We start from the raw sequence: 121,896 nt of genomic DNA, 5'->3' as shown, positions 1-121,896 counted from the left end.
ATCGGTGAACTTGACCTGGTGGTCGATATCACAACCCCAGCTTACTCCAAAACTGCTGATAACATCAAACATGACCCATAATGCACTACTCCATCACGTATCTTGAGGAATGGGACACGAGTGTAACAGAGAGTCGGACAGCTTTAAGCTGCAGCTTGAGTGAGTACATTATTTCGAAATGGAAGGATGGCTTCACAAAAGAAGAATGTACTATTTAAAGCATTTATAGGTAAATAACTGTTACACATAATTGTTGGAGTTCTCCACATAGAACAATAAAAATGAACACAACTTCCTCACTTTGAAAGGATTTAATAGTGTGTTGTTTTACATTACAGAGAAACAGAGCAATTCAGAGGAATCAATGGATCACTTCTGCAATCGGTCCGTGACAACCCAGGAATCAAAACTGCAATTAGCGAACCTCAGCTTAGTGTTACCATCAGAGGTGTCTCTTTCCACCTCCCTCTCTCCTCTGTCAGGTCAGTACTGGCAGGCTTGTAGCAAGCACAGCCTCAGGCAAGGACTAGAATGTACTTTAGTTAGCAAGAGGGTTTATTCTCAAACTTTAAAAAAAAAAGCTCTAAAACTGTCAAACACATTCATGTCATCGCTTATCTTTGTTTGAATAAGGCTTTGCTTACAAAAAAACCTCCAGGGCAGGATATGTGAGTGTTCTAGAAGCGCAAGGATTGTCTGGTCCTTGTCTGGAGGAACAGAGTCTTTGTGATTGACAGATAGAGGCCTCAGTGACACTTTAAAGGGCGAGAAGAAAACAGACTCTCAGAAACAGAATACAGGAAGTTTCAGCCATACTGTACCTGTGTGTGGCTTTAAAACTGTGGTCTGAGAGGCCATAACAGGCTGGCTGACAAGCTGGGCCTCTGGCACGGTCATCATGGTTCTACTGTACATCTATAATGGAGGGAGAGAAGGTGAGGGAAAATTGAGAGAGAACTAATTTGTGGGCAAACAATATCTCCTGACAGATAAGTGTATACAATACAGAATTTATAACAGAATAGGTAGGTATCAGTCATCCCAAGTCTGTGTAACTGCTGTTTTAGTCGGCTGATAGAGTGAAATGCACACAAAATTGTTTAGATCATAGCTTGAATCATTGATATTCAACAAACTAAAGTATGAAATCACACCTTACATCCATTGTAAAGGAAAATATACTGTAGTTGACCAATTGTATCTAATATTACGATCCCATTCTAATTTTGTAACCCCAATGTCATGGTCTAGGTTTGATGCAAAGTATTCTTATGATCAGCAAACCTCTGCTTCAGTCTTTCCCTCTTGCTCATAAACCACAGTCTGTTATTTCCGAGCCCCGCCAATCTCTCTCACCAGTTCCATCAGCTATTGACAGTATATTGGTCTCCAAAAAGCCACATCCTCACTCAAGCATTGTAAACACGTGTAAACGTATACTGGAGCCAAGTAACTTCAGTTAGTCAGGGGGAAGCGTTAACTTGGTTTCATTCAGCTTGACTACCCAAAGTAAATATTTTTTCCTCTTCATCTTCTTCCCTTTGTTTTAAAAACTTCTCTTTAGCCATTAGGTGTATGTTTTGATTTGAGTGTGTCTTACTTGGGGGAAATGGGAGAATATAGGCTGTAGCTAAACTTAACAAAGGAAATTCAAGCTATGATTTTAAAACTAAAAATACACAGGCAACCTCCAAGTCCAGAGAGAATTCCCCATTCTTATACTAAATGTACTGTTTGTGATCGGAGGGTCAGCAGTGGTTGGCTAGCCTGGAGGAACAGCACAATGCGTACAGGAAAGGTAGCAGGAGTTGTGACTAAAGACCTAAATAGTTAAAAGAAACCCAGAACTCAAGTCACAACATTAAAATGTAGTTTCATTTAATATTTATTTTATTATTTATATAAATAATGATACATTTGTTATTTTTATTTGTATCAAGTCAGTAAAAAAGTAGGACATGCATTGTTAGACTGGTTAGTGTCTTGTCATTTCAACAACAGCTTGTAGCAAAGTGCAATGCACAGTGGTTATTTTACTGCCTTTGGCAATAATTAATGCGTTAAACATAGCAACCAAAAGGACAAATTATCTCCATTAATCATCCAGTCAACCTCTCACAGCAAGAAACATAAAAAAATGTCATACAGATGGGATTGGAAATTGCTTGTAGTTCTGTCTTGTGTGCAGAGAGGATGCTGTGAAACACATACACACACACAGCTGGTATCATCACTTACAACACAGACACCATTAAAATGCCCTGAAGTCAAAAATAGCAACTTTTGTCTCAGTGTCTCAGACAGAAAGAAAGGGTGGTCTCTCCCTGTCACGCCACCCACAGAGAAATGACCTGTCATCTAAACACACACACACACACACCTCAGGTTTGACACCATGATTAAAGGGCGCCAAAACGTGCCTGACAAATTAAAAACCTCAATCATCAACATTCTGTTCATCCACAAACTGTAACCATTAGAAACCAAAGATCTGGAGTTCTAAAGTGTGTGTTCATCATTTCGATAGGGAGACAGAATGACAAGGACGAAATGTGAGGATTTGTCATGTCCGTTTTAAAATGGACATGACAAATACCCAAATCGTATTTCACCACAAAGACAGCCATTCAACACACATTTCATCACTGTGAGGATAAGTGTCATGAATTATTTATTGAGGGGGCACTTCATCCCAATCTCTGATGAATGGCCGGCAGCTTTGTCTTGCTAGAACAATCCATCCCATCTCATTTGTCAGAAGATTAGGCAGTTTCAACACAGGCCAATTTATTGGTTGGGGATCAAGGGTGTGTATAGCGGATATCAGAGGGGAATATATCATCAGATTTCACTTTAGTTACTAAAATACTAGTGTAATGCTGAGATGCTCGGTTTAGATAGCGTAGCAAGCGGGGGCTTTATAGTTAACCCTTGTGTTATCTTCGGGTCATTCTGACCCATCAGTCATTGTGACCCACCGTTGTATTGCGACAACTTTACCGCATTCAAAAACAAAGTGAAGCATTTTCTTTTGTTATGAAATCAGCCAACAGAAGGTGGCCAGTCACATTGTGAGGGGAACCATTCCTCCACTGTGATCTCTGATCACATGAAGACAAGCAGCCACAACAATAACTGTGAAACAACCCCTGAATCCATAGACACACAGACAATGCACAGGATGGGTTTGAAGCACCACAGGAGTGTGACTGTCTGGGATGTAGTCTCCAGCCTTATTGCAATCCTGAAGCCTGTTGTATAACCACACACATCCACACACATCAGGTCATGTTAAGTTACAGACTATAAAAGCACAGGATACGTTATTATACATCTGATCTGCATGCACTCACAAAGCCGTGCTTTACGACAAAGAAACGTACATTTGACATTTAGTATCTTTGATGTTTCTTTCCAAGGGAGCTCTGCCAAATGTCATGGATGCAAATAGTCACAGTCACAGGAAACAGACTGGGAGCTGCTGCAACAAACAAACATACACACATACACATATATACTCATCGTCTAAGTCGTGGTGGTTGTCTACAGGCTGCCTATGTTGCTATGTAGACTTTACAAGAGAAGTTGTGCTTGCCTGTGTGTGTGTATGAGAACACGCATGTGTGCTAATGTAAATGACAGCTGAGACCAGTTCACAGAGATCATGGCAGCAGACATTTTGTCAACTCCACTAGGACAACACCTATTGATCATATCTGCTTAATGGACGGTCCCCACTTTAGTTAATGAATCGAGGAAAGCCAAAGGGAAGGGAGGAGAGGAGGGAGAAGAGGAGGGAGGAGAGCCATTATGTTGTTGGATTGGTATGTATAGTCATAAGTAAATGTCTCCTGTACATGGCCCTACGTACAGGAGGGGTTGAGAGAGAGATTGTGCGGTAGAAGGGCGTTGGCTAACCCCTGAGTGTGTCATGGTGGACAGGGTGTGAGTGTGTCATGGTGGAGAGGGTCTGAGAGTGACCACAGGCTGATTTACGTCGGAGTTCATCGTCAGCAGCGGCACAGTGCTTCGTCTGATCCTCATTTCTCCTGTGTTTTTATTACCTTACTTCTCTTTCTCAGTTTAAAATACAGATATATTATACGAAACAGCATTCAGTGACCAAGATTTGGTCACTGAATTTGCCGAATGGTGTACATAATGCGACAGACCTTTGTTGTGAAATCTGCCATTTCACCAAGAAATGAATATATAAACTATATTGTAATATACCATTCTATTACTGTAGTTCAATCAAGATACTCACATATTGATTTGACCTTTTGTGAGTGTACGTGTATCCGTGCGGCATTTATATTGCTGCCTTATTAGACATGAACCTATGGGCTTAAAGTCACACAGGTGTAGTTACATTTACATTTATGCATTTAGCAGACGCTTTTATCCAAAGCGACTTCCAAGAGAGAGCTTTACAAAAGAGCATAGGTTACTGATCATAACAACGAGATAGCCCCAAACATTGCGAGCAGCCAAAACATAAAGCATACATTGTGGAAAACCAAATAATTGCCAAAGGGAAGAACCATAAGACAGCAACAGTAAAATATTTCACAGCGAGTACAAGAATTTGAAACCGTTACAAGTTACTACCGTTACTAGTTGATGAGTGAGATGATGTGCACTGCCCGAGAGCCATTCCTGAACTAGGCTTCACTCATTAAACACAGTACTTTAGTCTTCCTTTAGTAATTAGTCAATCATAATGGACATTAGCCAAGATCCAAATACAAGATAATAACGTGTTCACAAAGCCATGCTTGATAACCATCCAAGTGTTAAGCACATAATAAGTCAATGGTGGTTCCACTAACATAATTTATCCTAACCCTTGGGAATCAACCAGCAAAAGACAAGGAAAAAAGTTCAAACGAGTTGAAAGCTGAGGCCTACTTTAAAAATAGCACCAGTGATGGTAAACAAAACAACTTTGAACAGGAAGTGAGAAGCTAATATCTGCACACTGGTGATGAACAGCTACAGAGGAAAAATCTATCTATTTATCTATTTAACATTGTATGTACCTTAGCATGAAACAATACATATCCTAATAGTGAGCTACAATGTAGAGCACACATACTATACTGTTATAATAACAACTCCAATCTAGGCCAGGCCTTTGTATGTTTGTGTTATATTGTACAGGAATGAAATTCAACCTACGTCTTTTAAAACCTTTACATGTAAAGCATTAAAAAGCAAATAGCAAACCTTGTCAAGGACAAGATCCTTTACCATACATCAGTAAAGAAGTATATACTCAACCTATGCAAATTACAAATACATTAGTCATTTGAATTGCAAAATGTCAGTTGGGGTAAGATATGACAAAAGAAATTGAGAATTTTCTCTCTCTCTCTTTCCTCTCCCTCTTTCTCTCTCTCACACACACAAACACTGACCAACCGAGTTATGAAAATATATTCATATTCAATATTGCCTGAATATGTGGAACTGATGACAGGACTAAATTATCAGTCATATACTTGCAGCAGGTGGAAACAACAGTCCTTCTGCCACCCACTAACAAAGATGTGTACAGTAATCTGACACCTATCAAAATGACTCAAACCATTAACAATAATGACGGTTTAGAACGACAAATATTCTACGTGTCATTCACTCTTTTTCAAATGAAAATAGGAGGTCAACAATTCTTCTTATCTTAAAGCCCTCACAGTTTGCACTTTAAATAATTTACAACGCATCCACAAACCATTAAAGTATGCTTAACTGAATCTATACAATGTACAAATAGATCACAGCACGAGTTAAAATAACAATACATGCTTATCTGAACGAAACAGGAAAGATGCTTTATGAACACAATTGAATTACAATTGATGAACCTAAATCAAATCAAGAAATACACTGCTAATTGCGTGATTAATTTCTTAACAGTGATGTGTGTATTATCTTGTCAGATTTCTGCTATAAATTAACATCATTTGAAATTAGGGCATGTGGGGATTAAGAAATAATCTCCATATACACTCTGGGCTGCAGTCTACTGCTCTTGTCGTTGTTTTTCTACTAAGCATTTATTGTTGCTGTAAAGGTTAAAGATTTTTCCAATCGAAACTGTGTGGGTTGTGAAAGAACTGTTCATGAGACAAATTCCCCCTTTGCTGTCTGTAATATTATCAACCAAAGCATCACAGTTTCAATATGACTTACAGTATACATTTATTTATATGAAAACAAGCTTGACATAAATATGCAATAGTATGAATGAGAATACAACACAGGCAAACTGATGGCACACGTTTGCATCTGTGGATAATTGTTTTTGAACTAACAAATGCATATCCGGGCACCTTGAGGCCTTTAAAAAGTGTGTTAAGTTTTTCATAGAAAACAATTTTCTTATGTCCATTTAGAATTATTTATTTGAATACAAATTATGTTTGAGTTCAACAATTTTTACTGGATTTGTTATGTGTTAACTAGGTCCTGAATCATGTAAACAAATAAAGTTGTGACCAGAAAAGCTGACCCATTTTTGAATTCAACAAAAAACATGACAGTGCTTGTGAACATAAAAAAACATTAGGTTTACTTAGCATTTTCTAAAGTAGGTAAATTAGTCAGATGATACAAAAGAGGAGTTGGGCGTTCTTTGATGCGTTCTGTGGTAAAAAAACGGAGAGGATTCCAAAGCAGTGGGATGTGCTATCAACACTTTTCCACTCTTACTTATCACAGATAATTTGATAGAGACAAAAAATACAAAGAGAGAACCAAGTTGCTGATCTAAAAAAATATAGACCATTGCTCTAAAACTAAATTACAGTTTAGACTAGACAAAGGGAGAGAATTGTATAGAAAAGAACAACAAAGGAAATGAAGACAGCACTGTTCTAAAAACACCAGACATCCATTTTGAAGTGGGTTGTGAAGTATAGCTTTGTGGCACTCAATTTATAAAATGAGGAGAGTGGTTTAAAACTCATACTCGACTTTTCCCTTTCATCTAAAGGCCTATTTTGCCAGTGAGTAATTTCATGACAGTAAATAATGAATCATGCATTCTAATTTTAAATTAGCTACAGTTAATATTGGTATCTGCAAATACACACTTTAGTCATCTCTACACCTTACCATGACCCCTTTGATCTATATTGAAACTCAAGCTCGAGAATCTGAGGGAATTTTACCACGGGTCATTTTTCACAAGGTCAGCTACACTCACCGTGGCAACCATCTTACGTAAACTCAAGTTCGCAATTCTCTCACACTGTCACTACCTACACAAACTTAAACTTAGAGAAGGAAAACAGATTTTGCTTTGAAGTATAAAAAAGATTCAGAGCTAGATTATTTTATAACAATAAAACTGTTAACAGGATATGACAACAACCCAACCATATGATTAATGGTTGAGCTAATTAGTCAACAGGTTAAGTTAACCACAGAACTTATTAGACTCTTAATCACATGCCCAGAGGTGTGTGTTGGTTGTATGCAGACAGTTAGTCCTAGTGTGAAAGCCGTTAAATATCTGCAAGCCTCCCACAGTCTCCTACAAAGCAAAGCTGAGAGTCGCACACACAAACGCACACAACCACAAGTGGGAGTAGGGACACACACACTAGCACAAACACACACAAAAGCAAAAACATAGATATGTAGAAGTCAATATGGTAGACACATTCAAACACACATGCCGACGCATTCACACACAAGCATACATATGCATGTATGCAAACACATAACAGTTACTGTCATTAGTCTAAACTACAAAATCATGTATTTTGACAAAATTCAATTATCAACCGATAATTTAAATCAATAACATGTTGTTTGTAGTACACAATGCAAGACACTACTAATCTGCCCCTTGTTAACATGCTTAACTAATCTACAGAACTAGTGAATTCAGTGAGATTAACCAGAAGGTGTTTTCAAAGAAACAGAACAGAAGCGCCTGCAGTGACTAAGAAAACTCAGAAAACAGGTGATAAAGCACCTTTTTCACATTGAATGAGCAGGATATCAGGCACTAGTTCCAAGAATATAAACCTCTTGACATTAACAAGATAACCTAACTTCAAGATGCAGTACAAACAATTTACGCCTGAAAAACAAAACCGAAAAGCTTGTGGCTTTCACGGCAAGTTGGGTTCATTATTCAGAGTGATATTCACCCTGGAGGATCTGGTATTTCTGGGTGACATTTCAACATCCTATGTGTTTGGTTAGTGCCATCTGTGGATTCAAAACAAGCCCACGCGCTCCTCCTCCACCCAGTACATCTTCTCACATCCCTTCTCTGCTGATGAACCTCATAGACTCTCTCACACAAACTCACACAAGCTAAACCTGTGAGAAGTCTGCACGGTGTGTGTGTTTATCAACCACTACACACATACGTCTGTACAGGGAGTCTGCTTTGTAGTAGGTTTTCACAGTAACTGTGAACCAAACCAGCCTGCCATGTGAGTTACTTTAGGCCAAGGTTAAAATGGTGCAATTTCAGTTAGGATTTTCATCACATCCCTTGTCCTCTGCCATTCATGTGTAATTTATTTACTTAGTTGAAATGAATGAATGAAACACATATTAAGGTAGAGTATTCATGTTTTTTTGGCAAATTGATATCACTGAGCAAATTACAGGGGGATACAGCCTTGTACTGCACACTTGTCTTTCCACACAGCTTTAAAGGGCATAGGTCATGTCCTCAGAGTTTGTTTCTGGTTACCATAGCAGTAAGTCATGGATCTCCAGACGTTACTCGTACTGTACACCACATTAAACACAGAGAGAAGAGAAGAACAGTGAAATATAGGGAGTAAGGTGGCAGAGCGGTGAGGGAATCGGGCTAGTAATCTGCTAGTTCGATTCCCGGTCATGCCAACTGACGTTGTGTCCTTGGGCAAGGCACTTCACCCTACTTGCCTAGGGGGAATGTCCCTGTACTTACTGTAAGTCGCTCTGGATAAGAGCGTCTGCTAAATGACTAAATGTAAATATGACCTTATACCTTCCAGAGCTGCATGGCCTCATTTTTAGTTAGCAGCCACTTTCTCTGGGCTCAATGCACAATCCCGATAATAATAATTTAATTTATTTTTTTTCTCTACCCAAATTAACATCATAAGTGGCTTCTGACCGACACACTTCCTGCCTGCTTAGAAAATATCAAAAACACATGAGGATGCGTCATAGGTATGACCATGTGTATTCCAAACCCTACTAAATATTGGGAGTTTCAGAAAGAGTTTCTGGTTTGGTGGCAGCGAGGGTAAGGCAGGTTAGGGTAGGGTAGTGTTGTTTTTTGATAACAATCTTTCATTTCCATGACACAGCCATCCACACAGAGGTCTTCCTGCTCCATATCCTTCTCCATGTTGAACAATACTGTACTGTCAGATGGCTTTCAAATAATCACCTTGGGGAGCTGCAGTCTGTGTCAGCTTTGTGTGTTGATGGTACGCTACTTTTCTTTCTAAGGAGATAAGGTTTCACATACACAAAATCCGCTTCTTGCTCTTCTTACGCCATCCTATTTGCCATTGCTCTCACAAGTTAACTGATCAAAATATAAATAGACTCAGTCGTCGACAACATCACTGTGCCTATATATACCACAGAAGACCCGCAGGATTTCTAAGTTTAGTTTCATGTTCCAAACATTGATCTCCTTTAGATTCACTGAAATGAATCAGGGTTGTTTTGATCTGCTCAAAACAACTACCGCTGTGACTCCACGTCATGTGAATCCTTACAAACACTGAACACACAGAGAAATAAGTGATGTCACCATGACCATGTCCCATATTAATGTTGATGTCAACCTACATCTCCCTGACATGTAAAGGGTCCTGGGGGGTCATGCCCTCGTCTTGTCTCCTTTAACATAAATACATATGGGTGGCCCAACCCTAGATACATTTCAATGATCAATAATCTGAACTGGTTTGTTATCTCCTAATCTCTATCTGCCTTGACAATGCCAAATTGGTGAGGCAGCACCCCATTTCCTGTCATGATTGCTGAAATGAGAAATACTCTGTATTCAACCAAACCAATGATTTAAAAAAGCAAACTAACCTGCTAAACCATGAGCAACATGTTCTGTACAAAATAGTTAGGCCTACCTTTGAAAGACAGAGGAGTCATTGTGCTCTACTGTATATTTCGTGCAAGAAAAACATTCAAACGGCATGAACTAAAGTGATGTTGTTTATTCCATAAAGCAGAACCCCAAGGACACACTCTCGGGCTTGCTTCAGACTTCAAAGAAATACTCATATTATTTTCCAGTGAATGAAAGTGAGAGAAATGATAAGTACTGTGAGTAGCCATAACCACAGATATAGAGGTAGGTGTCTGAGTCACAGATAGACATTGTCACCACTTTCCTATGAAATACAAAAGCACAAACTATGCAGAGCAAGCCTAAAGATCGCAATCTTTTTAATCCACAGGTCTCTTTGAGGAGTTATTTGTCATCTGTACAGTTGCTGGGTGATGTAAGAGTTATGTGTCTCTAAAATCAATTAGATCAACACTTGTATTATTGTTTTTGTTGATTTTATGTAAAGCACTTTGAGCTGCAATTCTTCTATGAAAAGTGCTATATAAATAAAGTCTTACTTACTTACTTACTAAAAGGAATTTCCATTTTTTTTAATGAATTTCCAAATATGCTACTATTTTGGATGGGAATTTATGCTGGGCAACAATTTACAGTAGGCGTAGGCCTAGACTATTATTTGATTAGATTAGGCCAATCTAATGTGAATAAATGTCACAATACTATGTGACAAATACTTAAAATAAAACGTATTTTATACCAATTGTCTACATATTTAACATATTAACCTCGGCCAAATTAAGGCCTATTTGCCTCGACATTTAAAATAGATCATTTTGTGTAGATGTCTATATTAATTCATTGTTTTGTTTAATCAAGAACTGCTATAAAGAGGAAAATACATGAGAAGTAATACGCTTCCATATATGTACAAATATTAAAAGGTATTTGAAAGTTCTCGCAGTTCAATACTGAGAGAGACGGCTGCCGCCCACATTCAGACTGAAATGCACGGTATATTGACCACGTCTTGACTTGTACAAGCAAATGAGTGAAAAACAGGTAGTTTCCAAAGCGAGGCAAAAGTAAAAATGATTTCTTATTATAGTTTTCTTAGTAAACATAGGGACAAGTGCCACGACATTTGATTAATAGTTTATTCATATTCCTAATAAGCAACCTTTGTTTCGGGGTTTCTGTGTGTAGACAACTGCACATAAGTTATCTACAGCTCAATCAAATAAGGAAGGAGTAGTATTCATGAGTAGATTTAGATGTTATTTGTATTCATAATGTATTTATTTTGGATAGTTTTGTGTTTGTTGACGTTTATTAACTTTTCAAGGGTATATAGTAGTCCTATGGAAGCCAGATGGCCCTAGACTCTAAAATAAAATACGGATGCTCTAGAATTATTCTGTAGCAAGAACATTTTTAAATTTTAAGAACAATTTTCTTTAAAGAAAAAGTTTTGCAGTTCTAAAGAGCACCTTACGGAGTTGAGTAAGGCTTATTTCTAAAACCAATGGGCTCTGTTGTTTCTGGAACCTTTTTGTCAAATGGTTCTACACTTTAAAGTGTACAGTGAGGTAGATTAGAATTTTTAACACGACAACAACCTTCATATATGAACGCCTAATTTCTGTCTTTCCAGTTAAATTCGGTTAACATTTTCCTTGACACCCAACAAAATGCATAGTGTTAAAACCCAAAGACCCAACATTTCATTATGAATTTAGATAGAATGTAATTAAATGAAAAAAATGATATGTAACCTGACTAATTACTGAATCAATGTTTTGTTCAATAAAATAAATAGATCTATCCCTGACTTTTGAATTCCACAAATATCTGGAAACTAAACGCTTCAGCAATAAATACATACACGCAAACAACTAATCCTAACTATAGCCTTCCTGCAAAGAAGGCCACTAAGTAATGTGGGCTACTGTATGAGCAAGAGAATGACCCTCATGTCAGTGCAGCCTAAGTGAAAGCAATTTGCCGATGTATCCAGCTATTGGGGATTAATATTGGGATCCTAAAATGAGTTCATGGAGCAGTCGTAAAACAGTGCAAGGGAAGTTAGAATGCATTCTGAGTAAGCAATTTCACGAAACCATGCAATTTTTCGTTTTGACACAATCGAAGCCGAGGTTTTTTTTCGAAATTACTATTCTACACGCATCGCCACATTAAATACTGCCGACCTTTTAATATCCTTAACTGCCACTGATCTGAAGCATATAAGAGCATCCTCATTCTGCTCGATGACAACAAATATGATAGTATCTGTTTCCAAATGTAGGATTTAAAGCTGAAGGCCAATTATAATTCAATATGTGTGAAAGTGGCTACAACTAAATGTATTTACGGTCAGATATGTTATAGCACACGCACGGTTATTCTTATGAATCCTAATAACCAGGGCAAATGTGAGCCCTTTTTAAAGCACAATTGGTTCATATGGTATTTATGTTGTCAGAGAAGATTTGTCTCGGTAAAACCAACAAGCAGAGAGAACAACTGCGCAATTGAGGTATTAAAAGAACAAGTTCTGTACTTCTTAGGACAAAGGGTGAGCACTGAAGTATGCGTCCACATGGTTATATTGCCATCTACTGGTTATAAGCACACAAATACACACACACACGCACGCACACACACAGACACACACACGCACGCACGCACACACACACACACACACACACACACACACACACACACATCAGACAAATCAACACAAAGTTTCAGTTTCTTCAACACCCACTGTGTTTTCTATATCAAACCCCCATCGGAATGGGGAAGGCTCAGCCAGTATTTGACTGCAAATTAAGAGATTGCAGATTCAAATCTATCGCTGTCGATACACTTTATGAACATGAACACATGCTATCTCCAAATCGTGCTACAGATTTCATTTGGGCTACGACTAGACCTCTCCAAAACATTTATCAAATTGATTTTGTGTGTTTTGGGTCAAAGGGAAGAAAGTTAATCTTCAAATTCAATCATCAAAATGACAAAGGCACTTGTTTTTCTCTAAACCGTTTCTGCATTTTGCTACACCTACAGGCTTCTTATCAACACTTTTGTTTCGTAAGTTTCAAAATTAAAGTTTATAATATAGGTCTATCCAGGTGTGTAACAGTTGGTAGAGACTTGATCCATTGTCTTGTAAGCCATTATTACTGTTAAAGATGCTTCTTTAATCAAAGGCAGTACACACATGATTTTTTCAAAGGGTGTACATTTTCTATGGGTACTGTATACTAAATCTATGCTACATAACAATGACATACATATAGTGTTTCACTGGGAAACATTACACATAAACCTGAAAAATGGCTGATCTATACATTTAGGGATAAACATCAGCTCATCAAAGTGTTTCCAAGTCTATACTGTCTGCAGCATTTTGGTATGAACCACCAACTCAGATTCTTCTGAATGTCATCATTACTCATGGTTCGTCTAGTTGTTAGTCTGCAGATGGGCTGCAGATGCTACTACTACTAGTTATTTCCACCTCTGACATTAACTTGACATTTCGGATTACAATCTGACAGCAAGGAGAAGACGTAGGTTGTTCCAAACCTCTTGGGAGATGATTATGCAACGTTAGCATGACCCACAGAGGGCATCGGACAGCTTTGAAGACACCACTCAGGTCCTTACTTAAGAGAATACTGCCAAAGGTTAAGAATATAAAAACAGACTAAACTTATGTAGGCTAAATCCTAAATAGCCGTGAAATGTATGACACTTTATGGTGTACATTGAATTTAAAAAAATCAACACCAACCCCCTGGATATAGAAATACATGACCTGTCAACAGAGGCATTGAGCAATATGCAACAAATCATCAGTACTTGGATTTGAACAACCAAGAGCAGTAGTGCTTAGTCATCCAAACCTCTGATATCAGTATAATAGTGAGCTTTTCTGCAGCTGCATGGTGGGACCCTGTTTTCTGCCCAGCAACAGAATGCTGAGTAATCTCAGTCATAGTCCTCCCACACCTACCCACGCTGCACTGCTCTCAGAGAGCACCCTTGTCATGATACCAAAACTATCATATCCTCAAACACCAGTCGCCCACTGATACACATTTACTGTAAATGGGGTACGGTGTGTCTGTGTGAGGGTGTGTGTGTGTGGGTGTGTGTGGGGGGGGTCCATAAAACACACAATTCTACTGTATCCAATACTGTGTCCTAATGCACTTTGCTTCTTTCGCAAAAAAACAGACTGTGGGAGTCTTATTTTCTGAAGCGGGTAAAACAAGAATGTGATGAAAAAGAAAATAACTTTCACTTAATAGTAAATTGTTTGTTTGAGTTGCATGTCTCCTTAATGCTTTCTGTTGACAAGTTCGAAAGGGTCTCATTGAAGCACAGCATTAATGTACACCTTGCTTTCTAATCGCTTGAAACTCCAAAAAATCTATTCAAAATATCCACCAAACGCCTGTTCTGAGAAGGACCTAACTTAGAGGTATTGTGAAAGCTATAGTCAATGGTTATGCGCCGATACGTTTTCATCTGTTTGGAAACAAAACTGTGAAACCTGTATAATTCCAGTATAATTTTGGCAGGCACTTACAAACATTACAAGACAGTAAGGATCGGACATAATTAGATGCCCAGTGTCACAACTATTCTCAAATGTCCATCCAAGCAAACTGTTTTCCATACATCAATTATGTTTTATGGTACTGCCCGTCCATAGGTTTTAACTCAATGTTGAGAACTGTGATCTTAATAACACAAACACACAAACGCAGGTTCCACTTACCATCCCTCTCCTTTCATCCTCTTCCTTTACTTATGACTGATCACAAAGAACAAAAGGTTTAACTCAGAATGGATTTGTTTCATCATCATCCTGAGTAAAAACAGCTCCCAGCCCACACAAAAAGCCTGATGCCCTACTCACAATGAACCCAGGCACCCTCACACCCGCTTCCCCCTTCCCTTCCACCCTGCCAAAAAAGACCTGAAAGGCCCGGATGAGTCAGAAATGGAGAGAAAACAGAGAGAGCTCAGAGAGAGAAAAAAGCAGAGGACTATCTCTCACGTCTTAGCTTGAGCTGAGTCACCAAAACCACTACTTCCTGTCTCCGGCATGCCTGTCATAGCTCTCTTAATGACTGGTCAAGTTCTCAGGCTCCCGCTCTCACACACAGCCACTGGAGGGCCACAATGGCTGTGTGTGTGTTCGGACGGCTGCAGGTTTTTTTTTCCTGAATCCTCCAAATGAGACAACTGGGATGTATATGGTTCATGGATGTTCCATTCCTATCACTGCATGTGTTTTCTTTGCAAAGTACAGTTATAATAACCTAATCTATGGTGATTTAAATGTATGCTAACTCATACTTCACTGGCATGTCCCAGGCTTCTGCTACAGCCTAGTCCCCCAAGGGACCATGGCAGAGTAACTCGCCAAACTGTCCGCCAGCACTGGGTCACCCGGAGGAGCCATGGGAACACAGCCACTCCTCTGTAAATAGACACTTCCTCTGCTGCAGTTCCCACGCCAGTGGACGTCAGATTACACACACTGTCCTGTACAGTGCACACACAGCAACCCACACACACACACACACACACACACACACAGATATCATAGGACAGGATGCCGCTAGTCCTGCTAATTAGAAACATACCTACAATGTCCATAGCAGCCTGTAGTTCTGTCTAATAGGGGCCGTACACTGGGGAGACAGTGAGAAGTGCTTGCTCAGCCCAGCTCTGTGTGGGAGGATAGGTGGGAGCTGAATCTCCATAGATGAATCAATCCGAAACATGACTGGTGTTCACACCCACTCCCAACTCCTTACCCAAACCACTGGTAAACCAGAACCATGCCGATTACAGTCTATTCTTTTACTTTCTGTTCTATTCCATTCCGTTCTAGTCTCGTCTGTGTTACTGTGCAGTAGGTCTTCCTGACAGGCATACGCAAATATCAGATAGCTGAACAGACACATAACAGGTTGCATCTTTGCTCTTCTGTTTAGTCAGAGAACAGATCATTTGAATATCATCACAGCAAACACTCATCAAACCACCTGCTCGATCTATCCAGTGAGTCATACAGTAGTTTTGTTGTGTTTGTACCTGCTGTAACGATTTGTGTGGTCCTCTCATATTGCCAAGTCATAGTATTAGATCTATCCAAGTGTGTAATAGAAATGAGATTTACAGAACACAAGCTGTTTGTTTGTGAGTCCTAGATTATGGAAAGTAATACAGTACTGTTTAGAGTAGCACACACAGATGCTTGATGTTTAGATAAAAATTTTGTCAGACGGGCCAATATTGTCATATTGAGAAGACCGCACAATCCAATGCAACAGCTACTTCTGAGGGAAGTTCCTGTTTAATGAGGTTAGTTCCTGGTCCTGAGCTTCTACAATTAATACATGAAATCTGTCACATGATCCTGTACCCAGGAAGGGCTGTCACCAACACAGAGTTGACTCAGACATGTTTTATAACCAAAGCAGAATCATTCCCACGTTCCCTCACACACCTCCACATGAACAGAGATCCGCCAGGAAACAACATGCTCTGGAGTCACATTAATGCGCTGTAAGCTCCACAGAGACTTCAGCCCCAGAACCCCCCCTCTTTCCTCCTCTCAGGATCTCTAAGTTGGGACTGGAACAGTTAGACCTGGGAATGGAATGGAACATTTTTGCCTTTCAGTTACATCTGGTACATTCACAGAGCCGTGAATTGTGAATATAAGTTTCACATTGAGACATCCACAAAGTGGATGTCTCTTTTGTGTGACCTGGACAGGCTAACAATGGGCTAGCTATCTTTAGGTAATGCCACTGGGGCTCTGACTGGACCATTCTAGAAAAGCCCCCATTAGTGAACTAGTTTTGATTTAATTTCATTGAGGTTTTCCTCTAAGATTTTTTCAGCTCTTTTCTAGATTAATGTAACCTTCTATCCTGACAGATGTCCCAGTTCCTGCTGATGATAAAATTCCTCATCACATGAGCCTACCACCAAGTTTTGCTGTAGGGAATAAGGATGGTGTTTTATGTGGGATGTGCAGAGTTGCTTTGGCCGCACATGAAGCATTTTGTATATGCCACTATGTTTACCTTAAATCACATAATAATTTTCAAAAAATTTCAGCAACATTTTGTTGTCTTTTGTATGTAAAAACTGAACTTGTCTAGTCAACAAGGTTAGGGCAGACGGTGAGTATTTTAAAGTAGGGTGTTGACCAATATTCCTGTCTTCTGTCAAATAAATCTACAAAGTGAATATAGTCTGTTGACTTGCACTGGGGGTGGCTGGTGAAGGCAATGAGTCATGAGCAGGAGACTGGAATGGATCTCTCTGTCTGACTCTAAACACCATTAGTTCCCAGGTTTATTTTATTTATTTAGCAGACGTCTTTATCCAAGGCGACTTACAGAGAGAGACTAGGGTGTGTGAACTATGCATCAGCTGCAGTCACTTACAACTACGACTCACCCGAAAGACAGAGCACAAGGAGGTTAAGTGACTTGCTCAGGGTCACACAATGAGTCAGTGGGGAGATGGGATTTGAACCGGGGACCTCCTGGTTATAAATTCGTTTTATTTACTCACTGGACCACACAGCCTCCATATACCATATACAGCTCCCTCTCAGTGTGTCTAATGATCCTTCCATGTCACAGGAGAGGTGAGGCACATTCCTCCTCCCCAGACCGAATGAAGAACTAGGTCAGAAAATCAAGATAAAATATGTTTGTTTAGGGAATAACGTTTAAATGACTTGAATGGAATTTAAATTACCACCGATAGACAGTGGAATTGGAATCTTAGGTAGGATTTCTTCATGTGGCCATGGCCTCACACTAAACACCAATATGTGTGACCAACAAGGTGATAGGTGGGTCTTGTAAGTGCCAGAGGGGTTGCTTCTAGTGTAGATTTGTAGTGTAGATTTTGGCTGTCGTTCATTAGTCAGACCCCGTTGAAAGTGTGTGCGATGTTGACTTGGAGGAGAGATTTGCTCTCTGGTGAGGCATTTCTGGTGTGATGAGATGGTTGTGACAGGATCAGGAGTCAGGAGTCAGGTGGCTGAGCGGTTAAGGAATCGGGCTAGTAATCTGAAGGTTGCCAGTTCGATTCCCGGCCATGTCAAATGACGTTGTGTCCTTGGGCAAGGCACTTCACCCTACTTGCCTCAGGGGGAATGTCCCTGTACTTACTGTAAGTCCCTCTGGATAAGAGTGTCTGCTAAATGACTAAAATGTAAATGTAAATGTAGGATCATTAAGTCAATCTCCAAAATAAATGCACATTTGAATCTCTCAAATGCATGAATGCCTTCAAATACTTCACACACACACATAACAATAGTAATTAGGCAGTCGTGGGTAACAGCTGTGTCCTTGTCTAACAATCCTCTGTGTGAAACCGATCCTAACACTTTCTCACTGGCCACCACCTTAATCTGGAGCAGGTCTCTCAGAGACCTGATACAAAGCAGCCCATCAATACCACTAGTCTCAGAGGGACTGGGCTTTTTACAAAATGCAAATTCACTGTGTGAATTCACTTGTGAATACAAGAAGTCTTTGAAGAGTCCATTCCGTTGCTGGCTACTCACTCATGGCCGTTACATACTCGCAGTCTAGAATTAAAACCGTGTATTAGGCAATACGTTTCAAATCGCAGATTAAGTAACAAATAACCTATGGGAGCGCAAAATGCTACGGCTGGTCAGGACCAAAAAAGACTGAATGCAATGTGTACATTTGTCCACTAGATGGTGATCAAATCTAATGCATTACCGGTACATGCAGCTTTCACCATGACTTAAATACATTATTGTAAGTCTATAGGAAGAGAAGAATAAATGATTTGGTTCAACTTGAATTTGAATAATGTAAGCTTAACTGCCTAAATAGCCTGATGTTCACACAATTTTAGAAAGCCACATTCCTACAGCATAAAGCACATAACAAGCACGGAAGGCCTCTCAAAGGCAAAAAAACAATCTTCACTTTTATATAGTGATCTAATTCGATAGTAAATATTACACATTCTCTCTGGGAGTATAGCACCATCGAATTGGAACAGAGTAAAAACAAAAAAACTAAAATGGTTACAAAGAACTGCATAAGAAAAGGCTGTCATATTTTCTTTTTATGGATGCTAGTTTCAGGGTCACCACTTCCTCTCCTCTACACTCAACATCAGCAGACTCTTACTGGAAACCAGTCTCTCTGACTAAAAAAGTACTGGTGTGTATCGCTGTCGTTAACCAAGGTGCTTGGGTGCTGTTACTAACAGGTTTAAGGCCTAACTGTTAACCCCTTAGAGACACCCAGCCCCATGCCAACCACAGCTTAACAATACTGACTAACTAACTACACCTGTTAATCATCCACCTAAACTAATGTTTCAATACTCAATACAATCCTTTACCCTTCTTAACTAAATGCCTTCCCTGGCATGTGTCCCAATGACTGAAAGGTTGGTTTAACTAATTTTAGTCATTTGAATCAACATAACATCAAGTAGAGGGGAAATAGAGAAAGGAAACTAAGCAAGCAAACAATTAAACAAGCAAAGAATGAAGGGAGGAGGCATTGTAAAACTATTAATGCATGGCCTGACTGTTGTTGGTTATTACTATGACCACTACCCTGTAACAAGCTGATTCCATTGGCCCAAACAACCCGTGGGCAGACATTTGCTTACTGTAAAACAGGAATTACACGTATGTGAGTTCCACCCACATTCCCTGATGTGTCCATTTGGTGTGATATCAATGCAGACTCTTTTTTTCTTTCAGTTTTCTCTAACTGGTGGAGCACTGTATGTTACTGCTGCAGGGAAGCTCATTTCTTCATGCTTTCTCTTTCTCTTCTCTGAACACCAAAGCTAGAACACAGACTACAGTCAGGCACTTCCCCCTCTAACTCTCCATTACCATTAGAGATCCTAGGAGCAATATTACATTTACATTACATTTAGTCATTTAGCAGACGCTCTTATCCAGAGCGACTTACAGTAAGTACAGGGACATTCCCCCAAGGCAAGTAGGGTGAAGTGCCTTGCCCAAGGACACAACGTCATTTGGCACGGCAGGGAATCGAACCAGTGACCTTCTGATTACTAGCCCGATTCTCTAACCGCTCAGCCACCTGACTCCCCTGCAATATGGAAATTAAGGGTTTATTCATGTCTTATCTGTTCACTAAGTCCAACTACATGAATGGAGGCAGGCGAGAGGGAGAGTGGAAGGGAGGGAGGGAGATACAGAAATAGAGAGAGAGACAGAGAGAGGGAGGGTGATAGAAGGGAAGTCCCACGCCAATCGTTTTGAAACGGAACATGGGTTCAACCAGTGAGAAAAGAGATGATGTGGAGTCATACTCTGTGTCAAACTGTGTGACAATGACGAGCTTTAGCATTTCTTATAATACCTCGATGTGCCAGGTCACTGTCCCTTGGGTTAAGGTTAACCCTATATCTAGGACATCAGCAGTAATGAGGGATACATCTAGAGCATCTCAACAGCTGGAACGGAGACAGAAAAGTCAACGCTAAAGAAAGTAGACATGGTAGAAACGACATAAGGCAGCACATGCCCCGTCTCTGAGAGGCGCAAGTAAACTGCACTGTAGGTGACAGGGCATCCTATAACCTTCTTGTTGGACATACTTGCCACAAACCAGGACAAACCAACCATACTCTGTTGGAGATGAAGCATGTTAAGTTAATACTTAACCTGGTATGTAAAAATGTGGACAGAGTGGGCTGTTGAATGTAATACCAAAGTATGAGCACGTTTGATGGGAGAGAAGTATTTAGGTAGTAGATGAGGTTCAGACTACACGATTAGGCCGAGTAACCCTTAACTTTTGAACTGAGTTTGAAAAAGGGAACAGGAAACTAGCCTACTATCTCATGCTGCTCACTAACACCACACACTTCCTTTTATCTATCCAAACCGCCCATTACGCACAAGTGCGCTGCAGATACTCTCCAAACTTCAAATTTCCCCATGTCCCGCCCCAACATTTTTTTTGTAATAGCGGTAAATTAACAGGCACAGAAATATTCATTATATTTATGCTGCGTTGTGAGCAACGTGTTAAATGAAAAAAAAGTGGACCTCTGAATTACTGTCCCTTCTGTATCCATGTCACAAGAACTTCCTCAAATGTAACCTTTTGACGATAATTATATTGTAGGTTACTTGCGACATTAGTTCAGTCTTTACATTCCATATGTTATCCTCTCATGTAACAAAAAAAAGTTTTCTGAGATTCAGCAACACTTACCCTTAACTATGCGCCGACTTCAAATGCACTTCAAAAGCGCTGGCTAGTGGCAAACCAGAAAGAGTTTACATTTACTAAACAGTATGTAAATACAATGTCCCTGTCCGAAGAACAAACTGGTGCCCTTGACTTTTCAAAGTCCTGCTTCTATGTTTGCCGGACTTGAAACGGGCTTCCGCGGCAGCAGTCATTCATAGCAATGCGGGAGTTGGATTGTGACACATTTTTTGCTGGTCACACCCACCTACTTAGCGAACTAACAACTCAACTTCAGCAATTCAATCCTTATGAATGAAAACAACTCAAATACATTGTGCGAGCTCACATGCAACACAAATTAAGAAAGCCGAAATAGAGAAAAAAGTGGACACAAATGTAGTTTGTCGTTTAAAAAAAAAGTTGGCCCACAAATGCAAACATAACTTTTAATCCCAGAAATCGGGAATCATTTGCCATGATCGAGGATGATGTCCTATATATTTCAATGACATGTTTAGGTGTAGGTTTTTAGTAAAGTGTTTATTTAGGACGTGTGAAACTCCAAGGTTAGAAACAGGGCGTGTTCTGTATGACATACTTAGAATGTTTTATAGTGGAAACAAACTGCCCTCTCTCTTGGGTGCTTGTTCCCACAAGCTTATTAAAGCAATCTGCTTTGAGGAGCGCAAACAGGAAAACACCCACTCTCGACAGTTCCGGTTGGTCTTCAACTGGAGCAGAGTACAGTAGGTCTCATGACATCTGGCATGTGACAGAAAATGAAAAGCACATTTCCAGGAACTGGAATGCAGAGTTGAAGGCCAATTTCTACAGGCACCGATACTGGATTTGACGGACAGTATTCCCTAATAACAAACCACATAGCCTACTTTGGGTTCAGTTTAAGTGAAATGAGTGAACATTGTTCTTTTTCATCCTTGTTAGTAATAGTCTCACTTAGAACTTTCACTATTACTCACTTGACAAGTATCAATATCACCTCCTATGAAACAAAAGTTGTACTAACAAGAAACTAACCCACACAGATCTAAAGACTGAATTCTCACTCGCCTTGCAACAAAACAGTGGAACCATTTAGACATAAGATGTGTGCTGGGTGTGGTGGGAGTGAGATGTTTGGCATTTAAGACTGGAATGTTCCCTGAGCAATCAGATTTTTTGAACATTGCATTCCATGTTGTTACAACAACTCCCCCCAAAACACACACACACACACACACACACACACAGCCTGAACTCTTATTGAATCGTCCAGAAAAGCATCTCTGATATTTAATTTGAGATACACCGGTCTAGACTGTATCCATCTGTGCTGAAATTGCTTGTGCTAAGACAAACTCCATTATGATTCTACACAACACATAAACCAATAATAAGGTTAAGAATTATCTCCAACACTGAATTTCACACCACAATCACCTTCCCAGATTTTGTCACCAAGTTTCCAATTCCACTTTATTTGGTACATTAGTACAACTTGGGTAGAAACATACAGACAAAGATTACATACAAGTTGTATAAAGTGAGAAGGCCTATGTCAGGTCATACTGTACATTAAGGTCTGACTGTTAGACGAGAGCAGTGCAGAGTGTCAGCTCAGAGGAGGCGGGTCAGAGGCCCAGTCCGTCTGCAGTCATTGGTGTCACAGAGCACCGTCGCATGCTGTGAGAGCCACAGACGGATGCTATTGGACGAGAGAGGCGTCGAGGCAGAAGGCGTGCGCTTGTGTGTCGTCCGGGAGTGGCAACCCCCCGGACGTGATGCCATGGCGATGTGGCAGATGTGACATCAGAAGGCAGGCGGCTGCGTGACGCTTCCTGCCTGCTGTCAGAGGGCGTGCGGCGAGGGGGCGGGGCCCAGTATGAGAGGAGAGAGGCGCAGCAGGGCCCGCACTGGAACGCCCAGCTGGCTGAACCGCAGCAGCAGCTCAGGGAAGGAGGGGATTCCTAGCAGAGCGGGGAGAGAGAGAGGTGGACGAGAGACCAGCAGGGGTGAGACTCAACTGGGGTCCTTGTCAAAGTTCTAATACTCCAAACAGACCAGACCGCGTTAGGAAAATGGAGGGGGGAGCGACAATGACGCCCACCATTTTAAATCACACAATCAAAAATGTTGATGGGTGCTTTTGGACAGAATTGGACGGGTTAAAGAGCGGGGTGGCGGGCTGATCTGTGTGTCATTTGAGCCCTAAGCCGGTCTTACCTTCCAGGGGACTGTGGTGGAAGCTTCTGAGGCAGGGAATGGAGTGGTAGACCAGGAAACAGGCCAGCATGGTCGACTGTCTGCCCTCTGCCAGGGGCTGGTTCCTCAGATACGCACGCAGCACCTCACTGTGATCTGAGGGGGATGGAGAAAGACGGGACACAACATTTACAAACTCGCGGTCAAATATATATTTGTACTTTTTTCGAACTATTCTTGGAGGAGAAATGTATGTGTATCACAAGCGCACATTCAGCAATCACAACCCTGAGTCAACAACAGGACCTGAGTCAGTGCCTGGAGAAGCTATGTGTGTACAATACAAGCAGGGGCTGGCTGACGTGACACTTTGCCACTGTATCAGTTTGACATGTGGGTTTGGTGTTCCGCGGCAATGTGCAGATATTCCCACGCTTGTGTGGCTGTCCCACCCTGACATGCTGTGACATGAACCGAAGAGAACAGGCGCTAAGTGTCTCACGCACAGACACATTTTGAATGCGTGCGCGTGGTACCACGAAGCCACACCCACCTGCAAGCCAGTGGTCGAGGGTTCCATCAGCGGTGTTCTTCATGACGGGCAGGAACTCGGAGCTGAGCAGCGCCCCGCCGCCCTGCCCGCCCTCCCGGACGCGCCCCTGCAGCGTGCGGCTCTCGCACATCTCCAGCACCAGCCTCATCTGCCACAGGGCGAAGGTCTCGCTGGCCTCGCCCCTGCGCAGGCTCCGCACCGCCTGAACGGGAGGGAGGGCGGCGCGTACCACGGAAAGGGAGCACGCACACGGTCAAATCAAGCCGATTCAAATTGTGTTTATATGTATGTGTGTGTATATATATATATATATATATGTATATATATATAGCCCTTTTTACAAGCAATGTCACAGCGGCCTTAGAACTACACCAAAACCAACCTCAGCCCTCATGGTCCTACATGTGTTCTGGCCTCACCTGGTCGATGGCGATGTAGGTGGGCAGCATCTCGGGGTTCTCCTGGGTCACAGACTCGTACAGGATGGCCGAGAACAAGGCCAGGGTCTCCCCTCTCTGGAGAATCGCAGAGACGAAAGAGGGATGTGCAGTGGGTGACTTCAATCAGACCCAAGGTGACTAGGTTTAAATGTAGCGCATTGAAATACTTAAGGTGCACTTTGGTTTGCTCAACTCATCTCAAGATGAGAGAACATATGAATTTGTAAAGATAAAGATCCTGATGACTTATGTGTTATTAACTTAAATTGAATAATCAAACAAAATCATTTAATAATTGTCTATATCCAGCAACAGCCATTATGTACACTTTGCTGGCCCGACCTTAATAAAATGGACTTCAAGTGATTATTAAAGTGGATTCTTCACAAAATTATCTGGAGAGGCAATTTTCGTACATTTTTCATGCCGTCCGAGGCCTTGCAGAAGTACTCGGCGAAGGAGACCAAGGCAGGGTCGGAGGTGAAGGTGGAGATGGCTTCAGGCTGGGGAAGAGAAACACACACAAGCAGTGTGTGTACAGACAGTTCAGCACTGCAGATACTGGGGGTCCTGAGGGGCTGGAAGGTTCTGCACAGCTCATTATGGCCTGCTTTGGATAAAATCATCCCTTTCGTCACCATCACCATCATCATCATCATCATCATAGATAGGGGGAAGAGGGGGGGGGGGGCTGCTGTAGGCTGACAGGCAGATTGACACTAGGGCAGTAGCATACAGGGACGTAATACACAGGCTGTCAATCACACTACCCAGTCTGACCTAATGTAGGGTTCAAAGCCCCACGGTGACAACACTGCTGGCTCCACAGGGATTGGACCTCAGTACGGCATTTTTGTTATTGGCTGTTCCAAGATTCATTCATGATTCCCCCCTCTCCCTGCGTGGGTCAATACAGACATGGAGGCTCATTAGCTTTGTATTGATCGGCCATGTGTTGGACAAATGATGCCAAATTAGTGTGTTGGCAGTTGTGTGTGTGTGTGTGTGTGTGTGTGTTCACCCAAAAGCTGTTGACGTTTCTCTGAGTGTCTTGATCTTAGCTTTAAGTAGAGGGTTATTGAGTTTAAGGTATGGATTTAGAACACCACACTGTTTAACCACTACCAAACATGTTGGACTGATCTTGACCAGCACTGCTACTGATTTAAGGGTATGTAGTCACGTATTAAACTTATTTTTCCGACTATCAAAAAGCAATTAATAAAACCTTGTGTTTTATGGTTTTAATGGTTTAGCACCTGGTCTTTGCAAGCTACTTCCTGTGTAAAGCACAGTAAAGCCTGCTGTTGCTTCTTGTGCTTATCACAACATTCTTATCACATGCAGTATCTTCACGTTATCGGGCCAGTTCAGCTGGGCCGTAAAGTAAAGTGAAGCTAGACTGCAGGGTGAAGTGAGACCACAAAATAACTTCTGGGTCTGAACTGACAGACGGTACAGAGGTTTGTTGGCACGATGATGGGTAAAAATCCCTAAGTGTGGGGAGTCAGGTGGCTGAGCGGTTAGAGAATTGGGCTAGTAATCAGAAGGTAGCTGGTTCGATTCCCGGCTGTGCAAAATGACGTTGTGTCCTTGGGCAAGGCACTTCACCCTACTTGCCTCGGGGGAATGTCCCTGTACTTACTGTAAGTCGCTCTGGATAAGAGCATCTGCTAAATGACTAAATGTAAGTGTCTGGGCCAATCATAAAGCCGGTGTTAGGATGTGGCTGTTCTATGGGAGCCAGGAACCATGTATTCCTGTGCTGCGTAGTACCTTGAAGGTGCGGACTTCGGAGTTCCTGTTGTTGACGCTGGGGGCTAGCAGGCTCTTCCAGCCGCGCGGGTCGTCCTTGTAGGGCAGCTGGCCCGCACGCAGCTTCACGTACAGCACGCCATCTCTGGAGAGGATGGACCTGGGGAGAGACGAGGTTCCAGTCTTGTTTTAAGAAATACATCTCAACATTGCACTTTTATACCTCCACACAAATACAGTAGACAATAAAAAAAAATATATATATATATATATATATATATATATATATATATATATATATGTGTAAGTACAAAATCTTGAGTGCCCAGTATAGTCCTGTTTCATAGTACTGTATACTATACAGTACATATACTATGTATCTAACAAGTAAATACTCTCTATATATACACACTTTATCTACATAACTAATGGAACTCAAACTGATTTTTACCAATATCCCAGTGGACGCTGGTACTTACTGTAGATGCTGAGTTCCTTTACTGAGGTCTATGGACAGCTCCCAGTAACGAGGTCCTTTCACCTTAATCTGAGCAGACAAAAAAAACAAAAAACAAACTATGACAAAACTCCACCGCAAACTCTGCAGGCTGACTGTGTGCCCCCGCCCCCCCCCCCCCCATCCCCCCATCCCCCCCCCCCCCTCCCCCCGAGGACAGAGCACCTGGGCTGCTTCAAGGACTACATGTTAATGGCCCTGATGCAACTTTACCCGTGAGAGAAGCTGCAGTTCGGGCAGCATGGAGGGAGCCATCAGCTCCACGGTGGTCTCCTCGTACCACTGGCTCTCCTGGTGGAGACACACGCAGCACACAATACTGTTACACCTCACAACTTTACATATTACACAGTGTGTATATACACGGTATGCACACTTCATACACCCCCCAATGCAAACATCCAACCCCTTTTCATGATTAAAAATTTTACTAACACACACACACTGTTATATACAGTCACATTATTAGTCATATAAGTAGGGGTTGGATGTTAACGACATGTATGAAGTATAAATACTAACACACACACATATATAACAAGAGAGAGCTACATTGTGTGTGTGCACATGTGGGGTATGGAGTGTGTGTGATTGGTGCTAACAGCAGCTGGTCTCCTCTCTGCTGTTCCAGGTAATTGAAAGAGGGAATGCTGGGAGGAGAGACGTCCTCCACAACCAACCTTCAACGGCCCACACACACATACACACACACACACACACACGCACACGCACAGACAAACACACACACCCCGACGCAAACATCCGCCCCCTATTTATGACTAATGATGGGACTATTATACAGAAAACAACAGCAGAAAGAGAAACTAAAATGACGCAAACAATGAATAGGTTTTAGTTTTGACTGGAAACCACACCCAGCGTACAATCAATTCAAAAGAACTGAAATGTTTCTGCTGAAGATTTGAAAGACACGTTTTCTTTTTTTTTGTTGCTTCGTGTTCGGTTCCTGATGGGGTGGCGCTTTGCTCTGCATGCCGAGATTAAATCAAGTGCGCCTTGAGCATTTCAAATATTTGAAATACTCACTCAGACCAGCCAGCCCTGCTGAGTATTAAAACAGACTTTGTGGTGGAGTTGGTGATAGTCACGGGTGACCCTCGGATCCTCTAGGGTTCATCATTACAGTGCTTTCACAGACAGACTTGTTGGGTTAGCTGAGTCCCAAAAACATCTGCTCAAAAATAAGCTTTGTGAATCTGTTAAGTATTCACGCCTGAGGCAATGGCTTTGTATTAACCAGGAATCTGGGCCATCCAACCACAGAGTTAGCGGTGACCTTATGTTCAGCATGGTCATGGTATTTCTAGATCGGGGAGTCAGGTGGCTGAGCGGTGAGGGAATCGGGCTAGTAATCCGAAGGTTGCCAGTTCGATTCCCGGTCATGCCGACTGACGTTGTGTCCTTGGGCAAGGCACTTCACCCTACTTGCCTCGGGGGAATGTCCCTGTACTTACTGTAAGTCGCTCTGGATAAGAGCGTCTGCTAAATGACTAAATGTAAATGTAAATGTAGATCATTCTAACTCTGGAAGGGTGGAGGAAGCAGGTGTGTTGAACTATTCAGTGTGGCTACAATTAGCATGGAAGCACTGGGCTAATTCTTCCAGGCTGTGTCATGACCAACCTAGGCCAGATGTGGCCGGTGATTGGCTGGTTTACCTTGTATGTGACGTCCAGCAGGGCGTAGCAGGGTTTCAGGGTGTCCACATCCACCGGGACCAGCAGACGAGGCTCAGCCGCCAGCACCCCGAGGTGTCGCAGGGCCTGGAGGTGGTACCTGGGGTCAAAGGTCAAGTGTCCTGGAGTGATCACACAACGATGGAAGGAGGTCCCAAGCTGACAGATGCAGGGTCGGAGTGAGGGGGTTTCATTGTTACCTGTTGTCGGTGCTGTGGGCAGGAAAGTGTGGGTAGAGGGCGCAGAGCAGGGCAGCGATGGCAGAGTTGGATGTGCTTAGAGTGTATCTGGTTGAACGACAAGATAACAGTTCCTTTTACTAAGCAGACACTTTCATCCAAACGCTGCGTACAGCACGGGGGGGGGGGGGGGGGGATCTTAACCTTCAACCTCCTGTTCTGCAGTCATATGCTCTAACCAAACAAGTCCCACGAACCACACAAGTTACTAACACAGTAACTCTAAAACTACGGAACAGAAAAGCAGCCCCAAAAATATACTGTACACAAACTTTGTTATAATTGCAAACAATGGAGTTCCCTTTTTTTAAAACAGTGGTATATTGTTGTGGTAGCTGACGTCAACTTGTCTCACAAAAAGCCCCACTTAAATCTAATAGCAGGGGGGGGGGTTAAGTGCGTGCTTGGACTGGTTCACACAATAATGGTGGTTTGGAGAGGGAAGGCACTTGTATTTGCTGGTCCAGGTGAGGGGGTTGCTTTGCCCTCCCCCAATAAAAGGGATGCTCAAGGAGATTACTCTTCAACCCATCAACTGCCAATCACCCGGTCTCCGTGGCAACGGCCAAAGACAATCGAGTTGGTTTGTAGCTGGATCTAGCGAGGTGCTCTGCTGAGAGACACGTGTTACCAGTCACAGACGTGAGCTTGGTGGCAAGAGGAGGCCAATGGCCGGGACTTGTTTGTTCAAAACTGGTCTGATCTGTGGGCTAAGAAGGAACTTCCTCTGACGTGTCGAACAGCAGACCAAACGTGCAGCATTTTAATACATGAAAACGTTGAGGTGTGCTCAACATAGCTTTAGTCATTTGCAATTCAAAATGAGTCACAGCCTCAGCTCTGGCAGTATCAAAGTGACATTCAGTACTCATGTCAGTCGGGGGTCACACTCTGAAATAGGACTAACTGCTTCAGTCTGACTTCTAGAGGCACCCAGCTGGGATAGGAGCTCGCTAACTCCAGACAGGCAGGGCTGGTGGAAACCAGACTGGAAATATGAAGGAAGAGAAAGGGGGGGGGGGGGAAAGGGAGGGATGAAAGATAAGCCCGTAACACGAAAGGAATGTGCTAATGAATGAAAGACAGGCGCCATGTATCTGCTCTGCTCTGCAATCTCTCTTTCTGAAGGCCAGTGTGTGTTTACAGCACATTCTCCGAATGATAGAGTGCGAATACACTGCAACAACCCCCTCTACATGGGAACCTTGCATTTGCAGCGTGGGCCTCAAATTGTCCGCTCTAAAATAAGAAAACCGGTCACAATGCAATGTCTGAAAACAGACACAAAGTGGCAGATTTCGTCTCAGTAATTAGAAGGTGTGTTGGAGAGCCCACAATCACTGGGCTTAGACGGTGCGTATTCCATCTTCTAGTGTGTGTGTGTGTGAGTCTGTATGTGTGTGTGTGTGTGTGTGTGTGTGTGTGTGTGTGTGTGTGTGTGTGTGTGTGTGTGTGTGTGTGTGTGTGTGCGTGTCTGTGTGTGTGTGTGTGTGAGAGTGTCTGTGTGTGTGTGTTGTGTGTGAGAGTCTGTATGTGTGTGTGTGTGTGTGTGTGTGTGAGAGTGTCTGTGTGTGTGTGTGTGTGTGTGTGCGCTCACCTGCCCCCTCCCAGGAACAGCAGGCCCAGGGCCATGTGGTGGGCCATGTGGAAGCCGTAGTTCATCTCCCCGCTGGTGCGCTTGTGGAGGAAGCGGCAGAGCTGCAGCACACGCAGGTTCCCCGAGCCCGCCATCACCATGGAGACGGCCAGCAGGACCATACTCAGACACGTCTGCAGGTTGTAGGGGCCAGTCTGGGGAGGGGGGGGAGGGCATTAGTCCGAGGCCACACCCACAAACACTCGTTTACTCTATATGCAGGCTAGTATAATCATAGAGCACCACAAGAACCCCCCCCACACACACTCACACACAAACTGGTCAACGACTGAGACAGTCGGCTGTGGTGGTTCAGAAGCCGAGGGTCAAACAAAATGGATACAGTTGCACAACCCCGCCGACAAAACTCAGACTTACAACTGTGGCTGTAGCTGATGTCAAACCTTGCATGAAGGTCCTGGCAAACTTGTACTACGGGGGAAACAGATTGGTCAAAACAGGAATCAGTCTGTTCAAAACAGCCAAGTTCGGAGACTGAAACGGTGATGCGAGGTGAACTCTCATACCAGGCAGTCGAAGGCGTCCGAGTTGGCTGAGCCGGCGAATCGGAAGCCCACAGCCATACAGGCTCCTGCGATGATGTAATCATGAGCCTGGCTAAAGTCAGGAACACGCACACAGCAAACACAATTAAAGACCAAACCCAGGCATCAAAAAATGTACGGCCAAATGTGCTCAATTTTGGCAGTCCATTCGCCAGGCCTCTAGGTGAGTGATTATACTCACGCCAAAGTCTCCATGTTCAGGTCCTCTGACACCACTGTGTTCCCTATGTTCTCCTTGATAATCTACAAGCACAAACAAGATCATTTTGCCAGTCATTATTTCTAGAGAATCTCCATCAGGGTTGTTATGCGCACACCAATATTCATACCCTCGTGACACTGAGAGCTCGTTTGGGGATGGGAAGAGGTTTCCTGGTTAGAGGTTTCTCATTAAGAAATCAGCACGCAACATGATAAACAACATCGTCAAAAGATTTGCCGTTTCCAGCTGCTCATGTTAATTGACTGACATAATGGCCCTTGTGGTCCTAAAATGCCAATGTGTACACGCGTGTGTGTGATTACCTGTGGAACATTGCTGCTGACCCAGTCAGAGTTTGGCAAGATTTCATCCCACATGATGATACACCTGGCCAGGGTCTGAAAAGAGAGAGAGGGAAAGAAATGGGGAGAGGGAAAAAGATGGAGAGAGAAAAACACCGAGCGTAGACAAACCAATTATGAGTCTAGGACAGCCACAGGCCTTACTACACCCTAGGTACTGCATACACAGTCAGATACTATTTCTCTCTCTCTCTCACTCACACACACTCACCCTCAGAAGCAGAAACTCTGGCTTGATGAAGTCCAGGAGGAACATGGTGTCCGGGGCTTTCAGCCAATCAGCTATGGACCTGAGAGAAGGAGGTGACAATGACTTGTTAACGCCATCCTGGGGCTTTCATCCAATAGGAGAGCAGAACCACTAGAAGGTGAGAGGGAATGAGATGTGCTGATGCTCTTAGTGATATAAAAGACGGTTGAAGATTCTGATCCCATCAGAACTAAGAGGAACAGAAAGTTCTCAGTGTGGGTGAAAAGGAGCCCAAACAGCCAGCGAAGACATGGGCAGCGAACAGGCAGGAAGGTGGTGAGGCAGGAAGGTGGTGAGGCAGGAAGGTGGTGAGGCAGGAAGGTGGTGAAGCAGGAAGGGGATGAGGCAGGAAGGGGGTGAGGCAGGAAGATGGTGAGGCAGGAAGGTGGTGAGGCAGGACGCCAGGGCTGCTGGGAGGACTGCCTGGTCACCTGTTGTTGGTCTTCAGGTAAATCATGGCCAGGGCCAGAGTGGCCCCAGGACAGGTCACATCCACGTTGATGGTGTCACCCTCCTGTGAGAGGGAAAACACCCATATCAAGTCACACGCTCACGACACAAACGACTACTTTGACGTGCTCGATGACAGTACGCATTCTAAGAGAAACAGCTGAATGCTGGCCCATCCACACAAGGGCAACATCAACTTCTCTCTCCATCTTTAATATGGCCCTTGCCGTGTCAGTGCGGGTACCTTGATTTGGTAGCTGGGGGACTTGTGTTTCTCCCTGTTGATGCCAGCATGGGTGCGTCGGTGCCCACCAACCATGTACTGGTACAGCTGCTCTGGCACGTTGAGATCGGTCATGCCGATCAGGTTACTGCCGTGCTGAGGGGCGTTAAAGGTGGGGTGGGGGAGAGGTGAAAAAGAAGAAGAGGACAAAGGAAAGGAATAGTCATGTAATGACTGTGTGAAATGCCTTCTCATTCAAGACCCGGTATTGTTGTCATCGTCTTGTTTGATAAAAGACTTCAGAGAGACGCACTGAAAGTCTTAAAGGGAGCACCAAGTCCCTTCATCTTATCGTGTGTCACTCTTTTGAAGTGGGTTAGGGTGCCTTTCATTCAGCGTTTTTTTTTTTTCCGTTGCATTCCTCGCTGTGGGTAGACAGGGCCCTAACTGTGCAGCTGCAGTGCCGTGGCAGTGGAAACACCTTGTGCTGTACTCACCCCCAGACACACCATGCCCAGCGCCAGGCCTGCAGCCAGGGAGTAGGACTCTCTGTCTGTGCAGTACTCCATCTCCGGGCCAGGGGGCCGACCTGCAGGGGCGGCACATAGCGCGGTTGTCACCGGTTACACTTCCTCCATAGAGCTTGCTCCCAACACTGGGGTAAATTCTACCCCCTTCTCAGTCCATTTCATCAGACCCCTACACTATGTCCCCATCTCTCTCTCAACCCCCCCCCCCCCCCCTCCTCTGCCTAAGGACCCCAATTCCCTCCATCTCTCTACCCACTGTCCCCCTTCCTCCCTCACCTATCTCTGCAAGGAGGATCTCGGCGTTGTGGCGGTGCCCGGTGCCCTGGTACACCAGGCCGACGCCCACCACGGCGGCCACCTGCACGTTGTGAGGGACGTCCAGCTCCGTGGAGGTGGGCGGCAGCAGGGCGGGGATGTGGATGCTCAGCAGCCGGGTGATGGACATGTCCATGGTGCCCAGCTTGGCGGCCGAGACTCCCAGCAGCAGCCCTATGCTGGTCATCTCGTGGCCCTGGGGGGAGGGGAGCGGGGACGGGAGGGGGGAGGGGAGCGGGGACGGGAGGGGACGGGGACGGGAGGGGGGAGGGGAGCGGGGACGGGAGGGGGGAGGGGAGCGGGGACGGGAGGGGGGAGGGGAGCGGGGACGGGAGGGGGGAGGGGACGGGGACGGGAGGGGAGCGGGGACGGGAGGGGGGAGGGGACGGAGGGGGGAGGGGACGGGAGGGGACGGGAGGGGGGAGGGGAGCGGGGACGGGAGGGGGGAGGGGAGCGGGGACGGGAGGGGGAGGGGGGAGGGGAGCGGGGACGGGAGGGGGGAGGGGGAGCGGGGACGGGAGGGGGGAGGGGAGCGGGGACAGGAGGGGGGAGGGGAGCGGGGACAGGAGGGGGGAGGGGAGCGGGGACAGGAGGGGGGAGGGGAGCGGGGACAGGAGGGGAAACGGTGGTCGGGGGGGAAATAGAGGTTAGTCCTGTCAGACGAGGTGGGACAGGTTTCATTAGACCCCTGTGGGTTCCAACAGGATGTACAACTCAGGCTGTGTTTGATAATACTGTGTTGTTGTGGGAGAGGCAGCCCCTTACAGACCACAACACGACTACACCCCCCCCCCCCCAGCTACAGTACATCTAATCACATCCCGTCGCCGTATGCATTGCTCCTATGACGGGCTTTATAATAGTGTGACACTCTTAGAGACCCCTAGCTGGCATCTATTAATATTTTCAATTGGACCTCAATTGGTGTTCTACTACCACTAAAAGACTTCAGATAGCCAAGAGGCCCGAGTGTACAGTGTGTGATAAGGAGGAGCAGCACATTTCTAAGCTACACGTTGTGTATTATATGTGTAGAAGTGTAGAAGTTTCAATAAACACCACTGAAACTGAATGGAGTTATCCATGAAATAATTATGTCTTGGCACTCAAGCCAAGGATGAGACTGGATAACCTAACCATGCACTCAAATACAGGCTTCTCCATTTTCTGGGAGCTAAGATAGAGCGCACCCAGAAATCAGCTCGTAGTAAAGCATGAGCCGAGCAACAACAACAACCACAGTTGTTTTCTCAGTGCAGACTGAATCCGAGTTTAGCGATACGGTACAACTACCAGACCACAGATCAGATCTCCAGCAGAGTGACTAACTGGAAATGAGAGGGCAGCCCGCGTAAGCAGCCGAGGCCCAGTCAGACTGAAACTGTGCTTGATGTCACACGAGGCCTTTCCCACTTTCATGTGAGAAAAATAACAGGATGCAGTCCGTTTGGCAACAGACAGAATGCGGCAGAACCCGAGGCAGCCATCAGGTTACCTGGAAGATCAGAAGGTAGCGAGGCCCGAGCCCAGAGCGGGAGGAACTACACAAGTTCTGTCAGCAACAAAAGGCTTCTGGTGGTTTGCATAGTTTCTCTGAATGACAAATGCAGAACTGGCTATTTGCGATCAGTCTGTCAGAAGTGTCTCGGTTTGTGGTGAGAAGAAAACTTTGCTAGGTTTTCGGCAAGCCTGTTTTGAGGCTCTTTGCGAGTGTGTGTGTGGGGGCTGTTTGCGAGTGTGTGTGGGGGCTGTTTGCGAGTGTGTGTGGGGGCTGTTTGCGAGTGTGGGGGGGCTGTTAGCTAGTGTATATGCTCCGATGCTAGCGTACCCGTCTGTGTGTGTATAAGGTGTATAACGCATCTTCACCTTCATCAGATAGTCTTGTATATCAGCCCGTGGCGCAGAGCCTACCCTACTGTGTGTATGAAACACGCGTGTTGGCGTCCTCACCTTGGTCAGATAGTCGTGTATGTTGAGCGTGGCCAGCTTGGTCAGGTGTCCGTTGAGGCCGAGGGCCATGAGGAAGCCGGCGTACTCGTTGGCCAGCTCGGGGATCTTGGGCTTGTTGTAGGCGATCCAGGCCGAGTCCACCTGGGAGGCAGGGGCGATGGTCAGGCCGGCTGCCACCCCGTTGTGGAAGCTGGACCAGCCCGTCATGTTGGGGGGGACGTCGATGTTGCCGCTGTTCAGGTCCACCATGGTGTTCCTGGGAGGGGCACGGCCTAGGAAACAGGACAACGTTCTCAAATGTCATACAATATTAGACATATCGAAACGTATGATGATGGTTATAGGTTTTCCTCAGTCGCGAACAAGGCGGACATTTTGAGAACAGAGATTTTGTTTGTCACCTGTGAGGTTGAGCTTGGGCACTGGCAGGGGCTCTGTTGGCACCGGGTGGTAGGAGAAGAGGGTGAATAACCCCCTGCCCACGGGCAGCGCCATGGTCCTCTGGCACAGCTGCAACAGCCTGGTGTCGACAGACAAGAGGGTCAGGAGTTCCATTCTGCCCCTCTAATAATGTCACCATCTCTCAATAAAGCAGTCGAAGAAATATAATTTATATATATATATATTTTTTTATAGTCCTTCCCTCCACACTCACTTGTTCTCCTTCTCCTCGATGTACTCGTGGTCGCTGACCTCGGGCAGGTGGACCACGCTGACCCGGACGGGCCGGGAGCTCTGCAGCAGGCGCCGGGCCTCCTGGACCCTCAGGTCCTGGCTCCAGATCAGGCCGATCACGTCCTGGTTCAGCTCCGTCATCCCGTCCTCCTCCTCCTCCGCCTCCGTGGTGGTGGGCGGCTCCAGCGACAGCCCCGGGCCGACCGGCTGGAGGTGGAAGCACACACCCACACGTCAGATTAGGCACACACTTTACACTTATATTCACAAACATCGAAAAAACACACGTAAACACACACGAGGACCCACAACGCCACCCCCTCTAACACAGAGTTGTTGTTTTTCTAGAACAGTAAAAGAAGCATTCTCCAGTTTGTCCAAAGCTTCACTTACAGCTTTGCCCTTGGCCAGGGTGAGTTTGTGGGCTTGCTTGGTGAGATCCTGCCGTCCAATCAACAAACAGACGTCTTCCGACCAATCGGAGCAGGGCTGCTCTCGGCACTGGTAGATGGCGTCTCGGATGGGCAAGGCCACACCGAAGGGGACAGACTCCAGGTCTTTCAGAGTGAAACCTGAACCAAACACAAAGCAGCCATGGATCATGGCTGGAGGTCACACCAGCCAACTGCTTTTAACGAGCCAATCCAAAGCACTTACCTGCTGAGGTTAACCACACCACCAGCTTCTCAGCTAGACTCTCATTCGAGGATTCAGTCTTCCCACTGCTCTGTCTAGCGAGGGAGAAGACATGAGAATGAGCAGGAGTACTGGTAAACTACAAGACTATTTGGACCTCCATTTCCCCAATCACTAAAGTGCTGGACTATCCCATTCTGCCTTTCAGTATGCACTCATCTGGATTCAATGAGATATGGCCGGGCATGCAGGCTTACCTCCTGAAGTTAGCTTCAGAACCACTCTTCCTCTGGCCTGGGAGGGAGGGAGGGGGGGGGGGGAGAGAGGGAGGGAGGGAGGGGGGGGGGGGGAGAGAGAGGGAGGGAGGGAGGGAGGGAGGGTGAGAAAAAAGGAAGGGGGAGAGAGATAATTGGCTTCAGGTGAGGTGTTGTCACAGGTCGGGGGATGTAGGTCAACCACAATGTGAGAAGAGAGCAAAGGCTGAAGATCTAAAGAGACTTCCTGCCCTTTCAACAGACTCAATGTGATGTCTCCGGGTCTCTCACGGCCCCTATGTATGTTCTCATGCTAACAACAAAGCTATATTGAATGGGAATGTTTTTGAACATGGAGAAGGGTTAAGCTGGGTGTGTTCTTGCACACACTCTTTCAACCCCCCACCCTCTCCCCGCCGGAAGACAGTCACTCACCAGCAGAAAACTTGGCCAAGTATTTGTACATGTCGACCGAAATGGCATTCTCATCTCCAACGATGTACAAGGCATAGCTCTGTCAGGGGCCAGCAGGAGGGGGAGGTGGGCGAGGAGGGAGGGAGAGACAAATGCAGGAAAACAACCGTCAGCATCTGGTATCTGCAGTGCAACTATTAGTGGTGATGGGGATGTCACTGAGGTTTTGCTTCCAATGACGAGTGTGTGTGTGTGGGGGGGGGGGGGGGGGGGTGTTGACAAAGGAGAGAGGGAGCAAAATAGAGATGGAACAACAGAGTAAAGCAGAGCGACGGCGTGACGGCAAATGAGAGTGGTGGAACGAGAGAGACAGAGAATGAGAGAGAGAATGAGAGAGAGAGAGAGTGAATGAGAGAGATATGGAGAGAGAGAGATATGGAGAGAGAGAGAATGAGAGAGAGAGAGAGGTATATGGGAGTAAATAGATGAGCTGCACGATGGCTATCCGTCTCTCAGTGGTGATGTGCGTCACCTCACTTATCCTGAATGTGGGGAGACGCCCACCTCGCACGCTTCGCTTAACCCACCCCCACCCCCAGGACCTGCCATACAGCCAGTCTCTCCCTACCTTAATGACTATCGAGACGCCGTCTCTGCTCTCTGCTCTCACACACACACACACACACTAAACTAAATACACACAAACACAACAGGACAAATACAAGGTCTCTTGGTTAAACACTAGCTCACGTGCACATATTTTGCTCTAGAATTCAAATCAGTCATAAACAGACCAATATGTATATCTGTCTTCCACTTCTCCCTCTCTGACAACTGAGTGGACCTCAGTAATAGGAGCTCCTGACATTTAAACAGGAGCATGTGAGCAAGTGCTTGCATGTCAGCAAAAGATGACTCTGAACAGACTGGAAGGGCCAGCCATCGGCGACAGGAAGCAACCAGCCCAACGTCTAATCCAGCACTAATAACGGCGTTTCCTGATACCAAACAGCATCATGTCTACCAGTGCGTTTCAACTCTGACTTCCAGAGGACACACTGCCGTCTTTAACACCGACGAGCTACTGATGATGACGTCATCGTACCAGAACCAAGAGTCGGGTCCTCTCGCAGATGCCAGGCAGGAAGGGAAAAGGCGGGACTTCCTGTCCTCTCAGGCAGCGGCTGAGCCAGCTGAACACACAGGGAGGCTCCGCCCTCAGGAACGCCGGCCGCTGCATCTGCTCCAGCTGGGCTGTGGAGGGGGAGGGGCACGCCATGCCGTCCGTTACTACAGACACGTCCCTCACACACACACACATCCTCGCCAGTCGATAAGAAACGGTCTAGGTAGGGAGCTCTTGGTAGGACAGTAAAAGGACGCGAGGGACTGAGTGACGTGTGGCAGGAGAGCAGCAGGACAAGGAGTGAAGCTGTGCTGCGTGGCGGCTCTCACCCTGCTCGATGAGACAGACTTCAGTAAAGGAGGTGATGAGGGAGGGGTAATCTCTCCAGTACAGGTCGATGTACTGCTCCAGATGTAAGTCTCTGGAACACAGGCCCGCACACACACACACACACACACAATTAGTAGGTCATGAGAACGGCTGTTCTAGTTCGCTAGTTGGACATTTAGTCAATATAATTAATCCACAGCCAGCCATTACCACCTCCACTTCAGCAGAATGGCTCAAATGGATAAATCAGAATTTGCAAAAACACTTTAACTAGGGTGGTGCGTGTGTTAGCTAACATCTCCTGTATTAACAAAAAGCTCCAGTGAGATGAGTGTCACCCGGTGCTTGACTCTCCCTACTTCAACTCTTCCTTTAATGTGGACAGCTGAGCGGCTTGTGATGCTGTCAGGTTCCACAGCGCAGGGCGCCCTGCTCACCAGCTCTCATTAACGACACCTGGCTGTGTGCGCTCAGCACCAGGCCCAGGTGTGTGGGATCACTGAGTGCGACACTGGCTGAGAACATGCTGGCTTCTGTCCAGACATGCTATTCTGTCTGGCGACGATCTATCATCAGATTGCCGATTTCTCTGTGAGAATCCGTCTTCTACGCCCCCCAATCCCAAACCTCCAGCTCTGGGCACACACTCAACAAACTGTGGTTTGACTCCTACGCAAGCATCTCCTCCTCATCCACACCAAACGCACTGTCTCGTTCTACCTGGCTAGCTGTTGCAGCAGGCTGACCAGGGCCCTGGCCCCGCCCCTCTGCAGGTCGTTCAGCTGCATCTCCTGGTAGAGCAGGTGCAGCACGTAGAAGAGGGCAGGGATGTGGGGGAACAGAGGGGCGGAGCTGTCCAGACGCAGGGTGGGGCTAGTGGGAGGGGACTGGGATTGGGAGGAGGAGTCTCCGGCAGAGGGTTCGCTTGTTACGGACTCCAGACCAGCAAGCCTGCACACCATCTGCCGATGGTAGTGACAGCCCCGCATGTATTCCCAGTCCTATAAACGCACACATGAAATACAACACAATGGTCAAACACACCCACCAGTGATAAAAAATAAATACACGGAGTAGATAATTGCAGAAGCACCTCACCCTCCCCAGGCAACACAAATAACATAAACATGTTCCGGAGTTCGACAGAGAGGTCCATTAAAAACCCACCTAACAGGTTTGGAGACTGCCATGACAGCTAATGCAGGCCTGACCCAGGCCTGAGTCATCCTTTACCGCATGTCAGCCTAAATACATGCAGTCCTACATACGGTAAACAAGCTGTTCTAGAAGGTCACGCTACCCAGAAGCATTTTGATCATTCGCTAACGACCAAACAGGCTTTTATAAAGTGAAAGCAACACAGAAACTTAAGCAACCTACTAAAACTATAATGTTGAATATATAGACTCCAGACAACAAATCAAAATATTTTTTTACTAAAAGGTTTGGGTAGTCGAAGGATCCTTGTCTAATGGAAACATTACCAGTGACCGCGTGACCATGACAGCCAAGTGCAATTGGTAGTGGAATTAATAGAATAACAGCCAATGTAATCATAAATAAGCTGACTGACTCATCGTGGCCAAATGGATGCATGTTCTTAACCCTTCTTCAACCTGAGCTTGCTAAGGAGGAGCCCCGAGGACGCCCTCTCACTTCAGACTGAAGCAGACCCACTCAGATACAGACACATCGTCCAGGCTTGTTCCGGCCTACCTCATCAGAGCCCGTCTCGGCCGGGCGAGCCTTCTTGGCAGCAATCACGGGAGAGAGGGGCACTTCAAAATGGAGCTGAGGGCACAAGAACGCAAGGTCACGCCGGAGTTAGACTCGTCCTTTTTCCATCAGGCCTGTTTGTCTCCAGCAGCACGCTGGGCGTGCGAGCTGAAACAGGAAGTGGAGCGGCCGAAACAGGAAGTGGGGCGGCGCTCACGTTGCGAGTCCAGCGCAGGCGCTCTGTGTTGTAGCCCATGAGGCTGATGAAGCAGGTGACGAACAGGTTCCACTCCAGGTGAGCGCTGGGCCCACCAGGGGCGTTGTACATGCTGTACCACTTCACCAGAACCTTCATGGCCACGTCCTTAGGAAGGATGAACCGCAACGCCTGCAGACACTTCCTCACTACAGCCACCGGGGGGGACGACGACGACGACACAGGACGACAGAGACAGACAGCGAGAGAAGACAAAGGTTATTAATCGAGGTGGGTCAGTAGACAGCAGACAAGTCAACAGGATTTCCAAGCAAGACAATGAAATTTCATCCTGAGAAACCACCAACTCACGACTCCTCTCTCTCCCCCCTCTCTCCCCCCCCTCCCCCCCACCCCACAGCCAGCAGGTAGACAACCACGCATTAATTAGCTCCTGTGCCATCGCCCAATCAGACACCTAATCATCTCCGTCCTGCTATCTTAATTGGACGACAGAACTACAAAAGGTCAGAGTAGAACAGCAGAACAGGATAAATGCCATTCCATTAGAGAGTGAGTCCTGATCTCAGGGATCAATTAGTGACTAATGCAGAGGAACGCCAGGTACTAATTGGCTACCAGTTTCCGAAACAAAAGATGAAGGGGGGGGGGGGGGGGGTCAGCAAAGCCTTTAATAACTAGACAAAAGAGATGATCCATTTTGTTAATACAAACAAGCTCCCCTATGGTGATGTACTTCAAGAAAACAAAAAAAAGGTTATTTTTTACAACAAAATAAGCTGCCTTGGCTGTTTAGATATAGCCAGTCCCCCTTGAGGTATTCACCCGCTATTAGCTCTGACACTATCATCGGTTTTCAGCCTTATTTTCCACTGGCCACTTTTTCATTTGTACCATTTACACACCAGTAGATAACATCAGCCTGTCACTAAGTCACTGTTGTATACACCCAGGCCGCACCACATGTAACAATCCACACGTCATGAACCAAAAGTCATATCAGACCTGGAACATCGCAACAGGAAATGCACTTTAAGAAAGAGGTTCATTCATGTTTATGTTGTGTATGCCTCAGTGCATGGCAGTCCTGTCTGACAGAACACAGGACACAGGACAGGGAGCGGCAGGCAGGTTTCTGGACGGCACAGACAAACATCCCCAGCCAACAGGCCGCAGTCACTGGACTATGGTAGCAACACCCCTCCAATCTGCTGAAGCAATTATCATCAGTTAGCAAGAGAAGGTGAGTAGTGCTTGTTTTCTTCAGCGTGTGTGTGTGCGTGAGTGAGTGTGTGTGGGCTGGAGCGAGGGCTAGGAGTGCACCCCTCCCCCTGTCCACAGGCTGCAGTACGTCAGTGTGTGACGGCGTGTGGCTCGCAGCACTTAAACCCAACTTTCGCGAGCGATCGGCAGCATGACTCAGCTCAGTGCCGGAACTTTCCCCACCACTGTCTCTGGTCATGCGTATCATTCTGGTTCACCCTGCTCTAGGTGGCTCTTACCCAGCTCAGATGTGGCGATTTCAGGGATGGATATCCTCAGCATTGTGCCATTACTTAGCTCCTAAAGAGAACATACATTTAGAATACATTCCTGGAGATTATAGGGGGGAGGAGCACAATTTGAATCCCACAAAAACACGAAATATTAATCTGACAAGTAACCGACTTCATTTATGATGGAAGCGTTCCACGTGCATACATAGGTCAACGTTTGCAAGCAGCTTTAGTTCATATACCCAAAACGGCCTTAAACTGACACATTTGGTGCTGTCCAAACATGTCAGATGTCACAATATGATTTGCCTGAGATTGACACATTGCAGGGGTCAAAAGCAATCAAATTCAATATGGCATGAAGACGTCCGTAAAGTGGTCGACCAGTTACTAGCGGTCTCATATTGCACTGGGGCTAGAGAATGACAGCTGTGAAGAGAGGTGGAGCGGGCGGGGGGCGATAAGGGGAAGGGACTAAGAGAGTCGTGTTAAGGAGAGGTGAGCAGAACATTTTTGTTACAAAAATGCATGAACACAGATGACAGACAGACAGGCAGACAGACAGACAGACAGACAGACAGACAGGCAGGCAGGCAGGCAGGCAGGCAGGCAGGCAGGCAGGCAGGCAGGCAGACCCACCAGAGTCACCCTGTTGCTGACAGGGTCTCGGAGAGCTTGGATGTATGGAACCATTGTTTGGAAGGGGTAGTCGTCCTGCCAGGACCAATCAGGGAGCTTGGTGGTCGACCCCTTAATCTCTGACACGGGAGACGGCATAGCCATCTGGGAGTTAGGGAAGGTCAGAGTTCAAGTCAGGAAACGTCCTTATTCCTCAGATAGACAATCCTCCTTGATAAACTTTGGTCTTCTTCTGTAACAATTCAATCTACAACAGCAGTTCAGCTTTGATACATGTTGACAAGACTATTTTTTGTGTACCCCCCCCCCCCCCCCTTCATCTGTAAAGGTAAAAAACAGCCACACTGATCTGAGGTTGCAATCTAATTACGGTATTGATCAGAGCGTGTACACAGTCCTCATCCATCACAGGCCTTAGTTCTACAGAAGGCCTAATGGCTCCTTTTATAAATATAGAATAATGACAGCCACAGCGGAAAACTGTCGGGTTCAGACGGAAGTTGGGCCATTAGTATTATTAAAACTTACTGCTCCTCTCAGACGGCCAGCTGTGTCTGACTGGCGCAATAATCTCCAGTCTCATCAATCTGATTTAACAGCATTCATTCATATCCATGGATGTGGAGTATTGTACCTCATCCATGGTCCTGATGTGTCTGCCAGTGGCTTTGGCAGGGGTGCTCACACCCTCGATGGGCGTGCTCTGCTGACCGCTGTGGTTGGACAAGCTGAAGCTGGGTGATAGGAGGCCCGGGACAAACACCTTGCTCACCTGGGAGAGGATCAGAAGGAGGGCGGGACAATTCAAATCAACCAATAGACATGGAGGAATGAAAAGCTAGTCAGGAAGTGGGCTGTTTGTGTGGAAGGATTATGTTGTTGGTTACCCTGGTGATTCCTGTGTACAGTGCCAGGCTGCCATTGGTCTCCAGAACCAACATGGCGTCTATGTGCTAGAGGGAAGAAGAAAAAAACATGAGGCAGATTGTTCCATCTAAACCTTCAGGATTTATTCATTATAAGGTTTTTATAGTTGCGCGTTGTACAATGGTGATTTATTGCTTAAAAATATATGAACACATCACTCCATGAAGGAACAATAATGAGCTGTCTGTTTGGTAGACTTTACCTCTAAAGGTGCTGCATCTTTGGCAGGAAGGGTGACCACAGATGGGAAAATGAGCTGAGAGGGATTGTTGCTCTCTATGAATTTAACACACCTGTGAAAACAATACACTTGTTACATATATGAAACAGAGCGAGAGAGCGAGAGAGCGAGAGACACTGCTTTTGCCTGACCTGACCTGAGCTGTTGGTGGGACTCCACCAGGAAGCAGAGGTAGTGGTTCTCACAGAGGTCAGAGGTCAAAAAAACTTTTGATGCCTGGCAGCTCATCTCCCTGGATGACAAACACACAGTTCACCTTCCAAGGCCCAACAGCAAAAGCCTACACCATACACCATACATAACCAAATTATAAACTATAAAGTAAACAAGTCTTTACCCATTCAGCAAGCACAGACAATTCAAAAACAGCAAAAACTGTATTTCAAGGATCCCACAAAATACACCATACACGGCCAACAGTATGTGGATACCGCTCAGTTTACAGACACCTGCTTGTTGAACACATCATTACAAAATCAAGCTAAAGTCAATATAGTAGTGTAGTAGCGGCCCATTACCTGTGGGGGGCAGCACTGGCCGGCTCACTCCACAGCTGCTCCATGCAGAGGTCTGGTACAATGGGCTCCATCTCTGGCCCCAGCAGCGACTCGTTGATGGTGCTGTTGGGCGAGGGCAGCAAGCTGGGGTGTCCCCTTGGGGACAGGGAGCAGTATGACACATTGAAGCGAGCTGCACCCGTAAAGGAGGGCGCCGCCATGCCGGGGGAGTGGGACCGACTGGAGGAGAGGACGAGAGGAGACGGGAGAAGAAGAAATGGAGTATTACTGAGGTTCCAGAGTCTCGAGCTAGTTACCTAAAGCAAGCTCCAACAGAGCCAGATTTCTCTGGATCCTAGATTTCACTCTGAGGAGTGAGTGAGTGTTTTAGGGATGAGGGTGTGCAGGACACCCTACAGCTGTCTGCACTCTCGTGAACAACCACAGTCCAATCTGACCTGAGGGCGGCCATGTTGGAAATGCTCGGGGAGTGAGTCCGCGAGTGGTGGCCCGGAGATGACGTCATCCGGCTGTGCAGGGCGTGGCAGTGGAGAGGGGAGACCATCCCCACCCCAACCGGGGAGTCGAGCCGGGGGACGCTCCGGAGGTGAGAGGTCAGGAAGCTGGGCCCCACGAGGCCCTGCTGCGCCCTGCTGCCCATCTGCTCGGGCCACTTCAGCATGGCGGCCTGCTCCTGAGTTAGGGTCAGACAGCACGGTCGAGGGTTGGTATCAGAAAGGAGGGTTATCGTCAGTCCTATGTCTGACAAACGTGTTGCAGGAAATGTAAGTGAAATTGTTTATTTCGTTAGCAATGTTAAAATAATGAATATTTGATGTCATTGTCTAACTATATTATCATATTACCTTTGTTTTTGCACTGCATGCTGTAAATCGAATTACTTCATGGATATTATGTAACTAGACTAATATAAAATTGTCACAATGAAAACCTTAAAAAACGTGAATACTAAACTACTACTGTATCTTACTTCAGACGTGACTTTGTGCAGCGCCCACACAGAGTGGTTTCCCTGGACGGTGTCGTAGGTTACCACTATGGAAGGGTCACTGCAGGTGAAGACTATCTTCATGGTGCTATCCGACACATACTGCACACTAGCTGCTTCAAACAGACCTGCCGGACACAGAAAAGACACACACACACACACACAGGAGATGAGCCCCTAATGAGCCTCCTTCTTAACCAGCACTAACAAGGCAGTGATTAAGATCGACTGAACAGAACATCCAGGCATCCCACTGCATGATGATGACCGAGGACCAATCCAGCCTCTAACGCACAGCTCTCCACGTAGGACGTATTTGTGTACAACATGTTGAAACTTATAGAAAACTCAACTCTATGGAAATGAGTCATAAGTCGTTGGTGCGAGTGCCTGTAACTCACCTGAAGGTCGGCATATGACCGGAGAGATCTCATCCAGAGGGTGCAGCATGCTGAACACCGTAGGTAGTGGCTCCCTGAGACACACAAACAGTCATTGTGCCCTAAGTACATTACAGATGCCAACGAGACGTCTGTGTCTGTGTGTGTGTGTGTGTGCGTACCTTAGAGGGCTCAGAGGTGCGTCAGATGCAGGGTTCTTGCGTTCCAGCAGCAGACCAAACTTAGTGGGCCACAGTGTGGAGACCTGGGAAACAACACAAACCTGATTGGCTCTCAATGACAACCCACTCAAGGGGTTCCCGCAACTGGCCGGGTAAACAAACCTTACTTAATTATGACTAGTCGGTATAGATAAAAATAACAGCACACACTCGCATAAATACGCACGGTAGACATGTACACACGCTCTCGCCAAGGGTAGTTAATTCACATCCGGACTAATGGTGTTTGTCCATGCAACAGCCTCTTGTCAGCTGTCAGTGAGCCAAATCATCCATTATAACTGCTTATGAAGACAATAGGCAGAACCTGGGGAATATCACAATATAACTAGCTGTGTAAAACTACTGTAATTGCCTTCTACATAAGCAGCACTCCCTCCCCCAATTTCAATCATCCACACAAACGAGTAAGCAGGCGAACAGGAAAGCCAGATTCTCACTTGAAAGGGCAAGGGGGAGATGAAGTCCTTTCCGGACACACTGTGGACGTTGACACATGTGCTCTGGACAATGCACACGGTCTGCTCCTCAACTTCATGCGCTGTACGTGAGGGGGAGAGGGACACATGTTGTTTGTTTACATCACCCATCATCAGAATTATTGCCCAATAAGAAAACCTTAAGAAAGCAAGTCAGTAAGTAAGCCTTGCTGCTTTAGAATGACCCGCGGGTCAGAACCTCTTGTTGCATGATAAAGTGCACAGTAATTACAGAATGCTACCAAACAGCATCAAGTCTAAACTCTAATACCAGGCAAGCAAGTATTTTCAAGCAAGTGCTCCTTACTTACCATCCTTATTCTTTTGTGGAACACCAAAGTTGCACCATAAGGCCTGGTTAAAATACATTTAAAATAAATTAATTGATAATCCCTGAATACAACAACCATCTGTATCACTGACTGTAATGTGTTGACAACATGCCAAGCTCACTCTGGGTTTAGCAGGCCTACCTGTTGCACCAGGCTGTCAACAGTGAAGGCTTTGTATACGCTGGAGGCCTGATTCCTGCTGCCCTGGCTCCAGATCACCATGTTACCTGCTGTATACAGCTCCTCTTCATAATCAACATCACCACTGTCTCCAACACAACCCTTCCTCAGCTGCCAACATTCCTGCAGAACAGAGACCACCAGTATAACAATTGGGATGCTATTCACTTTTATAATTTATGGAAAGGAGAAAGTAAGCAAGGTACGAAATAATGTTGTGATATTGAGTTTTAACTTGTAAGTTTACCCTCTCATTCTCCTGTAGGGTGACCTCCTGGAGAGAGCCCACCAGGCCAGCGGCCCCATCTGAAGACCAGAGCTCAGAAGCTGGCTGCAGCTGACGGAGCTGTAGGTTCACAGCGTTCGGGTGGTTCTTGCAGTGCTCACGGCCAAACGGGACAAACGACTGCAATTCCCCTGCGGCTATCATTGTGGCTCTCTCTTCATACACGTTCGACATGAGTTCCAGATATCAGCATTATTTCTGATGAAGAGGACAAGACGGGGAGAAGTGGAATTGTTAATAAAGAGCCAGTCCTCACTAGGTTTAATATAGCTATAATCTGTTGTTTCAAGTATTTATTTATGCTCAGGATAGTGGCTAGCTTTGATGTTTTCACTGTGTCACTCACGTCTAGCTGGAAGTGTGTGTTCTGATTAATCATGCTAGCAGTAGTTTAACAGTTGTAATACGATAGCTAGCCCATAACCATGTGACGCGATAGTTGATCAGTAGTGATTTAAAGACCGGTCATTTCAGTCCAGTAATGCATGCATGTCATCATTAAATGTTTTTAGTCTAACTGTTACCCTTCTGTTTTCGGTAACAGTTGATTAAATGAGTGCCTTGAGTGGCAAAGACAACTTACAGCAAGCTTGCTACAGCTAGTTAGCTCTAGCTCGTGTCCTAGTATTGACACCAAAACGTCCGATTAACATACATAACGAGCTAAAACATAACACTAGGCCTCGCTATATCGCCAATGGTTAAACCAAGTGCTAGCTTCTCAAATCTGTCAAGCACTGCATGGTCAGCTCACCTTGCTAAAACGTTAGCTATATTAGCTAGATAGCTAGGTAACGTTAGCATAAGCAGAAGGAGACCGGCGCAAACCTGATAATAAGGAATAGTCTGTATCGTCTCGCAGTCCTTGTCTTTTATTTATTTAACCCTTACTTGTGTATCGGGTGATTTCCAATATCAGCATAAACACTACTTAAGTTAACCCATTAAGGTAAAGATCGAAAAATAAGCTTTTCAAATGTGCGCGGACATGTTCCTGTCTTGACTCAGAGGTTCACGCCCTCTTTGTTTCAACCAATCACAGACCGAATAGGGCAGCATGACGTAGGGTGGTGAACATTTTTAACACATTAACACTGACAGGTGGTTGTTTTAATGTGGTTGGTAATGAATGATAGAGTAGAAAATTATAAAAATCTACACACTTTCCTCTTATCAGCCAAGAGGGAATGTCTGAGGCTTCATACCGTGGTACACGGACAGAATATCGTTGGTGATGCTCACCACTCCAGGTGACACAGGGAACAGATGTGTCAGGTCAATATGAACCCAATAGTGACTAAATGGTCGCCTATTCCCCGGGCATCTCTTCCAAACTAGGTTTTGCTCTCTACCAATATATATGTATGTCCCCTGGTACAATAACAAATTGTTTTTTTTTGTTGGGTTTATTGAATTTGATTGTTTTTTGTATATTGTCTGGAAACCATTATGTGGCCCTCTCAAGCACCTGCCTTTTCTCTTATTTGCTGTGGTGTTTTAAATTTAAAATAAGGTTTTGATTTCCGTACACATGAATATCAATCACAAGGAAAAAATAGCAATATGCCTAACATGTGAAAGGTTTTTGCTCGTGCCTCTCCCGCAAATGTGTATCTGAAAGTAACTACTCTTTCCCCTCGTCCAGCAGCATAATCAGAGATATTGTACGGCTATTCAACAAGGTTTTGAAATTCATCAGCAATCTGTATTACAAAAAAAGTAAACAAAGAATAACCCAGAAAAAAACACACAAAAGAATGTGTAGACAGAATGTAAATGTAGGGTTGAATTCCAGATCTTAGATTTATAATTTATATTCTTAGCATTTGAGGATACAAGGAAAGGGCAACTTGACGAGAGACCAGAGAGACAAAGCTGTAATGTGATTGGTCCGGATGACCCAAGGTCCCCAGAGCACTGTGGGTAAGGCTTTGTTGCTTTAAGAAGACTAATGAAGATCTGAAAGGATATTATTGTATGTAATGTCTTCCATGTGGCTTGAAAAACAAATAACTTTACAGCATTAGTTATGATACAATGAAGAGCCGGTTGTTTAATTGATCCGTTGCAGGATTTCTTTACCAGAACAAAACCACATTAGGGAATTCTCTAGGGCCCAAAATTAGGGCCACTGCCATCGGATTAGTTGTGTGTGTAAGTGTACAATACAGTGTGTGCATATTCATATGTGTGTGTGTGTGGTCTTGTTCCACAAGGATGGTAAACTAAGAAAGTAATTTCCTTGTGGGGAAGGGGGTTAGGGTTACAAATAGTGTTAGGTTTAGAGTTACATAAAGGGTTGAGGTTAGGATTAGGGGTCAGGCATTACACAATTATGAATGAGGTGAATTGTCAGTCCTCTCTAGGATAGTAAAACAAACCTGTGTTTGTGTGTTATGAGTGCAAGTGCTTGATGGATAGTATTTAATTCAGTTTTTAATACACACAACAATAAAGTTCAACTTGATTGGCTGGGCAGAGAGTCCAGTTGATACTATTATTATTATGCTGGGGTCATCCCCTGGGTGGTTAATGCGTGTTTCACTGGCAAACTGCCTAGAGGTGACTCATCAAGGGGGCTGGGTGTGGTATTGTCAGTTGCCACATTAGTCTCCAGCTCTAACGTATAGCTCTGGGCCCAAGCTCACATCCACCTGCCAGGGGCAATTTGGAAACCAACACATCTCCCCTGTTTAGGGAAGAGTTTGTGCTAACTACAATAACCTCTAAGAAGCTATGGATTCCCTAGCAGACAACTCACAAAGTAGACAGGTGTTTTCTGTTGGTGGTTCTCTCAAGTCCACATGGGAATGTGTTGATGAATTTTTCTTACTATGATAATGACATAGTAGTCTAAAGTAATGCATTCATTAAGTAAGCAACATGGACTTTCTTATTAGAGGTTACTAATCGGAAGACTGCTCATAATCTGACAAGTATCAATAGGATGTACTTATCTGTAGGAAGTGTACATTCTTTCAAATGATCACAAACGTTTTCTGGACAAAGGATTCAGCATCTGTTTTATATCAACACTGTCAATTATATAGGTATGTTTTCCCAGTGGTTCATACTTAATTTACTTTATCTTGGGCCTTATTTCATCAGGATTGTGACTCAGTCCCCCAAGGATGCTGGTCATGGCTGTTCAACTGCAGAATGGCCGAGTGGTGAGGATTGTAGAAGTGCATTGGAGGTGGTTCGGTGAACAATTATGGTCCTTTGAATAACCTTACTTATTAACAGAGCACTAGTTACATGCTATGCAATCCATCGGAACTGGTAAATACATAGTGCATAGTACATGGGAGGTAGGGATAATAGTCAGCCCGGCCACACATCTGACATTTATGTTAACCATGCATTTAACCTTAGATCATGTGTGTTGTCACGTTGAATTATCCTTCTGGTATGTGATGAGTGAGTTAAGCAGTTAGGAGAGAGTAGCGGTGGGCTAGAGGGAGGGAGGAGAGAAACAAGATGGAGTAGAGCGGGAGCAGTGGAGTAATGCACACGAATATGGGAATGTGGTTGAGGTACTGAAATGTGTTACCCCAATTGTATCTGTTTTTGTGTCTGTGGCAAGAATACTCTTAACATTGCAAACAATCAAATGGAATTTAGTATGAAGTTCTAAACAATTGAAAATCTATTGACTTGATATGTCAATTTGCCAACCGTAATATACTGAAGAATATTCCGTCTCCAATTCTCCTGCACTCCTCCAAACTTGTTCAATCTTAAAAGTCAACTATTGTGACTGGGTAATCATCAGATGAGTCAAAAGCAGCCCCCATGACGTGAAATAAGTCATTGCTGTTTGAGCAAAACTTAATTTTACCATAAGCTTAGTTCAAACTGAGCATGCCAAAAGCCAATGACGATCGCATCTATCCCGTTGGGATGTTATGACGTAAAAACCTAGATCGAATCTGATTGCCCTCCTGCCTGATGAAAAGTAATCCGATGTATAAAACGAGGGAGGTCTGTGGGTCCAGAATGAGACACTAACCGGTGGGGAAGCATCTGATAGATTTTCAACTGTGTTCCGAGACTACTTGGGAACTCACTGCCGCACAAAGTAAGCGTTCAGAACCCTGGACAGCGCCAAAGAGAGAGGACCCGCGGATCAATTTTCTAAAGCACATGTAAGACCTTTTCTGTGATACTATTTGTTTAAGGCAATCAACAAAACAGATTATTTACGTATTCCAATACGTTTTTTCTTTTGACTGTATGTAGCCTATGGTTTTGTTAACGTCAAATTAATGATTTTGCCGAACTTAAAATTGTTAAAGCAAGACGAGATTGAATGTGAATATTCATATTATCTTTATCAATGTAGATGTTAAGCGCCAAAGTACTCACCAACTCCTGTAAAAACCCGTGCGCAATTACGCATTTGTCTGAATAGTTGTAACATTACTACCTCAGTGCTGAATTTGACCAACATGATAAAACCTGGAAAATAGTATTACATTGTTTAGAAAACGGTTTGGCTTTTAAGATTGAAATCTACGTTTGTAGCAATCGATTTGTTTTGTATCAAAACTTCGATGCGTAAAAAGCATTGAGTTGTGGTTTGTGAGTTGTTTCATATCAATGATTCAAATAATGAATACATGTCATTGTATAGACTGACTATACGATACCATCTAAACTCCCTGACTTCCATTGCAGGTTTAAAGCGATGGTTCAAAGAAACAGTCCCCAGCTGCTTCTCCTTATAGCCCTGTGCAGTGTGTTATATTCCCGGACTCTGAGTTTACCATATGCATCTACGAGGTAGGCTACGAATAGAAGGCAACAATATAGTCTACATTGTTTTATTTAGTTTGTTCTTAAAGTAACTCATGCAGCCTACTATCTCCACTGTGCAAGTTATCTTAACTAATACATTTATTCTAACACTGATGTAGCTTTGTTGAAAGTTATTGAAATTGTGTTTATGAAAATCATTCACGGAATTTAGTAACATGTTGCCCAATCTATTGAAGGGGGGCTCTTTTCAGTAGTCTTCCGTTTCAGTTGTTTGTTTTTACCTGACCAAAAAAATTACAATGTTTTGTAAATTATATTTGCTAGATTTATATAATGCGATTGCAATTTGCTCTTTTTCTTGCCAGACCGATGCGACACGCAGACGGTCTCTTTACAAGCGGATACAGCAAACTTCTTGGGCAGTTATCAGCGCGACGGTATCTGGAATCTTTGATTGGGAAGCGCGTCAGGTGAGCAGTAGGCTTACAGGCGGGCGGTTGTCATTGGGAATTATGGATTTCGGAAAATATTGTACTTTTAAAATGTAGTCGCAGATCCCATTTAAATATGTATTTTGTGTCTAGATTTAATACAGGCCTATATAAACACTAATATCAGAGGACGTTGATTTGATCATATTTTTAAATAGGCTCTTTACATTTTTATAGTTTATGACATGACATGCTTTGAGTAATCAATTTCATGTCTGTACTACATTTGTTGCTGAGTTTCAATAAATGTATAGATAAGCGTGTTCAAATCAATTCATAATATGAATGCACAGTCCATGATGAGATGTTGGACTTTTGTTTGACCTATGTGTATTCAGTGACGACATGATGGAGGACCAAGTCCCAGTGAAGCGACACTCAGATGCGATCTTCACAGACAACTACAGCCGCTTCCGCAAACAGATGGCCGTGAAGAAATACCTGAACTCCGTCCTCACAGGAAAAAGAAGGTTTGTGCGCATGTGTATGTATGTGCTTGTGTGCAGTTTGCATTTTTGTGTGAGGGCATGTTTGCTGTTCTTCGTGCCTCGTTTAGACCTCTTCTCTTCTTTCTCCTCAGCCTAGAAGATCCTCCCAGTGTTCCGGAGGAGTCCATAAACGACCCAACGTTTCAGGAGAGCTATGATGACGTCAATGTAGATCATCTTATAAATTTCCAATTGGTAGGTTAGGCTTCTCCCCTGTCATTGTTAGATTTGAAATCATGAATTATCAGTGCACCATCATTATACTTGTCCTTCCTACTCAATAATCTGTGTTTTCTCTCCTTCTCCATTTCTTCCTCCCCACCTGCCTTCCCTAACTTTCTTTTGCAGCCACTTTGAGGGAGAGCAGTGTGTGTATGCAAACCTCAACCAGACATCTTCATTGACCTGCCATTCCAAAAATATTAAAAAAGGACATCTGTAACTGACATGTGTCAGAGTCCAATGTGGTTATCTATCAAGTACATGTTTACATTGTATATAAGACACTTAAACTAAAGACTTACCCCTTGATGATGCAGGCCGCAGTAAATTATATGTGACTTCACCAGATTGGGATAAATCTGCTGTTAGCAGGACCTCAGTAATCCGTAGATATAGCTCTGCACAGTATGGTTTAATTGCAAGAGCTTAAGCAGATGAGGACCATATTTGAAGAGATATCGATGCATACAATCACTTTTTATCCACTTAAAAACAAAGCTATATCTGTGCATAAACCTGCCTAGAGCAATCTAGTGATGTAACTCACCAAATAAAAATATGTCTGTTTATTTTTCAAAGCTGAGTACTTTTGTAAGTAAATGCTGGCGTTGAAGATGTTCTGTCTGAGAATAGTGGTGCACAGCCAGGAGTGACCAAGCAGCACCTCACACTTGAAGGCGCCCAACTTTGTTGATACAATCCTAATGATATTATTTAGAGGTTAAAACCTATTTTGCAAGGGGGGCTCAGCAAGAAATCAAAGAAAATCAATATCACTATTTGTCATCCACAAATCAAGTTCCAGTTGAAGACCAAATGATAACACTAGGAAAGCGGTTTATTCCTCATAAATAACTGTGCTTGTTACTCTGCAAGTACTCACCTGGAATACTAAAGGTGAGCAATTAGAGGCAAGAAAAGTGTATTTCTTGCTGGGTTTTCTAGCTGTCAGTAACTTAAAATTAACACAATCATGATAAGGATACAGATGCTATTTAAACCATTACAACACATTGGAGATAGTTGAGAAAAGTCTTTGAGGTACATACATTATACATTTAGAGATTGTCTGTGGAATTTAGTCTAAGGAGTTATAGAAATAATTGACTATAAGGTTCTGTAGATAGGTCATCCCTTTCTTGTCTTGTCATATTTTGTCATGGAACGTAAAGTTAGTTAAATATAAATGTGATCTCTTTGAGAAGGTCAAGGCCAAAGCATGAGAAGACAATGTAAGACATAAATTGTTTACCATAGTGGTCCTTTTCTACAGAATGTACCTTTCAATAGATCCAGATAATACTAATAAATAAATAAAACAGTTGCAAACATTCCCGTTGTTCCTCATTTTGTGATTATTTGGATTGAGGTCCTAGCACATACAATATGCTGGAAAAGATTACACAGGCACAGTCATCGGTGACTTGTGCTCCAACGGGTTGAGTGTGCTGAAATCCCTGAAGCCAGCAACAAACACATAGCTGTTTAAACATATGAGTCAGTGTGTCAAAATAGATGTTTGACTCATAAATGTCAGAAGGAATCTGCTATGGGGGAGGGGGTAGATAATGGTAGGGCCAAAGTCAATTATATTATTAGCTTATTATAGGATTACATCTCTGTCCATACCTCTATGTACCAAAAAACAAAGATGGAATTATATCCGTGCAGGTCTGTCGAACCTCCATGACGTAAATATGGCTAAACACAGTCAAAAAAGACAGACACATAAAAAATGATTTACATAATACAGCAAACCTGGGAGGGCAATGGTCAATCAGTCCATGAAAGCATGTCTAGATACCAAGTCTCAGCATGGCCTGCTTGAGGGCTCACACCGAAAACCTAGGACAACTGGGAAATAGAATACATTACATATGTTTCAGGAATGCCTCTCCTCTCAGTGTGTGTGTGTGTGCTTGTGTGTCCACTCTCCAGTGCAAAGTGAACGATATGTGATTATTCCCTGCCTTGTGGAGAGGCCAGACTCATTAACTCTCATTACTGTTGATCTTAATGGCCCTACATCCTCCCTACCCCCAGCCCCTGATAGTAAAAATAGAGAGGGGCTTGAGTACTGTCAGACCCCACACTGCTTTTGGTGTCTGGGTCTGTGTGTTTGTGTGTGCGTGCTGTATGTTGGGGTTGGTGAAGGGAGGTAATTGTAGCTTTTCCTCCACTTAGTGAGTTAGACCTATCACTACACATGTGCAGTGTGTGTGTGTTTATGGGGTTTGTGCAGTAGTCAACCAACCCATTCTACCCTGCTCTCATTCCATCCTTTTCCTTCACTGCCCCTCTCCACAAAACAGTAATTTTGTAAAGGGGGGCTGGAAACCATAGGACAGGTTACAGGCTAAATTCAGGGGTGAGCCTTCCTGCCTCATTCGCCACTCTACTTCCTGTTTCTTGCATCTGGAGGGGTTGCCACATGGGTTCGATGACAGTGGACAGGGGCAGGCCTTTGAGTCTGTGACATATGGCTCTGCAACAGGAGCCAATCACTCTGCATCGTGTCACATGATCTCATGCTTTGTCACACACCAACCAACCTGCAGCACATTTGGTGTGTTTTCCTATAATTAAAGAAAGAAATTAACGCAAAACCAAAACGTTTTTTTCTTCAAATCTTGTTTTGACTAACTGAGCGCAAAAACAAGGGAAACAGTAAGCACCTGGTCTGTGACAAACATGTTAATGACTTTTTCAGTTAGGGAGGTCTCATTAGTGGAGGTGTCTCGTGTCTCTCAGGCTCAATAAATCAGCTGAATGAATGACCCTGCATATCTGGGGCCTGGAAAGGGCAACCTTCAGATAAATCATGATCCAACGCTGACAAATGGCTGAAAGTCCCCTCAGTGCACACATGAACAAACACATTTCTACAACATGTATACAACCTGGACATATCACAGTAACAGCTCTATGTATGTTTGTGCATGTATCTGCCCCCTTCTTGCCCTCTTTCCTAGAAGCCTACTGTTTAGCCAAAGAGCCATTGAAAGGATCCAAACAAACCAGTTATGTATGGCTTTCAATGAGTCAACTATTTCCCTGGAGAGTCATGAGCATTTTTTTGTTGTTGATTTGGACCCTGTCCAAAGTCAACGTAGGTGATATTCACTAATTTACACAGTAATGGGTTAATGCTAGAAGCAGAAACCCATGATGTGGGTCATGATGAAATGTCACGTCTAATGCCAGGACTATTTTAGGCTTGATTACTTATATTACTATTAAGGAACCTATCCAGTCTAATGAAATGTGACAGCAATGCCTGGTTTAAGAGAGTACACTGAAAACATGTGGAAGAACCACTGTCTTTAAATTAGAATTTATGTTTTTTTTGTTGCTAGTTTGCTAACTAACTTGTTGCAGCAATAACAGTGCATAGACTGCTCATGATGTGCTTTCACTCCATTAACCCTTGTGTTATCTTCGGGTCATTCTGACCCATCAGCCGTGTGACCCACCGTCGTATTGCGACAAATTGACCTCATACAAAAACAAAGTGAAGCATTTTCTTTTAACCGTTGGGCTGTCTCAGACCCCCCACATTGCAAAGGTTAAAAGAAAATTATTTGTATTTGTTTTTGTATTGGGTAAAACTGGGTAAACACAACGATGGTTCGTTATGAACCTTTGGGTCATGTGACCCGAAGGCAGCACAAGGGTTAATAGATGAGGGGGGGGGGGAACAATGTAGAACGCTAAACAATCAAGGCTTTCTGTGTGTGTGTGTGTGTGTTGGGAGCTACAGGAGGCTTTAGGACAGAGATAGAACAGTCTCAACAGTCAACTGCACATTGACATTTCTGTCACAGGCAGTAACAAGGGCAGCCGCAAGGCAGCAGTGGGAGGGGAGAGCTGCCACAACACCACACGCTCCAACACTGACGTATGCTGGGTAAGGGCACCATGCTGAGACTGAGGGTAATTGGGAAAATCCCTGATGTGGAATGTAGGGCCAGCAAAGGTGGAGAAGAACGACTGACGACTGATGTCCAGCAGGCCAGGGATACGATATGATCCTAAGTCATGGCTCTCTGTCGCCTTTATGTTTCTGGACTTTCCTTATTTTATGGCTTGAATCCCTATTGGTATTCTTTTTTTTTGGTCGTCAAACTATAAGCAAAAAAACAAAAGAAAAGGGAAAGGTTGATTTCTTCATTCTAGACTGCAAGCTGCTGTGTGTGATTACCTTCCACAAGAAATACACGGCTCTATGAAACCAATGACTCGGTCCAGTTGAGAAGAAATTACATTTGAATTACACTAGGTACTTTTTAATTGAACATATCTCCACATCTTTCAATAATGGATTGACATTGCCTGCATATTTGAAAAAATGATGTAGGCCTACTTGATTTCAGATAAGCTTGGACACATCTTAATGGATTTGTGCCACTTGATATCAATGTCAATTTGTGCAATGTGTTCATTTGGCTGCCACGTCATGTGACGAATCAACATCCACAAGTTTTGAGATTTAACTAGTGATATAATAAATTGAATGTCAAGATATTGGACTTAGCTCATATTGTGACTTACTGCTGGGTTAGCCTTGCCTAGGGTAACCTTAATCACAGATCCATTCATATTTTCAGATAAAAAAATAGTACCATACATGGTTTGTTGCAATTATGTCTTTGCTCGACTATACTATGCACTACTGTAATTGAAATTAATACTGAAGTTTTGTTGACCAAGCCATAACTAGCTAGCTGCTCTAATTGAGATGTTAGCACTGTACTGTGTTTGAGTAACTAAGATGATGTGCTGCAGTATCCTTTTGCTTGCCATGCTTGGTAGCTGAGATGTGGTTACTCTGCAATGTGGATAGCAAATACAGACTGACAAATATATTTTAGAACTATGCACTTTTGATGCTTGATTTCCTGCTGTACTTTCTGTATTCACTATTTTACATCACTTTGGATAAAAGTATCTGCTAAATAAATGTAATGTAAATCTTTTACAAAAAAAACTTGCCGTCATTTCCTGAACAGGTAAGCCAAGATAATGCACTGATAAACATGTTGGGTGTCAGAGGGAACAAGGTAGAAGTAAAAATGGATGACAGCACCATCTACCATAGTGGTAACAATAGACAACAATTTGTAGTCTATAATACCACCTAGTGGAGAAAAGGAATACTATCCAGCTATGACTGCCTTGAACAATAAACTGTAAACGCTCTTTTTTGTTTTTTACAAACGAAATACGATAAATTGGCATTTAAAAATCATAACAGGAAATATTTATTAAAACAGTAAATATTTACATATGTCACATAAAAAAGCAGATTTACAAATATCATGGAAGACAATCACATTTCATTAAGAAATAAAATGCACAATCCCAATAAAACAAATAACCATCTTTTTCTGGATTGATATTTTCTTCTCCATATGGTATTACACCCCCCCCCCCCGCCCCCCCATGATTGACGTTTCTTGACGACAGAATGGCAGTAAACTGGCATAAGTAAAACCTGATTGTCCCAGAATACATGTGTATTCCGTAGAGATCCCTTTGGGTTGAGTCTGTGGCACGTGGACAGAGGGAGCACTGATTAAGCTAAAAAGTTCCTTGAATAAAACTCCAACAATCATTAGCTCTTTTTTCCTTTTCTTTTGAGAGTCTTTGGGTTTAAAGATGCATGGCTGGCTTCACAGCCGTCTGACGTTCTTCTTGCTGCGGGCACTGCCTATCAGAATGGCTTTGTCCCTGGACGTGCTGCTGCCTGGACCGTGGGACAGGACAGTGCGACAGGCCGAGGAACCGTGGAAGTGGCTATGGCACTTGGTACAGAAGTCGAAGGCACAGCTTTGCCGGGTGCAGGTGGCACGGAGGGCGTGGGCGTTGTGCTTGGCGGGGGAGCCACACAGCTTGCAGTGCTTCAGAGACTCATGCTGCTTAAGGGAACTGGCAACCTGGAGGACATGAACACAACATGAATGAGTTAGACTTCCCGGCAATGCCTTCTATGCTCTGCAGTTGTCGAGAGAGAGGCAGGGGGGAGGGTCAGAAGACACCAGTTAGCTGCCCCCTATAAACTGGATATTATCCAGTTTATAGGGGGCAGCTAACTGGTCAGCAAAAACAGGACTGGACAAATACACACCTCCTGGTATTCCCTGAAGCGTGTGGCATGAGAGTTGCGGGTTGAGGGAGTGCAATCTTTCTGCAACGGACTCCTCTTGGAGGCTCGCTGGGCAGATGTTGAGGCTACGGTCTGTATGCAGGACAGCACCACCCTGGACAGGGCAGCGCTGCGTGTCAGACAATCCCCATTCTCCAGTCCTCGAGCATTTCCAGAGTCCTGCCATAAACGGAAGCAAAACATGATTGTTAAATACGCTTCCACTTGATGAACCACATTGTCTGTCCCATTCCATAGTATGACAGTGTCAATACAAATGGTAGAGACCTCTAAAATGTACCAGCTCATTGTGGGCTAATGGTCAGTCAGTTATCCTGGTTTGTGGACAAAATTGAGCCGGCTATTACCTCAAATCTCTGTTCTGCCTCCTGGCATCTGGTGAGTGCAGCCTTGTCCTGGAGGATGATTCTTCTCCAGGTTCGGCTTACCATTCTGCAGCTAGGAAGAAAGGAAAAGAAGACCATCATGAATAACATGAATTCTTGAGAGGGAACGTCACCCATGTTGTTAACCTGTGCTAGCTTCACCACGTCTATCAAAAGGTGTCAGGAAAGAGTATCCTACTTACTGGATCAAGTCCACCTCTCCAAGCATCCCCAGGATCCTTGTGAGGATGTGTTTCATGTCTCTCTCCAGCAAGGCTGTGAACACATCCACACACTCCCGCCCCATGTGTCCTCCGATGACCCTGTCCAGGTTAAAATCCTTGGCCAGCTTTCCAATGATTGTCCAGTCATAGCTCTTGGTCCTGCTGAAGGTTTTTCTGAGTTCCTGACACACAGTCTGCTGGAACTTAAGGATAGGGAGGCGTGAGTCACTGTGGTTCTGGGCCGCAGGGGTAGATGAAGTGTACCTCTCCAGATCCTCCTGACCTAAGGAAGTTGATACTAGATTCTCTTCTGATTCATAGCTCTTATCGTCTTTCTCAAGTAGGCTGTTCTGCAAGGATAGGTAACCACTGTCCTCAAATTCCTCACAGTTCAATGACACCTCGTTCAGTATTCTGTCATGTTCTTTTTTGTTGTTTTCTTTGTTGTGGACACCCCGGTTGTTATTCAAAGATACGCTGTCGCGGGTCAAACCGGGAGACAACTGAGGCTTGACTACGATGTCGACGCATTCCTTCCGTGAAAAGTTTTTTAGGGCAGGCATCTTGAAGTCGGCGGCAGCTTTCTCAATGCTGCACGGGACCCGGTGTTCCTCGAAGCTAGCTGGGCACTTCATTTCGACTTAACTAACGTAACTTTTTGTCTCCTTTGCAATCCTGGAAAAAGGAGGGAATACCTTAAATGTGCGTAATGCCAAAGACGTAAAACACTTTAGGTCGGGCCTTGGTCCAAACTACTTTCCCCCTCATTTCTGTCAGCTACAATTTGCATACCCATTTATCTGGTGGGGCAGGTTTGGCGCTACTAACTAAATTGCTATAAAAGCTTGACTTTTCAACATTTTAAGTGTGATGCCAGTAGTAAGCTAATACTTTCAGAATTCGTCACATATCCATTAGACAAATATTCTTCACAAGCAAAAATAATGGGGGCGTACGGCAAATTTACGCGCCAGCTTCCGTTCAAAAATATACTTTTTAGCGAATATATAAATTGTGTAATTGCACAAAGACAATGTGTCATATCATAACAAGTTGCACAAATGTAATGTTAAAGTTTCACGAGCTTTAAATACTCAATAGCTAGCAAACTAACTTAGCTAACTAGTACAAGCAAGCTAACCAGTCGGTCAGTCAATTCTACAGTCAAGTAGTAAAAGTAGCTAACAAGTAGTCAATTTAAATACCCTTATTGGTAACTTACAAAATTAGAATGTTTCGTACCTTGTGACTTGAAAGGGGGAATCTTGGTTCCTAACAACTATGCAGCATTACCTAGACAGTACTTCCTGTGCCAGTGTACGTCCTAGTGTGGTGGAAATGAAAGAGCGCTCGATTCCTCCACATTTGAAATTCGTGTAAAAACTGCACAGCCCAATGAAATCAAAGCGGGACAGTTACCTTTAAAACCCCAGCCAATGGTGAATAAGACAACCACGTGTGACACGGCTGCGCAATGAATTTATAATCCCGCAGTTTTTTTCCCACCAAAACAAAAAGTAAAAAAATATATTTACTACGCAAGCTTTACATTACGTTTGCATTGCAACATGTAGTAAATACTTTGCGATCGTGACCCATAACTGTTTTAAATGGATAATGTATTTAGGCATGCATACATAAATATTTATCTGCTTGCTGCACTAAACCAGCAATCCTCTCTAGAAGTACTGTCAAAACAGCCGATTCTGAAGCAGACCATTTATAAACAATAGAAACGTAAAAATAGCTAGGAGTAGTTCTCCTCAAAGCCCAATGAGTACTTGTGCTTTTCAGGCTATAATGTGTGAATGGGTTATCCCCTCAAACCCAAGAGGACAAACAAAAACAATCACTTGGTCCTCAACATGTCACACTTCACAGCTTTATTATTGTCTCTTTGAATCCCTGCTATATTTTAACATCATTTTCATTCTCTCCTAGTATGTCCATAAGAGTCTCCTGGTTCGAGAATTCATGCAAAACTGAGTTCATCTCGTCCAGTAGATCCTCCCCTGAAAGAAACTCTCTCACACCATGGACTGTCTTCCCTATACGGTGGTCTGTTATCCTGTCTTGGGGAAAATTGTAGGTCCTGATCTTCTCAGACCTTCCTTTGGTGCCAATCTGGAGAAAAATGATGAAAGATGATAAATGCACATTGGTCCAGCCCACTTCTTCACATTTACATTTACATTTATTCATTTAGCAGACGCTTTTATCCAAAGCGACTTCCAAGAGAGAGCTTTACAAAGTGCATAGGTCACTGATCATAACAACAAGATAGCCAAAAAACATCGCGAGTAGCCAAAACATGAAGCACACATTGTGAACAACCAAAGTAAGTGCCAAAGGGAAGAACCATAAGAGCATGTAGTTAAACAAGTTACAATTAAACAACATGAACCGCTATAAGTGCAGGTGTACCTGTGGAAAAAAGCAAGCAACAGTAATAAAAACAATATATCACAGTCATAGTTATAGGCACCTATTGCTCATCCACCGCTCTTGTCTGGTTGTGTAATACAGCAAAGGTCCTCTGCATCGATTATTTTAAGCACAGCCATGTAGATAAGATACACTACTTCTATATTAGTTTTACAGCCTACCTGGACTTTGCGTGCAGAATAACGCTTGCTGGTTTCCTCTTCCAGTCTCATGCTGTAGAGCTTAGCCCTCAGCATTTTCATGGCCTTCTCCTTGTTCTTCAGTTGAGACCTTTCCTGCTGGCACTCTGCAACAACACCTAGGAGAAAAAACAGAGATCACAGTCAAGATACACCTAGAGAGAGAAAATCACTTTCCTTACAGCTTTTTGTATAATAGCTGCACAACTGAATCTGAATAGAGGTTTAATTGTCTGCTTACCTGTGGGGAGATGAACAATTCTCACAGCGCTGTCTGTAGTGTTGACATGCTGGCCACCTGCTCCACTTGCCCTTGTGGTCTCAATCTTCAAGTCTTTGGCATTGATCGTGAATGAGATCTGATCAGGACAACAACAAAAAAATAGATAGTCTTAGTTAACAAGAGACACTGGAACATTATAATACTCACAATAGTATGCTCTGTAGGGTAACACAGTATTGGAGGAACCCAAGTCTCACCTCAGTGGGTTGGGGCAGTATGGCCACCGTCATGGTGCTGGTGTGCATGCGGCCCTGTTTCTCAGTCTTGGGGACCCTCTGAACGCGGTGGACCCCTGCCTCATACTTCATCCTTTTATAGCTCTGAGGACCACTGACACTGGCTGACGCATGACGCAACCCGCCTGCAAACAGAGAAAGATGTAAAACAAGCACATCAGACACCACAACACAAGACAGGCAGACAAACGTATGTACTCAACGTCGTATGACCTTAAAAGTACTCCCAGATAATGGTATCTCAGTTGAGGACCATCTGAAGAGAGCTATAGGTATTGGGCCTTTCATTAGCTATTGCTTTCTTTACCAAGACAAACACTGTGACAGTCTAAATGAACGAATCGAATACATTCCACTGACCCATCTCACTCTTCATGTAATCCAAGATTTCAAAGCTCCACCCCTGATGCTGGGTGAAGGTGTGGTACATATCGAACATCTCTGCAGTAAACAGCATGGCCTCCTGGCCTCCAACCCCGGCTGTGACCTCCAGGACTAGGTCGCTGAGGTCTGCCTCATCCTCAGGCACCAACATGTCCAGAATCTGAGAGGACGAAGAGAAGAGCAACAGGATGAGAAGGATCACTCTTTTCAAATTTTTGTAGTGGGGTGTGACAATGAAACACTGACACACACTGTGCGTTTTACGTTTTACCTTTTGTCTAAGTTCTTGAATCTTTGATAGACAGGCTTCGTTCTCCAAGACTGCCAGTTCACGCATATCTGGGTCTTCATCTTTAAGACCATGAAAAATTACTCAATACACCATGTCAGGTCTCAGAATGTTAACAGTAATTATTTACTTACAGCATGTGCGTACATACCTTGGAGTAACTTTTCCGTCTCTGCAAACTCCTGTTGTTTTGTTTCCAGTTCTCTGATGTACTGAACCAGTGGTGCTAATACAGATTCCCTGGTTCTTTTAGCTCTTAGCTCCTCCTCGCTAATTTTCAGTCCTTCACTCATGTTGACAACTGGCAGACATTCATAATACTCAGTCTCTATCTTCTTCAGGTAGTCCTGCAGAGATCTCTGAGCAAAGATCTCGTCCACATTCAGTACTTTAGTAATCCTCAATGGCTGCGTCGAGTGGAATGTTCTACAGTGGCAATTTATTAATTGCGATTTGGGAAGTCTATCACAGTGAGATACTGCTCGGTATCTTCTTTGGCTTAACACGCCAGAGGACGAGGTCTGATGGGGTGTCATCAAGGACAGTTCATGTAACTTCCTAATGGAAACGTGAAAAGCTCGTCTACAAGTTATCCAGGAAAAGCTCATTTTAGCTCATTTGTCTTGCCTTGTCTCTGTAATAATACACAGATGTTAACTAATCTTCTGACCTGCTAAGCTAGTTAGCTAGACTGCTGCAAAACAACCCTAACTAAAATGTTACTAGTAAGATGATCCTTTACTTGTTGCATATTGTATTCGTAAACATGCCGGATACATCTCCGTTTAACACAACTATATTTACTCCTTTTTACTTATTTAATTCATACCGTCGACAGGTTTCACATATAGTTATGCGTGAGTGGCAGGGCGCTGCCATGTTTATTCGGAACACATGCGCAGTCAGTCACACCAGCACGCCAGTATTAAATACAATTATTATTATAATAGGCCTACTGTAAATAAACTAATCCTTGACGTTGGGAGAAACTGTGAAGACCTCGAAATCTGCCAAGGTGACCTTTTAAATCTTTTTTTTTTTTACAGACAAGAACGTTAGCTACCTATTGACCAATACCTTTTCTGACCGAAAGATGGCAGAAGAAACATGTCCACCCATCCAGCCCACCTGTCCTCTGGTTGCAGTCAGGTTGGTCCTCTACAAAGCTCACTGGGCTCTCCTTTTTATCAAATTATTTCTCTATTAATGTTGTATTTGCTTTGAAAAGCTATAACTGAACCCAGAACTGATAAGCGTATTGTACGGTTGTTCTGTCTGTGGGCTCAAAACAAAATACGTTTTCACATTATCTTGGACGCATCAAACAAAGGGATGGTATTGGTCGCTTTAATTTTAATTTACGCATTTTTAAATATATCCAACTTTTTTAGGGTTATGATCATGGCATTAAAACCCTCTGGTCCTGGTTCTGTCCCTTTAAAATATTTGTATATTATTTTATATTTTTAAAGTTTCCCAAAGCCCTACAATGCAGATTCACCGTATTATTTTTGGAAATGTTATACATGTATGTCCTTCCTTCTAGACTTCAGCCGTCATAGGTCTATCTTTTCTTTATTTTTGAAACACAAACTATCTACTAAATAAATTAAAACTAATGAGGCTGTTTTGGTTACCAGAGCATTGATTGTATTTGAATGAAGTCGATTCTGTGGTGGTACACACTCATGATTACTCTCCGATTTAAACATATCCGTATTATATTCGAATGTACCATGCACAATGTGTGTACCAACTTCATTTCCTCATACCAACCATTCTGGCCTACACAATTGTTCTGTTTTGTTTCATATTAAAGCTCTGCTATAAATTCTAGAGTAGGCTACAGTTATTATGGACTAGTTGAGTGTTCTAGTGTGTTACTGTGAGAGAGAAGGATGCATTTGACACTGGAAGGTCTGTAAGAATAATTCACCATCATGACAGCGTGAAGAAAACAAAGAAAATAATGATATTCATTTACCTTGTATATCTGCATTTCACCATTGCATATTTCCTTTTATGGGAGGAATTCATTGGCTAATTTTAATAATTTAACCTACAACCATTTTGAATAGTTATGTAAACACTCAGCATCCAATTTTGTACACAGATCATGTCTGACCTAGTGGCTGTGTCTTTTATTGCACTGCAGTAAACCTGACAGTGCAGAGCTAACCACATCAAACGTTGTTTAGTATTGTTACTTATCATATAATTTAATTATATATTATGTGTCTGGTATAGGTTTTTGGATCATTGTTTTCCCCTCTTTGTCTCTATATTGTATTGCGTTCATTCAGAAATAAGAAGGCATACTAGGCTATTTCATAGTAATCCTTTAACTCTCCCCAACTGTGATTTGTAGAGTGACCAACAAAAGATTACAACATAACGATTTGTTAGGTGCGACCAGAATTTATTTTAGTCATATTTCAAGCAACCAAATGTTTAAGCATGTCAATAGGCTTACTACATCTTGTTTTTAATGAGATTTAGCTTTTTTAATCGGACTCTAATCTAATTTTAGAATGTAAGCAGTTTTCAGTAGTCTGTACTAACTTGATTGATTCAGATACTTTTTTCCTTTTGAACCATTGCTGTAATTTAACCATATCCCTTTCCATTCAGAATTGCTCATACTTTTTAATTGCTTATGCAATTTAAATTACACAAAATGTAAGTTCAAACTGTATTAACTGGCATGGCATGGAACACTAGCAAAGTTCAAGGCAGGCTAGAGTTTAGCTAGAATCCTTCAAATTCCCTTTCATTTACACAAGGGCACTGTACTAGCTATTGCATCCACACAGACATTCCATAAAATGCTGTCACAGTTTTATTCCCTAAAGCTCTGGATCCTTGACTTTATTGTAAGAGTCTAGTGGTCAACATTTTAATTTTGTAACATTTACAATGGTTGTCAGGGCATGGTGGTTGGGGCCCATTATATGGCTTGGCCTTAATGCCCTCGGATTTCCAGAATGCTAACTAACTGTCCTAATCTAGTTACAACATCAGTCCTGAAGTCACCAATGACCACCCCTGTAGACCTATTAGCGAGGTTCCAGTGGCTCATAGTGTGATACTGGGTCAGTGGAGCTAAGGGTACTATCACAAGACAGATCAGATGCCGTCTTAAGCCATCCTTCAATATGTGCTTTCTTTTAGCCTAATAAACTCTCAATTTCATTCTTGGCCTGTTCCTCTTGAAAGCAAATTGTATTTGGCTGCCAGGGCATGCCAAAGACTAGAAGAGAGAAATGTCTCTTTCAAAGTTGAATTATGTGCTAATTATTCAAGGGAGTTTGAGGGATTTTCTTTAAATGGGTCAGGCCAGCAACTTTGCTGTGTCAGCACAGATTACTAGAGGCATGGGAATTAGGGGGGGCCCAGCTCTTAACGGCAATTTTGCGGGGCACCCAGACAGCTAAAATGGAGCTAAAATTATTTAGCAAGGACATGCTCTTACAGCAGTCCTCTGAAACTGTTATATTTGATAAATAGAATGCTACAGTTGACCTGTAAAATTAATAGGGGGGTCAGATGGCTGAGCGGTTAGGAAGTCGGCTATTAATCAGAAGGTTGTTGGTTCGATTCTTGGCTGTGCCAAATGACGTTGTGTCCTTGGGCAAGGCACTTCACCCTACTTGCCTCGGGGAGAATGTCCCTGTACTTACTGTAAGTCGCTCTGGATAAGAGCGTCTGCTAAATGACTAAATGTAAATGTATTCAGACAATAGGTTTACTGTATTGTATATTGGATCCAGTTGCACAGCTATGTATGTTAATATATAGAATACGTACATAATATAAGATACTCTCTCTACTTTCATAGTAGTCGCTCTGGATAAGAGCGTCTGCTAAATGACTAAATGTAAATGTATTCAGACAATAGGTTTACTGTATTGTATATTGGATCCAGTTGCACAGCTATGTATGTTAATATATAGAATACGTACATAATATAAGATACTCTCTCTACTTTCATAGTACAGTACATTCTCATAATGACATTTGTTGGAGGGGTGGGTCTGATACTGTGAGAGGCTGACTGAAGGGAAGACAGTATCTGTCCCTATATTGTCAGCCAAACAGCTGCAGCTCACAAGCATGGTAACAATGGTGCTGTTTGATAGAACTACCCTGAATCCCATGGCCTTGGTCTTAATACAATTCAATATCTGTTCATTAGACTATGATGTGAATGAAAACGTTTAAATATATCAGATGAATGTCCTAATACAATTTATTTACATGGTCTATACAGTGTAGTAAGGTGATTGTAACCTTAATTGGAAATTACATGTTTAGAATTAAATCATTGTGAATACATACATTTTACAGTTACAGAGACTGCTAGATTAAACAAACATCTAATTAAGCAACTTCAAATATGAAATAGATCTGTAGCAACACAGGAAGGCATTGGCACCTGTTGGCATAATACAAATGCATGTATTCCCCTCGTCTTGGGGGCCACTGTGGTGTGATATTGTTTCCAGGGAGGATGAGGCCCAGTCAATTAACAGGCACATGTGAGGGTGAGCTAGCAAGTTAGCATTTGTTACTTTGTCTCTAATTTGTGTCATTGATGAAACAACCTTATCATTAGAGTAGGTCAGTTGCACCTGCTGACCCAGATATCCCCTCACACAGTTTGCGGCTGTGTGAGTGCTATTAAAAGCAAGGCAGCATGTGACGCAACACGGGGCAGTTGCTGTGGGGTTATTGGACAAGTTCTGTAGTGTAAGAGAGGGGAAGATAAAGGGGAATTGGCCAACAAAAATAGCCCCTCAAGTGCATCTTCATAGCTGGGTGGCCTTTGTGAGTCCAAGCACGTCCGTCTAGCAGCTCCTTGTACTCCACAGAGATGCCTTAAATCTCCGTAGACACTGTCCTTTTCACTTGAGTTAGGTTTACAATGAGTGTAAACTGATAGAGATGACTTAATTATACTCTATTGTACTTGTCACTGGATGATAAATGTTTTCGTAGAGTGAAAAGGATGTTAATGTTTGCTGTTTTTCCATAAAGTTGCATCTAAGTAATTGGAGTGGAAGACGTTGATAGCCTATATATAGTGGAATTTATTGCAGTGGAAAACTTTCCATAATGACTTTCCCACCCCATTTTTAAATGATGTGAATTCCAATAGTAAAGGATTAAACTTGGATTTGTAGTCTGAAAATCCAAAGGCGTGCAGTTTGTATAGGAATTTGGGACAACCAGACTTGTACTGACTGCGACCTGCACCGTGCCACGCCACCACGGCCCTCAGAATGACTGCAGCCAAATTGAGTTGCCAAGAGGGTCGGTTACTAAAGCGAAATATAACGGAATGAAAAAGGGATAGCCTATTAACTTTTCTTACAAACATGCAGCGCAGCTGACCACGTGATAATATAACACAGCAGCTTCAAACGTGAGTACTGTTATTCATCTATTTAGGCAGCTCAATGTTAAAGGGGTTGCTGCGAACACGCTGACACAAACTCAAACGAGCAGGTAGTTTGTATTGAGAAGCGATGCGACGTTGTCAAATGTCATATTGTCGAGGTGCATATCGTAAATTATTTAAATGTTCGAAATTTTGCCAAAAGAACCCCTATCAATGAAACACAGAATGCATGGCTGGCTGATCACATAATCGCACTGCGCTACCTCGAGACAGGTGCATCACAGCCTTCTTTAGACCGTCACACATACGCTGTATAACGGTTAATTTTATTAGGCTTTAGCATCCAGAATGAAGTAAAAATGTGATGTAATATTCAAGGAATATGTAACATAGGGGAAATGTAATATTCCAAAAGTATTCCTTGAATAACCAACCAACATATCACTTCACTGGCGGACTTTTATATGTTTGCCCTTGCCCTTCAAACAGCCAGAGTCAGCAACTGTCAGCCACTGTAATCACTTGATGTATTTCACTTTGATGCGTGAGAAACAGAGAAATACACATTTGTTTTCTTAGCTGCATAGGATCTACGTTTGTAAACAAACATAGGAGTTGCACAGTGGTCGAGTTATGTTATGTCCACAGCTCTTTACTGAGTGTCAGTTCTCCGCAGGGGGCCTGCGTGAGAGTTCTGAGAATAGTTCCCATATCTGCATTGGCTCTTCCTTCTGGGCCGTCTGTGTGTGTGTGCAGAGATGGAGAAGCTTATCATCAGTGGTTTTGTTTGTTTGTGTGTGTGTGTGGCTTATCAGTAGTGCTTTTAGCACTGTTATTTTGCCATTTTAAGGAATAGATAGCTCATCTTGCTGATGGTGTTAGGTGAGGAAATCGAACCAAGAAAGTTTTGCAAGCTCTGGATGGTTTTGTTAAATTATGAAATTCAGCCTCAGGGGACATCCACAAGTAATGTGTAAGATGGTTGTGGTCGTCTCTTCTGCAGGGTGTAACTACTTCTTCTTTTACTATATTCTGGATCAAGTCAAATGTTTTGGAATCCCGCTACAGAGATTTTGGGTTGCAGCCAGTTATTAAAAAACATACAATCCATCACACAACATGAAAGATAACTTGACCAGAATGCAGATACAACAGTTCAATTCAGTACCCCCCCTCCCCCCTCCAAGTGTCCCGGGGAGAATGGCGGTGGATATGAAAAATTAATCAACTTGAAAGAATGCATGTCTCAGGTGAAACCCCTCAGCAGTTTTGGACTGTTTATTCAGAAAACAAGTTGGAATCCCTGAAAGTATATTTTACCTAAAGGCGTTGGAATGTTTTCACATTAGCTTTCTTCAAGAAAATAGGCTCAGGATTGTTTTTACATCTTAATTAAGCCACTTAAATATACACACTGACCAGTCTCTCTGGTTTCAAGCTGTACTGTGATTATTGGATCAAGCTATAGATATTAAACTGCCAGAAGCCAATAGCTATTTTCAAAATACCGTTATTCAACATAGACCTCTCAACATTCCAAAATCTGGTTATGTTAAATAATAAATGTTATGAGAACTGCTTGCTCTGTATTCACTTGGCAAGTTGAGGGCCAGTGCCATAGCTGATTAATTCCACAGACCCTTATCAAGTCACCTGTGTGATATTTCTAGGTTTAAATGAGACTATGCCATGCCTTGACACACTATGGCCATGCTCTACTTCGGACTGTTGTTTTATGTAGCATTAAACAAGGCTGAGTTGAATGAGGATAATCTAGACACTACCTAACCTTTTTTTTTTATTAAATTTTTTTTGGGGGGAGTTTTTCCTTGTCTTCCTTGAGGGTTTAGGTTGGTTGAGGGGCAGTTCTATGGGCGTATGTGAAGCCCTCTGTGACATGCTTGCGTGTACAAAGGGCTATACAAATACATTTGATTTGACGTAACATCTCTACCACCACCCAATCTAAACAAATCTGGGAGGACACAAGAGATTTTGCCCCAGGGCTCAGAGTTTGTCCTCACTATCCTCTAACACACAATCTTTTTCGCCAAGATATCCAAGAAGGAAAAAGTAAATATTGATTCCCAAATTCCTGGGTAATGACATTTTTGTACCTCATCCCAATTCACTAACCTATGACCGTGGACTCAGTAACAGGTCAGCTTGTAGACAGGGATGAATACCCCATCTTGTGTTAGACTGTGAAATTATTTGATTTCAGCTCTACTCTGTTGATTGAAACAAAACATTTGTATAAAAACTATCTTTATAGCAACAGGAGATGTTTCCATTTCATGATTAGGCACAGAAAAGCATAAGAGTGTATAAGTGGTAAAACTTGTATTGAAGGACGTACTGTGGTGCTTATCAGTGTGGTACAGAGAACATCTTGTCATGAGATCACCTTGACCAGCTGTTATGTCTAACAGTAAGGTGTGTTTGGTACATATGCATGCTTTCCTACTATGGGAATGATGTTGTCGTTTTTTCTCAGAGTATCATGCTGTTCCCTGGTTTGAACCCAGAATAAGTCTGAATCTTGCTTGTCTAGAATCTGTCATAACTCAACAGTACATCTCAATCTGAACGCAGTATGGCATAAATGGCCTGCTCTTTGTTCCCCAAATTAGGCCAGGTTTACTTGGGGATCATTTTGTGCGTAGTTTAATACACATATTGGTACATTATTATCAACATATTGTCTGGGAACTGTCTCCAGACATTTTTGCAATTTAGGTTTGTGCAATTTCTTTTTCTTTTCGCAATGTGCTGGTTGCTGTTGTAACCGACTTCAGTCTGTTTGCAGATGCCCTTGTTTTGTTTTCAATTTTACTTTCATCACAACCTAAGTGGTATCCTCAGGAATGTTTGGGAAAGAACAATTCAATAATGGCTTTTTTACAGGCTTATGTGATGTATTTAAATGTATGAAGACAGGTTCAAGCACAGTCCAAAGGGGGGAGGACAATTTCCAATTGGTGCCAGAGACTCACAACATTTATATACATAAAGGTTTGTTAGCTGTATCACCTACTGTTATGCCGTCCAAGATCAGAGTTGTCTAAAAAGTTGATAGGGCTGTTCAGATTTCCTCCTCCAGCAAAAGGAACAGATGGGGAAGTGGTCTGATTGCAGCTGATGTCTGTTCAGTGTGAAGTAGCTTGACTCTGACGAGACAAATAGCACACATTGCCAGGTATGTCACGTACAGCTCACTCACATAAACCAGTGTGTGTTTCAGTCTCCGAATTGCCACAGCGTAAACTTATCCACAGACACGCACACACCTGAATAAATCAGTAAGGGACACCGAACGTCCAACATTACACAATAAAGCTCCACTGAGAACCACAAACATACACAGTTGTTGCTTTCCCCTGTTTTGGCTTTGGGAAAAAGTAACACAAGGAACCAATAATTGAACAGATTAATTACATCTATTCAGATGGCTGGCTAGTTTTTTTTTTGGTCTAGTCATTTTACCTGACTAGACCCTTGCTATCAGTATATGGCCTGCTATTCGGTATACACATTTTAATAGAATGCTATGATAAAAATCAGGGGAAATTGATTCATGGAGCCTGGCTGCTGATCTCTCTTTGTTTACCGATGTCTACCAGTTCAGAGGTCCATCCTTAGGGTTAGGGAGAGGGTTTTATCCCCCACACATTTTCCTAATCCATCCTGGGATTTAGCACCCTCTCTCACCCTAAAGGCTTTTCTTTGGAATTCCTCGCTGACTTCTTATCTCAGTATGTGGCCACTTCCATTCCTGTTTGTCTTTTTGCCTCTGTTTGTTTGTTGTGCAACACGAACGCAACAGGATGGACTAAAATTAGACATTTGTATTGTTTCCATTCGTCTATATTGCATCTGAAGTGTATAAACTTAGTAGATGTCAACAAGTTGTCCATCATTTTCAATTTGTATCTGAATTTCAATATAAGCGTATGTTACTGACTCGAAATGCAATGTAAAGGAAAAAGTATTTAAAACTTATCTGAATTGGTCTTGTTCATTGCAGTATTGAATGACATTGAATGAATACAAATGTATAAATTAAACTGCCACAGAATCAGAATTCGGTTTCTTATATACTAGTGTAATAATTGGACCAATACGCTGTTCCTATTGGTCCAGAAGACGTTCTCAAAAGTTAATAAATCCATTTATATACCTCCTGAAAGTTCGCAGAGGTAAATAAACGTTTTTACGGACCTAGCAATGTGAGCTAGGTATTCGCCATGTATGTTACACACAAACACAGCATTTACTGTGACAGGAAGGTGCAAACAGTAAACATATACGGATATTAAATTAAGTACAATAGTTCGAATAAGTAAACAATCTAAAAATAAAACAATTTAAAATATAAAATATATATAAAAATAAGTATAAGAATATGAATGAGAAGCTTGAGTGGGCAAGGTCTCTTTCCCTAACACTCCTACATCACAGACATGGAAAAACCCTGTCATGGTTGTTGTGTTCTGTTCTGTGTGTGCTGCTGTGCTAAGTGAGTTTTTCCTTAGACCATAAGCCAGAGAAAACCATGTGGGTTAGGTTATGGAAAGAGAGAATAAAAGGAGCCAAGCCAAAAATGATATGACTCCAAACTCAAAACTTTTTGGGGCCACCCTGATTCAGACATTTAATCATTTGGGTTTATTGGTGCAGCCATTAGATTATTTTATTCTCAAATGTAACAGTGTTACACTGCTTGCCTGTTAGGAGAGTGGGGTTGGTTTGGAAGAATCGAGACTCCTGGATTTCAGACAGCAATGTCAGAAAAGTTGTTGGAGGAAAGACTTCCACAGTCATGCTACTATGATTCCAAAACCACAGGAGCCTTATTTTAGACGAGACAGGGTGTGGGAGCTCACCACCGCGGCAGTTGGGAGAGCAAACAACAGTCACACTCAGCATTCTCCAGACATACACTGCCTAAGGTAAACATCACTTCATTTAATTCTTATTATTGACACAAAGCCACAGCAGACAGCCCAAGCGGATATGGATTTTTTTTTTTTACAAATCTTTTTTCTACAGTGGGCTACAGTATTGTCCTAAAAGAGGTACACTTATATTCATGCACTCAAACACCCTAATACAAACTATTTTGTCGGTCTCAGATACAAACACATTCTCTCTCCCCTCTCTCGACCAAATCTGCACCTAATAGTAGTATCCCCTTCAACCCAGATCAACAAGATACATGTAGCGACTGTGAGCAGTCTGTGTCCTTTCACAGTATCAATGGAATGAGATAACATTGTTGGCTGTACCCCACACCATGCACTCAGCATAAACTGACCCCTTCTATTGGCCTCCAGTCATTCCTTCCACTGATTTTGGATAATGGCCATCGTGATCAAACATGAAGACATAACATGTGTTGTCATTGTGAAGTGTAGTTTACTGCAGATCCTGTGCAAACTCTAATTTACATTTACAGCTAAGGTCTTTTAAGGCTGACTCCATTCTACCAGATGGCTCTCAAACCCCATTTGTGATGACTGTGTTTGTTATTGAATGCGATAGGGAATGATAACAGCTCAGTTTGTTCAACCCAATAAAATGTAGTTCCTTTCTGTTCAGATGCAATCTCCTGCTGTCTAGCTGTTCTCCAAGTCAGAACATGTGGATTTACAGGAAAGGACCCATGATAGAGCCTTGCTAGGGGCTTCTCTGAATCCTCAATTATTTGTCAGCTCATCGCCTTAGTCAAAGGTCAAATAAATGTATTTGTTATATGCACAGTTTAACACAGGTCATTCAGGGCAGTGCAATTCTTACAAGACAAGTCAACAGCCACGTAGTAGGCATACACATTTCCCCAAAAGTACATAGAAATACATCTAAAAAGCAAAAATACCCAAAACAGCAATAAAAGTAGCACCAGCAATCAAAAGTGGCAAAAGTACAATAGCAGCAATATTAACATAACGATAACATAAGCAGTGGAGAAGTACGGACAGTACAGATATTGTGCAAACTGACTTTTTGGTACCACACAGCATGGTCGATTCTATTGGGCAGAATGACTGCAGTTTGTGGGCTGTTGCATGGTGAACGGTCTCCTCACGTGGCCTGCAGATCAGGTGTGTATCTCCATGCTGGTTTCTGCGTCATGAGGAATGCCACAGTCCCATGCATGATCTTACGGTTGTCTCACTAACTTGATTTGACCCAGCGTGCCGTCTTAAGTGTAAATCACAAGTCGGCCTTGTGACTTGTTTTCCTTAACCAAAGAGGAATGGTGTAGCAGCTTTGTGTGAGAATACTTTCACAGCATGGACTCACTCTGTATTCATTAAGATGAACCTTTAAAAGAAAAATTTACAAATATTTAGGGCTACTTGTATTCTATATAGCTCGAATAAGGTAAAAGCAATATATATATGTATACCTATTGTTGCTGTATGAATGCAACATTATTTGAATTTCATGGGGTTCAATTGTTATAGGGTCTTGTATTAATGCTACCTCTTAGATTTTATGAGGTAGAACATACAATGTCATTTTAATCTAATTCCATTGCTAGTTATGTACCCTTAGTTTGCTAGTTATGTACCCTTAGTATAGTTAGTCCTCATATTTAAATTTTAGATTCCTACATGTTAAATGTTTGCACCTTCCTGCCAAAGCAAATTCCTTGTCTGTGCAAACTTTCATGGCGAATAAAACCCATTCTGATTTTCCAAGATTTTATTTTATTTTGTAATTATGTTTTTTTTTTTAGATTTGTATTTGACTCACTGCTCCAAAAAACTTAGGCACTGGCGAGCTCCGCCTCTGTCACGAGCACCCCTGTACCAGTAACTGAAGACTATGAGGATGCATGGGAAGCTTCAGTCCTCACCTCATAACCATATCACACAGACTCAAGACAACTCTCTTTCCTCGCTAAGGTAACTCTATTGCTTTTTCTCTTTTACTGTTCAACTTAATAGCATGAGGTGACAATCTTCATGGAGCCCATTAGCCAGCAAAAATGCTAAATCGAGTCATTACTTTCTACTTTAAACGCCAGTCGATGAGAGTAAATATATTTATCTTAACAACTTTAACCGTTTTCTGTATTACGTAGGTAACTAACTTAAAGAAAACAGCGTTGGCCAAGACATGTAGGCTACTCACTTGATTCAGCTTGTGAAAGTCTTTGTTGACCCTGTCACCAACGCGCCGAAGTGGTCGCACATGTTGCAAGAGTCAACCACCGCAGACAGTTATCTAAACTAGAAACTAGTTTGCCTGCACTTTACATTTAGGATGTAAACATTTCTCGTCTTGCACGCTGTTGCAACTGATAAACCTTGCGTGTCTAGACAGTCAAATAATTGATCAGACGAATGGAACCACGTGTATTGACGGGGTTATGGAAAATTGATGTTTTTAACTCTGTTCTCCAACTATGCTTCCGGAATGAGTACATTTGCAAGAAATAACAATTAAAGCACTATCCGATTCTTCATATAAGCTCTTTTTGCATATATGCTGTTTCCCACAGACGCGCGGTAGAAAGACCTCTTTGTTTTGGTGCAACTAGCAGAGAACAGCTGATGAACTGTGGAAACTTCTAGGATGGTAGACCCCTGGCAGTAATGCGACTATCTGCTTGGAGAGTTGAATTGCTTAATTGTTCCACATACTCACATACTTCGTGGTCACATACTTCGTGGTTAGAGTTCATGGGCGTCAGTGATTCATTTCTACGCCAACATATTATACATTTAAATAACTGGTTTAGCCGGGCTGAATCGGTGAAACTCACTCTTCAATTATTAAAACTCCCGCGTCAAGGAACAGATAGCCTTTCTTTGGCGTAGCTGGTAGTGGTCGCGCTTGGGATGCCAGATGTGGCAGGTTCGACTCCCGATGGGAGCCACCATTGGCCAATTGAACCCTCTGATGGACCAAGACCATGTCTGTTACATACAACTGGTGCCATGCAGTAGGAGTACACAACCACTACACTGGAATGGTGATCTAGTTGCAAATGTCTTTTTTATGGTGGCGGGAAATGGTTTCGAGTGAAGAGGAGGGTCCTTTGCGAGAATGTGAATCGTGACCCCTTCAGTCTTTCTACCGAGTGAATGGTATTGTACTCACATTATCCGTGACCAAAGGAAAGGACATCTGCCATGGTGTAGACACCCAAACAATGTTCCACACACCTGCTGGGTGGCTGTTATGTCTCTTGTAACAGAGACAACTGTTTGAATAATAAGAACAATTCATACATATGCATTCATAATAGGTTAGGCCAATCTTATATCAGCCTGTTTGGATACCAACAGTGCAGCTATGCCAAAGTCTTGTTGGTTCTCCATTCTTCTGTACCTAGAAACATCAAAACGCAACACTGTTACCTAGGCTTGCTGTGCGCAGCGGCCGATTGCTACTCGGGCCATGTGACAGTGATGCACTGAATATGTATCTCACAGCCAGAGTCACCTTCTGAGACATGAAGAACAAGCAGTGGGGAATATTACTGGGAACTCAGCACCGGTCGGTTTTAGGTTCAGCTGTCATCTCATAAAAGTCCTATTGATGTGCTAAATTGCTGCCAAGGAGACAAGCCGTATCGTTGGCTACACAGCTACATCCAGATCTAGGTTCATAACCAGTATTTGGCCCTCGTTCAATGGGAAGCAAGGATTTAAAAAAAATGCCGGCCAGCTTCAGGAATGGGTGGTATTGCAAAGGTTCCTGCAATACAATGATCCCATTTGGTCCCTGTCAACAAAGTAGCCATCCAAGGTCACCAGTTTGGACTATAGTTATTAATCATTTGGGCAGGCAGCTGGAGCATGTCATGGTGCCAGGCCCAGGTCACTAAGCACAATGCTGTCCCATCCTCAGGTTACCCTTTGGGTCTTTCCAGGTCAGGTGAAGCCCTGCTCTTTATCCCAACTATTCTTGGAGTCCAGGTCATTCACAAAGAAACTACTAGATGTAGTCATGAAAAATTCAGCTAAGTTGTTATTATTATTTTCAATTATGGTTTGAAATGGTTATGTATACCAGTTGCAAAAAGGTAATTCAGGGCTTGATTCCCAATCTGTTAGGAATGGTTCAGGAACCATTTTTCCAGTTTCTTGTTATGCAACAGCCAACCACCATAGCAAGTTCCTCGTACGTGTAAACTTGCTTGGCAATAAACCAGTTTATGATTCTGATTCCATGGTATTAGAGTAGAAACCAAACTCCAGAGAATCAGTGAGTGGGACATGAACCTTAATGGGCTGTTTAATGATGACTTAACTTTCTGGCCTGGAATCAGATTTACTGACCATAAAGCATACTTGTATATGAATGGTGGTTTCTCTCTGTAATCCGTGTGTGTTGGGAAGACTCTGATAGCTTTTCCAGATTTTGCCCCTGAGTGGAACTATCCGGAATTTGGCAACAGTTAATCAACTGACTTTCAGCTTTTGGGGAAAACAACCTGAGAATGTTTGCTAAGTGCACCCGGCTACACCGTCACTTTCTACTGTACCTAAACTTTTTGTAAAAACCACAAGCTTTAAATAGTTTTGTGTCTGAAACCAAGATTTTGTTCTTTTTGAAACATACGTCCCCGCTTTTAATATCATGGACAGTGTCACAGTGATATGGTCCCTGGGTTCTATACATGCCTTGGTAAACGTTTCTTCTCACTTCTTATGACCGGTTCTCTATAGTCAAGGTCTAGACCGGGACAACCAGTCTGGAAATGCATCCTGTCTCTGAGGTTTGCTGTTCAGAACAATGCACTCATGTCCGCCTCAATTAGTTTTAGTGATCAAGAGGTGATATAGGCTGTAGTCTGTATTCTGCCAATATATAGGGTTTCCATGCATGGGACCACCAATAATATAGGCATAAATAACACAATTATACTGTTGGTTCAAGCCATATGGTTGTGGGTTTGTCTTTGTTTTTTGATAATGGAAGTAGTTTGTAGTTTTGTGTTAAGTTACGATGTTTGATCTTCATTTCCATTGCAACGGTGATACTTGGGTAAGTTTGTAATGGCGGGGAACCACATTAAAGTGTTTTTGGGGGTGGGTTAGGGCAGTTGGCGTCACTCCACAGGGGGGTCGTCCTTAGCCAGCTGGCATGTCTGATGACACGTTCAACGGAGCGAGGCAGAATGAACAGATCAGATTCCTTCAGCCATGTGACATGCCACTGACGCTCTTATTCCATTGGCTGTAATAAAGTTTGGCCTTATTAGATAGTGCTGGGGGAGAGGGAGGACAGAGCGATTGCTCAGGAGCAAAAGTGAAATCCTTGTTGTGCATGCTGGCCCCTAAAGGGCATTAAAGTTGAAAGTCACAAGCCAGTTTGGGCTGGTCAAGAGGGCACATATGTTGTAGATATCTGCTAAATTGAAGGGTGGTTACCACTAGAGTTTTTAAAATAAGTTACATTTAATGCAACGTAATTGTAATGGTTAAATTACACTCAAACACCTAGAGGGTTTGACTCTCCTGTCTACTTGTTCTGGCCAGAGTCATGGGTAACACACCGATCCTGCTCCACTTCAACATTATTTGTAAAGATATGTAGGTTTAGTTTGTAGGGGTGTTTCTGCTTTAATTGGATAGATAGTGAAGAATGACAGGAAATGTAGGGAGAGTGAGAGAGGGTTCAAACCCAGGTTATCCTAATCATCTGGACTTAACATTGAAGAGGCTCTGCTCACTGTCGTCAGTAGAATACATTAATTCTCACATGTCAGCAACCCATGCACTTGCACTGGCAATTTATTTTAATTGACCGCAGCTCTGGGTAAATTACCATCACTTTTGTTTAAACTGTATACAATGGTCCCTAGTTTCCTAAGTTCACTTAGTTAAGTGTACTCACGTATATGGGCTCAGGAACACAAACCCACTTCACTGTTGGCTGCTCCTACAGTCTCTTACATTTTCCAGGACCCTTCCGTCCATTGGGATCTGGTTCTTCGTCAGACAGTGAGCAGTATTCAGAAATGCTAAACCTGGGCACAGTGCTTTACCCATGACCAACCTGATGACTATCATGATGACTTGGGCAATTTCTGTTTCTCTTCTGTTCAATAGACTATATGACAATATTCCTTTGTGGTTTTATAATGTTGGAATGGGAATCTTGTTTGGGAAACATGCAACACGCAGAGAACCACGATCAGCTATGAGTAAAGACTGATAAAGTGACAATAGAATTTAGTAGTGGTGGGGGAAAAAATTGATTCACATTTGAATCGCGATTCAGTCTTATAGCTATTCACATCGATTCACAAATGTAAAAAAATTTATTAAAAATTGTGAATCGATTTGTGACCCCAAGAATTGATTTGGATCGAATCGTGAGGTACCAAAAGATTCCCACCCCTATAATTTAGCATTCTCTGGCCATGTGTCGTCAGAGTGAGTGGGGCACAGCGCTGTAGAGTAACATTACCTCTGCTAAGAAAGGACGAGAGAGAGAGAGAGAGAGAGAGAGAGAGAGAGAGAGAGAGAGAGAGTGAGGGAGGGAGGGAGGAGTGAGGAAGGGAGAGAGTAATTGAAAAGATATGGATGGGGGATGAGGAACATTTGCAGACCTCTATAAAAGGGGAAAGGATTGTGCACCCAACTGTAGTTTCATTAAAACTTTGGGATTAACCTGCTGCAGACGTAAGAGTAAGTGAATTCTTTTCATGAAACCCAACTGTCAGTAGAGCCAGATGTCTTGTGACTGAGTGGGACGTGTTTTGGATGCATTTTTGACAGGAATGCGATACATTGTTAAAAGAGATTGAAGGTTGTACTGTTGCAACACCATGTTATCTGGGATCAGCAACTGTTTAACTTTTTATTTTTTAAATTTACCTCATTTTCTTACAGTGCTTTCAAGATTGTTAACATTCTGTGTGTTTGCGTTGCCGACTTTTTGCTCAACACGCAAAATTCACCTTAAACATTTAACAGTTTCAAAGGACTCATGCTCTGTTTGAATAGGGATGTTTTGCTAGACTTAGCCTGTGTGTTTCTCTCTTCAGACACAGTCCCACATCTTTCAAGGTGATTCCTGGCGTAATCAAAGACCATGACGGCCATTAATGCTCCTCGTGATCGGTAGGCTTTGTTCAGTTTCTCAGTCTTTTCATGTTATGCGGACAATGGACATGTACTACTATATGTGGACAATGAGTACTATACCCACATTTTGTGTGTGTGTGTGTGCACAGGTATAATGCGGTGTGGATCATTTTCTTCATCCTGGGCTTGGGGACCCTTCTGCCATGGAACTTCTTCATGACTGCAACCATGGTAACTATTCTTCTCCAGTTTAGTCCTGCTAAACAATGACTCACAGGCTATCCCACAAAAAGAGGGAACACTGTATGGAAACACATCTTTATCAGCACGCATTGTCTCCAAAAGAGTCTAGTGACGGTCTTAAATGCAACAGATAATATGGTTGGAAGGTAGATTTAGAATGCATTCAGTCCAATGTTGCAGAAAGTCTCGTAAGGAGAGAGATGCTTTAAAACCAGCATCTTGTTTGTGTTTGTAACTGAACCATGTTTAAAGTCACATATATTTGCTTTCCAGTGACATCAGGGCTTGTTGTGAGTGACTAACTGGTTCCACTTTGAGAAGGTTGTCTCATTAGGTCATTCTACATGTTTCACCCAGATTCCCCCAGGGTGAGTCATGGCATTAACCAGATGTGTTGCTGTGGTAACATCACCGCTGTAATCTCTTAGACTGCCCCGGAGCAGCACACCAGACTAGAAGAGGTAGTATGGGGTAGAGTAGTTTTGGTCGTGAGGTCGACCCCAGGTGTCTCTCCCTCCTCCTGGGTCAGATTCCAACATTAACCCCTCTGGCCACTGAAAGTCTCTGATGACTGAGCATGGAATCCCCATGAATAATTACATTCTCAACTGTATTTCTTGAACCAAGTGATCATTATTCAAATTGATTTCGACAAGCCACGGTGTGCTAGATTACAAACACAGTCAGTAGGTGTCAGGTTGGTACAGAGTCTGACTGTCCCCCCTCCCCCTCCCCAGTACTTCACCAGCCGCCTGAAGGACCCACAGAGCGATGCCACGGCCAATCAGACCCTCAACTCGACGGTGCCAGGCGTGGACACGCGGAACGTTCTGGAATCGAAGTTCAACAACGTGATGACGCTGTGTGCCATGGTGCCCCTCCTCATCTTCACCTGCCTCAACTCCTTCATCCATCAGAGGTGAAGACACATACTGATGTACACATGGTCTTTACTCCAGGTTGGCTAGGAGAACACAGCAGACCACTGGCCCCTTCCACAACCCCAGAGTGGACCACACACTCCCCATGGTATATTGATGTATATGTGAACTATAGTATATATTGGGTATACGTAAACCCTTTTGGCCAGAAGTATGTTTGCTTTAATTTGAGCGGGATTTAGCGAGATCTTGAAAGGGGCTCCTGCTCTCCTGGAAAAACACACCCAGGAATGCTATTCATCTAACTCTCTCCTCCTTTATCTCCTTCCCCACATTCCTCTCTGGCCCTCACCTCTTTTTCAATCGCTCTCCTCCCTTGTCTGACCTACTAGCATCTTACCCATTTCCCATAGCAAAGTCTCAGAGGTCTGAAAGCAGAGCTGATTTAATAAACTCATATCCACGTTGAGCACATGTTCCTCTGTACCATCACAAATAAACAGAAAATACACAAATATAGCACATATTAGAAGCTGGCCTAATACAGATCTCTCCACCTGATCCAGTTCCTTATTGTAATGCAGAACTTGTGTCCTCTCCCCCACAGGATCCCTCAGAAGCTCCGTATCTCGGGCAGCCTGACGGTCATCCTGGTGGTGTTCCTGATGACCGCTGTGCTGGTCAAGGTGGACGTGGCTCCCCTGCCCTTCTTCTGCCTCACCATGATCAAGATCATCTGCATCAACTGTGAGTGAGGCAAGGGGGGGGTAGCACACGGACATGCAGGAATGCAGTCTCACACACACACACACACAGTCTTTCCTCCTGCATGACGCTAAGCTGCTTATTAATCTGTCCGGCTAGGCTGGCTTATTTGCAGAGGGGTACAGCACCAGGGTGAGGTTCCCTCCCCCTGGTGGTTTGGGCCTGACCCCCTGAAGCCCTGTGAAGAACAGTCATCTCTGCTCTGTTCAGAGGGCGGGACGGCGGGACCCAGAAGGAAGGCTTTGATGTTGGTCATCAAGTCTTTCTTGTACCAGTTTGTTCATTGGAGGGCAGTGTAGACGAAGAAGAATGAGTTACGCAACGCGCTCCGCTGTCTCGTTTCCTGCTGCTTGCGTTCACGTCTGTTCTGGGAAGTTGTAACTGTTCTCTGTAATCCCAGTCAACCTCTGTGTGCAGTTGAGACTACACCCTCCTCTTCTTTTTTACCCACAGTCTGTTTCCCCCAAAGCAGATCTTTCCACCTCTGCCTTTCTACTCTCCCTCTCCCTGACTTTCCTGCTTCCTTTGGAAAGGGGAACTTTGGAGAGGGAACATGTGGTTTTAAAACCCCTCTGCAATGCGCTGTTGAATGACGGATGTTTGACCATGTGTCTCCGTTTCTCTGCCTTCAGCGTTTGGTGCCGTGCTGCAGGGCAGTTTGTTTGGTCTGGCGGGCATGCTGCCAGCCTCCTACACCACCCCCATCATGAGTGGCCAGGGTCTGGCCGGGACCTTTGCTGCCTTCTCCATGATCTGTGCCCTGGCCAGTGAGTGACTAACCAACCAACCAACTGGCCACATTCTCCTAGACTCCTAGAATTCTAGGATATCCTCTCAGGAGCGGGAACTCGAATCCTCATGGCCTACTGTTCCCCGTGTGTGTGTGTGTGTGTGTAGGTGGCTCCGCCCTGCAGGACAGTGCGTTTGGCTACTTCATCACAGCTTGTGTGGTGATCCTGCTGGCCATCCTATCCTACTTCGTCCTTCCCCAGATGGACTTCTTCCAGTACCACCTGGAGTGTAACGGCTCCAGACCCTCGGGCGACGAGGAGAACAAGATGGATCTGCTCCGGAAAGGTAACACGGGTGTGGATGGAGGTGTTGCTCACTCCCTGCTAGCCTGTTTTGTCTGTAGAACTGTTTTGTCTCTGTGAGACATGTTTACATGGGGGTGGGGTCACATGTGTTGTTGTAAATACTGAGCTTTTAGATCTGGAATGTTGTTGATTCTTGGTGTCTCCTTCAGTCTGTAATGACACTCTGGCTTTAAACCACGAACCACACATGGAGGTCCTCCCATGCTCAATGTAGTATGCCCTAGGAGTGCATGAATGTACTTGCCTGTGTGTGAGTGAAAGTGTGATTGATTAGATGCGTGTGTGTTATTTCAGTGTGTGTTGTTGTTTCAGACAGCCCAGGGGAGAAGAGGCCAGTGGTCAGTCTAACTGAAGAAGACACCAAGTCCACACCCTCTGTAATTGGCATCTTCAAACAGGTACAGGAGTCCTCCATCGCTGTCTTTTTACCTGCACTCAGCCTAACCCTGCTGCTACCCCCAGAGCTAGCCTAGCCGTCACAGATGCACACTCTGCTGTAGATGTCTTGTCAATTACCAGTCTGTGTGCCTGTGGTGGAATAAGACTGATTTTGGTGTGTGTGTGTGTGTTCTGTCCTGCAGATGTGGGTGACGGCCCTGTCTGTGTGCTTTGTCTTCACCGTCACCATCGGAACGTTCCCCGCTATCACAGTGGAGGTCAAGTCCACCGTGGCCGACGGAGGTGCCTGGGGTGAGAGGTCAACTTCTTTACATAATGACACCAGTGATACCTCGACAGCCTTTCAGAGGAATCCTCCTCTTCACCATAGAGGGTGGATGCTGTAGCACAAGGGCTGTTTTTCAGCTGCTGATCATGACGTTGAAGTTGTCTTCTCCCAGACACCTACTTCATCCCTGTGTCGTGTTTCCTGCTCTTCAATGTGATGGACTGGGCCGGGAGGAGCCTGACTGGTGTCTGTATGTGGGTGAGTATCAACTACCCCCCCCCCCCCCCCGCCCCCCCCCCCCCCCCCCCACCCACTCATCCACCTCCCTCCCACCACCACCACTGATACAGCAAAACATCCCCTTTAGCTCCAAGTTTCCCAGTCTATCCTACCTCCTTCCGACACACTCTCATGTTGGTCGGAACAAATGAGATCTGACACAAAAGTCAGAAGTGTACATCTGGATAGAACCAGAGTTTGTTGGCTTGGGGTCCCACAACATCTGTTCTCGCCTGCAAAAGGGATCCCCCCTGGCCAATCCCCTGGAACCAGAAAACATTTGTTTCTCCTCAGTCTCCACTTACCCACAAAGTATTTGGGATGGGCTTTAGACTCTCATGGCAATAGCTTTGTAAAACCTCTTAACCCAGGTTCTTAAACACACCCAATATGCGCTATATGTAAATATCTTTAGCGGGAGAGATTTCTCCATTTTATACAATCTCGTCATTTGGTTAAGAGACACAGACACACAGATTCAACAATGCCCTGATGCATCTTCAGGGAGTTTGAACACAGTAACTTCTCATGACTTCAACTTCCATGGTTCAGCGGTTCTGTGGAACATGACAAAAAAGAAAACAACAATGGAACATAAAGGGCTTTGATGTGCAAGCCGGGGGTTTATATTGGAACGTCGTCTGGTGCGAGGAAGTAGCTTGAGGGGTGCGGAAGAGGGGGCGGAGGCTTCTAGATTCCCCACATTTGCCCTGTGTGAGTGTCCTAGAATAGTCCGAACCAAGCTGCTAGGATGCTAACGTTAGATGCTAACGGGTGGTTAGAGTTCTGACAACCGTTTTACATCTGATTTAATTTCCCTCCAATTCAGTTTAGTAAGTGGCTTCACTTGATTATGTGGTTGTCCTCCCATACACTCTTTTCTAATCAATAACATCCTTGACTGGACTTCCCCTCTATATGCTAGTCAAAGTTAACTCTTGCATTAGCTGTCCTTGGTGGCTGCGAATATTTCCTCTCAGTCTGAACTGAAATGCCTTATGCAAATGAAACACACACACACACAATGTTTAGTTTATACATTCCTATCTTAATACAATCCCGCCACATTCCTGTACTCATATCCTATTCAATTGTCCAGTTACAATAATTAGATTCAAGGCAGCCATGAAGAAGCCTTGGTAGTAACAATACAGGCCAGCCTCGTCTATTATGTAACTGAGTTTTGAGAGTGAGTTGAAAGGGTCAGGGGCCTATTCTCCTCATACTTAATGGAAATTATGTCAGCTGAGGTTTTAATGAGGCCAGGCTATAGCAAAAGACCCTAACCAGTGGGCTGTCTCCCTACCGCAGAGTGGGTGGGCATAAGATCTCTTTTGTTGAGCACTTCAGTTCTATAGAACTTCTATGCATCAGACTGGATTCTAGTGCAAACCCCAGACTCTTGTTAGTCTTACTCATCATACTGTGATAACTTTACGATGCTGTCTAGGACTTAGAAGAGCTAAGTTCTGGTTCTCTGGCTTGCTGTACGATACAGGCAAATCTCCAGAAGTGGGATGATTGATGATGGAGGATGAGTTCAAGCATGCAGAGCAAATAATGTATTAGGGTGTGGATCTTTTTGTTGACACAAGAAAACGGTCTGTTATCCTCCCACAGTGTGGGAGGATTTATATTGGATTTGCCTGATTGCAACCACACTGGGGATTGTATTATTTTTTTTACCAACAATTTTATTACAATATACTGACCTCCCTTCCCCTCCCTCACAGCCCGGTAAGGACAGCATGTGGCTGCCTACCTTGGTAGGCCTCAGGTTGGTGTTTGTGCCTCTCTTCATGCTGTGTAACGTCCAGCCCAGGAGCTACCTGCCTGTGCTCTTCTCCCACGATGCCTGGTACATCATCTTCATGATCCTCTTCTCCTTCTCCAACGGATACCTGGCCAGCCTCTGCATGTGCTTTGGACCCAAGTATGTCTGAGAGAAGGGGGGGGAAAGGATGCACATTTTTGGGATCTCAAAGCTAGATGTTTGTTTTATCAGGATGAATTCATAAACCGTTGTCCTGAGTGAAACTTCCCACGTCTTCTCAGCTCTGTTGCGTGACGCTCATGGTTCTCCCCTCCGTCTCCTTACAGGAAAGTGGCGCAGCATGAATCAGAGACGGCGGGAGCCATTATGGCCTTCTTCCTGTCCCTGGGTCTGGCTCTGGGAGCCGCCCTCTCCTTCGCGTTTAGGATCATGATCTGAAACCCTGAGGACCCCCACCCTCAGGACACGTCGATTCCCCTCCCTACCACCACCCCCCCACCACCCCCAACCCGGACTGGAAGACAGGGGGTTTTGAGGGGGAAGAAGAATAAGATCGATTGCTTTATGCTGACTCGTGTTTGTGTCAGAAAGCAGAACGCTGGTCACTGTGTACTGAACACTACAGACTCAACCCTTCTGGAGTCTTAAGAATCTGTGGTTTACAACCTCTCAAGTAGCTGTTGAAGATATTTCTGTTTCTAAAAGAATGCAACTGAAATTTCTTCCAGCTGTGATCTGTGGTACTGACTTATGTTCTGTTTCGACATTCATCCCGTCCTCAGGGGAGGACTGAAGATGCACTGAGGCAGGAGGGCCTTCAATCTCAGTCACATTTCTCTAAAACAGCTGAGAAAGAAAACGTTAAATATTGTCCAATGTTTTTCACAAGAACTTTTCAAAGTTCAAACAGGTCAAATTGTATTGGGTATCGTCTGCCCCAGGTTCAATACAAAACTGAGATGCCAAATGCTTTCCCAATATATTTACCCATTGCCACCATGGAAGCTAAATCAAGTACACCTCACATTTTCAAAACTCTGTGTGTTTGTGTTGTGAGTGACTTTAGTCAGACTATACAACTATTAATGTAGTTATGTGATGTTAATTGAATTGTACAAACGTTATAGTTTAGAAATACCTTTTTAAAGGTAAAATGTTCCAAGACTATGCCAATGTTTGTGTGTATATTCATGGTATAGCTGTCTTATTGACATAACTTTTATAAAAAAAATTGCAGTTAAAAGCACAAAAGATCACATGCAGCTACTGTATAAATAAATACATTAGTTTTCTGAACAGTGTTATGAACTGTTTACCACCAAAACCATTTTGTACTTTACACTAGTTATAACATTGTGGATCTATGTCAGATAGTATTTTCAAATTATTTAAATGTGATGTGCTTAACTGGCATAATAGTTTTTTTTGTGTTGAATTAGAATGTGACATGAAAACACCTTTTTTTATTTTTATCAAATATGCAAATCATTGCCTTTACAACCTGTTTGTCATAAAAAAAAATAAACCTTTGTGTATTTTTAACTCCTTACATTTCATTTAGTCGGGTCTAAAAAAGGTTTTACCCTTGTTAATTTCTAGAAATTTCGCAGAAAGTTATTACAAAGTTGCAGTCGTAGCCTACAAAGCGGAGCTTTATAGTCCAGGGTTCGAATTACGGGGGGGCTTGGGGTCCCACATGACCACAATGTAACAAGTCAAAATAAACAATTTAAAATTTGGATTTGAACCCAGGCTGTTGCAGTACTGCACCAGCATGTCTGAAAGAGCAGCCCTGCTTTCTCCTGGTTTTCTGACACCCCAACTCTGCAGGGTTTTTTTTTTGCTGTTACAACTAGATAGTTCAATGTCATATTTTCTTTTGAGTGGAGATTGTTATGATCCCTGATAGCTCAGTGGTTAAGGATGTGGGCTTCTGGGGAGGGGTCTTGTGTTCAAATCTGAAGAATCTTCTTCCAGTTAAATTTTTGCTCTTGGACTTAAATAAAACTTGACTAATACAACTGATAAAAGGTATATTTCTTTTTAGACTCTTGGTTGAGCCTGTCCTGGTGGGACAGTTGGGTACCTGGAAAGACAGCTGGGAGAGGGGATCTGGACAGTCGGGGATCTGGACAGTCGGGGAGTGCACCGCAGTTACAGGGACCCGGATCTGGGCCCATGGATGTTTGGCACTACTGGTTTTACACTGGTTTTGAACCCAGGTCGTTGTGGTGTAGGCCCTCGTTCTCAACCCACTACACCACGGGGTGAATCGATGTGAATCGCGATTCATATGTGAATCGATTTTTTCCCCACCCCTAGTACTTACTGCTGAATGAAATTAATTATTTTAATTATGCGTTGTGTAGGTCTTAAATTTCAATCTTTATAGTCTTAAAAATGGCTTAAATTTGACTTACTGAAACCTGCAGGAACCCTGACAGAAGATCTGATGTTTGACAGCAGACATATGACACCTTCCAACTAAACAGTCTGATCAAATTTGCTACTATTGTGACAAATGTACATTTATTTTTTACACCAAATCCATTTAACAGTGGCAAAGTTTTTCCCAGAAAACAGACCAAAGTCACGTGAATATTTTCATTTTTATTCAATAAGCTCAAAAGTTCTTTATTGAAAAATAAATTACAGGAAATGGATTTAAAATCAGACAGACAAAACATCTCAACCCAGAGATCACATTCCAGAAAAGCTTTGTTGTCCAAAAGGTGGAATACAAGGGCTACAAATCTTGAATTGTTTGAACCATAACAGACTAGAACTAATCCTTATTTGGGAACAATCCTATAACAAACCAAACCCTGGTTCTAGCTGGTCAAAAAAAAAAAAAAAAAAAAAAAATCAAGTCAACAATTTCACTATAAAATGTATACAAATTGTATTAAATATGTCACATACATGCCCTATTTGTGATATACATATAAAATGAGACTGTACAGACTGGCTCTTTCAAGGCAAGACAGTTGTGGATGGAACTGATTCTACAGTGTACTCTTACATGATATTACCATTAGTGAAGATTCAAAAAAGAAGCATTGTAATATCTGTTCTCTACCACTTAAAAGTTGTGGGTTTTAAAGAAAAAGCAAATGAGTGAAATGGTCAGAATACCATTCCCCTGCTCCAGAAGCATAGCCCTGGGCCCTGGTTCGTTCTACGCTACGTACTTCAGCTCTCAACAGGGAGCAGAGGGGGAATACTGGTAGGTACACTACAGCTAAGATGCAGGGTCAGTTGTCAAAAAAAACAAAACAAAAAAAACAGAATCCTAAACAATTACAGACCAAAAGTTTGTTTTCTACAGTTCATCTCTTTTAAATAGACAGAATGAGAGAGCGAGAGCATCGACTCAGATGGCCCGTTCAGAAACAGTCCCTAGTTCCTCGAGACTCAATATGATACAGCAGAGGGCATGATATGGTACAGGCCATTCCTCCCAGTCTATCCGAAGGTAAACCATCTTGCTTAGACCTATCCATCTTCTCAGATCTATTCTAGGTAGGGTGGCAAGGGGGCTGTTTCAGGCCAGGTTAACTTGGGTACAGTACACATGCAGACAGATTCGTTTTGCATCCATTGTCACAACTATAAAACAGCCGTTTTTATCCCTGAAGTACTGCTGACACCCAAACAAGTGCAATTTGCTCTTGACTGGATGTGACAGACGCTGATTTGTCCTGTATCCCTGACGTTCCATTTCATATCACTTGCGATCCTGACAGAAGTTTGTGCGTGTGTGGGCACATACACGATGGCTAGCATTTGCAGGTGCATAAACAACATGGCACATTCAAGAGTATCAGTAGGGCAGATTTTGGTAAAGGCCAAATACAGAGACAGAGAAAGAGAGTGAGAGAGCAGACCAGAGATGCAGATAATGACTTCCCCTTTCATTGCTTGTTGATCATCCTTTTCGGCCACTGGGGGGCGATGTGGAGCAGAGCAGCCAGCAGTCTTAGCAGTACTACAGCAGACAGAGAGGGCCGAAGGGATTTGGGGGGGGGGACTCAACTTTGGTTTTGAACAGTTCCACAGCTCTTGGACTTAGCGCACTGAGTGATCGGGCGAGTGAGTGAGTGAGGGGGGATGGGGGAGAGAATCAGCGGGCCTTTAACTTGGCGCGCTGCGGAGCCTGCTCTGTCAGGCTGGCTTTGAGAGAGTTCACCACAGTCTGCCTCACGCCGTCCTCCATATAGTGTTCACTCAGGGGCTTCAACACCTGGAGACACAGGAGGGAGGAGAGAGCGGAGCACACAGGCGAGAGGACAGGAAAGAGGGGAAAGATAAGGATCATTTGTAGAGTGATAGAGAACAGGAACACCAGACATGTGGAGGGGGGGGGGAGAGAGAGAGAGAGAGAGAGAGGGGAGGGGTGTGATTAAAAGACTTGTTCAAATCACCGTGGTGGTTATGTGACGACGTGGACAAACTAAAGAGGAAAAAAGAAATGGGTGAGAAGAAGCAAAAGTAGAGAAACCATCCAACATGCAGACCACAAACACTTAAGATCACCTCCACACACAAAAAAAGAAGATAATGGCAACTGAAATACATAACGTCAATCATCCCCCCCAAAAAAAGAGTCCCTCTCTTGTGCGAACGAGCGGGCGTGCTGTGCTAACATTCAGGGAGAGAGGATTGAGGGGTTCCAACCTGAGTCCCCAGACATGGGCAGGGTGGAGCGGGCAAATCCAGCCACCCCGGCCCCTGCATCGAGACAGAAGGACCAGAGCGGAAAGGCTAAAGGCAGCATAGCAGCTAGCATATCTTAGCTTAATTTAGTCTAGCGTAGCCAGAGAGATGCTAGTTAGTCTTGTCGTGCTGGCTGGAGGAAGCTAAGGAGGACAGTCTGAATCTCTGGGCTGGTCCTGCTTCTGGGGCTGCTGGGAGGAAAGAGCTCCAAGCAACTCGACGCTTTGCAGACTCAAAAAGCTCCCAAAACACCTGTAGACACGGGGGGGGGAGGGAGGGGGAGGTTAGGAGTTAGAGAAAGACAACCAGAGATAGACCAGACAGTTGATTCGGTAAGAGCTTCACAGACAGGCAAGAGGTATGACTGACCAAGCGGCCACCTCTCTCACCTTTCTGGGTGTCCTCTGATTAGGCAGAGAGAGGAGGGAGGGAGGATTCCGATTAGGAGAGAAAGATTACATAGAACACTGTCTGATTGAGCGATCAGATAGCAGAGAGGAACAAAAAAAAGAGTTGATTGGGTGGCGGTGTAAAATGAAAGGATGAAAGAAAGAGGATCATTGGAAGATAAAGGGTTTGAAGGACGATTGAAGAGGGTTGGGGGATTGGGGTGATGTGATGATCTGTAGTCCGGAGCAGGGACATGAACATCCAAAGGAATATCCGAGACAGACACAACAGACAGAATCATGGAGCTCCACAGCCTGAATTAGCAAGATTCCTTAATTAGCTTTTCCTAATTAATGATCTATGATCAAACAATGCTGAAAAAGAGATTCGAAAATCTTGACAAACCACACAAAGGTCCTCAGAAATCCCTCTCTCGTCCTCACACCCACCTGTTCCCAGAGGGTCTCAGCCACCAGGTCTATGAGGGTCCCCAGCTCCCGGAACTCTCCGGAATACTTGACGTAGGCCCAGGTCGACAGCGCCATGAGAGCCATCCCCATCACCAGGTTAGCCAGCGCCGCCAGGGTGCTCAGCCCCACGAAGCCCGTCACCCCGGACACCACGTAGGTGACCAACATGACGGCGAAGAGCGTGGCGGGCGTGCGCGCGGCGTAGAAGATGTTCTTGCCGTCGTTGTGCTTGGTGAAGTTGGCGTAGGCCTCGTCCAGCTCGCCCTCCAGCTGCTGCTGGTAGCGCAGGCAGAAGTCCTCGCCGCCCATCTTCTTGACGGCCCGGAACTGGCTCACGGAGCATTCCTTGAAGTCGTCGTGGCAGCGCTCCAGGTCGGCAGGGGCGATGTAGGGCTTGTCCCCTCCGCAGACCTGACAGAGGGGGGGGGGGGGGGGGGGGGGGGGAACAAGACAACATGAGCGCTTGGGAAGGTTTTCTAATGCTGCAGCCAAATTGATGAGTTATGGATACTGAGTAGAATACATAGGCCTTTGTTTACAAATCCCACTGTAAAATGTTTGCCTCACATGGAAAGGTAAAACTATTTATTTTTTTAATAGTTTCTCAGAATACGTGATCATCATAAAAAGGCTAGGTGTGTGTATGTGTGTGTATATATGTGCTCCAGAACCCACCAGTTCCATGTTCCTGTTGTAAGTGTCTTTGGCTCCGGCCACTGCCGTCAGGTTGTTGGCTTCTGCTGTTGCCTAGGTAACAGAGGAGCGTGTTGGAATAGACTGAGGAATGGAGGGATTGGATCAGATGGAAAATAAAGAAACCATGCAAGAGCAGTACGGACCTGCAGCATGGACTTGGGATGCGGGAGCTCCTCCCCCTGGTAGATCTTGATGTAGGCCTGGAGAGATCAGTTCAGACGCCCCGGTTAGAAGAGACTCCAACATGCATCCACCATCCCAATTGATCTTTGAATAAGCAAACAGTGATGTGTGGTTCTGAACGGCTCCCTCGGAGAGGAGTGATGCTGTGGTGAGTGGGGCCCTCGACAGGTGCTCTCCTAACTGCAGTGTGAGCTGCCATCGCGGCAGAGCGAGGGGGGGTGGGGAGAAGCCTGACCTTGAAGTACTCCACCAGGTCTCTGCAGGTGACCTTAACCCCGCCGATCTCCTTCTCGACCAGCCTCTCAGGGGCCAGCAGCAGGGGCACCAGGTCGGCCAGCTCCTGCTTGAAGTCCGGGTCAATATCTGAGACAACGACATCATCATCATCATCATCAAAACATTCTGTATATTTGTATTCTTTAGTGCTTTGATGGTGTGTGATGCTGGATGTGATGCTAGATGTGATGCTGGATGTGATCGTCCTCGGGGAGCAGATGGGGGAGCGTTGACCTTTGAGCCTGCCGTCGAAGTTAGGGTTGGTGGCCACCCTGAGGCCTGGGTGGGGGAGCAGGAAGCAGCCGATGGTGGTGAAGCAGGAGTGGATGTGCTTCCTGACGTTCTGCAGCTCCTCGTGCTGGTTCTGCTTCACCTGGGAGTGCACGCACACACACACACACACTATTTGCTCACAGTTTTGTGTTTATTTATTGAAATAGAGGATATGCTGAGAGGTTTTAAAAATCTCTCTTGTCTGGGTGCTCTATTCCAGATGCTAGTGTATGGACCAGACTCCACTCACCTGCAGTCTCCTATCCAGGAAGTGGTTTCCCCCCTTCAGGCCATAGTTGTGTTCATAGGGGTAGCACCAGTCCCGGATCAGGAACATCAGAGACTAAAACGACAACGACCACTGAGTTCAAAACTAGATCCTAGATGCGGTTCTGAGTGCTTCCATGACAGATTTTCCCAGATGCAGGGTCCATCTCCAGACTGGGTGTGTTACCTGGAAGGGTTTCAGGTAGATCTCCTCCATAGCCAGACGTCCATATTCTGTGAAGAGCTATGCGACAGAGAGAGAGAGAGAGTGCAGGGGGAGGAGAGACGAAGAGAGAGACAGTGAAAGAGCAGAGAGTGCAGGGGGAGGAGAGACGAAGAGAGAGAGAGTGAGAGTGCAGGGGGAGGAGAGACGAAGAGAGAGAGAGTGCAGGGGGAGGAGAGACGAAGAGAGAGAGTGAGAGTGCAGGGGGAGGAGAGACGAAGAGAGAGAGAGTGAGAGTGCAGGGGGAGGAGAGACAAAGAGAGATAAAAGAGAAGGAGAGCAGAGAGAGCGAGAGTTCAGTCCTGAAGCCACCAACAGTTCTCAGAAGGAGCCATCCATAATTGGAGCTCTTCAGTGTTTACCTGGAGGTGCTGCAGATCATCCTCTTGTATGTTATGAGACAGGTTATATACCTGCAACCATATAGAAAGATGAAACGGCTACTGACATTTGGAAGCAATCATCTTCACCTCAATCACCTCACAAACTTGGGTTTATAGTCATTTTCTGCAGTACAACAATTTGTCGCTCCATCTTTCATGTGAATGCACGCACGCACACACACACACACACACACCTGTACTGAGCTGGTCATGGTGCTGAGAGCAAACACAGTAGCACAGTCCTTGATGGTTGACTGGCTGTCAAACGCCCCCTGGGTGTCGGCTAGCAGAACTGCAACCTGCCAGCAGAGCAGAGCAGGTTGGAATCTGCTGCTGGTCTTTGTATAGAATGCTGTGTATGCATGTGAGCACATGACGTTTCTGCTGGTGTGTGTTCATATAATAGGATGCGTGGACATATGTGTGTGTGTGTGTCACCTTGCTGCCGTCTGGCTTGGGCACCACAAACACCTCGCTCCAGACCTGGATGCCGGTGGTCTCCCTCTCACATCCCCCCCTCCAGCTGAAGCCCGTCAGGGGCTCGTCATCCCCCCCCATCCACTGGTCCAAGTGCTGCTGGCACCACAGGGAGGAAGGGAGAGGTGCAGAGAGAGGCAGAGAGAGAGGGGGGGGGAAGAAATGAGACACAGACCGTTTGTGTAGATTTGCCGCATTTCCTACTGACATGCATTTACATTAGATGGCCACTGGGGGGCCCTGTGATGTCATATTCAGACCTGACTACTAATTCAGAAGTAAAGCCAAATTGGCATTAGATGTTTATTACACTAGTGCTGACTAGGCCCTTTGTACAAGATAGGTCAAGGATAACAGAACAGGGTTGTATGAATGCCAAAGTAATCTATCAAGACAAAAGTTCCCTGGACTACAAGCATGCAATTCATAGCTGATCATTAGCTGTGTGCTGAAACAACTAGTTTAGGGTCTGGTGTGTGTGTGTGTATATGTGTGTGTGTGTGTATGTGTGTGTGTGTAGTGCCTTGGCAGCATTCCAGAGAGTTAGGTCAAGGTAAAATGTTTAAGATAATCATGACTGCAAGTGACATATAGGCTCAGTTTCCCAGACCTGGATGAGCCTGATCTTAGACGAAAACCTTTTCCAATAAAGATCTTCATAGAATTTCTCTCTTAGTTTAGGACTAGGCTTAATACATGTGTGGGAAACTGGCTGATAATCACAAAACCATTGTTTAATGATATTCATAGATGTGTTAAATCAGAGAGTAGATTCCACAATAAGGAGGGGTTTAAATGGACAGATCTCGTAGAAATATCACTTGCCACAAAGCACAGCTATGCCATAACTCTATTCCTCTCATCTCTGTGGCTGTGAGAGTTGAATATAAAAGGTTAAACTAGCACCTCAAGATGGTGTATATGGACTCAACAGGATACAAAAACAGACCTGTGAAGGACCTGCTGGAAATGGAGAGTGATGTGTGGATGCTGGTTGTGTCTGGGGGTGCTGCTAGTCATTTTGGCAGGGTCACAGTGTGCAGTTACAGTGTGTGTTGCTGATGGAACATGAGGGCGCAAAGTCATCCTCAACAGCTGACCCTGGAGGAGATGGAGTGGAGAACACACACACACACACGGCAATCACTGCCTCTCTGCTCTGGGAGTGTCACCTTGTGTGTTCTCAGCAGGCACACGCCAACAGGCACTCAGACACACACAGACACACACACACACTCGACCGCGACCTTATGCTTTTCTAATCAGGTTCCACTTTGCTGTCACTCATCCGGAGCCAGGCAGGGAAACCGTTAGTTGTCCGGGGCGACACTTGGTTGCCACAGAAACACTCCCTTCTTGACCCACTGTACGGTGACATGTGGCAGCTGTGTGTAAGACGATCTGGTCTGTTCCTGTCTCAGCAGCTGATGCTACAGCAGGACTGTGGACGAGGGACTGGTCAGTCCACCATCTGTCAGACTCCTGCTACCACCTCACCATGAAACAATAAGCCTCGACTAATTGTTGGTTTAGCATTTTGTCTCTTTAAATACAGACGTTTACGTGAGGTCACAGCTGAGCCTGCCCTTCCGAAACGACGAGCTACATCGATTGCCGGCTGCATCGACAGAAGCGCACCAGTCTGGCTCGTAGATCCTCGTTCCAGAGACACAGCCACGGTGACGCGCACCTCCGCCCTGGGGGAGCTCCCGTCCCAGAAACCCCCAGAAAAGGCATCGCCTCGTTCTAATTAAATGGTGATGAGACAAAAAAAACTTCTGGGGTACAACTTGGGGAACAGCTAATTAGCACGACAAAGGGAATCTAGGAATGGAATACACCTACAGGAAGGACTGAGATGAAGCGAGGAGGAACTAAACACTTCTCAACACATCCCAGAGGACTGTGTGAGAACAAATAGGATCCTTGTTGGACCACCGTGTCTTTTGTACTCATTTGCGTGTGTGAACAACTGTTCTTTGTTTCAGGGAGGTGGATGTACAAAAAATCTGGCTCAGATTGAAACCTCTTTAGAGTAGCTCACCTGGTTCTGACACACAGTATCACTCTGTCAATGTGTTTGCGGTGGAACTAATAGGAGCGCGGTTAGAAAAGCTGTGCATGGTATTGCATGCCTGTCTAGAGCATATGTATACCACAGAACTGGTTATGTCTTTCCCAGCCCAGCGCTGTCAGGGCGAGTATCTCACCTGGTTGTGCATGTAGCGCAGCATGAAGTCCAGCAGGAAGGACTTGCCCTTCCGGAAGGCTCCGGCTACAGACACCACCACCACGTTCAGATCCCTGATCTCATCCTGCAGAAGCAGCTTCTCCAGCGCTACAACATCCAGCTCAAAGTTGTGGTCGTCCTCGTGGGCCAGAACTATCTGGATGGGCCGGGCTTTCTCCTCCTCCTCGACCACAGGTTCTGGCTCTGGTTCCTCTGGGGAAGGCGGGTCAGTGTCTAAGCCTGGCTCCGAGTACAGATCCTGGGGTTCATCGGTCTCCTCCTCCCTGGCATCCTCAGGCACGGCCAGGGGAGGCTTACTGTCTGGGGGCATCATTGGGACATCCTCGACCCCACTCACACCTAGGGGAGAGAGGAGAGACAGCTGTCAGACCAGCCTATGGCTGTGGAGGGGGGCAGAATAGAAATGAAATCCAACATCTGGATATGATAAACAATTAGGTGCCACAATTCCCCCACCGTTGAATGATTCAGATGATTTATAGAATAATGCACGGGCAATTTGCAAGCTGTCCAGTCATGGAGCTGAATTCTAAAAGCCAGTCGCCTTATTGTGCAGCAGTACACCCTGTACTGCTGGGCAATAGATAGCGTATGAGGGCCAGAGGAAAATGGACCTAGGGTTTTGACAAATGAACTAAGACCTAACGGGTCACAGTTGGACTGGTTGTGTATAGCACACACTGAACAATCGTAACAAGATATCAGGCAAGGCTCTAAAATCTCAAACAATGTGAGCATTACACAAAAGCCCAGATTGGAAAGATTTCAAAAATCTTATTGTAGTTTCTGCTCTCTAAGTAGGCCTAACTGAAAGGACGTTACTTCAGCTTGAAGAAGAATGTGTCCTCTTCTTGTCGTTGGAATCATTCTGATTGTATTCTAAATAAAGGCACTCCCATTGACAGGAAACAACTCATCCTGCCCCAGTTATCCTGACTGGCAACACCAAACAGAACAGGTAGGACAGGTATCTAGGCTCTAGGCTTGGTTATTCACTCAATTAGATCACTGTTAGGGGTGGCATGAGACAAATGCGTCATTAACCTGATAGAAACCAGCCTACTTTCCTGTATCAAGATGAAGTCAAAGTCCTTGCTGATCACAACACCTTTACGGTTATCTTGGCCCACACTTTTGACAAAACCTTGAGTCTTCAGTCCCTCAACCACGCTTCATATGAAGGATTCCGTCATGGACGGGTTCTCTCTCTGCACTGACACTTCACCCTGTGCCAAATGCACTTCTAATCGTGCCAAATGACACTGAGAATTTGAACATTTATCAAAAAGCCCACCTGTCCTGTACACAAACCCAGCCAATGGCCAGGGCTGCGTGTGGTTTGGGGTTATTAAAGGCTGGGTATGATGGGTTGGTAGCACTGTGATGTGGTCCTGCTATGGTAAACAACAGCGTTTGGTGGCGGATGCCAGAAACAGAGAGGGAACAGAAGGCAGGAGAGAACATGACCGTGCTCCACCCAGACTCCCACTGAGGGCTGCCTTCACAGCCAGCTGAGGTGCCCCGCTGACACACACACACACACACTTCCCTCGACCTCTACGGAAAAACAACACTTCGCGAGAAAACATTCAATATTAGGAATATTAGATAAGATATTCATCTTAGCCAATCAGCCTGGGGCACATTGAAACCATGTAGACTACATGTTAACAAAGAACACTTCATCTCAAAGTACAGTTACACCTGATGCTAGCAGACTGGCAGCAGTGCTTCCATTGTATTCTATGTAGGCTACTGCTTTAGAGCTGTAACTGATACTATGTTGGACATCTGTGTCATCGACTGGCTGTTTGTTTTTAGCCCGAGTTAAACTAGACCACTCCACCCTTAGGTCTACATAGCCGGGTCTGTATTTGAAGCACCATTCTAGGACACAGAAGACGGGTAATTTAAGAAGCTTTGCTTTATAAGATGAAACAGCTAGCTCTATAGAGAAGACGAGAGATTTTTTCATGGATTGGCTGCAGGTATACGTTATTTTTTGTGAGGGAGAGTGAGAAAGTGTATGTGTGTGAGAGAAAGAGATGGAAAGCCCTAGTCCTTAAATTGGATTCTACAACAAACTAATATTTAAATACACACTCATCCACAAAGTCTCCACCTTGACAGAATCTCAGAGCCGACGGTTCCAAAATTAGCTCAGTGTTATCATGGCTCTTTCCTTATCTTTCTAATGGCCAGTCCAATCGTCCTGGGTGTAATCTGCATCGCAGCACAGGTTTAATGGCTGTGACTAAGGTACCGCTTCTCTCTATCACAGCTCTCTGGCTCATAACAGCTCCACAAACTCTGTCCTGCACCACATCAGAGAAACCTTGAGAAGACCCTGCTCTACTTGGCGCAGCACGCCATCTAAATATGGATAACTTTCCTTCGATTAAGGGTCATTTTATGTACAGAAATACTCCCATCCAGTCGTCTACCCCACACCTCCTGTGTTGCCAGCTCAAGGGCTGCATTATAGTCCTCCTAAGCGGTTTTCTTCATCCCTGCCCAGTTGGACAGCGGTGGACGACGACGACTATTTTTCATCTTTAAACTAATCTTTAAAGGTAGGTGCAGCAGATGAATAAGACATGAGATGAAGACATCTCTTCAGACTATTGAGATTCATCCCCAGGAGACTCGGCTCTCGTCTGGACTGGTGTCAAGCAGGCCAGACGTTCAACAGCAGCCAGCAAGCCCACCAAGGCCAAAGTGCGGTGCAGTCAGCCCAGCAAGAGTGTTAACTGTTGCCACATAATCCCAGCTGTGCTTCAACATGTTCATACAAGGGTCATTATGATAAGGGTCCTTGTGATCTTATGAAATACTTTTCCTATTCCCTTATATCCACCAAGACAAAAATGCAACACTTCGCAATATTTACAATTTATTTTGCCATTGGAATTAGTATACACACACACACGTTGACTGCCAGTGCATATACATGATATTTGGGGCTGTCGTGTACCACATAATCAAGTGGGGCTGTTAAAGAATAAAAGGCCCAAGTGAAAGTTACTGCTGGCTGTGCAGGCAGAAGCACGTGAGGAGCACCCTAGATAAGTATTTTACCACCCTCTGTAAGATGACAGTATGTAAACATATCTCGCGTTTCATCAGCACTCATGGCAAGGCAAGCAGCACCTTACACAACGAGACACGAAAACAAACAGGTGTTCTTGCTTGTCTCGCCGGGGTATATCAACAATGGTAAACTGCGAAGAATGAGAAGGCATTGGCTGTTTCATATGCAAAACATTGCTGCCAAATGCAAAGTTAGCTGGTTTAACGAATACCTAGATAAAAAGATGAGCAAATCAGTAAGAAACTAAGAATAGCCCGCTTAAAATATCCTAAACATTAGCCGGTTAAGACGACACGGGACTTGCTCGTTGTTGAGTAGGGGAAAGAGCAAGCGGTAATTTAGTTGTTTTCTAAAATTCCTGTTTGCGAGGACATCAGTCAGAAACAATGCCAGAAACACAAACTTAAAACAAAACTCAAAATGCAAGCTACGTGAAAAGGAAGACAAGCGGTCCAACGTGACAGAAAGATGCATGTGATATTGACAGCAGTCCGTAGCAGTCACAGGACGGATCGGATCAACTCGTTGGCTACTGTGTTGACAAGCACTAAGTAGCGTTAGGTTTAGCAATGCAGTACACCTTTCACTGGCGCGATCTCAGAAGCATACATCTGAAAACACAGCTAGCTACTTAGCCAAATAGTTCAACTCCAGAGTAACTATATTCGTGTATGAGTTGAGCCCCTGACATACATTTGTTCACGTCCCAACAAAACCCCCTTGAAATGTTTAGAAAGTTACCTTTGTCAAATACGCGGCTTTTGCAGTTTGTTTCAAAATGATTACGATTCCTCAGCCCGCTCACCTCCGCCATGTTGCTCTGAATCAGATGAAGCTGACGTCGACAGACCCAGTTTCTCCTCGTGCCTTATCAAGTTCACATGGAGTTACTCAGAATGGCAGGAAGAGAGACGGCTGACCGGTGTGCGACTCAAATGTAAAAAAAAATTATAAAATGTTTTAGTTTAACGAAGTACACCTAAAAAAAACACCCGTTTAATTGGTCACATTTTGCAACAATGCAACAGGTGCCACTTTTCATCGCATGTTACTTTGAATTATACTCCGATGTTTCTTTGAAGTATCAATATGTTCCTTGACGTAATGTTGGTCAATATAAAGTAAATTTAAACGTACAATTTGTATTGTAAAAAATTATAATTATGCTATCTATGCTATGTCTCATATAAAAATGTGGTCCTGATACAATCATCATCGATGTATCAATGTTGCAATAGGATGACCTGTTTTCGCAATCCAGCATATGTTCTTCTGTTTTAGGTTATACCAACTTTCCTGGGACTTTTTAGAGGAAATTAAAACAACTTCCTTACGATGCTTGGAATGTCTGTTTGGCTTTCACCACCATCCAAGGATCTCTTCCTCATTCAAGTTTTCATCTCAATGTGTAAATATCTTTTCAAGGTGTGTCAAAACTGTTTTAGGAATATAAATGATATATTATCTGATATTGTAGGCTGTATGAAATGATCTAACTTCCTCTTACTTTCAGACTAATCTCCTGTCTTCTGATACAGCTAACAGTAGGTCTGATATGTTCTTTTTGACATTTTGGTGAATCTCTTGACAAGAGAAACTTAATTTCTCTGAGGCCTTTTTAACAACTGAGCTGGTTTGAGCTGTGTTAATTTACTTTATATTGTTTGTATAGGATGAAAATGAGAAATATCCTTGTACCAAAGGCACCTTCCCAGAACTTGCATGGGTCGTAAGAAGTTGCACATTCTCTTTATTTTTTATTTTATTTATTTTTTTACTGCAGAACATAATAGTGACAACCTGAAGCAATTTAACCACAGATTTCCCAGTGGCATATTTTTCCCTCACACATTTTTCACATGTTACAGGATTACCTTAAAGCAGTCATCCAGTATAACTAATTTTACACTCCCCACCATGGCTATCTAATACAGATTTTTGTAAAGTGTACCTGGTGCGGTGCCCACATTTGTCTCTCACTGAATGTTTACAAAGGGGAAGGCCCTAAGTCTCTCTGTGGCTGGACTCTTTCCCAGAAGCCTATAGAGCACAGCCGTTGCTGATTTGCTTATGTCAGCCATTATAGCAGATAGGTATCCACTGTGACAATTGAGGCACTTTAAAATGCCATAAACATCTTCAGCTGTGAGGGGCAATAATGACACTGAGTTGTTTAACCAGTGAAGCATCTGCTACTCTAGCTGTTTGCTTAAGTACAGTAGAGTCATGGAATGATTTCCTCTCTTTCGGTTTCACACTAAAGTTAATTTGTATAAAATATAGTCTGCTTCAGCTAAGTGGCTGTTATCTACTCAGGGAATTATTATGTGTGATTTGGGTTCAGGTATTCCAAGATGATTACTACTGAATGCAGTTTCAACAAGTCACCAGTCCTTGCACATAACTTTGTAATTGAATGTACAGGGGTGAGCAAGTACAATGCATATTACAGTTATGTTGGTTATCAGAAAAAGTGACAGGAGATATAAAATGTAGCTTGGAGAAACATGGGAATATGAATTGCAACCATCTCTTGACCTCTATACAATGGAAAGAAATGGAAGGTTCAGTTGTATATCCGTTTCCTTAAGTTGGACTCTTTAGACTGCAACAAACTTGCTTTGTAAGCCTAATTTTTTTAGTCACTGTTTGCTTTGGCTGGGATGGACTTGGCTCTGTCCGCCAGGTTTTCTGGAAAGTCAATAGTCATTATGATCAAACTGCCTTGCAATGCCCTTTCTCAGGAAAACTATTTATTCTAGGGTAATATATATTGGCCCCTGTATTGATTATTTCTAAGGATAAGATAATAAATATCTTATCCTTAGAAATATTATTTATCCTTATATTAATATAAGATTTTGATAAATATTAAATAAACCATCTCCGAGCTACAAGAAGAATCCTTGGAAAATTGTCCAGAAAACAATCCAGTTCACTTTCAGTTGTACTTGTAGCAATGCTGTTCTAAAGGCAGAGAATCCCAACACACCTGTCACAAGAAAATGTCATCCTCCTCGGAAAGCTGTGAGCCTTACCACTCACCTCCTTCCTCTGTTTGCCCTTTATCAGGTGTCAGGGAGACTATGTCAAGAAATCCACCCTAAGCCAGAGCCACAGAGGCAGGAAGACTGGAACCGTGTGAGAGGGCCAGGGCTGTGGATCTTTGGTGGGATGTATGGGAGAGGCTTCAGGGTATGGTGGGCAGAGAGAGAGGGGATTCACAGCCAGCCTTAAATAACCTCTCACAGATCCCACCCAGATTTACTGGACCCGAGGAACAAACACTGATCGAGTGTCTATATGGCACTGGTTCAATGCACGCGGACACACACACACACACACAAGGGAGACAGTAAACACACACACTGAATATGACTTCATGCATGAAGCACACAAATGACGCACATAGCACATACCCATGCAGGCCAACGCAGACCCATCCAGTGTAACTGATCCAGGAGATCCCCCTCCATTCAAGGATTAGATGTGACATTTAGGGTCTCCTGAAGGACTTTTCTGTACGCCTTGTGATGCACAGGTGTAATACAACCCCAAATGACCTCAAGAGTGCTGTTTACAGGTCAGGAACACCAGTTAGTACATTACAACAACAACAAAAAACTATTTTTGTTTGTTAATCTGACTATTTATGAACTTTATGTTAATGGTCTATCTAATCTAATCTACCATATCTAATGGTTTTGGTGCATGGAAAAGGAACATTCCTGTAAGAATAACATGCATATGTTGTCGATAATATGCAGATAAAACAACTCCCCCCCCCCTCCCCCCCCCCCCATGTCCACCGAGACAGGGAGAGCAGGTCAGTGTCTAAATATAGCGTCCCAGGCTATCAGAAAGGGACCCACTAGTGAGAGAGTGATAGAGAGAGAAGGGAAGAGGGGGCGCTAATCTGTGTCACCATGCTTCTATTCTTAACTTGTCCCAGCAGTCTGCAGAAATTTGAGACACGTGCACACACACCCACACACACGCACACACACCTCCCCCCTCCTCCAATGGATACCTGAGTAAGAACTGTGAGAAGGTGTAGTGTCTTTGGGATGGCAATCCAAGGTAGACAGGAATCTAGAATTTACACTTCCAAGTGTTGACCTGTCCGAGAACGTGTGTTCTGCTAAGTTGGAATCAATAACATAGACGGGTGTTTTATTATGCCGAGCTTAGTTTGCTGAAGCCACAGGTAACCAAACTCCACTGTGTCCACAAGACAAAACCACAAAACCATCAAAATAATTTGATCGATCCATCCCGTAGGTTGTAGTCAGCATTATAAACCTCTTCTGTTTGACGAAAGCATTAACTCAAAGCACAAAGAACAAGTGTATGCAAAAACACTTTCTGAATGGCAGTAGTAAACTGACACAACAAAACTATTTTATACCACTCTGGAGACTGCTGATTGTTTAATGAAAGTCACACTGAACATCAACATTTCTTGATTCCCATGTATGGTCCTACTATCACATACTGTACTTGTAGAGAGGTTAGACTATGAGAACCATTTGAAGACCTATGTATATCAGTATGTGAGTTATTACCTTGAACTATATAACAAACCATTTAAATTCATATACAGGATTTTTAATGTAATAACCTTTTATGCCTGATTTGTCTGAATGAATGGCTTGCAGTGTTTATTTTGTGAAAAGAAATAGGAGCAACATCAAGGTTACATTACCTACCAAGTTACATAGCAGTATCTGTACACATTGTAGTTACATAGGATGTTTAGTTCCACTCATGGTAATTGTCTTCTTACACTTTTGTAATAACCAATGCCGCAACACTTGATACCATTTAATCACATAGCAATTGCTATGTACCAATGTTTTTTTCCGATAGGTATTGCTTTGTTGTTACGTGGTCGTTTATGTAACCTTGATGAAAGGTGTTTTGAAAAGCTTTTCAGTTCTATGAAAGGCTCAAGAAATCTACTGTACATCTGTGATATTACTGCTATAGTAGTTAAAGGACTGGTTAAATATTTGCAGTCTCACTGATTCAAGCAGGGAACTACAGCTCTAGGTGGCTTTGCTTACTGTCATATTGTTGGACCTCTGTTTAGCTTAGAAGACTAAAACAGTATAAATGTGCAAATCTACAGACACTGACTGACAGAGTGTAGGCTGGCCATGACATCACAGACTAAACCCTGTAGCATTAACATTAACCCCCACTCCCCACTACCCCAAACACAATTACTTACACAAAGTGGGCTTATAGTGTGTAAACATAAAAAAAAACAGTGCCTCAATGGTTGAAGGTGCTGCTATAAGCCCTGACCTAGTATCTGATTTCTAAACTTTGATTGTGACCATTAGTGGTAATGACAAAATGTGACCTAGCTCTGAGGCTTAGGGGACATTTTCAACCATCCCTTCAAAAACAGGCCATTAAATGTCAATTTATCATCCCAAAACAAAATCCATAACAAGCCCCCCGGCACACGTAGTAAAGATTTCATTGACATTCTATACACATTTACATATTACATTAAGTCAATATTGACACATAGATAATCTGAATTGCCATCTGAGTGTCTTCTGCTCAGCTGTCAGTCTGTGTGGTAGCCATCTTGAACAGGCCTCAGCACAGTAAACCATATGCGGGGAAAACCCAGGGATGACACCATGAATTCACCGGTAACGCCAACCAAGGCTGTCCAATTGCAGTCTTTACAGAGGTCACCTGCTTATCACGCTCGACCGCATGGAATGCTGAGGAGGAGAGCACACCCACATAGTCAGGTGTGTGTGTCTCGTCTCTGTTCTTAATTCCGATTGGTTCTCTGTAAACCAGAGAAAACAAAATGGAGGGAACTGAAAAAAGGCTGATATACGACAAATAAAAAGAGAACATGTTCTCCAGTGTTTCACACTTGTGTGTTTCAGTTCAGTTTCTTTTCTCTTTGTGGCAAAGGTGCTGAGTTTGGGAATAGATGTTTTCTCAGTGGCTCGGTGGCCCAAAGCTCTGTCCTTGACACTTCCGACCTCTCTCATTCTATATCAATTTCCTGCATTTGCTCCCTCAGTTTCTTCTCATCTATCTTTCTCTCAAACTAACTTTCGCTTCATTCTCTCTCTCCCTCTCTCTCTCCATCCCTCCTTCCATCCCTCCTTCCATCATCCTCCAGGCCGAGGCTCGGTCAGGTAGCCTCCCCATGGGTGGCGCTGTCAGCTCAGAGGTGAGAGGAGGTGGAGAAGCACAACTTCAGGGTGTAAGGGTTGGAGCCATCTGGATGAGGAGATGCAAATGGTTACACAAAGTTAATATTTTTCACAACAATGCATGCATTGTTTAATCAATGGCTACTTCTTAGATGTAAGCTGCCTGGTCTTGTGGCTTGCCCACACACCTGCCAGGCTGCCACTGATCACTCTGGCATGGAGAACGCTCAGCACAGCAGTGTTAAGTCCGGTCTGGGAACACACAAGGTGTTCAGCAGATGGTGCTTACACTCCTGTCCTGGTGTGACTCCCAATGTTTTTCAAGTACACACACACACACACACACACACATACACACTTACACATACACACACACCCTATTCCTAATCTACACTGATAAGACCTCCAGAGGGCTAGGATATGACATCTGCCTTGCCAATAGAGAAGGCAGATAGAATTTGACAATCGCCGTATCTCTCCTGGTGCCTGTCTAATCTCCCTCATAGTAACAGGGAGTTATCTGGAGAAATGGCTACAGAACAGTTTTTCTTTTCCCATAGCAAGAATATGTCATTTTAGCAATAATTTTCAGATAATGGACACTTGGATAAAAATGTGTAATCCTACCAGCCGCCATCCCCTAGTAAAATCCTCTCAACTTCATCTGTGATCATGGTTGAATGCGGACGTTTCTCAGAAAAGCGTGTGGTCACTTACTAGGTATTCTGATCTGGTAGTGGTTGAGCACGGTCAAGACCTCAACCGCCTGAGTCTTAGAGTCAAACTCCAACAACCCCGAGATGGTTTTGGAAGAGGCTGGCAGAGCGAGATGAAGGAAACAGGGGAGGAAAGAGAGAGGGAGGGGAGAGGAAGGAGAGAGGCAGGAGAGAGAGAGAGGACAAGTAAAAAAACTGAAAAACATTTGCAGCTCAGTCCCAAATAATATGGTAACATTAAGGAGGCAATACTTAATAGAATACAAATCTGGCACTGCAGCTTCCTTTTTTCTATATAACTGAAATCCCGTTTACGTGGTGGGGTGTTATTTTTTTTAAATCAATAAATGTCAAACTTACGCTTGGCATCAAACATCTTGAACTTGACAAAACCAGGCGTGTCATGCTCCGAGCATAACTGTGGATGGCAGACAGATACAGGGATCAGTCGACATTTGTAAACATACCAGTCTGCCTGCTCTTTGTGCTCAACCCTGCCCACCAGCAGAGGGAGCACTTTCATTGTCTCACCTCTCCATTCATGCCCTTTGCTTTGCTGTCCTAGTCACTGAATCCACTGTGTGCGGGTGACTTACAGTACACCATGACTCCCTCCCTCACATTCACACATCCACCGACCTGTTGTTAACCTCTAGCAAAGAGACCGCCCGTATAAATAACATAAATCTTCTATAAACGAATGGAAGAACATTCAAATTCCAATAATGGGCCTTCAACGGACTGACAGGTTCCAGTGGGGTCCTACCCTGAGCAGCTGCTCCTCAGATATGCAGGGCGGGACGTTGTAGTAATGCAGCACACAGGAGGGCGGCTGGATGATGTTCTTGGACGCCTGGCCGGCACTGGTGAAGCGGTTGTTGCGCGTCATGGCAAAGTCCTTGTAGCTGCTGCTGCCGTCCTCCAGCTCAAACACCTGGCTGGGGATGACCGCGTGCTGCTTGGACACACTGCAGCGAGGGAGGGGGAAGGGGGGCATGGGGAGGAGCAGTCAGACAGGGAGAGGAAGAGATAGAGGAGGCGGAGAGGGGTGTGACAATGCACTGGGCGTTGTGGGAAGTAGGCTCCACATTGTGACCATGTCCTATAGTGTAGAATTGAACTGGATTGGATTATGAGGGAGTCAGGTGGCTGAGCGGTGAGGGAGTCGGACTAGTAATCCGAAGGTTGCCAGTTCGATTCCCGGTCGTGCAAACTGACGTTGTGTCCTTGGGAGCATCTTCTTCTTCTTCTTGGCAAGGCACTTCACCCTACTTGCCTCGGGGGAATGTCCCTGTACTTACTGTAAGTCGCTCTGGATAAGAGCGTCTGCTAAATGACTAAATGTAATGTAAAATGTAAATGTGGGGTTAAGAAGACACAGTGCCCTCGACTGACCGTGTGACGACAGGAGGGGAGGGACGGGGGCTCTCGCTCACCAGACGTTGAGCCTCTTGCCGAACACCTTGATGCTGTTGAGGTGTGTGATGGCTCTGTCCACGGCATACTCATCACCCATCTCCACCAGGGCTGTGCCGTGAACACTCTTCATGAACTTCACCTGACACACACACACACACGCACACACGCACACACACACACACGCGCACACACGCGCACACACACACACGCGCACACACGCGCACACACGTGCACACACACGCACACACACGCACACACACACACACACACACGCGCGCCACAAACGCAAACACACACAGAGGGGGAATACCGAGGGGTTATGCCTTTCTTTATACAATGATCTGAATCAATAAATCCCAGATTAAAGACAAGCCATTCACAAACACACACATACATACACACACACACGCTCAGTCCCTTATTGTTTCACAAACTCGGCTGACCTTTTCAATGTTACCATAGAGACAGAAGAGATTGAAGATGCGAGTGCAGTTCATCTTGGCGGGATGCAGCCCGCTCACCATGGCGACAGAGCTGGGGTTGTGGCTGATGTAGGAGGAGCTCTGGGGCAGAGGGTAGGACACCACCTCTGGGATGTCGTGGGAGGAGTTGAGCTTGTACCTGCTGTTGCCGGGCAGAGGCAGCAGGGGGCAGTGTGGGCCTGGAAGAACACAAGGGGGCAAGAGAGGGGGCTAGGAGAGGGGTGCTATAGGCTATTAACTACCATAGAGAATACAGTATGGGCAAACCATAGATTTAAAACAGTTCTATATTGAAACAGTTCGAGTATACAGCTGACATTCATACTGACGTCTTCTCTGACACAATTCTCGTGTTTCACAAGGGTCCTGTGGCATGTCTTTAATTTAACCCTTGTGCTGCCTTCGGGTCACATGACCCAAAGGTTCACAACGAACCATCGTTGTGTTTACCCAATTTTGCCAAATACAAAAACAATAAATATTATTTTCTTTTAACATTCGCAATGTGGGGGGTCTGAGACAGCCCGACGTTTAAAATAAAATTCCTCACTTTGTTTTTGTATGCAGTAAAGTTGTCTCAATATGACAGTGGGTCACAATGACTGATGGGTCAGAATGACCCGAAGATTACACAAGGGTTAACAAGCCCCTGAGTCCGACCTAATGTTGAGGAGAGCAACACCACTGATACCTGTGTTGATGAATGTGCTGCATTTGTTTAATTAGTTATACGTTTAACTTTCTCCTGTGGAGGAACAGACTGTTGAGGCAGATGAAAGGTACACCTGCATCCTTCACTGGCTCTTGGGAATCTATACCTTCCATCTTATGAGTGTGTGTGTGTCCGTGTGTGCGCTTAAGTGGGTATGCAAGGAGCGGGTTAATGTTTCCCATCAAAGGTGAGGGGTGTGGATAAAGTAGCCAACCGGTGCGAGTGAGAATGAAATGACACTGACACAGTTACCAATCAGCCAAACCAAGGAAGCGGCTTCACACACCTGCTAGCTGCTAGACTGAGCAACAGTGTTCCAGTCAGGGTTTTCTTACCATAGCCATTATCCCCATACGATGATGGATGTTCTCCTAAAATGGCTTGTCTCTGTCTCCCCTTCCCACGGTCTGAAACATACATACACACACACACACACACACACACAAACACACGCACAATGAAGACAAGCCTGGGGTTTGAAAGTAAAATTAAAGCTATTCAAATACACCTGGGGGTATGAACAGACAATATTAACTAGACAGAAACAATGTCTGGCATTATAGGTGAGCTTGTGAATTTGAGAGACTAACACTCTCACATGGATTGTCTAACATTCAATTACATGTTACAACAGTGAAACAGTGAGCTAAACAGCTGTATTGAATATCATGTGGTTGAATGAGGCGCATTTATAATTTTAACCAAACAAGACATATATTGCATTACCTTTTAAACGATAACAGTATGTCTTCATAATAACATGAGCACAACAGGGAAAGCAGGAAATCATTCAGTAATAAATCCAATCGTGCATTCAATTGTGGAAAGTACATAACACCCTAAGACAGTTATCTACTCAATGTACAGAAGATGACATACATTAAAATAGGAAACTACTACAGTAGAGTCACATCAAGAAGGACATTTTTGAGTTTTTTTTTTTTGTTTTACATACAAAGACAATGTGGGAACAGTACCTGAGGTCTATAGTAGCACATCAACCATGTGACAGATAGAGGCCATGGCTGTCTACTGGCACAGACAGGAAGTCTCTCTCAGTGAGACAGGAAGTCACTCTCAGTCTCAGGACCAGAGCACAACATCAACCTGTGTTACATCATCACATGGTATGGCAGTCAGTTCCTGTCCACTGTGGAGACACTGAGGTAAACTCTGAAGCGTTATGAAAAATGGGACATGGTAGGTATTGGAATTTTGTTTTGGCTGTGCCGTTAAGGCAGTTTCACTTACAAGATCCCATTTTAAACTTGGCCAAGAAAGGAAGCACAGTGGGTAAAGAGAGTCTTCCTAGGAGCCAATCGATGTACTGAGCACCATTTGTTTAGAGGCTTTGACAGATGAAGTTCAGACCTCCTCAAAGGTATTCTGTGTCCATGTAGTGCCTTCAGGCTTTATACAATTTCAAAAGATTGAGAGGCAAGTTATCTCAGAATGTGTAGTAAATTGTGTAGTAGAAGAAAAGAGGGAAAGCGGGAAAAGCCTTGAAAAGAGCCCATGGTGTTACTAGACTGAGCCACAGTTTGACAGGTTGACAAAGCAGTAACTGGATCCGGGATAGCCAATAAGGCCCAGCGATAGCTCCGAGAAGTCAATCTCTAAAACCTGTGTGTGTGTGCTTGCGTGTGTGTGTGTGTGCTTGCGTGTGTGTGTGTGCTTGTGTGTGTGTGTGTGTGTGCTTGCGTGTGTGTGTGTGTGCGTGTGTGAAAGAGGGGAGTAAGGTCATGGGTCTCTCCCTCTCTCTCTCTCGCACACACACACACAAACTTTGCCAATGCTGCATTGGTGTAAAACGATAAGGGGAGGATTACACAGAGTCTGTGCTCATCAAGCAGGAAGAGTGACCTTCAGTCAGGAGATTAGGAGAGTGCACGGCATGTGTGAATGCATTACCCTCTGGTTTGGCAGGGGAAGCAGCACCTACCACAGCCCCCTGCCCCAACCGTCCCCCCCTCCACACACTCACCAGCCTGTCTTATACTCACTATTACTATCCTCTCAAACCCTCCCCTCTCATCATCCCTCCCTGTGCCACGGCTTCACAAACTCTCCTTACTCCCTGCCCCCAGGAAGAAAAGACAGGAATATATCCATCATTAGGACCCCCCAAAGAGAAGCTGCGCTCCTGCTGGGAGACCTGCCTTTGCTCAGGTAGAGGAGAGCACGTACAGCGAGGCTCTCAAGAAGAGCGATCCCTCTCACACGGGGGGTGTTGGGATGGTAATAACCTCTAATCTGCACTTTCCCCTGTCTTTGGAGAACTGATTGGTCTGTTGCAGTTTTCTGTTTGTAAATTGCAGGCCACTGCCCAGCCCAACCCCAAGGTGTTTACGTGAAAATGGCTCTGAGCAGAAACAACGATTAAAAATGTATAAACATATGTAGTTATAGACAATATGGTGACACCTTTGGCGAATGACCTTACGGAACCTCTGTCGGGCTAGCTAGTGTGTGTGTGTGGGTGGGTGTCTCTGTGTGTGTGTGTGTGTGTGTGGGGGGGGGGGGGTAGCAAGGATAGATGGAAAGGGGGTTGTTTTTGGATTGAGGTCTCTGTGTCCTTTAAGATGGCCTCTAAAGTGGCTAATCTCCTATCTGGGAGTAGCAGCAGTATCGACCAAGCCTTGGGCTCGCCGCTAGCAGACAGCACACAGGTGCAGAGTGTGTGACACCACATTACCCAAAGAGAGGGGTCGAGGAAACAGACACCCTGTTGTTGCAGTTGTCAAGAGCTCTCATTCCTGAAGGGTTCTCGTGCCCCGCTGACCCCTGTTCCTCATACCTTGCGACTCAGAGGACGCGCAGCTCTACCCAGCTGGCTCTGGACGCGGGCTCTGACGAGAACTTGACTCTCTTTACCCACATGATGTGCTTCCTCCATCAACTACATCTCCATACAGAAAATAAACATTGCTGAGTAACAACATATTAACATTCCCTGGACAGCTCTCTGCTCACAAGGCATGTCAACACATTGACAGTGACAGAAATACTGTTACATGACACACGCTAATATAATACTCTAATATGACATCTATCCTTAGCCTGATGATATTTAGAAGATCTTACAGCAGTAGATGACTGTGACTGTGAGATCTAGGTAGAACACAGAGTACAGAGTAACAGCACAGAGGGGAAGGACAGAGAGCAGAGTCAATAGGAGCAGCATGGTCCTCCAGGCCAGAGGTGGCGCTGTAGCTTCCTGGGCGTGTTGATGCGTCTGCATGTGGTCAGGATGAATGAGAAGTCTCTCTCCCTCGCTTTGGGTTTGGAAGAGTGAAGATGGAAGCGTGTTGCAGTGCAGGGTCAGCCTGTCGTCCATCCCTCTCTCTCTCTCTCCCTCTCTCCCTCTATCCCCTGGGTGGGAAGGGTTCAGTGCAGGCTTGTGAGAGGCGGGTGTGAGAGTGCGTTGCTTGGAGAAGGAGACGTGCGCTGTGGTTGAATTCTCGGTCTGTGTGGTGGTTGACTGGAGGTCTGCGGTCCGTACGGGTCCTCTACGACCCCCCCCAACAGGGTGCACTAACAGTCCCAGTGATTCCTCACCAGAATAGGGATAGCCCTTGTTGACAACCAGTGTGCTAACCATTGGTGCGTTACAGAAACACAGATATTTCCACTGTGTCTGTCCATGGATCTGGTTATCATTCTGAGTGGAGGTGAGGTTGCGGCTACGTGCTGATCGTGGGTCAGTTTAGTCGTATTTCCCAGCTAGAGGCCTAGGCTAGGAGGAGAGAGGGTGAGCTGATTCCAAAGCCCTGTTTGGAGGTGAGCTTCCCCTCCATGCACTCAGTGAGTTTAGTAAGCAAGTAGACAGAATAGAAATGTTGCTGTTTCTCTGGCTTGTTTCAGCTGACACAAACTGAAATTCAAATTAACAGCCCTCCACCCTCCCTCCAAGTCCCTACCCCTCTTATTCTCTTTCCCCGCTCTTGCTCTCTCTCTCTGACTCTTTGTTCTTAATCTCCCCTCCCTCTCTCTCTCTCTCTCTCTTTCTTTCTCTCTCTCTCTCTCTCTCTCTCTCTCTCTCTCTCTCTCTCTCTCTCTCTCTCTCTCTCTCTCTCAGAAAGTAGCTGATTTATCTAGCACTGGTGACAATGAGGCTTCAGAAAGAGCAAACTTCTGATATCGTCACCTGACTGTGCATTACCTCAGCATTGTGCAGAATACACAGACAGAAACACTGCTGTGTCAGAGAGATAAAGAGAGAGACCTGAGAGGACCTGACTCTTTCTTCCACTAAAGCTTAGCAACTCAGCTCCATAGCAACTCGAAATAGAAAGGTATAGAGAGGGAAGTAATGGAAATTGCAAAGGCGTAGAAAGATACCCGCCTTGAGAGAGAAAAAGATATACTGTATACCTAGAAAAAGAAAATAGGAAAGCAAATTCTTACCTCTTCGTACCAGGTACGGTTTGGTGTAGTCCCAGCTCTCGTTATCGTTACGGATCACGTTCAAACGTGTCGGCTACAGGAGGGGAAACCATGGATATAGACCCTCAGGGAACACGCTCCACAATACAGTCTACCAATGTGTGTGTGGCCTTTGCGATGTGGCTGACTATATCGTAATGATGTGTATTTAAAAAAATAAACAAGTATCATGTATGTCTGCATGTGTGTTGTATCTTACCCTTGCATATTCAATCTTCAGGGTGCAGCAGCCAGCATAGATGTCTGCTCCGTTGAGAGCCGCCTTGGCTTTCTGAGCACATTGGATGGACTCAAACCTGAGGAGGGTCAGTTAAGGATACACACCTATACCAGCATTAACACACACACACACACACACAATCTTACCCACCCACACCCACAACACCACACCTATGACTTCAAGCTGGATTGGTTAAACTCACTCCACAATATTAACACCTGTACCATCTCATTGCTAGCTGTGTGGTGACGTAGCCGTATTAAGAAGCAATTAGGATGGATGCCAGGATATGGCGAGATAGTGATACTGATGAGCAACACCATGACAACCACACAATCACACACGTCTAAACACATTGCCCAAGCTACAAGACAGGATATTCCACCATGGCCTGGATGCCATTGCGTTTGAAGATGACGATGCGTAGCACGCTGCCAATTGGGTTACACACCGTGTAGAGAACATCCTGGAGGACAAGAGAGGAAGAGGAGGATGAGGAAACACGTACTGCGGCGTTGGGAGAGAAGAAGAAAAGGCGACAGTTAACAGGATGAAAGGCTGTTAAGAAATCCATTCACACCCAAGCAGCTACCGGGAGATAAAACAACTCATTAACCCAGGCACTGCTAACACACGAGCACGCAGACATATGCACAACCAAACAAAGAAGTCAATTAGCCAGCTGTAGCTGACGGTGTTCAAGTGGTCTGTGTAAAATACCTCTCTGTGTCTCTCTCTCTCTCTCTCTCTCTCTGTATCTCTCTCTCTCTCTCTCTGTATCTCTTTCTCTCTGTATCTCTCTCTCTCTCTGTGTATCTCTCTTTCTCTCTGTCTTTCTCTCTCCCTTTCTCTCTGTATCTCTCTTTCTCTCTCTCTCTTTCTGTCTCCCTTTCTCTCTCTCTCTGTATCTCTCTCTCTCTGTGCGTGTGTGATATTGCTAGGCTGCCTCGTGCTCTTACTGTATCAGGATTGTTATATAAAAACACATCTCAGAATCAGAATCCGGTTTATCACCAAGTAAGTTTACACGTATGAGGAATTTTCTTTGGTAGGTTGGTGCATAGCAATAAACATATTACTGTAAGTAAAAATATAAAGAAAGACAAAACAAATACAGTAAGATGAACAAGTACTGTAAGTACACGGTTTATAAACATGTGTGTAGCTTGTCTGTTTGTTTCACAAGAATGAAAATGCAGATGAGAGCGAGAGTGACAGAAAGAAAGAGAAATGGTATAGAAAGACAGCTAAGAGAGCAGTAGAGCAAGAGAGGTAAGCACATCAAACCAGAAAGGAGGGGGAGGCAGAACTCTGAGGTTAATAACATAAATACTGTCTCTGCTATGTGACATAGCTGTACATATATTCATGTATCAGGCACATATTCACTTTGGTACCCGCACAAATAGGTACATGGTCGCTAACGTCGATTTCCCATTACCATAGTGACGGTATGATATGGATGCATTGCCAAGTTGGCTGTCATTTGCGTTTCCTTGGTGACGTTAAATTATTTCCATTAGCACAGGCTGAATACATCCATCATATTGCAATGCGAAAGGACTTGGAAAAACTGAAGCTGTTAACACACCGTGATTATCTTTCTGAGATACGGTTCTGACCCTGTTGATAGGGTAAAAGTTGTTCTCACCATGGAAACAGGGTAGAGGGGGGTTCTACGCCATTGTGTTTCTAAGGCTACGATGTTAGCACAGTGATTGGGCAGAAAAAAGTTTCATGTCTATGCTCTGACCATAGCTATCAGATAGAAGGGTTCTATGTTGTTTCCGTGGTGATTAGATAGGGGGGTTCTGAACTTGTGTTCTTACTATGGTGATTGGATAGGGGGGGTTTTAAGATTGTGTTCTTACCGTGGTGATTGGATAGGGGGTTCTGAACTTGTGTTCTTACTATGGTGATTTGATAGGGGTGGTTCTAAGATCGTGTTCTTACCGTGGTGATTGGATAGAGGGGGTTCTGTATGGAGAGCAGCAGGACCTTGTTGCCACTGTTGGGATTGTCAGAGTTGGTGGGTCTTGTGATCCTCTTGCTGGTGGAGTAATTGAAGTACGCCTGCTGGCCAGCAATGTACACTGCCTCACTGGACCCACAGGATACACAGCGGTCAGCACTCTCCCCTCCCTCAAACTCCACCAGAGCCTGGCGCTTGAATGGCATCATCATCACGTAGCTGGTGGATAGACACACATATACACGCGCGCGCACACACACACACACACACGCTCTATATCTACATGTGTATCTCACATTGTATTATGAGTTGACACTTTTCCGTGTTCTCTATAGCTGGTGTCGTTTCTCACATGCCTGGTGTGTGTAGACTCCTACTGCTACACTACGGTGAATTGTTACCTCGAATCTCTCAATGAGCTCTGTCTGCCCCACCCAAGGGGCCTGAAGAATACACTCACAGCTCTGTGTCTGTTTAAGTCTATCTTCTTTACTAGTATTTGTTTTGGAGGTAGTTTTATTTCTTCAAAGCGGAGAGAGAGCTCTTGCAGGGTGGAGTGTTGTTTATCGTATGTTAATCAGCTGATTTAGGCAAACGCCAACCTCTGATTTCAACAGGATAAAACACAACACATCTTAAGACCTGTTCCCAAAGGAGACAATCCTTGTATAGTATCTATCGACCATATCTACATAACCAGTGTCTACCAACACACTCATTTACAATTTAAATTACAGAACAGTGAGAGCATACATGCCGTAACTGAAATTCTTTCACTTACATATGACCTCTATTCAAGAGGAATAGAGGCCTTGTTGTCAGGGTGGAAGTCTATTTTCAGGAGTCGTGATGAGATTCTGAGAGGAACCTCTGTCTGACACAGACAGTGATTAGCTCCTTACTCAGATGTAGAGGGGTGATGGCAACCAGCATGTCACACACACACATACCCATACCCATGCACACTCACACATTCCGACACATCCCTACAACACACCCACACACACAGAGAGCTCTCACCATATGGGTCCAAACTTCTCCAGGGCCTCCACCAGGTCGGCCTCCACCACAGCCTCACACAGCCCTCTGACGTGGACGACCGGAGACGGGGCAATCCTGTGGGACTCCTCTCCATTATCCTGAAACACACAACAGACACACACACACACACGAGTTAGTGGGAGGGATTATACAATGCTGGTTTGAGGCCTTATATTACATACACACACATAGATCACACAGGCAGTCGTTCTGCCATAAACATTCAGCAAACTAAGTGCAGTTGTGTTATACCTGTTTAAAACTGGAGTCACTCTGAGAGGGAGGACCAGAGATGAGCACTCAGGTTGAATAATTGAACTGTTTCTTAAAAATAGCTAAGCACCACAACAACATGAACATTCTCTTAATGGGCCATTGCCTTTAGGACGGAGGGATTTGTCTGAGTTAGGACTATGGCATGTCTTCTACAGAGGCTCTGCTGATTTCAATCAGCCTTTGTTGTTGTTCCATGTATGGCACACGGGGCTCAGCACCCTGATGCAGCGTGTCGCAGCTGGTTTGGGAGTCCCAGTTTGTCTTGTGGATAGTACAGAGGCCTGTGTCTGCCAGGCGGATAAAGCGAGGCAACGGCGAGAGTTGCTTCTCGAAGCTTGTAGGGGCTCTCATCTGGAAAGACTGCTGGAGCAGGATGAAATATTAAAGGGAAGGCCCAAGTGGTGCTGGTGGAACGGTGAGCCGGTCTCTATTTCAGGCAACCCTCCTACGCTGATAGGACGGCTGGGATCGTACTGGATCCGACTCAGAGATGAATAGCCTATCGACTACCTCCATGTCTCTGATCGTGAACTGATTATGAAAGAGGGATTCAGCAGGTGCTTTTACTATAGACAGGTGAGGAAGATACAGGTGAACAGAAATAATTGGGTGTATACTACGGATTTGGGAGAGAGACAGAGAAGGCAGAAAAAGAGGGAGAATGAGCAAGACCGAGAGACGCTCTGTGAAAAAGATACGAGGTGTCTGTGTGTTAGGGGTCCGTGTGTGTGTGTGTGTGTTTTAGAAGTGAGAAAGACTGAGACTGCGTGTGTGTGTGTGTGTTGTAGAAGTGAGAAAGACTGAGACTGTGTGTGTGTATGTGTGTGTGTGTGTGTTGTAGAAGTGAGAAAGACTGAGACTGCGTGTGTGTGTATGTGTGTGTGTGTGTTGTAGAAGTGAGAAAGACTGAGACTGCGTGTGTGTTTATGTGTGTGTGTGTGTGTGTGTTGTAGAAGTGAGAAAGACTGAGACTGTGTGTGTGTGTGTGTGTTGTAGAAGTGAGAAAGACTGAGACTGCGTGTGTGTGTGTGTATGTATGTGTGTGTGTGTGTGTGTGTGTGTGTGTGTGTGTGTGTGTGTGTGCACATGCATACGCTAAGAGTGTAAGACAGTAAGATAAATTCCAAGTTGACACAGACTATCTCTAAACTAAGATTCATTTCAAACAGAGGCTCACAGCCCACTCCCTGCAGACTGTTAATGAGCCTCACCATACATCACACACACACACACACACACACTCACACACACACACACACACACACTCATCCTATCACACATCACATTAAATAATGTTAGTCTTCGCCCTGCTGAGTTATTCATTAACAGTTTCATAGAGAAGCTCAATCAGATTATAGTTCTTCAGAAAGAAGGGAGGACATGAGGTAGAGGGGGAGGCTGAAGACACTCTGAGTTAAAATCAAGTGAGTAGATGAACTCACTAGGCTAAAGGCACCACGGATTCAGAACATTTGCAGAGATGGAAAGTAGCGGAATATCTCTCTGCTTCTCTTATCTTGAACCCAACTGTCCCCCAGGCGTCTCTTTCATCCCGCGTTCTCTCCTTCCCCGGATCTGTCCTTGGTTTCTCTGTTGTTTTTTGCACTCCTCTTTTCCCTCCTCTATCCAGCTCTGATTCCATCCCTCCTTTACTACCCCTCTACCCCTTTTCTAATTAGTGAACTTCACTTGTCTGACTGCTGTTCCTCTCTTAGTATCCACTTCTCTATAATCTCCTCTCTCTCTCTCTCTCTCTCTCTCTCTCTCTCTCTCTCTCTCTCTCTCTCTCTCTCTCTCTCTCTCTCTCTCTCTCTAATATTTTAGCTCCCTGCAGAATCTCCCAGCCAGGTGTTTATGGTGCATCTGTGTGTGTGTGTGTACGTAAATTGATGGAGGAGTGAATCATTGTGCCAGCCTAGGAGAACTGTGGGTATGTTTGCGTACATGTGTGTGCATGTGTGAGTGTGTGTTTGTGTGTCTGTCGGGGGCAGTTATGGGTGTGTAGGCATGGCCATATGGTAGTGCAAGGTTAAGTGGCAGTCCAATCCATCAGGGAACTCATTTTCCCATAGTGCTGTGTTTTTGGTTCTCCCTGCAGTGATTAAGTGGTGTGCTCATGGCCTTGTGTCCAGCTGCCCTCACCCATTCCTCACTCTAATCCAGAATACTAATCCCCATCAGGCTGGTGACCTGGACCCACAGCAGGTTAAATGACTCTTACCCCCTACAGCAGCTTGCTCTACCTTTCTACCAGGGGAATGGCTGTGTGGGTGTGTGTGTGGCAGAGAAAAAAAAAGAGAGAGTGGGGATCTGGGGGCTCTCTGCATAAGTATGTTTTGTGCCCCAATCTCTATACTGTCAAGCTTTAATACAATGTGTGTATGTGTGCATTTAATAAGCTGCTGGCCCAGTGCCAATCAGTAGCCTTTAAAGGACCCACGAAAAGCAGTTAGCATCTAACCAGAAGTGCATGCAGAAATACCTTATAAAATGAGAAATAAACTGCAAACAATGGCAATAGAGCAGTGAAACAATGCTATATAACCAGATCTATGAGGTAACAAGTTGAGAAGTCTAATGTGCAACAGTGGAGCATTGGAGTGTAATGAAATGGGGCAATTAACAGATATACTGACGTTAAGAGGGAGCATGGCACCACCACTGTGTGTATGTGCGTTAGCCTGTACATGTGTGTGTGTTATTCTTCCTTCTCTCTGGTATTTATAGCGCACTGCTGACATTTCAGGAGTGGCTGCAGAAAAATGTAGGCCATGCAAGGAAAAGAGCTGGTGCAGTATATTATGCTAGACAGCCAATGAGTAGCTGGTTTCAGTCCATGACACCATCGCTATGTGTTTGCTGTTCCTGTGGTGGTGTGAATGTGTGTACGTGTGGCTGTTTGTGTGTGTGTTGGTACCATAACTGCTTAAGTTTCCTCTTAATCTATCATTAATAAGATAAAGGTAAAACTACAGTAATTATGGAAACAAGAAACACACACACACACACAGAAATACACACACCTGTTGACTCAGCCTTTCCAACAGCAGCACCAGCAGTGACAGCCTGAACACAATACAGCAATTACACTGAATGTAATCCAGGGTCAGAGAAGGGATTTAACATCAAACTTTCAACAGGAGAACCTGAACCAGAGATCTCTCGTTTCCTCTGATCCCCGAGGCACGACTCAGGGAAGCGGTCCATCCCTCTTCTCACCACTGACTGTTTGTGTGTGTGTGTGGTGAGAGCTTCCACAGGCATTCTCTCAACACTTATGTTTCCTGTACTAAAGGCTGGTTAACATGCGTTGAGGATGCACAAGGTTCCAGTCAAGGAATTACTGGAGGCAGAGGGATGTTCTATGGACTGTGAACATCAGCTTTCCAGGCCACATCCCCTGGGAATGTGTGTGTGTGTGTGTATGTGTGTAAGTATGTGTGTGTGTGTGTGTGTGAGAGAGTGAGAGACAGAGAGAGAGAGAGAGAGAGAGAGAGAGAGAGAGAGAGAGAGAGAGAGAGAGAGAGAGAGAGAGTGTAAAACAGAGTGCCTGGGCGTGAACAAGCGAGTCTTTGTGAGACAGTGTGTGTGTGTCTGGACTTAACATTGTCTGTCAAGGATTTGCAGAACAGCTCCCCCCCCCCCCCATCCTCCTCTCATCCCTTCATCCTGCCTCGTCTGGCTCCCTCCTCTCTCATCTACGTTT

The 121,896-nt window shown here is 44.2% G+C and overlaps 7 protein-coding genes and 1 long non-coding RNA gene across 12 annotated transcripts in view; 2 read left to right on the top strand and 6 right to left on the bottom strand.

Annotated features, from left to right (window-relative positions):
* Window positions 1-296: 296 nt before the first annotated feature.
* Window positions 297-21,531, bottom strand: LOC136943490 (uncharacterized). The gene is made up of 2 exons (XR_010876686.1): window positions 21,379-21,531; window positions 297-915 (listed from the first exon to the last, which is right to left on the bottom strand). It is a non-coding gene; the product is annotated as an uncharacterized lncRNA (long non-coding RNA).
* A 1,262-nt stretch (window positions 21,532-22,793) lies between these two features.
* anapc1 (anaphase promoting complex subunit 1) lies at window positions 22,794-48,261 on the bottom strand. The gene is made up of 48 exons (XM_067236026.1): window positions 48,149-48,261; window positions 47,282-47,518; window positions 46,996-47,157; window positions 46,834-46,876; window positions 46,484-46,584; window positions 45,984-46,066; window positions 45,823-45,896; window positions 45,404-45,549; window positions 44,871-45,106; window positions 44,434-44,652; window positions 44,052-44,147; window positions 43,877-43,967; window positions 43,635-43,700; window positions 43,382-43,519; window positions 42,748-42,891; window positions 42,115-42,175; window positions 40,613-40,800; window positions 40,396-40,470; window positions 39,400-39,680; window positions 38,679-38,770; window positions 38,329-38,477; window positions 37,245-37,323; window positions 36,813-36,849; window positions 36,577-36,650; window positions 36,313-36,491; window positions 35,900-36,126; window positions 35,646-35,764; window positions 35,245-35,516; window positions 33,256-33,490; window positions 32,947-33,038; window positions 32,471-32,605; window positions 32,208-32,290; window positions 31,738-31,816; window positions 31,488-31,562; window positions 31,144-31,205; window positions 30,924-31,014; window positions 30,775-30,828; window positions 30,358-30,551; window positions 28,722-28,808; window positions 28,504-28,621; window positions 27,038-27,115; window positions 26,787-26,854; window positions 26,329-26,467; window positions 24,969-25,055; window positions 24,532-24,627; window positions 24,113-24,314; window positions 23,581-23,715; window positions 22,794-23,324 (listed from the first exon to the last, which is right to left on the bottom strand). The coding sequence occupies exons 2-48, from the start codon at window positions 47,492-47,494 to the stop codon at window positions 23,206-23,208; spliced, it is 5,874 nt and encodes a 1,957-aa protein (XP_067092127.1). The 5' UTR covers window positions 47,495-47,518; window positions 48,149-48,261; the 3' UTR covers window positions 22,794-23,205.
* A 3,060-nt stretch (window positions 48,262-51,321) lies between these two features.
* Window positions 51,322-53,855, top strand: vip (vasoactive intestinal peptide). Its single transcript, XM_067236663.1, has 6 exons — window positions 51,322-51,468; window positions 52,001-52,105; window positions 52,447-52,551; window positions 52,911-53,042; window positions 53,153-53,255; window positions 53,409-53,855. Coding segments are annotated over exons 1-6 (456 nt in total). The 5' UTR covers window positions 51,322-51,466; the 3' UTR covers window positions 53,418-53,855.
* A 4,872-nt stretch (window positions 53,856-58,727) lies between these two features.
* On the bottom strand, window positions 58,728-61,342 carry fbxo5 (F-box protein 5). Its single transcript, XM_067236800.1, has 5 exons — window positions 61,280-61,342; window positions 60,017-60,712; window positions 59,796-59,886; window positions 59,410-59,607; window positions 58,728-59,218 (listed from the first exon to the last, which is right to left on the bottom strand). Exons 2-5 carry the CDS (start codon window positions 60,670-60,672, stop codon window positions 58,955-58,957), a joined length of 1,209 nt encoding a protein of 402 aa, XP_067092901.1. The 5' UTR covers window positions 60,673-60,712; window positions 61,280-61,342; the 3' UTR covers window positions 58,728-58,954.
* Window positions 61,343-61,738: 396 nt separating this feature from the next.
* On the bottom strand, window positions 61,739-64,716 carry mtrf1l (mitochondrial translational release factor 1-like). The gene is made up of 7 exons (XM_067236660.1): window positions 64,005-64,716; window positions 63,836-63,915; window positions 63,541-63,724; window positions 63,142-63,305; window positions 62,903-63,020; window positions 62,644-62,780; window positions 61,739-62,161 (listed from the first exon to the last, which is right to left on the bottom strand). Exons 1-7 carry the CDS (start codon window positions 64,459-64,461, stop codon window positions 61,946-61,948), a joined length of 1,356 nt encoding a protein of 451 aa, XP_067092761.1. The 5' UTR covers window positions 64,462-64,716; the 3' UTR covers window positions 61,739-61,945.
* Window positions 64,717-69,170: 4,454 nt separating this feature from the next.
* slc29a1a (solute carrier family 29 member 1a) lies at window positions 69,171-88,571 on the top strand. Of its 3 annotated transcripts, none has more exons than XM_067236967.1 (12): window positions 69,171-69,278; window positions 81,271-81,346; window positions 81,460-81,541; window positions 82,291-82,472; window positions 83,042-83,181; window positions 83,832-83,966; window positions 84,097-84,276; window positions 84,591-84,694; window positions 84,878-84,986; window positions 85,136-85,221; window positions 86,976-87,175; window positions 87,343-88,571. In XM_067236967.1, the coding sequence occupies exons 2-12, from the start codon at window positions 81,318-81,320 to the stop codon at window positions 87,452-87,454; spliced, it is 1,359 nt and encodes a 452-aa protein (XP_067093068.1). In that variant the 5' UTR covers window positions 69,171-69,278; window positions 81,271-81,317; the 3' UTR covers window positions 87,455-88,571. The 3 variants fall into 3 exon arrangements, with proteins under 3 accessions (XP_067093068.1, XP_067093067.1, XP_067093069.1); XM_067236966.1 differs by lacking the exon at window positions 69,171-69,278 and adding an exon at window positions 76,126-76,168; XM_067236968.1 differs by lacking the exon at window positions 69,171-69,278 and adding an exon at window positions 76,126-76,168 and having other exon boundaries at window positions 84,609-84,694; window positions 87,343-88,570.
* A 1,042-nt stretch (window positions 88,572-89,613) lies between these two features.
* atl2 (atlastin GTPase 2) lies at window positions 89,614-101,526 on the bottom strand. Of its 3 annotated transcripts, none has more exons than XM_067236271.1 (13): window positions 101,454-101,526; window positions 97,581-97,960; window positions 95,332-95,466; window positions 95,088-95,192; window positions 94,873-94,923; window positions 94,475-94,531; window positions 94,271-94,363; window positions 93,982-94,120; window positions 93,707-93,834; window positions 93,432-93,488; window positions 93,268-93,339; window positions 92,572-93,003; window positions 89,614-91,259 (listed from the first exon to the last, which is right to left on the bottom strand). In XM_067236271.1, exons 1-13 carry the CDS (start codon window positions 101,524-101,526, stop codon window positions 91,140-91,142), a joined length of 1,842 nt encoding a protein of 613 aa, XP_067092372.1. In that variant the 3' UTR covers window positions 89,614-91,139. The 3 variants fall into 3 exon arrangements, with proteins under 3 accessions (XP_067092372.1, XP_067092371.1, XP_067092373.1); XM_067236270.1 differs by lacking the exon at window positions 89,614-91,259 and adding an exon at window positions 91,277-91,984; XM_067236272.1 differs by lacking the exons at window positions 89,614-91,259; window positions 97,581-97,960; window positions 101,454-101,526 and adding exons at window positions 91,277-91,984; window positions 96,320-96,423.
* A 3,602-nt stretch (window positions 101,527-105,128) lies between these two features.
* The window catches only part of LOC136943552 (heterogeneous nuclear ribonucleoprotein L-like), a 23,296-nt gene continuing 6,528 nt past the window's right edge, over window positions 105,129-121,896 (bottom strand). The window contains exons 2-13 of the mRNA XM_067236915.1: window positions 117,894-118,012; window positions 116,855-117,092; window positions 115,275-115,367; window positions 114,881-114,970; window positions 114,643-114,715; window positions 110,571-110,642; window positions 109,485-109,702; window positions 109,059-109,180; window positions 108,389-108,590; window positions 107,983-108,040; window positions 107,624-107,722; window positions 105,129-106,973 (exon numbers count right to left, since the gene is read on the bottom strand). Coding sequence (XP_067093016.1) covers window positions 106,918-106,973; window positions 107,624-107,722; window positions 107,983-108,040; window positions 108,389-108,590; window positions 109,059-109,180; window positions 109,485-109,702; window positions 110,571-110,642; window positions 114,643-114,715; window positions 114,881-114,970; window positions 115,275-115,367; window positions 116,855-117,092; window positions 117,894-118,012 — 1,440 coding nt within the window. The 3' untranslated portion in view covers window positions 105,129-106,917. The remainder of the gene's footprint in view (window positions 106,974-107,623; window positions 107,723-107,982; window positions 108,041-108,388; window positions 108,591-109,058; window positions 109,181-109,484; window positions 109,703-110,570; window positions 110,643-114,642; window positions 114,716-114,880; window positions 114,971-115,274; window positions 115,368-116,854; window positions 117,093-117,893; window positions 118,013-121,896) is intronic.

This window comes from Osmerus mordax, chromosome 5 (genome assembly GCF_038355195.1).
Source record: "Osmerus mordax isolate fOsmMor3 chromosome 5, fOsmMor3.pri, whole genome shotgun sequence".
Lineage (NCBI taxonomy): Eukaryota > Metazoa > Chordata > Actinopteri > Osmeriformes > Osmeridae > Osmerus > Osmerus mordax.
The sequence above is the reverse complement of the archived record's forward strand: the minus strand, read 5'-3'. Positions and strand labels throughout refer to the sequence as shown.

Bases quoted from the DNA above. Each gene is read 5' to 3' on its own strand.
- anapc1 (XM_067236026.1), bottom strand. From the start codon at position 47,494: ATGTCGAACGTGTATGAAGAGAGAGCCACAATGATAGCCGCAGGGGAA. The intron at 43,968-44,051 runs GTCAGGTCAGGC...TTGTTTTCACAG, and splicing joins GAGTCCCACCAACAGCTCAG to GTGTGTTAAATTCATAGAGA. The intron at 35,765-35,899 runs GTGAGTGTGGAG...TGTCGACACCAG, and splicing joins ATCGAGGAGAAGGAGAACAA to GCTGTTGCAGCTGTGCCAGA.
- vip (XM_067236663.1), top strand. The intron at 52,106-52,446 runs GTAGGCTACGAA...TTTTCTTGCCAG, and splicing joins TTACCATATGCATCTACGAG to ACCGATGCGACACGCAGACG. The intron at 53,043-53,152 runs GTTTGTGCGCAT...CTTTCTCCTCAG, and splicing joins GTCCTCACAGGAAAAAGAAG to CCTAGAAGATCCTCCCAGTG.
- fbxo5 (XM_067236800.1), bottom strand. From the start codon at position 60,672: ATGAAGTGCCCAGCTAGCTTCGAGGAACACCGGGTCCCGTGCAGCATT. The intron at 59,887-60,016 runs GTAAGTAGGATA...CTTTCTTCCTAG, and splicing joins GGAGAGGTGGACTTGATCCA to CTGCAGAATGGTAAGCCGAA. The intron at 59,608-59,795 runs GTAATAGCCGGC...CGTTTATGGCAG, and splicing joins AGGCAGAACAGAGATTTGAG to GACTCTGGAAATGCTCGAGG.
- mtrf1l (XM_067236660.1), bottom strand. From the start codon at position 64,461: ATGAGCTTTTCCTGGATAACTTGTAGACGAGCTTTTCACGTTTCCATT. The intron at 62,781-62,902 runs GTAAGCAGACAA...TTTTTCTCCTAG, and splicing joins AATTGTTCATCTCCCCACAG to GTGTTGTTGCAGAGTGCCAG. The intron at 62,162-62,643 runs GTAGGCTGTAAA...ATTTTTCTCCAG, and splicing joins ATTCTGCACGCAAAGTCCAG to ATTGGCACCAAAGGAAGGTC.
- slc29a1a (XM_067236967.1), top strand. From the start codon at position 81,318: ATGACGGCCATTAATGCTCCTCGTGATCG. The intron at 81,347-81,459 runs GTAGGCTTTGTT...GTGTGTGCACAG, and splicing joins ATTAATGCTCCTCGTGATCG to GTATAATGCGGTGTGGATCA. The intron at 87,176-87,342 runs GTATGTCTGAGA...GTCTCCTTACAG, and splicing joins TGCATGTGCTTTGGACCCAA to GAAAGTGGCGCAGCATGAAT.
- atl2 (XM_067236270.1), bottom strand. From the start codon at position 101,526: ATGGCGGAGGTGAGCGGGCTGAGGAATCGTAATCATTTTGAAACAAAC. The intron at 97,961-101,453 runs GTAACTTTCTAA...TCTCTCCCCTAG, and splicing joins AAGCCGCGTATTTGACAAAG to GTGTGAGTGGGGTCGAGGAT. The intron at 93,835-93,981 runs GTCAACGCTCCC...TCGTTGTCTCAG, and splicing joins CTTCGACGGCAGGCTCAAAG to ATATTGACCCGGACTTCAAG.